The following is a 142,649-nucleotide window of genomic DNA, read 5'->3' as shown; positions in this document are numbered from 1 at the left end:
CACAAGCAGGATCAGATGGATGCTAGTTTTGTACAAAAACAAAGAGGAGACAAGTAGGATGAGAGAGTTCCTAGTTTGGCTTAGAAGCAGCCCAGACAAGGAGCCCAACATCAAAGGTCTACACGCAAACTCTTTGAGATTGAAGCAAAAGCATATGCTGCATTCGAACTGAAAAATGAAGAAGTGACACAACCATTGTGGCCTAAAGAAATACAAAAGATAGAGGAAGAGGAAGGATGAGCCACAACCACTTTGCTACAACCTATCAAAGGAAAAGAAAGATGCAAAATAGAAAAGAATAGTATTGCAAGGGCCACAATTCCAAAGGCTACTTCACAAAAGGACAACATTCCTCCATTTAGAAAGTATAGGTAAAAGATAAAGAGGACACAAGTCCAAAGGCTACTTTGAAAAAAAGACAACGTAAAGAGGAGGACAGAGAAAATATAGAGGAAGAAGAGTTAGTAGATCAAGAGGTTGAGGAAGATCAAGATGAGCTAATGTCAATAAAGAATCTCAATTTGCATCTCAATGAGACGATCATAGAAGATGATGTCGGATAATATTGGGACAAAAGCCCTATCTTCTGAATGCTCGAGATGTGGAGTCAGCATCTATTTTTACCAATAATAGGAACCTTGATATATCTTATGCGATGCAAATATTTAAGGCTTTGGTGGATGGCAAGAAGCCCGTAGTCTCTAATGTGGGCTTACATTCAATCATGTTCTATCCAAATATAGGTAGCCATGACAATGGAGCTATGTTTGAAGGACCTACCCATTTTGAGGAGACTTTCAGCAAATTCTTCATTCAAAGCCTTCGACAAATTCTGCATGAATAGGGTGAAGAAGCAAATTCTGAGAAATTTTTGAAAGAGGCAAAGAGAAATTTCTTGCTGCATTGTAAATTTGAGCCGATTGATGGTCAGCATTATGCATATACCTATAATGAACTTGCTAGACAAGCAAGGGACTCAAGAAGGCTCACTACAAAGCAAATGTCAAAGGTTCTTCCCTTCAATTTTTATATGGCTACAATATGCATTTTTAAGCATCCAACAAAATATTTTATTGAGTCTAAAAGATTGAATCATGATATTTTTGCAAAACGTAAGATAACCTCGTCGAAGATCTTCTTAGAAAAGGATATTCCACTAATATTATTGAAAGAAAGGCTTGCATGGCACACTTCCACTTGCAAGCTAATCTAACTATCAGCTATGAGAAAGAGGTGGAACATAAGAGGATTGGAGATGATGACATGGAAGATCTTGATGGCTCCCCATATAATGACAAAGGTGATGTAGACGATGACATGGATGATCTTCCTGGTTCACAAGATTACGCAAAGAAATCGTGAACACATATCCTGGTATGACCCTTTACTTTTCTTTTACTAGCATTACATTTAACTATAACCTATCAATCTCACAAGCTTTTGTATTTTTTAGAGACAGCAGAGGGGAAGGAAGAAGAAATGAGTTCACGTGGATTTGAAGTCAAGAAGGCCACAATATATCCTTGGTGATTGTTGGAAAAATTGAAAGTGAAATATTTATGACAATAAAAGGATCACCGAAAGACTTTCTTGATATAGAGAGTCAACTACTTCGCTTCTATGGGAACTCAGAGGATATGATGATGTTGCGGCTCATGCTTAAGAATTCTAAAGATTTATCCAAGCTACAAGAAATAGGAAGCAAGTTTGATATTCAGGTTGTGATTGGACAACGACCTCAATATCTATCATTTGGTCTAAAAGAGTTTCAAATCCTAAGATATCAAGGAAAAGAGGTTAATGATAAAGTTATAATGGCTGCCCTTAGGTTTGATACAAACTTTATCTTGGCTTAGTATTTATGTATTGATTAAATCTAATGAGCTAATGTCTGGTTATTTTCTTTATCTTGGCTTAGTATTTATATATTGATTAAATCTAATGAACTAATGTTTGGTTATTTTTTGATGTAGTATAATGATATCTTGGTTTCTTGTAAATTTTGTAAAGTGTGTATATATCATAGATTCCCTTCTTTCTACATGGCTCAACAATACTAAAAAGTCACTAGAAGATTTTTGCACTTGGCTGCAAACTCTCAACATAGGCAACATATGAGTTATCATTTTTCCATATAATGAGACGTAAGTGACACTGCAACCTCATATTTACTTTTGCGAGATATAAGATGAAGTCAAATAATAAAGATTCTTAATTGGTCATGTAGGAAACATTGGAGTTTGGTAGCTTTGGACCTACAAGCCAATAAATGCTATTTTGCTAGTTCAATGCCAAGATATCATGGCAATGTGTTAGCGTAAGTATATATCTTTCGTGGTACACTTACTCTTAATGCATTGTAACTTTCATGGTATGTATCTTTTGTGATGCACTTATTCATTCCCTTGTATATTATGATGGATAGGTCCACATCAAGGTTAATAAGTGCAATTGAACAAGTCACAAACTATGATGGTGACTTGCAAGAAGCAATGGACTTACAACAACGATGCGAGGTTGTAGAGCAAAATGATCCATACAGCTATGGGTGGAGAGTGTGCCACAACTACAAGTTGCTCCTCGATGAAATATTTGATGTGAAGGGCTCACAATCCTCAATGTCTACATATTCCAATGTAGAACTATATACATTTGTGGCTCATACTATTCGATTCATAATTACTCAATCTCCAATTAAAATAATTGAGACACCCTAGTCTACATCAAAGACTCTCGAGGAAGTAGAGACTCAATATACTCCCAATCCATCATAGCCTTTGAAAGAGTCTACTCCTAAGCATCAAAATTGACTCCAACCGCCACAAAAGTTGAGATTCACTGAGGAGTATAAACCCAAAGCATAAGAAGGGAGTCCACTCCCAGAAGTAGGGACTCAATCTACGGCCAAAGAATCATACCATTTTGGGGAGTCTATGCCCAAAGCATCCCAGCAAAGTCCTTGAGTGGAAGTAGAGACTCATTCTACACTGTGGGCATCACACCCTCCCGAGGAGTCTATGCCCAAGGAATCACCATCTACCCCACACTCAAAAGCAAAGATTCAATATATTCCCAGGGAATCACAACCTCCACTAGATTCTACACCTAAACCATTACAATGGAGTCCACACTTGGAAGTAGAAAAATTCTATGCATGAAGGAAGAGTCCATACATGCCTAAAGCATCAAAGCCTTGAGAGATAGAGTCTACTTCCAAAGCATCACAATGGAGTCCACAGGAAGCATCAAAATCCACTTCATTCTGAAGCTTTATGATGGGGTTTAGCATGTACATGAGTTATTTTTTGAAGTAGAAAAACTTTATTGGCAAGTGATGCATGTAAAAGTGCAAAGTCGCAAAACTTTGTATTTGTGATTTTGCTGCTCATAATGTTATTTTGGTTGATTGTATTAAATGTGAATACATAATGGGCATTCATCATGGATACATATTAAATGTGTGACTTGTTTTCCTTCTCTCACAATGTTATTTTGGTTGATTTTAGTAAATATGTGAATACATAAGGGGCATTCTCTCATGGATACATAAGGGACATTTATCATGGATACACTTGATGAGAATTTGCAACTCAAAATAATAAGATTACTCAAATCATAGTATAGGGTCAAAGTTTATAACATTATAGAGTCATAAGAGCCACACTACATGAGAATTTGCTACTAAAAAATAAATTGTATTAGAAATTCTAATATGATCTACTCAGCCCTACCAAGCTTGTTCTAGAGAATACAAAATAAGATTAACGACTATTATAGGCCACACAGGCCGAGATCACACTAGAAGATCTCATCATTAGTATCTCTTATCTTGTCAACAACCCAATCTTCCATGGACTCCACGTCCGTATCCTCAACATAATTACAATAAAGGAAGATATTCAAGCAGTCACAGATTGTTTCTTTATAATCTCTTTGGGAGGCCCTTATTGTTCTTTTAGCATCTACATCAAATCGACCATACCGAGTGCTTCGATAACATAGGTTGCTTAAGAAGTCCAAGAGATCTTGTCGTGCTTTTATAATACATTGTAAAAGTCTTTCGCTCTCTGCTATCTTCTGAGTTTCCTCCCTCTCTGTCCACCTCTGTGCATCGAATTCCTCTCTCTCCATCCATGTCAGTGGAGAGCCTTGTTGAATTCTTGTGTCTCTCCTTGCTCCTTGGTCAATAATCCATTCTTTGAGACTATTGATTCTAGACTCCATGTCTCCAACGATGCCAAGGACATCCATGGTGGGTGGGGAGATGATAATTTAAGAGTGATGAATGAAGAATGTGCATGTAGAAGGACTAGAATGGACGAAAGAAGGCAGTCTTATTATTCTTGTCTTCAATCACTTTATTTCATAGATTTAAACTAATGAAAATTCTATCATCTCATGTGTCTCTCACGTTTTTGGTCTTTCATCTTTTACTTCACTCAACAGACAACTCGCCTCTCAATTTATTAAATTGATTTTACTTTTGTTGAAGTCTAACTTATTATATACAATAAATATCTCATGATGAGAATCCAATAATTATATCATTCTTGTGTTCCATCACTTTATTTTATAGATTTCAATGTACTAAAAATCTATCATCTCACATGTCTCGCATTATGGTCTTGTATCTGCAAGTCTAACTAGCCTATAACGAAGGAGGATCCAGATGATCCAAAAACTACAGCAGATTGTACTCCCTCAAAGATGATTCTGGTTTGTAACACGTAATAAATTCTTTTTATATTGATGTCTATTGATACCAAAAATGACAAAATATGTACTATCTTTGGAGAGAGGGAAAGAGAGAGAGAAGAGAGAGAGAGAGAGAGAGAGAGAGAGAGAGAGAGAGAGAGAGAGGTCGTGAAAATTGAATATATATTTCAGAGAAATTGTACAACCTTGAGATTCCATAAAGAGAGTGCTCTACAATGGAGTTTGATATTAGAAATATCATTGTACAAAAGTTCTAAGGCTCTTTGTTGTTCTTGCTATTAATTATTGATGTCTTTCTCATGCCTTTCTTGAGTCAATTTGTTGCCCCAAACTAAGGTTCCTGAAAATAAACAATTTGTTAGGAACAAGAAACCAAATTTTATTTAACTTTAAGAACATAGTGGAAACATAGACCAGTTATAGATCGTGTAATATCTGGAATTATCAATTTTGACTGATTTCAATGATTTGGTTATAGATCTCTCTGCATTGAATTGTACTTTACCTCCTTCAAAGAACCTATTGACAAGAAGTGATCACAATTAAAATACAAATAAAAGTATATAAAATCCAACATAGTCAATCAAATTATTCTCCAAAGATTACCTTCTTGTTGTTGAGTATGAATGTAAATCCACCTGGCACACTTCCTTTTGTCTCTATGTCTATGTCGTGTCATAATTGTGAAAGTATACATCTCTATCTGAGTGATATAACACTCACCAAATTTCCATTCTCATTAACCATGATGTCAAGTGATTCATTGTCAGGACCAAATGAGTCCAGATCCTGATCTAAAGGAATAAGTTTATTTCTAAGATTTTGAATCAATCTACTTTGTAGCCTATGGTCTCTGTGGAAGCCAGGGGTTTGTCCAAAGGGAGACCATGAGTGGCACAGGATTGAATGCATTCATGACACATGCAAGCATTGCAGTTTAAAGCTGAAGAAGAAGACATTCAATGTCTATCCAAATGAAATGAGGGAAGACAACCATGTTGCTCTATGGAGGAGATTTGAAAATTTCAATGTTGAAGGATATGATAAAAAGAGATGGCCAAGGGAGCTTATAGGTCACATGGTTCAATCCATCCCAAAATATGTGCTTCATAATTTCACGGCCACCTGATAGGGGATAAGCAGTTCAGGACGTGCCTTGCCAATTTTCCCCGTGACACTATTGTATCCATCATAGATTTTACTGAAAATTATTCATTTCGAGAACAAGATGAGATACAAAGTGCTCACTGGTACAATAAGCAGATAACAATTCTTGTGCATATCATGTACACTCATTTGCTTGATTCTTCCATGTCTGATGCCAATCTCCTTGCTGACTCATAGGAGTCCAGGTCAGTGCAATGCATGTACCATTTCTACATTTCAGATGATAGGGAACATGACATCTTTTATGTAAATGTTGAGGACTACTTGTCCTTGTCTTCATCCTCTTCTTCTTTCTAGACTTGATGCTCTCGAGTCCTTCCATGATAGTAGACTTTGAAAATAAGATTGATTTTCTTGTATAGAGATATACTCAACCTCTAGATATCTTTCTTTACTCAAGTATAACCAAGTCAAGGTCTCTTTCTTATCTCTTTTTCTCTTGTCTACATACTTATTCTATTTCAAAAATTTCTCTTCTACTCTTATTTCACCTCCTTGAACATTTCTTACAAGTGTAACACCACTATACATCTCACTTAGGTTGCTTTGAGGTGATGCTATGTTTACCATTCTCAAGTGGAGGGTATGCTAATATGTTAGCTTGTTTGGTATTTTTCAAACCTAGAAAAGAACTGCGTTTGAGTTTTCTAAGAGAGAGGAGAGTGAGGTAGAACCATTCGAATGTGGCCATTTGAGTTTATAGTTGAATATGAGACAAACATCATTAGTATGGTGTGAGAATTGCTAGCATGAGGATGTCATGACCAATCAGCAGATGGAGGTCGGCACATTGAGCGAATATATTTTTGGAAGGCGGTTTCTTAGGTAGAATGATATGGTTGTAATAGGTGGAGAAGAGAACAAGAGAGCAGTGTGCTAAGTTCTCTTCCTCTAACCTGAGCTTGCTAGGATAGGGAGTGTTCACTGCAAGACGAGTCAGCTTGGTTGTAATCAAGTTGGTTTTATTCAATATGAGTGAATGTTGGACTCGGTGTTCTCCTGTCATCACACGATTCTCCTACAATAGCTAGCCCTAGACCTCCAAGTGTATATATGTTGGCATATGTTCTGCACCCAAGCACATCTACCTTAGGATTGCAAGAGAAAGCATCTTCACTGAGCATTGGCACTGGGTTGGGTTATCACCGAATACTTCCTGAGTTAGTTGGGTGAGGGAGCTAGAGTGTCAACACACCATTGATTGGTCTCGTGGGAATGATAACTTCATATCAGAAAGCTAAAAAGGATGTGCATCCTCCCGTAAAGTATGCATACCAACACTTATTTGATTAATTTTGGACTCATATGTCTACATTTGGACTAATCCTAAAACTCCTTCCCAAATGAAAAGTTTACTTTATGAAAGTGTTGTTCGAGAAACAAAAGTTTACTTTTTGGCACTGTCATTTCCACATAATAAATTTCAGAATATCTCTCTACAATGTTGCACTTAATAACAATTTAAATTAATAATTCAATAAAAAATAATAGTTTAATTACACTTAAATTAATAAAAGCAATTTATATGTATGCATGCATGCATGTATGTATGTATGTATGCATGCATGCATGCATGTATGGTTTTATGTATGTATGTATGCATGTATGCATGTATGTATGTATGTATGTATGGCCCATGCATGACATTAATCTACCATAAAAGTCCTCTAAAATCTTCAAGATATTAACAAACACCTTTTGAGAGTTCAAAAACTCTAAAATATGGTAGATATGGAGCCACACACAATGCTGCACATGCATGCATGGAACGTACATGTCCTTGGTTCATCGATGAAAGGCCATTTATACATATGGTGGGACCAATGCACTGCACTGTCCACATGGCATGGGCATGCCCGTAAGGCTTTTATATTTATATTTCTATAGTTAAGGTCAATGTATGAGATTAATTTACCATTTGAGTCTTCTAAAATCTCCAAGACTTAATAACGGTGCTAATAAACACCTTTTATTGTTTTGGAACTCTAAAATCGCAAAGCCTTAATAATGGTGTCAATAAACACCTTTCAAAGTTTCAAAAAGCAACATCGGTATAATCTCAAAGCACTTTATAAACACCTTGCAATAGCTAGAAAGGTTTTTAAAGATGCGTTTGCACTGAGTGAAGCACACATCTTCAAATGACGCACCTTGATGGAGGGCGAAAGAGAGGGAAAGAAGGAAAAGGGAAGGGGGAGAGACATGGAATGGAGAGGGAAAGAGAGGAAAGAAGAGGGGGAAGCATCGAGGAAGGAATGAAGGTGAGGGAAGAGTGAGGAAGGGAGAGGGAGAGAGGTGGGTGACGAGGAGGAGGGGAAGAGACTTAATTTTTTTTTATTTTTTGTTGTCGCCGCCGTAGCAACGTGATCTCTTAGGCAAGGGAGGGAGGAAGGAGAGGAGAAGGGAAGAGAGAGGGAGAGAAGGGAAGAGAAAGGAGAGGAAGAGGGAGAGGGGGATCGGAGCACAATGCAAGGGAGAGGGAGAGGGAGGAAGGGAGGCGACCATGATGGGGGCGAGAGTAGAAGGAAGGGTGAGAGTAGAAGGAAGAGGGAGAGAGGAAGGGAGAGAGAGAGAGGAAGGGAAGAGTAGAGGAGGGAGGAATAATTTTTTAAAAATAAATTTAATTAGATAAGAGGGGAGGTGGGTGACGAGGAGGAAGGGAAGACAATAAAAATTTTAAAAATAAAAAATAAAAATTTATTTTTTATTTTTATTGCCACCGCGCCTTGGCAGCGTGATCTCTTGGGCACACTATACACCTCTTGAATTTGAGGTCAAGAGGACACTTGAAAGGGCGGGGAAAAAAGGGAGCGAGAGAGGAGATGAGAAGGAGGAGAAAGAGAGAGAGAGAGAGAGAGAGAGAGAGAGAGAGAGAGAGAGGGAGGGAGAGATGGGGGGAGAAGACGGAGGGAGAGAAGGGAGGAGAAAGGAGAGGAAGAGGAGAGGGGGAGGGGAAGGGGAAGGGGAGCACAACATGAGGGAGAGGGAGAGGGGAAAGGGAGCGTAGCAATGCAAGGGAGAGGGAGAGGGAGAGGGAGAGGGAGAGAGGAAGGGAGGGGAACACAATGAGAGGGAGGGTGTGATTGAAAATGAGTTACAAGTAAATATACTTCCCACTCCTTCTCTCCCCCCCACCTCTCTCTCTCTCTCTCTCTCTCTCTCTCTCTCTCTCTCTCCCTACTTACATTTCGCTCTCTTCCCCCTCTCCCATTCTCTCTCTCTCTCTCTCTCTCTCTCTCTCTCTCTCTCTCTCTCTCTCTCTCTCTCTCTCTCTCTCTCTCTCTCTCTTCCCCCTCCCCCTTTCCCTTTTTTCCTTTCTCCCCTTTCCCCTCCCCCTTCCCCCCTTCCCCCTCCCCCTTCCCTCCCTTTTCCCTCCCCCTTCCCCCTTTCCCCCATTCCCCCCTGCCCCCATTCCCTTTCCCCTTCCCCCCTTCCTCCGTTCCCCCTTCCCCTCCTCCCATTCCCCCTTTCCTCCTCTCCCCCCCCAATCTTTCCCCTTCTAGTTTAACTAATATTTCAGACTTGAAATTTGATAAATTCACCCAAAAATTAACATAACTTCCTCGTATGAGACCCAAATTTAGCCCTCCAAGTACTCAAATTGATCAGCATAAGCCATATAGAGTCATCTATATGGTTAGAATTTTCAAATTCCAGCTTATAAAAAACGTGTATAAAGTATCGTGCTCGTCTAGTATGAGCACATTCGAATGACACACCTTGAATTCTCATACACTTGGTGAAAAACATTAGGGAAATTTGGAGCTCATTTTGGGGCCCTCTGGGGACTTTCCTAGAGAATATTCTCTCAAAAAAGAGGGGCATGGATAATTTTTTGCATATTAGCTCAAAACTTGTCAGACTTGGCATTTGTAGAACCTACTCTTTGAGGGCTTTCCAATGATATATACCATGATGGGGTTTGGACATGGGAATGGAAAGATATAGGGAAGATTCCTTTCTTTTAGGAATCTTCCTACATTACGTGAATATTCTCCTATAAGAAAGGAATCTTCGATGTATCTTTCCATTCGCATGTCCAAACCCCATCATGCTATATAACATTGGAAAGCCCTCAAAGAGTAGGTTCTAAAAATGCCAAAGTCCGAAAGTTTTAAGCTAAAATGTAAAAAATTATCCATGCCCCCCTTTTTTGAGAGAATATTCTCAAGGGAAGTCCTTAGAGGGCCCCAAATTGAGCTCCAAATTTCCCTAATGAGCGTTTGTGGCGAGTTTGACCATCCAAAGCATATACTATGGGCACGATAATTTACATGCACATCAACATAGGTTGGATTCATGTGTAAAGTATCATGTTCATCAAGTATGAGTGCATTCTTATGACACATCTCAGATAGTTTCTTTTGGCGGTTGTGCATATTACTTGGTGAAAAACGGGGTTTGTGGCAACATTGACCAAATCTTATCCGATGGGCATGATAATTTTTATATACATCAAAATATGTAGGATTGATGCCTACACACAGTATCATGTCCATCAGGTATGTGCGCACTCGAATGATACACCTCAAATCGTGTTTTTTGGTGGCAGTTGTGCATGACACCTAGTGAAAAATAGGGTTTGTAGCAAGTTTGACCATCTAAAGCATATCTGATGGGCACGATACTTGGCACAGGACTCAAAAAAGATGAAATTGACATGAATGCAAGGTATCATTCCCATCCGATATGTGCCCACTTGAATAACACACCTCAAATGCTATTTTTTGGTGGTTGTGCATAATACTTGATGAAAAACTAGGTTTGTGCTAGCTTTGACCATCCAAAGCATATTCGATGGGCATGGTACTTTGCACACACCTCAACATAGTTTGGATTGACGTGTGTGCATAGTATCATGCCTATCGGGTATGAGTGCATTTGAATACACACCTCAAATACTATTCTTTGGCAATTGTGCATAACACTTGATGAAAAATGGGGTTTGTGGTGCATTTGACCATCCAAAGCATATCCGCCGATGGACACAATATTTTTCATGCGCCTCTAATTAGATTATATTCATACATGTGTAAAGCATTGTGCCCATAAAGTATGAGAGCATTCGAATAATACACCTCAGATACTATTTTTTGGCAGTTGTGCATGACACGGTGAAAAACAGAGTTTGTGGCACGTTTGACCATCCAAAGCAAATCTGATGGGCACGATATTTTGAACGCGACTCAACATAGATTGTAATGATGTGTGTGCAAAGTATCATTCCCATCAGGTATTAGTGCATTCAAATGACACACCTCAGATACATTTTATGGCGGTTGTGGATAACACGGTGAAAAACAGGATTTCTGGTGACTTCGACCATCCAGACCATATCTGATGGGCATGATACTTTGCACACAGATAAAAAAAGATTGTATTGACACACTTGCAAAGTATCATACCCATCATGTGTATGCACGTTTGAATAACACATCCAGAGCGTGTTTTTGGGCGGTTGTGTATGACACTTAGTAAAAAATATGATTTGTGGCGAGTTTGACCATCCAAAGAATATCCAATGATGATACTTGGCACAAAACTCAACAAAGGTGAAATTGACACAATTTAAAATTATCGTGCCCATCTGGTATGTGCGTATTTAAATCACACACCTCAAATACTATTTTTTGGCGGTTGTGTATAATACTTGATGAAAAAGTGGGTTTGTGTCGACTTTGACTATCCAAAGCATATCCATGGACACAATACTTTGCACGCACTCAGCATAGGTTGTACTGACATGTGTGCAAAGTATCGTGCCCATCGGGTATGAGGGCATTTGAATAACACACCTCAAATACTATTCTTTGGCAATTGTGCATAACACTTCGTGAAAAATGGAGTTTGTGGCGCATTTTACGATCCAAAGCATATATGATGGACATGATATTTTTCATGCATCTCTAATTAGGTTATATTAACACATGTGCAAAGCATCATGCCCATTGGGTATGAGAGCATTCGAATAATACACCTCAAATATTATTTTTTGCCGCTTGTGCATAACACTTGGTGAAAAATGAAGTTTGTGACACGTTTGACCATCGAAAGTATATCCAACTGGAATGATAGTATGCACATGCCTCAAAATATATTATATTGATGTGTATGCAAAGTATAGCACCCATCGGATATGAGGGCATTCGAATGACACACCTCAAATACTATTTTTTCATTGTTGTGCATAGCGCTTGGTTAAAAAATGGGGTTTGTGGCAACTTTGACCCTCCAGAGCATATTTGATATGCACAATACTTTGCATACAAATCAACATAGGTTGTATTGATGCACTTGCAAAGTATCGTGCCCATCGAGTATGTGCGCATTTGAATCACACCTCAAAGCATGTGTTTTTTACGGTTGTGCATAACACTTGGTGAAAAATGAGGTTTGTGGCGAGTTTGACCATCTAAAGCATATTTGATGGGCACAATACGTTACACAATGCTCAACATCTATTAGATTTACTTGTATCAATAGTATCATACTAATTGGATATGTGCGTGTTTAAATAACACACCTCAAATACTATTTTTTGATGGTTGTGCATAATACTTGATGGAAAATGGGATTTGTGGTGACTTCGACTATCTAGAGCATATATGATAGGCATGATAATTTGCACACAACTCAAAATAGATTGTATTACAATAGGCATGATACTTAGCACACAACTCAAAATAGATTGTCTTGATGCACAAGAAGAGTATCTTACCCATTGGGTATGAAAGCATTTGAATAACGCACCTCAAATACTATTCTTTGGTAGTTGTGCATAACACTTGGTGAAAAACGGGGTTTGTGGTACATTTAAACATCCAATTCATATCCGATGGACAAGATATTTTGCACACACCTCAAATTAGGTTTTATTTATACTTGTTCAAAGCATCGTACCCTTTGGGTATGAGTGCATTCGAATAATGAACCTCAAGTACTCTTTCTTGGCGGTTGTGCATATAACACTTCATGAAAAAAGGTGTTTGTGGCGCATTTGACCATCCAAAGCATATTCGATGGACATGATATTTTGTGTTGGTAAGCTGAAAGGAAAGGAAAGAGTGGACACAAACTCAAAATACTTGCATTACTTGCTTGTAGAATGAAGAAGAGTGAGGTCCTTAAGTAGGCACCTCATACATGCTCACTGACATCACTGATGACTTCAGAGCTCCACAATCATCTCCTCAATCTGCTCCTAGATTCTCTCAATCATCCTATGTGGCTCTTCACCACCTAACTGTGCTTGTGGGCACCTAACTGTGCCTCTAGCACTCACACATAGAAACATAAGGTGTGCCTGAGGCATACACCTTGAGCTGAAAGGAAAGGAAAGAGTGGACACAAACTCAGAATACTTGCATTACTTGCTTGTAGAATGAAGAAGAGTGAGGTCCTTAAGTAGGCACCTCATACATGCTCACTGACATCACTGATGACTTCAGAGCTCCATAATCATCTCCTCAATCTGCTCCTAGATTCTCTCAATCATCCTATGTGGCTCTTCACCACCTAACTGTGCTTGTGGGCACCTAACTGTGCCTCTAGCACTCACACATAGAAACATAAGGTGTGCCTGAGGCATACACCTTGAGATATCCCAACAAACCCCCCCTCAAGGGAATGCCTCAGGCTACGTCAAGGATACATCTAGTCTCATAGTTTCTCATGCCATCTCATGGTGGTCAAGGATAAATCTATGGCTAGGTTCTCATGCTAGCAAGGGTTCCCTTGGGTGTAAGGTAAACAAAAGGGATACAAAAAGACCTTCCAATGGTTATCTCCCCTGCATGTACATGCACACAATGTCTGCAGGAGGTACCATGGAGCAAAACATACACATGGCCTACATCATAAGGTGACCAGAGGTGTTTACAAAACACACAAAAACACAATAGTTTATTTCATTCATTTTGGAGGACTATCCAGGCTGAGTATCTTGACATAAAAAGAGAGATCTGGAGCATACATAGAGATGATTTAAAATGCATAATCTTCATGGGATGCCTCATCTTGTGGAGGCAAAATATCCATGTCAAGGCAAGGTCTTACCACATGGGCAGTGTCTAGTGCCTTATAAGATGGTACTATGATAGAACAAGTGGATCTGGAAATCATATCCTTCAAGAGAACAATTATCTTGTCATCTCCATAGTTGTGTAGAGAAGCATATCTTAGGTATCTGACCTTCATCTTTTTCTTGTACTTGGAGTCAAATAAAAGTGCCATGAGAGGGTAGATCTCTGGCTTTGTAGTTGCTTCCTTTTTGGCAACCATTGTTTTGGCAATCTTCAACAAGGAAGTCAGGTTGACATTTTCATCCTTTGTAGCATAACAAGACATTGCTTTATGTTTTGGCTTTTCACATATTTTGCATAAGCAAGCCATGAGAGGGTCTAACCCAGGTATTGGGCAGTGTCTTCTCTCTTACAGGGCTTAGAATAACAACTGAAATGCTTCAAAATATAAGCATTTAATGTAGCAAAGTCTTGTGACCAAATTTCAAACAATGATGCTTCTTCTTACATGCTTCATAGAGGTGGCTAAAATGAATACTTTCCAATCAAAACCAGGTCTAGCAATTCAAAACAAAATTGAAGCCACACTTGTACTAAAGTTATTGAAAGTTTCAAAAAACTAGAAATGCTAGAGTAGCATTTTATGTAACATCATCTTCAAAAACTTGTCCAAAACTGTCAAAACCAAAAGGCTGAACTTGGAGGGCTTGTAGCTCACTCTTCAAAGCAAGGAAAAGAGGGCTTTCTGAAGCAAAAGAAAGCTCATATACCAGAGAGGGTCCAGCACAGAGGCTGGACGAAATGGTGCGCACTTTTGCCTGGGGGAGTTGCTACAGGCTGAACCTGAGTTTTGACGATTTCTCCCTCGTTACTGAACCAAATGAGCTGAAAAATGGCTCAAAATCTTCGTCTTGAGGTCGCCCATTTACTCCTAAGAGGGCTCAGGCAATGGCGGAGCAGGCAGGGAGTATTGAGCAATAGAAGAAATGGCGAAAAATGCGCTGTTTGGGGAATGGCAGCCACCACAGACGTTTTTTCTTCAATTGCTTGCAGGTAGAAGTTCGCCCAAACTAGAGGAGTTTCCAGCTCAGAGGGTTTGGGCAATGGTCGTTTGTAGGTGGAGAACCAAGCTCTCAAAGATTTTGGGAAGAAAGAGGAAAATGGAGAAGAAGAAGATGAAAAAGAAGATGATGATGTGGCAGAAATGGGCTCAAGGGGGATCAAAGGGCTCCGATACCATGTTGGTAAGCTGAAAGGAAAGGAAAGAGTGGACACAAACTCAGAATACTTGCATTACTTGCTTGTAGAATAAAGAAGAGTGAGGTCCTTAAGTAGGCACCTCATACATGCTCATTGACATCACTGATGACTTCAGAGCTCCACAATCATCTCCTCAATCTGCTCCTAGATTCTCTCAATCATCCTATGTGGCTCTTCACCACCTAACTGTGCTTGTGGGCACCTAACTGTGCCTCTAGCACTCACACATAGAAACATAAGGTGCGCCTGAGGCATACACCTTGAGATATCCCAACATTTTGCACATGACTCAACACAAGTTTTATTGACATGTGCACAAAGTATCGTGACTATTGGGTGTGAGCGCATTCGAATGACACACCTTAGATACTATTTTTTTACGGTTGTGCATAACACTTGGTGAAAAACGGGGTTTGTGATGATTTTGACCATCCAGAGTATATTTAATGGGCATGATACTTTGGAAACAGCTCAAAATAGGTTAGATTTATACATGTTCAAAGTATCATGCCCATCGGGTATGTGCATGTTTGAATGACACACCTCAAAGCATGTTTTTTTGTGATTGTGCATAACACTTGGTGAAAAATGGGGTTTGTGGCAAGTTTAACCATCCAAAGCATATCCGATGGGCAGGATACTTTGTACAAGCCTCAACATAGGTTGGATTGACATAATTGAAGATTATCATGCCCATCAGGTATGTGCGCATACGAATAACACACCTCAAATAATATTTTTTGATAGTTGTACATAACACTTGATGGAAAATGGGGTTTGTGGTGACTTTAACCATCCAAAGCATATACAATGAGTACGATAATTTGTACGTGCATTAACATAGGTTGGATTCACGTGTGTAGAGAGTATCATGCCCATCGATTATGTGCACGTTCGAATGACACACCTCAAATACTATTTTTTGATGGTTGTGCATAACACTTGGTGAAAAATGGGATTTGTGGGGACTTTGACCATCGAAAGCATATCCAATGCACATGATACTTTGCACGTGCTTTAACATAGATTTGATTGATGCATGTACAAAGGTCGTGCCCATCGGTGATGTGCACGGTCAAATAACACACCTCAAATACTTTTTTTTGCCTTAAGGTTTAGGATATAGGGTATAGGGTATAGGATTTAGGATTTAGGGTATATGTTTTAGGGTTTAAGTTATAGAAAATAGTGTTTATGGTATAGGAATTTGGGTTTAGGGTATAGGGATCAGGGTTTAGGATTTAGGGTACGGCGTAGCCATGCTACAAATATTCGCATGTGAATTTGGTTTAAGTATAATTAGACTTCATTCACAGGTTTTTAATAAGTTGGAATTCGAAAACTCTAACCCTATAGATGACTTTAGATGGCTTATGCCGATCAATTTCAGTACTTGGAGGACTAAATTTGGACCTCATACGATAAAGTTATGTTAATTTTTTGGCAAATTTATCAAATTTCAAGATTGAAAGATTAGCCACATTAGTTTGGAGAAGCTCCTAAATTCGTCTTTGGGAAAATATTTGCCCTTAAAAATTTATCTTGGGGATGGTAGGGAAGAATGGAAATTAATGGAATGGAGGAGAGGAAAGAGGGGGGGGGGGTAGGAAGGGGGGGGAAGGAAAGGGGGAGGGGGGGGGAGGAAAGGGGGGAGGGGAAAGGGGGGGAAGGGGAGGGGAAAAGGAGGGGGGAGGGGAGGGGGAAGGGGGGGGAGAGGGAGAGGGGAAAAGGGGGGAAGAGGGGAGCGGAAAGGGAGGGGAGAGGGGGTGAAGGGGAGAGGGCATGAGGGGTAATATGACTTGCAATTTAAGTAAATTAATTTATTATTTTCAATTACTTTAGTTAGAGTAACTATTTGGTTCTTTAGGGTGTTTCTTTCTAACATGTGTTGTAACCAACTTTTACTGAGATGGCCCATGGGAGTGGAATACCCCCCATGAATTGTTAACCTTATCTTTCTCAATTGCCTTATTCAGAGTTATATATCAATTTATTTGTACTCTCCCTAAAAGGCTTTTTAAAATTTTTCTAGTAAAATCTATTGCTTATAATTATTACAATTCACTCTTGAAAGTCATTACATCATTAAATTAGTTGTTCTTTACAAATGAACCTATTCATTTAAATTGTTCACAATAATATTTTTAATTCCCTTAGCCCTTATCCCAATTGGCTGACTTAATCTAAGCAATCATTGATCGTTTTCAATATATTATGCTTTTCTTTTATTTGACACTTATCATATTGATCCATTTTCTCTCTACACACTACTAGGTGGGGAGTAAGTTGCACACGGTGGGCTTATTCCCCACCATGTGGTCTTACCCCCTGGGTTGGGAATGGGCCACACACACATTTTTCTCAAAAACATTTTCACACGCACGCGCACATCTCCCTGACTCTAACCCCAAAACCACCACTTTCTTGTAAGTTGTATAGATTTTGAAAAACACCATAAAGGGAATCCATACACACACACACACACACACACTTGTTTTCTACACTCCTACACACAATTATGTACGCACACACACATACTCCAAACCCCCCCAAACACATACACATATTAATCCTTAATTTGTTACACACACACACACACACAAACAAATGTTTCTCAATAATTTTTGCTCACACATGCACATTGCACCCCCCATTTTTTCAAAATAACACCCGTTATATTTTATTTCTTAGCCTTGCTAATTTTATCAACTATATATTTTTCCTAGTATTATTTTCATTCAGGTCTTGCTTCATTTCATTTTTACTTTTTTTAAATTTAAATTAAAAAATCATCTTATCTACATTGTGCCATCCCCCCTTTTTTCTCTCTCTCACTTTTAACCCCGTCTATTTATTATCCTTGACTTATTGAATAATCAATTTAATTTAATTGTAATGGTAGTTACTATTCTCGCGTAAACTATCCCTCGCCAAAAAGCCAACCTATTCCCCTCAACCTAGTCCTTCTTACTTGGAATTATCAGCCCCCCTTTTAAGTAAATATTTAACCCCCCTTCTTAATTAACCCCCGTTAAAATTTTACCAAGAACTTACATAACACCCTGCCACCGCCCCACGTTCTCACCGTCATTTTCAACCTAACTGCCAACTCACTTTGTTCTTTGTATGGCCGGCCTTCTTCAGCTATAGTCTCCTCGCCTTTATAATCTCTCTCTCTCTCTCTCTCTTGATTCGTTCATTCACCTTCACTATGGTCTTACTCGTCTCGTCTGCTCTCTCTGCGCTCTTTGCCTCCCTTTCTTGATCTCGTGGCCTCCTTCACACCTCCCTCCGCATGGCCATCCTCTCGTCTATTGTTCTCTTACTCTACTTGTGAAGCTACCTTATAACTAGTCTCCTCTATTTGGCGATGACGGACTTACTTTCGCTAGCCTCCTCATGCTTTTCACTCAGCTCTTTATTTGTTGTTTGCTCATGGTGGCTCTTCTCAGGAGAGTGGTGCACAAATACCACTCTTACTCTTTTGGTATGCTCTTAGCTTGGCGGCGTAGCAAGCAACGTCCCTTCCGTTTAAAGCTAACTTCTCTGTGCTCTTTTTGGCAACCCTTTGATTGTCGTTGCGCCTTTCAACTGGGTGCAAGCAATCTTTCGCTTGTTGCTTCTTCCTTTGAGTTTTGTGTCCCCTTTAATTCTCCGTGGTTGCCAACCTCTTAGTCGTCGTTGCTTGCATAGTCTGTGCTTGCTGTCGCGATTCCCTCAGCACTTCCTGGCTACCACCCAAAAAGCATTCCCTGTCGTGGTTCTTGGTCGCCATACACAGGTTCTTGATTGTCCAGTTCTGGTACACTACTGGTTGCGCCTCACAGCTTCAAAGTACCTAGCCTCCTTAGCTCCCTTATTCTTCTATTGCCTGCCATTTTTCATTTCCTGTTGCTAGAAGATTGCCTGCATGCATTCATGTTTAGTAACTACACAAGTTAACCTTTTTATCTTGGTTCATTCCTCCTGGCCTAGGTTATGGCCAGACGCTGCTTTAGAACTTCTCCTAGGATGCCTTTGCTTTCATAAACTTTTACTATCTTGTGGAGCATTCACTGTTGCACGTTCCCTCTCACTTACACACACTAAGGATAATGTTTACATCGCTTGGATGCTTTTATACGTATACATATATATATATATATATATGTCCCTATGTTCTGTCCATTTTAACCTTTATTCAGTTGTCCTTATAATTTATGTTTGAACATTAATTACTACTTTTATAGTAAATTTTTTAGTTTCCTTGTTTTTTAATAATTGGTTTCTGTCAAAGTTATTAGGAGGCATGCCCTACACTCCTTCATGAAAAAGGGAAAGGGAAGGGGAACGAGCATTTCCCTCTCAAATTGGATCAATTTCCTATGCTTCAAGGCTCACACATATACTATAACTTAGATGGATCCCTATTTTGGACTTCATCTACAAGCCTCTACACTTACTATGCCTTTTCAACACTCGGTACCTATTTCCTAGCATGCACTATGTTCCAAATTACATCTTAATAGACCTGAGAAAAGTGTTGTGACTCATGATGGCACCCACACCTGCAAAAATAGTGATGCCAAAACAAAGCACCACACACTATGCTCATGGGTGCACAAATTTTCTTGCATGGCTAAACGTAACAAAGACCGCGCACACCCAACATGTAGCAATGGATAGACAAAGATGCTACAACCGCTAGGAAAACACAATCATGTGCACACGGTAAAAAGCCAAACTATGCATGGAGCATGGTGGAAGTGGCACAACCCCCCACCCCCCCTCCAGCCCCCTCACCCTGTTTAGGCATGCGGCTAATGGTTGACCATGAATTGATGTCTCATGCCTACATACACAAAAAAGACCCTAGCACACACATGAACAATAAACAACATCACAAATGTTCTCTATGCCTTGTTTTCCAAAGGTTTGTGGCTTTTCCTGAAAGTTGTATCTTGTTCGTTGCCATTATTTTCATCTTGTGAAATTAAATCACTATAACATTTTTGACCTTTTCCAAGATCTTGTGGCACTTTTTTAGAGACTTAACTGTAACAAGGGATATATTCTTTCTTTAGGAACTTGAATGTAACAGGGAAATATTGTTTCTCCGTACTATGAAAATAACCTTTTGCTACAAGTTTGTCATTGTATGTTTTAACAATGCACTTGGGATCACACTTCACTTTTTATACCAATTCGTTTGCTATACCTTGCTTGCTTGCTTGCTAGTAAATAATGTTTTGTTCGACAGACCTATTTTTTTCATCCATCGCCACTAGCCATTCTAGATTCTTCACGTCTACAAAGTATATTTGTCTCGTATCACGATTTTCATAAGAGCACAATAACTTCGACTTATTGCTCTCCTTTCTCTATACACGTTTTTGTCGACTGAAGCAAAACTCAAGCACGCCACCCCTTAGGTTCTATGCACGATCTTTGACTTGCTATACCGAGAACATCTTTCAGGTGATTTTGTAATTTCTTGTGAGGTTACATAATGGGATCAATCCATGGATTTATCCTCATCCCTAGAGATTGAGATGATGTGTTAACCCAAGAGGCACTGAGTAATTACCATCCCAAGTATAATGCGTACTAACTGAATTTACCCAATTCTCCTTAAGTTGCCAAATATCTATCTTTATCTCATCTAAAGTAGCATAACGATGTCAACGATCCCATTCACGAGAAAAAATTATCCTCCAATTTAGAGAGATTACCACTACCATCCATTTGAAATCCCAAAGCAAGATGTTGCTCAACAAGCTATTACATTTATTGCATAGCTTTGTTTCATGGTGTGTATTTATCTAAGCAAAAAGCTAACCCCTATATTTCCAAAATCATAGGGTCTAGAGACACTACATGGGCGCGATGACAAGCTACTACATCATGCAGGAATGCAAAGAGATGTCATAAGCTCAATTGAAGGATATGTAAATACACATTGGAAGAGAAAGGAAATCCTTGGCATATTACAACCATGCAACAAGGCATGATACACGGTGGAGCAATCCTGAGAGGATAATCCTTGTGCTATTGCATGGCTATGATCAAAACTCAACAATGAGGGAGAAACACAAGCAAACCTAATAAAGTTGCATCGTCTAGATGGCCCATGAAGTTTGTGGAGCCAACAAATCCGTCCCATCAAGCTCAAACAAACAACGGACCAAACTACAGAGTTCCCCAAGAGTAGGTCAGAATATCAAGAGATTACATAATCATGCGACACACAGCATTGCCATTGGCGAAATCCTTCATGCAATGTCTTCACGCTTGGCTAAATCCCATTTTCCCTTGGAAAACAAAACAGAAACCTTAACAAGCAATTTTACCAACTTAGTGCAATTAGTAACATATCCAAACATGCAGATGTAGCAATAAAGGATGGCAACTCTCTCTCTCTCTCTCTCTCTCTCTCTCTCTCTCTCTCTCTCTCTCTCTATGTATGTATGTATGGGCTGCCATTGCACCAATCAGAACAACAGTTGCAGTTGGCACAGGGCAGTGTGTGAACGACATGAATTCCATTTTGCTGAGTACAACTGGTGGTTATTCAGATCTCACCACCAAAACACTTTAGATAGTTCATGACCCTAATGATAAATGACTCTATCTTGCTTTTTATTCTGTTTTTCTATCAAATACTGTATTAACTAAATGAAGAAAATGCAAAACAAAATTATCACTCTCTTACAAGGACACTTCATATTTAACCTCCATTGTCAGCAGCTGCAATTATACAGGGACTACAACTGGCCATGAGCACATCTCAGGAACTGTCCTGTTGAATGTAACGAAACTGTTTGACACAACCGGGTTATTCGTATTCAAAATTTTGCTTAAAAGCACCAGATACGTACTAGAATCGCTTTATTCTTTGGGTGTGTAGAGCAATTGCCTTTTCTAGATGGCTAGAGGGGTGTCACCCTTGTGAGCAAATGCAAATCGTTGTCTGAAGAAAAAGCATAGCATGGGGGCAAGGAGGAACGCACAATGCAGACGAGAGAGAGAGAGAGAGAGAGAGAGAGAGAGAGAGAGAGAGATTGCAATGGTTGGAATCAAGCTTCTCTTCTATTACTTGGGGCAAAAATGCTAGTCAAATACAAATGGCTCATGCTGCACTCCACACACACGAGATTAACTCCTAGAACTCTCAAAACCTTTTATACATGACCTTCCTCTTGACATTTTCAGTGGGTACTATCAACCACATTCACAATGGTTTGCACCTCCTTAACAGCAGAATAGGTGCCATTACTTCATAGTTAAAAAACAGCTGCAAGGAATACAGATCATAAATTTACATACAAAATCATCTATGGATACATCAAAGAAGCCCATAGACATGAAAACATAGATTTTTATTACGGCCACTGCAAGAAATATTGTGTGATGGTCTACAAAGAATAATCAACTTTACTGCAACGACAAAATTTCAACCACTCACATAAAGTTGGCCACCAACTTCACTGACACATAGACACATTGAAGTGCTATACTTGAGGACTCCAGTAGAAGGATCTCCACTGTTTCACCAGAAACCCCCTGAGATTATATCTCAAGGTCATCCAAGGCAATGTCGTCCAGAACACTAAGCAATTTCAACTTCTGCAAGCAAGGTCAACAAGGACAAAGATCAAGAACAAGATGTGAAACAGCACATAGAATCTAGATGAGCAACAATTTATAACACATCAATTTAGGAGCACAATTAAGCAACGAAGACGACAGTCCAAATTTATCAGCAACATAAAATAATCAAACTGAACTTACCGTCAAAAACTCATGAGGATCATCAAGGCTGGTGCTGCCTAATACAACTTCTCTCCTCATCTGTCCGGTGAGTTTGTGCACAGCACGTAGCTGATCAAAGAACAAAACCTCATTATAGAAGCAGAAAAGCCATGAATCCTAAGAAACAACGCTGAGAAACGAAAAAATTATACTCTTACCTCAGAACGAGTCGCTCCTCCAACAACAAACACAAAAATGCGCCTGCCTGTTATCTTCGGATCACTGTGGGCATGTCTGAGGGCAGATTCCCTGCAGAAAGGCCAATCCATGAACATTACAAACCGCTACATTTGAGATAAAGATCCATCCTGTGCCAATCTGCCAAGATCCATCATTCACCTCTCTGCCGTCGCTTCCTGAAGCTAGTCCAATTTATTTACTCTTCTTTACGAAAATTAGATTTTGGGAAAACCTTCCAACTATAAAAGCCTCATGATTATGTTCTATCAAATTCCGGAATAGAGATGCTTGCTTTCCAAATAGAAGTGGAAAAGCTTATTTTTGACTTTATGGGTTCATAGCATCCAAGTCACGTATCCAAACCACGTTTGTCATGCCCCTTTGAGTGCTCTCCCTTTGATCTTCTTTTCGGGCATCTCACATCACTTATGAAAGAGGAGGAGGGAGACAAAGGAAAGGAGGAATCCAACAAAAAACTAGTATAAAAAAATAAGGAATACTTTCTAATGAACCTCTTCTTCTTCAACACTTAGTTAAAGAATTTTTTCTACTCAGCCGTTCTTTATTCTTGAGATCATAATGTTTTACGAGACTCTAATAAGATACTTAAAAGACACTGAGCATTCGTCTGTTCGACCAATCCTTGACTGCTTTCTCTTTGGCATAATTCCGTCTTCCCTTTGGCCTATTTTATTGGTTTCATTCCCAAAGGCAAATGATAGACACAGTGTATTGGGAGCAGTGATATGAAGATACAATGCATCATGTGAAACATCACAGAAATGCACATGACATCGTAAGTGATGTCATTGGTGTGATGTCAAAAGATAAGGCTTTGCCGATAGAAGCATGTACTTGGGTGGTTCTACATAACAAGAGTACATTTTTGAGGTGTGCAACCCATCTCGAGGGCTGGCGGCTACTGGTTGTTGGGGGCTGCTGGTTGCTAGCGGCAGCTCGGCTAGCTCGCTAGCTAAAGCTAAAGCTGTTGAAGGGCAGGCGACAGGAGCGACGGGGGGATGAGAGGGCTGAGCGACGATTGATGCGACGGGCTAAGGCGAAGAAGAATCAAGTATAGGAGCAGATTATCACCTAGGAATTAGAAAAATAGCACCTAGAGATGAAACTCTAGATAGCGATGGACAAGTCCACCCTTATGAATGTGAGGACAACTCCCAAAAGGAGCTAAGATTTACTTGGACGATGATCCCACAATCCTACAGCAGGAGCACCGAAGGGAGGGAATGGTACGCATGATGGCAGCCCAACAGGCAGGGAAATGGGCTGCATACAAAGATCGAAAGAGGGCGGATAGGGAAGAAAGGAAAGAGGGAGAAGTGGGCAGCACATGGCAGTGTCTGACTCATGAGTTAAGAGCACAAAATAGGTTGGAGATGGCAGTGTGGAATTGCAATGGCACTTTCTAGTCTGACCCAGGGGGTTTCTCAGAGACCTACACCGATAGAGACTTTATTTTCTACCCCAAGACGTATGAGAGTCAAGAAAGAAAGTCTATTAATGTCCACGAGAAACGAACAGGTCTATGTTGACAACAAAAGCCATCTAGTACATCTGTTTAGGGAGGGCACATGGCAGCTCCCAAGGAATCTCCAGTTATTTAGAGTTCCCACACAATAGTCTGAAAACATAATCAGCCCTACATCAGTTTAAGACTGAAAGTCTTTCGGTTTGGATTTAAAGTCTTTAATGATTGCTATGCCTTCACCATATACTGCCCATTTTCCATCCTTCCTAGCAGCCTTGACCTTGGCTAATTCCGTTTCCTGATTCTTCAATTGAGCTCATGTGAGCTCCTCACCTATCATATCTTGGTCCCTTTCAACTTGTAAGATTGTCGGAGAAGCTTGACACATAGATCTCGTGAGTTAAGTGTAATAATCGCATGACCTTTAGAGTGTAGGATACGGGTTGCTCTGGCTTCTTCATCATCAACATCCTCGTCCTTATCAACCGTCAACCGTCGAATCAACATTGGGCATGGCCACTTTAACATGTGCTAAAGTGTCACTAAAGGAGTCCTCTTTGTACCATTCTTCAGGGAGTCCCCCAATTCTGATCTTCAAAGCATTGTCACATTTAGCTGCATGTTCATTGATCTCTTCCTCAATATCTGCTTTATTTACCTTTGCATCAAACTCTACACTTACTTCTTTTCTAACAGTTTGTACTTCAGTTGAACTAAATCTTTAACCATAAAAACTCGCTGGGGGGGTAGGGAGGGAAGCCTTGCGAGACTTTACCACCTCATCAGTTACTGCTTACTTCCCGGTCCTTCAAGAACCTGAATTCTAGCCACTGCATCTGCTAATTGCATCTTTAGATCTCTTACCTCTTGCTGGAGAAAAAAAAACATGTTCATGGTGCCCAATGATCGGCTGGTTCAGACCTCCTCCTAGGTATGTGTGTGCATACAAAGAGTGTGCCGTGGCCGGGTAGCTTCCACTAGATGTTGAAAGTTGCATCTCCATCAATGCAAGCTACATTACTTAGTAGAACTGTCTAGTTTTGAACACAAGTAGCTGCTCCTTAGAATGCATTGTGAACAAATAGAGCCAAATGATGAACTCAACCATGCCAAATGGAGTTAGAAAACGGGCTTGGAGGTGACTGTTGATGAGAGAAATATCAATGTTGAGTACAACCAAAAATGGAACTCATATATCAATGTATGGGGGGACATACTATCGATGAAATAGATATCAATGTTGAGCACAACCAAAAAATAATTTGGAAAGAGAAACTTCTTGCGCCATGCTACCAGTGTTGCCTCAATTCAAAGCTTCAAGCAGCTCTGGCACGTTCCTAAAGCAATACGACTTTCGTAGCATCAAGCCTTTGGCACTCTGCATACGCCAGAGCCACCAAACAAAAACGGAAAGGATACATGAAATCGCGCTTCTTTAAACATAGCTAGGCCTCCTATTAGCGATGTCATCTCAAAAAGTGTGCACAGGTGCAAAAAGAACGGAGAGTGTATCCACGTCATCATGCTGAGACTATCAAGGGGCATAATCTCATGAGCAGTGAGACTCAACACACTGATAGCAAGAAACCATGATAGCGTGAAGCAGAAAAACATTGAAGACTGTCTCTATCCAAGCGAAGGTCTCTAGCACCAATAGCTTGAGTCTTCAGGAAGATGACAATAGAAATGGGCAAGTCTCCTCCTCCATGACGATGATAAAAATGTAGACCCGTGTCTCTAGAAATGACAAGGGATTGATGGAATACAAAAACATCTGTAGACTGTAGTTGAAATTGGAAGAGGAGAGTGTCAAAGGAGGTGAGTCTGTAGTGGAAGATAAAGGAAAGGAAATGGAGTTCCAAATCTAGGGCCTCAAGCCCCAAAAGGAGGTTAGGATGTTTGAGGTATAGGGAATTGGAGTAGTGAAGGCTGTAGTACCAAGAAATGAAGCAAATGTACTACCAATCAGTGATGAGCCCCCACCTAAAACCTCCCAGACTACAACCTATTAGTTAGTCTATTGGGTTAGAGCATCTTGTTGATGAGTCACTACTTAAGGATGGTCCAAAGTAGCCTATTAGTTAGCCTATCGGGTCATACCATCCTTTTGATGAATCAGTACTTTAGGATTAAGAATTTTGCCTGGATACAAGGTATATTACGAAAGAAGCAAAAAAGGCATGCAAAAGAATTCTAGTAGAGAAAAGCGAAAAGAAGCCATCGATCAATATGGTGAAGAACAAGAGAATGTAAAGGAGAGACATTTCAATATATGAAATCTCTCTCTCTCTCTCTCTCTCTTTCTCTCTCTCTCTCTCTCTCTCTCTCTCTCTCTCTCTCTCTCTCACATAGATTTTCTCAATTCAAGCAACAAGTTGTGTTTCACCTGAAGCTGTTTCTTGAAAATATATTGAAGTGTAAATAGCTCAAATATCTAGTCAAATATTTTTATAGGAAGAACATCAAGATCCTTAGATGTGATCTAAAAGTATTTCAATTATATCCACATCAAATTGTAACCAAAGAGAAGGAACTTAGTCATTTCAACAACACCAAGATGCATGCTAAACAAGAAAAAGATACTCAATGCTTAACATTGGGCAAAAGATTGTGAACGATTCATCCATCTTCTATAAATCTGCCTTATGTTGTCTAAGGTGCTGCTGCAAGTTTTCACAAGCCAAACTAGCTCCAAGACTTACCGACTTGAATGGAAGCTGTGCACGGACTTATCTCAAGCCAATCATGTGGTCACGATGACTTTCTCTCGACACAACTCTTTTGTTTTGGCTTGACGTTTGCTAGGTTGCTCCATTGGCGGACATGTGGCAGATGAATATTCAGCCATGAGGCTCCTTCTCTCAACTCAAAGGTTCTATTAAGCTAGTCAACGAGTTGACTATGTCACTCTCCTTTTCCCCCTTTCTTTTCCATTTAGTTTGTCCTCATCATGGATGCACTAAAACTTGCTCCATTGATCAAGATAGTTTCGGGAACCAACTTTCCAACTTGGCAGACTAAGATCAAGCTTCTTCTCATGCAAGAAGGAATTTGGAATGTAGCAAATGGCAAAGACAAGAAGCCAAAGTCAGACGCATGTCAATTGGATTAAGAGCACAATCAGAGTGAAGAAAGGATGCCCCCTCTCACCGACATTCTTCGGGCTCTACATTGATGAGATCACAACTACCTAGGAGGCGGGGGACCCGTGCTTGCTGGTCTGATGAAACAGATACTATTATACACAGATGACACTCCTCATTTCCTATGTAGCGAGAAGCCTACAAGACACCTAGAGGCCCTAGAGGTGTTTTGCAAAGAGAGAGATAGTCAACCTTTGGCAAGGCCAAGGTTATGATCTTTTTTTTTTTCAAGAAAAGTACTTCATTAAGTATGAATGAAAGCCACGAGAGAAAGCTCAAATGCGGGAGTACATCATGCAAGGATATGATCTTTTTTTTTTTCAAGAAAAGTACTTCATTGAGTATGAATGAAAGCCACGAGAGAAAGCTCAAATGCGGGAGTACATCATGCAATGCATGAGGAAAAACAGCTCAAAATGAGCTAATGGAGAACCAAGGCGGAGGCTGGAAATGCCATCTCAACCCTGAGGGAGATTCAAAGAAAAAAGGAGATCCTCTCTAAACTCTGAAAAAAGTACCTCTCCTGGCAGAAGTGGCTACTCTGGAGGATCCTTGCATGCTCGCCCAAATGGCCATCAAGGTGTGTACTCTGTCGGTCCAAATACTCGCCATAGCCTGGGAAGGGTGAACCTGGATACCCTCCATCGCCTCTGCACACCTGACTCTAGAAATATGCCAAGCTGCAATGCTAGCCAAAACCTCCCAAGATGTGTCTATTGAGGCATGAGCAGCTCTGAAAGGAGTGAAGGGAACATCCTAGAGGAAACAAGACTCCATTGAGTGTCACCGTACAATGAGAGCTGGATCTGGATCATGTACCTCGGAAAACACCTGAGGGCCAGTAAGAGATAACCAAGCCACTGAACCCCAGGTCATATAGAAAGATGCTATATGAAAGATGCTGAAAATCCTAGCAACACCTTTCCAGATCGTCCTCGCGTGCCTGCACTCCCAAAGGCAATGTTGTATTGACTCAACTACCATGTGACAACGAGGACAAGTAGGGTCAACCCTGAACCTGGATCTCCACAGGTTCACTGCAATCCCTCCATGAATAGAAAGCCAAAAGAAAAGAGTGATCTTTCTATTCCTGAGGGATTTTCAGAGCCTACGCTAAAGTTCTTCCGCACAACTGCGAAAATCTGAAAACTATCCCAATGTGGCACTCTGGAGGGCCTCCAACCTTTACTGCAGAGCTAAAACCTCCGAGCATTTCTAACTGTGTAGCGAAAGAAGGGGAAGCTCTTCTCTCGGTGCCCTTCATCAATCCATTCCCACTCCCCTGGGTCCCACTGCAAGAACCTAATAGGGGAGCCACCGTATAGCCAAAGTCTCCAAGACCCCAGCGCAAGGAGAATAGGATCAGGGTCAAGATACCACTATGAGTCCCTGCCCCACTCCATGAAATCTGCAATCCTGACAGGCTCAAATGCAACCTCCAAAAGAATATCATCAGAAGATCTGATAAGTATGCCTCCCGACTGAACATAAAAAACAAGGGTATCCTCATGTGCATCCTGTAGTGCAATAATATGTAACGGAATACCCGTCCCTGAAAACGCTCCCCACCAAGTGGACTCTGTAAGCAGCATGTCATCTGTGTCAATCCACTCTGGCGGAATGGCTGCCTGTATCTGTTGTATCCTAAGTGCACTCCCTCTGAGGTGGTCAACTGCTAAAAGTCTCTGATCCTCTAGAAGTCTTATACAGGCCTGCCAAGCGCCTACAGTAGAAGCAGGTCTCCTCTCCTATCTAGACCATTGCATATAATGTGACACTCCAAGTGGCTTGTCATGGTCATCCAAAATCGAGTCATTCCACATGACTGGCTGCCTTTGAATTTCTTCACGAGAGGTGGGTGGAGCTCTGCGAAGTGTGTTTTTGAAGCAGCCCCAAGCTTTCAGAATAGCAACCATGAGAGGAAAAGGGAGAGATTTGACATGGACTGAAGTAAAGATCCATCTGCTGCTGTCCAACCAATCTCCCCCATGAGAAGGGGTACAAGACTAAATGCTGCGTGATAAAAAAATCCTTCAGGGCTCCTATCCAGACATCAATCCACGTACTACAAACTTGCAAAGCAAGGCCATACATTGCAAGTTCGGGTCAATAATATTGAGACCTCCTTCTATGGGGAGAATGAGGGTCTCCCAAGCCACCCTAGCTACAACATATGAGGTGCCATCTAAACAGCTCCATAGGAAGTTCCTGATAGGTCTCATGAGCTGAGCGATACAACCTCTAGATCTCCACCAACATGAGCAAACAAACCAGGCAATGGCCAATAATACATGGTTCACAACCACAACTTTGGATGCAAGGTCAAGTCTGGCTGAACTCCAAAAGATGAGTTTCCTCTTGATACTCTATAACACAGGAGCGAACTACTGTGCCGGAGAGATGCCCAACCCAACCTGGCATCCCAGATACCTGACAGAGACTCCCCTCTAAATCCAAGTGAACCCTATGTCAATCCCCCAGACTGGAGTGTCCTCATCATTGATCCAAAAACCATTCGATTTGTTCCAATTAATGTGTGCACCTGCCACAATGCAAAACAAATTAAATGCCATCCTGAATGAATTCAGTGTCTGTGGAGTGGCATCCAAAAAAACAGCCGTATTATCTACCAACTCACTGTCTAAGAGCTCATCCTCCTGCCTTAGAGGAAGCCTGAGCCCTACAATCCCAACTTGAGCTCTAATGTAATAGCTCATAGCCTCAACCACAAAAAGAAATAAAAAGAGAGCTAGGGGGCATCCCTGATGCACTGATCTGGTAATCTCAAACCTATCCCCCCTGACTCCACCAATAAGAACCTGACTATGGACTGATCTGTAGAGGACTAACACCCCTCTGATCCATGCATCTAAGAAGCCAAAACGAGTAAGTATGCCCTCCAGAAATCCTCAGTCTACCCTATCATAAGCTTTCTCAAAGTCCAAGAGTAGAATGGCCAGCTTGTGGCCATTATGCATGGCCCAATCCGAAGTCTCCCAAAATGAGAAGATGTTATCAAAGATGCTCCTGCCATGCACGAAACCCGTCTGCATATCATGGATAAGATCTGGTAGAAAGGGCTGCAGACGAAAGCTGATAGCTTTAGCTAGGATTTTATACAAGGTACCCAGCAAGGTAATCAGTCTCCACTGAGACATTAAATTCCTGCAACCCCCTTTCGGAATCAAATGAATGAAGCCCTCCGTAAGTGAGTCTAGCATCTCACCCGAGTCCCATACACCCTGCAGGGCTGAGGTAATGCCATCCCCAATCTGATAATAAAAGATAAGGGGGTAAGTCCATCTGAACCAGGACACTTGCCCTTGTGAAGGGCAAAGAGAGCAGTCATAAACTCTACGTCGGTGAAGGATGCACCAAGTGAAACAGTCATATCCCATGTCACCAACCCAGGTAAATGTCGCCAAATAACCACTCTAGCATCATCTGTGGCTTAAGTGTCAAGGTCTATTGTAATAAGGGAGGCATAGAAATCGGTAGCAAGCTGCAAGACAGCATCTGGATGTGTCTGAAGAACTCCACCTGAGTCAACAAGCTGTGAAACGCTCTCCCTACTATGTCTGGAGCCAAGAATAGAGAAGAACTGCTTGTTGACCTTACCTCCCTTCTGAATCCAAAATGACTCTCTTGCATGAAAGGCATACTTTGCTCTCTGATCTAAGAGTCACTGCTGCTTAGCCCTTGCTGCAACAAGGCGCTCCTGAATCCAAGCATCTGTAGGCCTCTTCTGCTCCTCCCTCTGAAGGGCAGCCAACTGATGACGGATATCTATCTCACACCTAAGGATCTCACCCCTCCTAATAGGAGCAACTGAAAGATAAAAGTCACTAATATCAGAGAGGGCTGTGGCTAAGTCTGAAGGAGAAAACTACCTATCCTTCAAATGAGATACCCAGGTCCTCAACACTGTCTCTGTAAGGCCCTCCTCTGCATAAAAGGAATCTCGAATCCTAACACTGGCAGAGCGGCGCCTCACATGGGGATCTGAGACCATCAAAACCATTGGAAAATGATCCGAAGTGGACACCCTAGCTACAATGCAGCCATTACCACCTCTGTCAAGAGCCCAATCATTCACATAAAATCTATCAATCCGTGCCAAAAGAGAATGTGACTGAGTGTGAAAAGCATCATCATGCCAAGCATCCCTGCCACTGTACTGAAAAAGGAAGGCATCCCACGCTGCTCTCTCTAGGGAGTGAATGCCACCTTCCCTACCACCCCTTTTGTCTGAGGACATTTCAACCATGTTGAAATTGTCCCCCTATAATTGAAGCATCGGCAATATGTGACCAAGAGAGCAATTCCTCCCAAAAAGAACATGATCCCCTTTAGAATTGGGTGCATGAAGGTTTAAGAGACCAACCTTATGCCCACCAATCAAAAGTATAATCCACTGAGCTCTAGAAGGGACTATGATCCCATGTTTAATCACCAAGGGGACTATAGAAGAAGAAACAGAAATGCAAGTACCTCCCCTGGTGCCCAAGGCGGTTGACCAAAAAGTATGGCCTGAAAGAAGCTTACCCAACTTGGCACAATCCATGACATCCAATTTGTGTTCTTGCATCATCAGAATGTCCATGGGACCCCAGTAACACCTGGATGAAGTTGGTTACGAACCAGCTGCTTGCGGCGGCCGTGAGGTACACCCTCGAGGCCCTGAACGTTCCAACTGACAATCCTCATCTGCAAGAGGAGGAGGCTGGATGAAAGATCCTACCCGACCTAGTAGTGGAGAAAGCCCTCCCCCGCAAAAAGCTCCTCCTATCAAGAGAAGGAAAGTCAACTGGGAAAAGCACACCCACACCTGCTGAGGGGGAAACTCTGTCCACGGATGTCTAAAAGATGTGCTCCCCGAGCGTAGAGGGTACAAACTCCTCCTCTGCCTCAAACTCAGCCAAGTCTGCCAGAACTGAAAATAAATTCCTGCGAAGTACCTCTGGTGCAGGAATGCGAAGGAGCCTTGCGGAAGGAGGAGTGGAACCAGTAACCCCCTTACCTCTGTCAAGTGTAGACAGATGTGCAAGAGAAGAAGGGGGGTGCCGCTGCATGACCTCAGCATGAATCTACATGACGTCAGCCACGACTTTGGCATTGTTCTCAAGTAAGGCATGGGTCTCTGGAAAAAGGTTCTCCTTAGGTGAGCGCTCCTGTACATGAACAATGTTCTCCCTAGGTGAGCGCTCATGTACATGAACAATAATAGCCTAAAATGGGCAACCTTGCTCCATATTTGATCCAGAAAATCAGACATAACTTCATAAATTGCCTATTTTGATGTATGAAGCTTTACTGAATGGTGCAAAAACATGCTAATGTTCTAAATCATGCTATTTGATTTTATATGTAACATGAACCCATTTGGATTTGTCAACCAAAAGATATAGGTCGTCAAATTTTGACTGTTTTGGGTGGTTTCCCATCTTTTTGTCCGAAACCTAAATGAGCGCTAACATTTTCCTGCTTGATGCTGCCTCAGAAGATCTTAGCATAACAATTCACATCTTTCAATATATAGAGGTGCTGTTCCACCTGTATGAGGCTTGTGCACGTTAGTTTGAGCTTCATAGCATTTCTCTAACACGTTAGTTTGAACTTCACATAGCATTTCTCGAACTGCTTGAACCTGTTCCAGTTGTCTCAATTGATTTTGCAAAAAGCTTAGAGATACTGCTGTATGGACCTGAGCAGGCAAAATAAACTCAACCAGCATGCCTTGTAATCACACCAAGTGCAGTCTGCATTTAGTTTATCTAGCACAACCAGCTTGAGTTTAGGAATGATTCCAACACACACGAAGTTGCCAAAACATACCACTGATTTTTTTTCAAAAATCATATGACCTTAATCCAATGATAGAAACAGTATATGATGTATGGTACATAATGCAAACCATTTTTAGCAACCCTGAGCCTCATTCGCAATACACTCAACCAAAACACAGACTAATGAACTGTCTACCATCTCACATTACACAATACACAGACAAGATTTCGGAAAAAACACTCTACACTCCAGGCTGAAACCATACCTGAAATACATCATAAACCAGAAAAGTATATGCACGAGCTTAAAAGACTCAGATTACAGAAATCCCATATCATATGTTGTCAGAAGGAAACCATTGTAGCTACTTCAATATCCATAGGAAGAGCACATGGAGCAACTTGATGTAAATAGCATTGCATATGAAAATAGAATATTGAAAGGCCACAATTATCAAAAAAACACTCCTCCTTTTCTAGAGATGCGATGAAATGTAAACAGCAAATTGCTTACTGGCTCCCAAACAGGTGGAAACATATTAGACTAACGCTAGTCCCCAAGGGTTAGTCTCCTACTTTTCAAGCTTCATAAGAGCTATTCTATACCACGATTGAAGATGGACGTCAAGCATTGTGGTTGTACTGAATAAAATAAATCGGACTAAGAGCATACCCTGACTGTCCATCATCTGATGGCCGTGCCTTGGAGGCCCACGTTGAGTTAGGCCTTGAGGTTCTCATAGACTGTGCCGGCTTAGAATTTGTTGTTGACCGAACAGAACCACTGTCCCCAGACATAGACCGAAAGAAGTCTGCAGATGGCTCCTTCACATAAGGATACTCTTCCTTGGAAAGCTCACCCTTTGCTAAGTCCTCTATCACCTCCTGATGAGAGTCAATCTATAAGTTAGAATGAAAAATACCAACTCATCATCCTTCTTAGGCAGAGATAAGAAGCAGCTGTTACAAGTATAAAACAGACCTACCTCAATCGCAATAATTATGATCATACTCGATAAGACTACAGAAAATTAATTGAGAAGGCAATGGTGCCAAGTTCATTAATTGTTGCTGCACAGTTGTGCATAGGTGCACATTGACAGTGATGTGATGTCAATTATAAGTGAAGCCCCATAACATACCTGAATCACAGGATAAAAACGGGAGAGTTGCCATGTTTCTTCATCCTGGTTCTTCTCCTTTCTCACAGCCCGCTTGTTCTTTCATATCAACACTTAAATGTAAGTTTCCCTTATTTTCCACAATAAGAACTTAAACAGTTTATGATAGGACATAAGAGCTGAGCTCATACTTTTCGATTTCCAAATTTGAGCGAGAAACCTCCAGAATGCTTCTTGGACACAGCAACTCCCATATACTCCATGTTAACAACAGGATGCATGTCTTCCTCAGTTAATCTTGCTAGCTGCACATTGAACATGGACAGTCAATAGACCTTCCTTCTTACCAAGACACTGACCAATCTGCATACTTTTCATGGTTCCAGAGTGGTCTCAGACTATTACATTGAAGGACAAAATAATCGGTTCTCCATTGCATGACATCCTGAAATGAAGTTCGAACGATGCACAAATGCTGGATTCAAAAAACTACAACTTTTACTTATGGGAAAAACATACAAGAAGCTTGTGAGAACTGACTCTAGGACAAACTATTTACCATGTTCTCTTCAGTAATCCAATAGAATCCATGAAAGAGATTTTGCTCACATGTCAAACAAGTAGAAAGAGATTGCAGAGAGACAGGAAATTACCTGACAAAACTCAGCTAGCCAGAGCAACGGGCAAAGTTGGGGAACATTATAATGAAGGCCAAGATTGGGCCAAGTTAGTGAGGGTTAGGGCTAGTTTGGCTAGGGCATGTTTAGGCCTAGAGAAGGGAAAAAAGAAGATCTTGTGGAGGGGACCTTTATAAGTCCACCTACCCACCCTTTGTAGTGAATTTTGATGTGACATCTAATCCTATCGTACTGTCCTCCCTCCTACGTGCCTACACAGCCTTAGATGGAACGGCTCCCCCCCTCCCAATATAATTTGGATGCCTGGTCCCATGAGATGAGATCAACCGCATCATACGGTTGGATCTATTCCGCTCTATACGTCAAGGACTTGGGGGGAAACCAAGATTTTGCAATGGAGATCCAATTCTATCACAACCACTTCTTGCGAGTATCAGAAGATGGAGTGATTATCAGACCCCAGCACCTGGAGGATAGACGAGTCTCACATGCACTAAGGATTGCCAATGGACATATGCGGGTCTCATCCCATCAGGTGAGGATCGAGGCAAGAAGAGCCATAGGCATACTAGAGAGCAGCGGATCTGCAGGTTATGCACACTAGAGGAGGTGGGGACAAAGGATCATTTCCTATGCACTTGCCTTGTTTATTATGAGAACTGTGACTATACCATTGTCTTTTTCAGAAGGGGCACAGTTTTGGATCACTCTCTCAACGATCCATGCTCATAATAACCAGTTCTACATTGGTCTCTATCTGATTAAGATGCAGTGACACAGAGAGACGCTACTAAGATAGACCAGACAACAAGAGGTGACAGTGCCACAATAGAGAGAGAGAGAGAGAGAGATTAAGCACAGCAAAATGTCACAGATTTCTACGTATTTGAGTCAGCCCCAGGACACAGTGGAGTGGAGGAGGAGCTAGCTAAAATGAGAGCAGAGTGGATCAGTAGAAAGAGACGACGTGGAGCTGTGGAAAAAGACACAAAGACCATGCGCAGTGTAGACATTGACCAGAGCACGGATGATGGAGGTCCGCTGTATCTCAGCTTCACCTCAGAGGCAACCATCTGAATTGAGGTGTCGCCTTCATATGGGTTACCAGATACAGAGATCACGGTGACTACACCGCCCACAACAATGAGAGATGACTTAATAGAGAACACCTGGAAACCCGACTTCGTTTTCAACAGCACAAGTTTGTAACTTCAATTGAAAGTGGGCCCCTATTTGGGTATTGCCTATAAGCTCTTGTCTACTTTGTGATCATGTAGGAAGGAAAAGGCAATGTTACCTTAAAAACAAAAGAAAAAGTTTATGAGTTTATACAACATGAAGCTCGTGCTTTAGATAGTCTAACCTTCATCCACTGAAGTCTTTTTGCTGCATCGAGCTTCTCTGGATGAGAAGCCGCATAAATCATCAGCAAACGTAGTTTATTCTCCTTATTCATATCCTGCAAAAACCCTGTCATCATACATATGTTGTATGCACTACAAGAAGACGCTCATTCAAGCACTTGCAAATAAGTGTTATTGTTCATTGCACCTGCTTTGTAGTTAGTATATTAATGAGTTCTTTGCTGCTTGCATCACCAAACACCAAATCTTGTTCCAGGTTCCCAATGTCACTCAGCCCATATTCCTTTATTTTTTCATTCAACTTTGTTGCTATCTGCAAGCAAGGTTTAGATAAATTAGTGGATTTCAGACTGCAATAGCATGAGAACAGTATTTTTTTGCAATATATGCTCCAAAAACTTCAGCGAACGTTCTACCAAAGATCTATCCAAATGTCAAACATGTTTACTATTCAGCTTGTCACTATATAATTACCTAGCATATACTGTCATGGAAACTTGACTGTTCAATAAGTTTGCAAGGATGCCCAATCCCATACTAAAAAGAAAAAAAAAAGCTCCATGCCAATAGATTTAAAGTATCAACATAATTGCTTTTCATTTTGTTGCTGGTTTATCTTTGTTTCTATTGCTTTAATTTTGATTCCTATGATTGTGTTTGAAAGTTATCGAGTTTTCCTTGCTAACAAACAGGTCACTGTATCCATACCCAATCTTGCAAATTTACTTTTTTTTTTTAATGGACACACACACACACACACAGAAGAAGACCAAGAAGAAGAAAATGTTGATTAGCGTCTTCGGGGCCTCGCAGGCCTATGAGACAGGGACAATCAATAGAGTAACTCATACAAGGCACTATGGGCTGAAGCAAAGGGCTCGCTAAGACCCTTACTAAGTGCTAAGCTAAGCTAATAATCTCAAAAATCACAAAAAAGAAGCTCAAACATGCAAAGCTAGTGCTTCAAATACATATCCGGGGGCCAAGGTGGCTCTCCAATGAGATGCAAAGATGTCATGTATCTCTGTTTGTCAAGCCATCGCTCTCATGGTTGGTGTGGTCCCCGTGATCTTTGTATACGCTGGGTCACATCAAGAGTGACTCCTCGACTTTGGCAATCTCCTCTAAGTAGAGCAGTGATGGGTTGGACCTCTATCATGCATGCTCTACTCATCCTTTGTGTCACTGTCTCCCCTGCTCTTCCCAATGATTAATGCCGCCCTCATATCAACTATCTCCTCCCTTACCCCAATGTGTCCCCTAGTTGACTCGAAGACATAGAAGTCGGTGACACGGCGTTGTGCCCAATCTCTCTCTCTTGTGGTACTGTCGCCTCCTACTGTTTGATCTGCTACAGTAGGGTCTCTCTATGTCGCCGCATCTCCCTCAAAAAGAGCCCAACGCAAACATGGTTATAAAAGTGGATCGGCTGGGAGTGGCCCGAACCCATGCCCCACTTGGAAGAAACAGTGGTAGCCGGGGCAAGTATATAGAAAGTGCTCCTCTGTCTCCACCTCTGCCAATGTGCATAGTTTACATTCTGCTCTCTAGGTGTGCATGTGGTTCTCCCTGTGTCAATCCTTAGTTGATGGGATGAGACCCGCACCTATCGATGGCAAGCCTAAGTAAGTGTGAGACCCGTATGTCCTCCAAATACTGGGGCCTAGTAATCACTACATCTCTAATACCCTCAGGAAGTGATCGTAGCAGAACTACATCTTGGTGGGGAGCTCGTTGTTTCCCATGCCAAGTCTGTGATGTATAGAGCTAGAGTAGATCCACCCGTATGATATAGTTAATCTCATCTCACAGGATTTGGAGGGATGGCACATCCAAGCCGTATGGAAAGGGGGGAGGTGGTCCATATGAATACCTTTTCCATCAAACCATTTGGATATGTGTGCGTACCAAGCTGTGCTAACCCCACTCTCGGCTAGTTGTTTGGAATGAGAGAAAGAAAGAAAGAAAGAAAGAAAGAAAGATATATTAACGTCCGCGGGAGGCCTCGCGGGCCTATGGGACAAAAGTGCAGAAACAAAGTAAACTCATACAAGCCACTATGGGCTGGGTCGAAGGGCTCGATAAGGCCCTCGCTGAGTACTAGAAAACACATAAGCTGAAATACTAATGTAGTACATCATATCAAGTCAGGCCAAAGAAGCCAAATAGTGTGTAACATGAGTGAGGCATGTCAGGCGCTCAAGGCTAATGCTCCAAGAACATGATCTGGCTCCATGTATCCAGGCTCCGTGATAGCTCTCTGGTCTGACACAAAGAGCTCATGTATCTGCATCTGTCGAGCTGTCTGGCGCTGTGATGGGGGACGTGGTCTCCTCGATCTCTGGATCCGATGGGCTATGTCAAGTGTAATGCCATGTCTCTATCAGTCACCTCTGAGGAGAGCTGAGATAGGTCGAACCTCAATCGTGTGTGCTCTGGTCTCCTGTCGCATGTGAGATCCTCATGTCCCTCGGCCAGTAGTAGTGTCGTGTCGACTCCCTCTATTGATCCATCTCTCTCTCATGTCAGCTAGCTCCTCCTCTACTCCCGAGTGCCCTGGAGTTGACTCAAATGCATAGAAGTCGGTGACCTGCCTCTGCGCTCGATCCACCTCAGTGTCCTATGACGTGGTGGTCGCATCCTGCTGCTCTCTAATCCGTCACAGTATTGTCTCTCTATGTCTCTGCATCTCCATCAGGTAGAGCCCAATACAGACCTGATCCTGAAAGTGGATCAATCGTGAGTGGGCCAAACCCGTGCCCCTCCTAGAAAAGGCAATGGTAGCGCCCTCGGATCTCGTAGTAGGCGGGACACATACAAAGAAAGTGCTCCTCAGTCTCGACCAGACCCATCGTGCATAGCATACAAGTCCGCTGCTCTTTGGGTATGCATGCAGCTCTCCCTGCCTCAATCCTTAGCTGATGGGAGGAGACTCGCATCTGTCCAATGGCAATCCTCAGTGCATGTGAGACTCCTCTGTCCTCAAGATACTCGTGTCTGATGATGAGGCCATCCTCCGATACTCTCAAGAAATGGTCATAGTAGAGCTGGGTCTTGGTGGGGAACTCATGGTCCCCCCCCCCCCAAGTCCGAAGTGTGTGAAGTTGGAGGAGGTCTAACCGTATGATGCGGTTAATCTCATCTCACGGAATCAGCTCAGGGGGTGCATTCATGCTGTACTAAAAAGGAGGGAGCCTGTCCATCTGAATGTCATGACTGGCGAACCAAGCAAAGACGCGTGCATACCATGTTGTATCTAACCCACTCTCTGCCAGTCGGATAGAGGATTCCAATGCCAGTCTCGGTAGCCTCTCACGAGGTAGGTCCCAGACTCTATGGAGAAAGGTCACTGTCTGAAAGGTGGCATCAATCTGAAGAGGAGTCATAGCAAACTCTACATGTACTATCTGATGGGGGACTGAGGGCTTACTATGAATCATCATGGATCCCATGATTATCTGTAGCCACTCAAATCTCTTCCACTCTGCTGCTCAAATATCACACCCCCAAAACGGTGCTGCATACATAGCAGTTGGTCTCACTAGTGTGTCGAAAAGCCAGCACTTCGTCGGTGGGTCCTAGAAGTGCACCTGGAAACACTGTCACTCTAGCCGGACCAAAGCACCATATCCTCGTGTGAGGCGTGCTAGCTGCATGGATCATCGTGAAAACTGGCCCAGTGAAAACTGCACCCAAGTTTGTGTAGGACTGTACAATCTCTATTGGCTGACCTCGGTAAGTGAAGCTATGTCGATGGAGCACTCGGTATGAGGTATTGAAGATCATAACCTTGGTCTTCCCAAGGTTAACTTTCATATCTCTCTCTGTGCAAAACTCCTCGAGGGCCTCCAGATGTCTCTGTAATCCCTCTACTGAGGATGATAGGACTATGTCATCCACATATAGTAGTATCGGTACCAACAAATCAGCCAGTGGTGACCCCTCGCCTCCCAAGCGGTCTATGAAGAATGTGATCTCATCAATGCAGAGACCGAAGAGAGTCGATGAGAGGGAGCATCCCTGTTTCACCCCAATTGTGCTCTCCACCCAGCCAGATAGGCCTCCTGGGACACGAACACATCCCCTGACGGACTCATATAGGCTCATCACCCCCCGAATCAGAACCTCTGGGATCTGCATCTCCTGGAGTATCCTGCTCATGCGGGATCGTGGGACAGTATCGAAAGCCTTCCGAAAGTCTACAAAGCAGGCATAGACTTTCTGATGCCTCGATCTCGCCTCCTCAATGATAGCCCTCAGTGTGAAGATGTGGTCTAGGGTGGAATGCTATCTCCGAAATCCTTCCTGTCCTAGAGCACGCTGCCCATGTGCCTCTATGTGACTACTGATCTCTCTCTCTAGTACAGAGCCATAGATCTTGGCCAGAGTGTGGGCAATCATGAGAGTGCAGTAGTTCCCAGTGTCCATGGGGTCACCTGCCTTGTGTATTGGGACGATGGTGGTAGTGCTCCAATAGGGTGGAAAGCCGTAGCATATGGCGTGGTTGAACATCTGTGCTAGGATCGGGGCCAAAACCTCGTGCCCGTGTGCGAAATGCTCCGTCCGTAGCCCCTCATGATCCTGTGCTCTCCGATTATGTAGCCGACAGAGTGCCGCTTCTGTGCAATGAACAAGTGACAAGTGGCGGGTCTGGACATAGCGGACATATCTGGTGGTGCTTGCATCGGAACATCATAGAGAGAGCATGCGTATGTGTGCCAAACACCCAGGTCTGTGATGGGGATAGGCGGCTATCTCTTCGATAGGAGCCCCCATCCGATAGTAGGATCCCCTCCTGTGAACGAACTAATCACCTCATCCATCCTATGGGTGAGCAAAGCCCGCCGCTTGCGGTGTGTCAGCCGTCGTCAGATCCTCTGTGCCTCAAGTGGTGTCAAATGGCCAAGGGCTTGCTCACGTGTGAGGTGAGTTCTCATCTCTCTACACTCATCATCATACCAAGGGTTCCGAGGCATCTTTTCCCACCGAAACGCGCCCAGGCCGAGTCATAGGGAAAGATCTAATAGCTACGTCCGTGACCACTGTGGCAAGGGTGTCTGATGCATGGGTGAGGTCTACCTCATTTCCAAGTAGTAAACCTGGGAACTCTTGTGCCAAATGGCTCACGTAAACGGGGTCAAGGGTCCGGTCAAAGTGGACCCGTACACAAGTGGGAGGGGGGGGGGGAGGGCTCTCCATGTGACTGGCGTAGTGGTGGAGATACTGAAGGATAGGTATGAGTGGTCAGCACCTAGCCGGGGAGGAGGCACAACGAAGTCGTGTACCCGTGAGGTAAAGGATAGGGGACCGAGTAGGTAATCCACAATACTAGTACCTCCGCCATGCGAGAAACAAGTAAACCACCAGATAACGGCCATCTCTGTAGACCATTATATATGATTAGATCATGGATAGCCGCCAGGTCAAGTAGATGCCATCTGTATCCCGTCACATGTGGTGCATCCGCTGAGTGTCTCACTATCCCAAGCTCTGTAGTGTCTGGTTCTAGTACTATGAGAGAGTTTGATGTAAAGTCAAGTAGGCCCACTTGCCTGTCACCTGTGCATGCATTGAAGTCGCCAAGAAGGAGACTGTCTCCTAGTCAGGAGAACTCAATGAGATCATCATGTATCGTCTCATATGGGCTGTGTCCCTTCGTAGTGACTGTGTGTGCATAAGGTGATGTATCTGGGGAAAAGTAGCACACTGCCATGTAGATTGGTCAAGCATCAGGTATCTGGACACAGACCCACATATGTCATGCGTGTTCCTCTCTCCGAACCACTGAAATGAGGGGTCTCAAATGTGATATGAAGAGGATGGCCACTCCTCTGGAGCCACGCACTCCACTGTCTTCCCTCATTTCCTTCCAGTGGGCTGACTCCCATGTATACCCTGCCACAGTGGGCAGTCCTCTCTCTGGACTCTCATGCGTCTCGGCGTAAAAGATCATGTCTCTCATAGTGTATGTCTCCGAGAATCCTCCTGGGTCAGACCAGAGTGTGCCATTGCAGTTCCACACTGCCATCTTGAGTTCATTATGTGCATTCATCTCATTGGTCTGACACCGTCATAACTCCCCATCTTCCTTCTCTTCCCTGGCTGGTCTCTCGCAGATAATGACTTTACCATATATACAGCCCATTTTCCTGCCTCCCTTGCTGCCATTACCCGTACCATTCCCTCCCTTATGTGCTCCTGCTGTAGGAGGGTTAGATCATCATCCAAATATATCCCGGTCCCTTTCAATGCTGCTCTCATGCTCATAATGGTGGACCTATCCATGGCATTCCAGAATTTCAGTACTAAGAGTCTCATTGGTGTTTCAGCTTTACCTACTCTCCAGGCTGTCTCACATGTGAGATTAACCCCCATTTTAGTGAACAAAACTTGGGCGTCTGCCATTGGGATATCTCCCACCATCAAGCCCCTTACAAGCACATTCAAGACCTTGCTGGATCTCCTTTTCTCTTCCTCTAGAGCCTCAGAGATAAACTCCTTCTTGGGTGCAACTGATCTGTTTTTAACCACTGCTGTCCATTCAAGCATTTCTTCTTTCCCTTTATTGAGTTGTTGTGGGATCTCAGCATGTTTCCCAATCATCGTGGCCTGCATGGCCGCCATCTCTTTTTTGAGAGCTGCATTCTCTGTATAGAGTATTTCCATGGCTTTACAACTCCACTCTAAAGGCATTTGCATATCCTTCATTTACTATCATTCAACACCCAGAGAGAGACAGAGAGATGATATGATATGATTTAATAAAGTCCTCCTCATACCTCAAAGATATTTGGGATTAGAAGCGATAGAAGCGACTATCATAATGATAATGGCTCTTTAACACCTGACTACCGGTAAATTATATGTGGTTATTATGTGCTTCGCCAACCCATCGGCCATTCCATCACGACTCGATACTCCATTCCATCCTTTAACCTCCATCACGACTCGATACTCTACGTATGCACGCAATTATAACAAGAAGGCTCAAAACGGCCCATCCTTGGGCAACAGGATTAAATTTTTTATCTACAACAAGCAGTGAAAGAGCTACGATTGGAACTGGCAGAAGTAAAGGCTCGACTTCCATTCTAGAAGGGCCTAGTAAGCAGGCAGTAACTGATGAGGCTGTAAGATCTTGTAAGGATTCCCCCCCTACCCCGCAGCTAGTCTCTACAGTCAAAGATCTTGTTCACATTGAAGTACAAACTGCTAAGAAGGAAGTGATTGTGGAAGTGGGCAACAAAGCAAGTCTGATATTCAAGCAAAGATTACTGAACATGAAGCTAGATGTGACAATGTGCTAAAGATTAGAATAGGGGGACTCCCAAAAGATTGGTACAAAGAGGACACTTATAGTAAAATATTGACAAAGATCAAAGCAGGCTTGTCCAACATTGAATGGACGCATGATGATGAGAAGGATGATAATTCCTCCATGCTAGCTTCTATTATGCCCTATAAAGTTCATGCAATCCTTACACTGAAGTCAAAAGATATGTGAATCAAGTTTCTTCAACAATCTTACAAGCTTAAGGGTACCAAAGTATGGATAGCTGAGGAGCTTACACAAGCTCACCTCAAGAATAAGGCAGCTGAATTAGCTAAAGTCATGGCTGCCAAAAAAGATGGAAAATGGGCAGTTTACTGTGAAGGCGTAGCCCTAATCAAAGAGTTTAAATCCAAACCAAAAGACTCTCAGTCTTAAACTGATGTATGGCTAGATTACTCTTTTGGACTATTATGTAAGTACTCTAAATAAATTGGGGTTGCTTTTGGACTCCTTGAGAGCTGCCATGCGCACTGCCTAAAGCAGATGTACTAGAGGGTTTCTTGCTGTCCCATAGACCTCTATGATTGGTCTCTGACGATCACCACTTGCACATATATTTTGTATCTCCCCCCCTACCCCATTTTTGGTGCCCCCCCCTTCTTTTTTGTATCATCTGGAGGTTGACACATATTTTTTGTATCAAGGCTAGACACACCGTCCTTCATAACCTCTTTTTTGTAGAAACGGTTGGCTGACCCGTTTTGAGACTGCCACCGTTATGCTCATTGTATCAGTTATCTTTAGTCTCATAGACCTTCACGGTCTCCCGAAGACTTTAATAAACTTTCTTTCTCTCTCTCTCTCTCTCTCTCTCTCTCTCTCTCTCTCTCTCTCCCAAGACCCTCAGCCCCCCTCCCTCCCCCCCCTCCCTCCCCTCCTGCCCCCCTGCGCTCTTCTCGCTCTCTTTCGTGGGCAGTGTGACAGCCCACCAAGCTGCTGCTGCTCTCCCATACGTCGGCGGCGCCCTGGCTGCTGATCTCTGCGCGACCTAGGGGCTGCTGTGACCATCACTAGATACAACACTAGAAAGTCAGAAGGAGGACAAAGAAGGATTACCAACGCACTCAAAGGTCACCCAGGGCAGTAAAAAACATGTCACAGGTCTTGTAGGTCAGAAGAGGTGCCAAACACAATGCCCACACGAGGTTTCGTAGAAGACTTATGGGGCAAACAAGCTCTGGATAGTGCCATAGCAGCCCTCACGTCAACACGTACAGCTCACAAAGCAACAAACGATGTATTAGCATGCCTCAACAGAATATTCCTTGCACTAATTGTGAGGACCGATAGTTTGGAGGCCACAAATGCGGCTTTAATGGCTGAGAAGGCTCATGACAGACACTAAATGACTTCAAGAAACAAGGAGGAAAAATACACGAGGAATGGAGGAAAGAAAAGGCAAAGCGTGACAAATAGGAAAAAGAGAGAGCACGATGGGAAACCAAGAGAACCAGCCTCCCAAACAACGTACGTGCACTAGGGACTGAACTACAGCAAATAAGGAACATGCACGTGACCTCAGAAGGGGGCTGCAAAGCCATGGAGGAACTTCGAGCAGAAAATACAACTCTCAAGAGAGAGATGGCTGCAAATATGCTGAAATTACACAACAGCTCATTGAAAGGAAAAAAGAGATGCTTGAATGGACAGCAGTGGTTATAAAGGGAGCAGCATCAGCACGCACCCCATATGTGGGTGCGAGTTCAGCTACCAAATACACACCCGATATTAATTGCAGTGTGTTACTTTCCCCCAAACACATCATCTTATGCACGAGAAGCCACCACTGGTCCAGGGAACATGCCAACAGTAGGAAACACCAAGGGGAGGAGATATGTCGTGGAGAAAGCTTCGAAAATTACCTCAGCCAGCAAAGGGAGAGCTGCAAAAATCCACCATCTTCAGAAGAAGACTCCTCTGGTAGGGGAGAAGACCCAGAATACAGCAAGGAAGACTAGGCAAGCAAAGAGGCCACACATGCTCTACACACAGAGACATGGCAAAAAAGGCGTGGGATTTTAATACCCCTAGGGGCTCACTTTGGAACTCATGACCCTAATGCTTGAAACAATGACCCTTGTATATAGGACATCTAGTGGGTCAATTTTTAAAGCATGACCCCAGTGAACTAAACCAATGACCTTAGAGAATGGAACCACTCTAATAGTACTAGGAGTTACACTTGTTGCGTATGAAATCATAGGTATCCTTTGGACATTAACTAATGCTTCTAGCCTGGTACCCCTAGGCCAAATTCAGTAACAGTTAGTTTAATCACTTCACCATCACCATCACGTCCCCGTGACATGTGTTGAGTCAATAAGGTTCTCTACCTTGGATAGCCCTCTTAAAATGATGTATTGTTTTTATATTTATGAGTTTGGTTGCATGTCCCTAATTAGTCCCTAGAGCCATGAGGGGGATGCACTGTGGGAGCCATGTATTGGCTTTCATAGGTCTATTTATCAAGCCTTGTCGAAGATGGAGCAAGAGAAGATGCAAGAGAGCAGAGAGCAAAACATAGAGTGCAATAGATAAGATAACAAAACTACAAGTGTGGAGGTGGTTTTTACTAAGTGACAAAACCACACTAACCCACTAAACTTGGGTTAGGGGGGGAAACCTCTAGTAATCAATCACCAAAAGAAGATAAGTCCAGGGCCCTATGAAATGCCTCAAACTTCTCACGTGGAAATGCTTTGGTAAAGATGTCTGCAACATTGTCATGTGTTGACACATAGATCATACTGATCTCCCCTCAATGCAACTTCTCTCTAACATAATGATAATGAACCTCAATGTGCTTCGTGCGAGCATGAAACACAGGATTTTTTGCCACTGCTATAGCACTCTGACTATCAGTGAGAATTGGAGAAGGACCCTCCCATAAGAGATGAAGATCAGCAAACAAACGACACAACTATACACATTCAACTGTCGTTGTGAAAGCTGCCCTGTACTCAGCTTCACATGAGGAAGTAGCCACAATAAATTGTTTCTTGCTCAACCAAGAAATGCAAGCTTTGCCCAAAAGAAACAATTACCACTTGGGGTTGCATAGTGTCATAGTCTCCAGCCCAATCTAAGTCACTGTAAGCATGCATCTGCAAGTCACCCCCCTTGGGAAACATCAAGCCATAAGACTTTGTGCCTTGCAAGTAACGGAAGATGTGTTTTACAGCCTGCCAATGTGTTGTCTTTGGGCTATGCATATACCTGCTCGCCTGAGATACTGCATACTGAATATCGGGTCGTGTATTGCACAAATAAATGAGGCATCTAACACCCTAGCTGTAAACTGTGGCACCGACTAATTCACCTGCATCGTACATAGTAAGCTTCAGCCCTGGCTCCATGGGAGTGACTGTAGGCTTACAATCTTGCATGTTGAACCTATCCAAGAGTTTTTGCACATATTTGGATTGAGACATAACAATGCCACGCTTGCCTTGAACTGGATCCCCCAATAGAAATTTAAGATGCCCAAATCTGTCATGTCAAATTCAGCTTTCAATTCAGCCTTGAAATCTGCAATTATTTCCTCATTTGACCCTGTGAGCAGCACGTCATCTACATAAAGAATGATGACCAAAATATCCCCTCTTTCCTTCTTGATGTAGAGGGGCTGTCAGTGGGACTATTGTGTAGCTCCTTACGTGCCAAGAAGGCATCAATCTTGGCATACCATGCACGTGGGGCTTGTTTCAGCCCATATAAAGCTTTATTCAGCTTGCAGACTTGAAGTGCATTGCCCGAAAGTTCAAAACCAGGATGCATCCTTCACCATCCTTTTTAAAGGAAAATCGATGCATCTTACCGAGGATGCATCCTTCACAAGCATGAGGAGGAGGTGACTCCAAAGGAGGCAATGCATCAACCATAGCATGCTTTTGAAGTGTCATCAAGTTGCCATAGCTCATGTGCCAGTATGTGGCATGCCATAACTCCGCATTCTGCATGGCAGCAATGGGAGTGTTTAATGCAAGTGCAAGATCGGATCTTTTCTCATAAACATCAAGCTGAAAAAGACCCCAATTCAAAGTGCCAGACAACATCATTGTCTTTGTCTCGGACTGCACACTTAGCATCATCAAAGATGACCTGAAATCCTCCTCGATTGAGCAAGGATACTGAAAGTAAATTCTTCTTTATACCAGGCACATCAAGAACATCAAAATTTCTGAAATCTATGATATCCGTGGAGGTAAGTATAATATCACCCACTCCACACATTGAATAAGAAGAATTGTTTGCACATGTCACCTTCTTTCTAGCAAGTGGTGCATGCAGAGATGCAAAAAGACTCTTCCTTGAAGTGATGTGCTTGGATGCACCACTATCAAAATACCATGTGTTCAATGTCTCATTGACACAGAAAGTGCATGCATCCTTCGAAGGGTCATAGCTACAAGTCAGTAAAGCATAAGAGTCATCCTCAAGAGTGGCTGTAGTATCTAGACCAGCCACTTGAAAATCTGAAATGCAAGACCAAAAGGACATCTTGCATATACGATACAACCAGTACAAAACTTGTGTGCCATGCCTGTGCATTGCAATCAAAAGCATCTACTTGATTTGCTCCTTCATGTGCATTAGGGGTTGATGCATCTGAGACGCCATACCCGAGTGCACAACCAAAAGCCCCAAATTTTGGGGTGAAATTGAACTGAAATTGGGGCAAATCCACGAAAAGCCCCAAATTTTGCAAAATGCCCAATTCACTGAATGCACTCAAATCTGCTCAAAAATCTGCTTTGCCAAACAATGGCTCCCTGCAAAATGTACCTGTGCGCCAAGGAAATTCACAGTATGAAATGTATATTTACAAATACCACCTGCAAGTTGTACGGATAGCAACAGTACATAATGGTACTCTGTACGGTGCTGCACTGGTACGAAAATCTGTACAATGTATGGACTATTGGTGTTGCACGTGCGAGGTACGAAATCCCGTGCTGTGTATGGACTGCTGCACAGACAATGTACGGGACGACGTTGACAATACAGATGCACGACGTTGTACGACGTGTACGGACCTCGCTGGCGGTACGGATGGCACTGACAGTACCGACTGCTTTGCACGGCGTGTGCACATGCTGACAATACAAATGGCGCTGTACGGGGTGTACGCACGTTGACGGGAGACAACGTACAGCAAGCTAATGGGAGATTGTACGGACCAACTGCAAGCTGCAATGGTACGTGCAGGTCAGAATTCCGTACAGTCGTACGTACTGTATGGACAAGCATGTACAAGCTTGAGCTCTAGGGTGCATGAGCACGAATGAGCAGAAGATGGGTGCAAGAGCTTGTGCTCTGATACCAAATGTTGAAGATGGAGCAAGAGAGGATGCAAGAGAGGATGCAAGAGAGCAAAGAGCAAAACGTAGAGTGCAATAGATAAGATAACAAAACAACAAGTGTGGAGGTGGTTTTGTCTAAGTGACAAAACCACACTAACCCACTAACTGTGGTTAGGGGAAAAAACCTCTAGTGAGGGAAAAGTGCCCCTAATGCCAATTTATTCATTGCTCTTGCTATTTCATTTCCATTTCATTATGTCTCTCTTTAAGTATTATTCTCTCCCTCCCTAGCCTACCCTATCCCGCTTCCTCTCCACCATGCACCTCTCTCTCTCTCTCTCTCTCTCTCTCTCTCTCTCTCTCTCTCTCTCTCTCTCTCTCTAGCCCCTCCACTACTAGGCCCTCCGCTCAGCCTCTCCCGTTAACCCCTTCGCTCAGCCTCCCTCACCCACTCAACCTCTCCGCCTCCCTCAAAGTGATTATTCGAGAAAGAGCTGATAGAGGTGATAAGGAAGAAGGGGAGAAGGAAGAGGGAGAACTATGATGGTGTAAAAGCCAAGAGGAGAGTGCACAAAACAAGCTAAGTAAGGCTGTAATGGTACCCTTTGGTCTGACCCAGGTGGCTTCTCGGAGACATACACAGGTAGAGACATCATCTTCTACACTAAGACACATGAGAGCCCAGAGAGAGGGCTGCCCACAGTGACAAGGTACATTTGGGAGTCAGCTCATAGGAGAGAACTAAGGAGAGATAGTGGAGTATGAGGCTCTAGAGGTGTAGCTGTCCTTTTCAAAACGCACTTGAGACCACTCATATCTGTGGTACGAAGAGAGGAACATGCACGTCACATGTGGATACGAGTACAGCTACTAGATGCCCGAACGATCTTCATTGCAGTATGCTATTTCCCTCCAGACACGTCATCATATGCCCATGATGTCACTACAAAGGGACACAGTCCTTATGAGACGATACATGATGATATCATAGAGTTCTCCACACAGGGAGACACTCTCCTTCTAGGGGATTTCAATGCAAGGACGAGGGATAGGCAAGTAGGCTTACTTGACTTCACATATGAGAGAGACCCCCACATGATGCCACAGTGAGATGCAGGAGAGCTTAGGATTCGGAGACTTTCTACAGATACTTCACATGTGACAGCATACGGGCGACACCTGCTTGAGCTGGGAGCTGTCCACGACCTCATCATCTACAATGGCCTTCAGAGATGGCCATCCTCTGGGGGATTCACATGCTTCCCACATGGAGGCGGGACTAGCACAGTGGACTACCTACTAGGTCCATTGGCTTTTGTCTCACGGATACACGACCTCACTATACTCCCCCTCCCACTCGGAGCCGACCACTCATATCTGGCCTTCGGTGTTCTTGCTACTATGCTAGTCAAAGGGAGAGTTCCTACCGCAGCCCGTACACAGATCCACTTTGACCGTGCCCTTGATCCAGTGTATGTGTGTCAATTAGCCAGAGAGCTTCTGGCCCTATTAGAGAGTGATTTAGACCTCGCCCACGCTTCATCCACCCTTGTCACAGTGCTACAAGATGCTGCCACCATATCCTTTCCTACGACCCGATCTTCACAGGTACGAGATGGGAAGATGCGTCACAGCCCCTGGTTTGATGATGAGTGCAAAGAGATGCGAGCCCACCTCACATAGGAGCGAGCCTGGGGTCAGTTGACATCACATGAGGCAGACAGGATCTTTCAGCGGTTGACACGCCGCAAGAGACGAGCCTTCCTCACACACAGGATGGTTGAGATCATCAGATCATTTCGCGGGGAGACCCGACCACTGGATGAGGACTTCTTTCGGAGGGGAAGCCACCCATCCCCACCACTGATCCGAGAGTGTGGCACACTATGCATGTTCCCTATATGATGTCCCGAGGCAGACACCGCCACATATGTCCTCTATGCCCAGGCCCACTACATGTCATCTATTCACTACGCAGAATGTGCGGGCTGCACTTTCCCGGCTCCACAACTGGAAAGCACAGGATCACGAGGGCCTTCAGACAGAGAACTCCGCACATGGGCAGGAAGTTCTAGTACCGATTCTTGCACATAAGTTTAACCTTGCAGTTTGTCACGGCTTCCCACCAGCATGGAGCACCACCACTATCGTACCGATACACAAAGCAAGAGACCTCATGGACACCGGGAACTATCGCACCCTCATGATTGGCCATGCATTGGCCAAGGCCAAGATCTATGGATCGGTACTAGAGAGGGAGATCAGCAATCATACACAGGCACGAGGGTAGCGAGCATTAGGGCAAGCAGGATTCAAGAGGCGGCACTCTACTCTAGACCACATTTTCACTCTGAGGGCTGTCATTGAGGAGGCGAGGTTCAAACATCAAAAAGTCTACACATCTGGGGTGTGATGAGCCTATAAGAGTCAGTCAAAGGTAGGGTCCATGCTCCTAGCGGTCTATCGGATTGGGTCGAGAGCACCATTGGGGTGAAGCAGGGCTGCCCTCTCTCACCAACTCTCTTTGGACTCTACATCGATGAGATCACATCTTTCATAGATCGCCTAGGGGGCGGGGTTCAGGGCTGTAGAGAGACTTTGAGGCATTAGAGGTTTTGCAGAGAGAGAGACTTGAAGGTCAACCTTGGGAAAACTAAGGTTATGATCTTCAACACCTCACGAGCAATGATTCATTGACTTAGTTTCACCTATCGTGGCAAGCCAGTGGAGATAGTGCAGTCGTACACATATTTGGGAGCAGTTTTCACAGGACGCATCTTCACAATGACCCATACAACACAAACACGGATCACACGAGGGCGTAGTGCTTTGGCTAGACTAGAGGTGCTTCCAAGCGCACTTCCAGGATCCACCGACGAAGGGCTAGCTTTCTGACACACTGCTGTGACCAACTGCCATGTATGCAGCACCGTTCTAGGAATGACATCTTCCGAGAAGAGACTAGAGGGGCTTCAAGTGACTATAGGTGACGATGGAATCATGAATGATCCGATGTAAGCACATAGTACAGGCAAAGTTCGCCATGACACCTCTCCAGGTTAATGCCATCTTTCAGACAGTGACTTTCATCCGCGGAGTTTGGGACTTACCCCACTGAAGACTTCCAAGGTTGTCCCTAGAGTCATCTAGACGACCAGCAGAGAGCGAGGCAAACACATGGTATGCACGCATGTCCACTTGTTTGTCAGGCACGGTATCCAAATGGACACGCTTTTCCCCTTTCACTACAGCATGGATGTGCCTCCTGAATCGATCCCACGAGATGAGAAACCGTATCATACGAGTAGACCTCCTCCAACTTCATACATCCCGGACTTGAGAGGAGGACCAGGAGCTCCCCACCAAGACCTAGTTTTATCGCAACCACTTCCAGAGAGTATTAGAGGAGGGTTTCAACATCAGACCCCAGTATCTCAAGGACAGAGGATTCTCCCATGCACTAAGGATTGTCATTGGTCAAATGTGGGCTTCCTCCCATCAGCTGAGTATCGAGGTCGAGGCAGGGAGAGCAGCAGGCATACCTAGAGAGCAGCGGGTCTGCACACTATGTAGGCTGGAGACAATTGAGACAGAGAAGCATTTTCTTCGTGTTTGCCCAGCCTACTACGAGATCCAAGGGCGCTACCATTGTCTCTATCGAGAGGGGAGTGGCTTCGGTCCTTTGTCAAGACTGATCCATTTCCATGACCAGGTCTGTATCGGGCTTTATTTGATGGAGATGCATCGGTGCAGGGAGACACTTTTGCAACAGATCAGAGAGCAGTAGGGAATGGCAAGACCACCACAAGATATAGAGAATGACCGAGCACAGCGACGCTCACAGACTTCTATACATTTGAGTCAGCCCCAGGACACAGTGGAGTGGAGGAGGAGGAGCTAGTCGACATGAGAACACTCTCGATGAGCAACTGGCATAGTACCATCGAGAAAGGCGCGACAAAGAGTCCCCAGAGTACACTCTATTGAGGTCCGACCTATCACAGATTTCCTCAAGGGGGATCGAGAGAGACGAGGGGTCACTCTAGACATAGCTCAGAGAGTCCAGAGAGCGAGGAGACCACGTCCCTCACGACAGCGCGAGATAGCTCGACAGACACAGATACAAGACATCTTCGCAGCCCACCAGAGAGCCATCATTGTACCAGGCTTCGGTTTATGATTCTGTTCTAAGTCCCAGTGCCAAGACTGACTTGTTTTTCAGTTTGTTCCTGATACTAGATAGATTAATCTGGCCCACTATGAAGTTGCAGTTGACTATTTCTATTCATGATTATGACTTTGTTAGCATAGATTAGTACTCAGCAAGGGTCCTAGCACACCCTTTGTGTCAACCCAGTGAGGCTTATATGAGTTCGCTTTTCTGTGTACTTTGTCCCATAGGCCCGTAAGGCCGCCCGTGGACGTTAATATTTATTTCTTTCTTTTTCTCTCTCTCCCTCTCTCTCCCCCTCTCTCTCTCTCCCGCTAGCCCGCAATGTCGCCTAGCTCCTGCAATAGGTCTCACAACAGCAAGGGGGTTGTTGTCCAACCCAACCTCAAGTTGAGCTAGGCCCGTGGCTCAGTCTAGGGTGTTAGCTTCAATAAAGGGGTCTCGGATTGCACAGGTCTTTCCCAGCATGGAGTTCCCGAAGACGAAGCTCTTTCCGTTTGACTATAGCTAACAAGAAGCCATCCTACGCCGCCATGGCATCGACACCTTCTCCTTATGCCTTGACTTTTCACAGATTTCAAAACAAGCTTGATCCACATGAGCGGATCTACTTCCTACAACAAGAACTCAAAGATGCAAAGCTCCGGATTGCTTACCGGGAGAAGACAATTTCAGAAATGAAGAATGAAGGCAGATAGGAGGTAATCCAAGAAGTCCTAGAGCAATGCAATACTGCAACTCCTATACCACAGCTTGTAGCCAAGGTCCAAGAAATGGTCACCACTCAGCTCAAATCCATGGGACACGAATTACAGCAATACATAACAAGATCGACAAATGTGATGTTTATACCGAGGTAAGAGAGTAGCAAGCCATAGCAAGTAACAATAAGATCTTATGTATTGGGGGATTGCAAGATAGTTGCCTTAGCTATTTTGAAATGGAAGAGGAAGAGGAATGTATTGATGAGGAAAAGATTATCCAACTCAAGAAGGCAGTGCTAAAAATCGGTTGGGATGAAAATGACATAAGCCTCATCACTCGAAAGGGAAACCAAGCACAAATTTATTTCAAACAAAGGACTCTAAGATCCAAGATCATTAGACAAACCAACAAGCTCAAGGGTACTAGGATTTGGATATCTGAAGAGCTCACTCGGACCCAACTCAAACAAAGGGCAAATGAACTTATCAAAGTGAAAGAAGCAAGGAAAGAAGGTAATTGGGCAGTTTATCGACACGGGCAAGCACTCATTAGAGATTTCAAACCTAAACCCAATGACTCTCAGTCTTAAACTGATGCTATTCAGACCACCTTTGATATAGTACTTGAATATAGTTATGCTATAATAATTTGGGGCTGAGCTGCTATACTCCCCCATAGACTCTCAGTCTCTAACTGATGGTGGTGATTTTGGTGTGCATTTTGTCCCATCGACCCGTGAGGTCTCCTGTGGACATTAATCTCTCTCTCTCTCTCTCTCTCTCTCTCTCTCTCTCTCTCTCGCAGCTTTACAAGCAGGAAATTAACCCAATGACACGTATGAAATGCAAAAAAGGGGAGATATCTCAATGTTTAAAAGGAATTTAATAAGAGCGAGCTCACATGATCTAGAGGTAGAGAACAGCAGATGGGCACGCCCAGGATCCAAACAAAGGCAAGGATAAGCAAAATCTGTCCTACAAGGGAGGTACTAGATGAGCAACACATGCTCTTGAAATGCCAAGAATATGCACGCATCAGAGAAAAGTATAACGACAACAGGGGCAACTTGAAACATATACTGGAACAGGCAGCCCACAAGCTTAGAAGCTACCTTAAAGAATTCTTGGAGCACTGGAGTAAAGTCCTCGTGCTAGTACACAAACTAGCTCAGTGAATACTCAGGGCACAGCTTTGTAGAAAATGAGAGATGCTAATATGTACAAGTCACACCGTGGTTCACAAGATTAGGAGGAGAACATTGACGATGATGAGGCTCAAGTAGGGCAGTGTATGTTGAGGAACAGGAAAACCTTGAGCAAAAAAAGAACACATATAGCGACATACTAATGACCCAAAGGGCTTGGAAGAAACAAGAATTATGTTAGTCAAGCAATAAAAAGGAAGAGCCTAGACGCATTCCAACATTGACTCCTACAAGATAACCCCCCTTCAGATTGCATATTCTACATTTTCATGTGTCTTATATGACCTATGCATATAATCAAGCATGAAAATTGGCAAACCCCTGTCCCACAGAAAGTTATCTTTCTTCTACCACCTCGTCAGAGTCAGGGGGACGGCGTCACCAAACAGATGTATCTGAGATAGCCAGCAAGGGAGAGTGATCACCTTATCAATCAAGCATACCTCATCTAGTAATAGGCAGAATAAACTCACAACCGAATGGGAATACCCATTACCTTGCATAGGGGCCAGAAAGATAGTAACATAACTCACACATGCTTACTCCTATATCCACTTCATAGGAGCAAGCAGCCTATACTGTCTTTGTAGTCTAACTCTGAGAAGGGTCAGCCAACACCAGGAGTTGAAACATTTAGTCACATATGAATCTACCCATCCATTGTTAGACTAACAGGATGCATACGGCCAGCCTCCATGACAATAACAGTGTACCCAAAGAAAAAGCATATTATCAACACAGTATCGCCCGCAAGAAGAGCACTAAGCAGGTACTTCCAATGGTCTATTTACAAAACTAGAGATGATCCAGTGAAGTTGCTTCTAATCTATGCCATGCACTATCAATGGAATGAATCAGAAGCACTGACTGTCTGAGCAGGCAACAGAACAAGACTTACATCAATATGCAGACTCAGCTTGTCGATTTGATCACGATACTGAGGTAGTGCCTGTACCATCTTCTGCATGTCACGTGTTGATAATTCCTGCCCATCCCTTCATGGGGAGAGCAATATAAGGTGAGAGAACTCATTTGAAAATTAAGACGTAAAAGAAAGAATCCACTCAGCATTCTAGCTTCATTTTCTTTTAAAATAGCCTGAGGAAATTATCTTGGCAAACTTAGATAAATCCAACACTCCAGTTGAAAATCGCCACATCAATTTTTTGCCAAAAAAATATTTTTAAAAAACCGCCACATCAATGTCTACAATTTCCAAAGGCTTTTAAAAACAAAGCACATGAAAAATGTCCAAACCAGGACAGCAGCTCAAAATAATACTTTTGCCTTTTCATTAAAAAATGAAGACACATATCCCTTCCACCTCAAAAAAATCTGTTGAAATCTTTTTTTTAAAGGCAGGAATAATCTGTATATAAGACATCACATTTGGCATCCAACTTATCCACGGTCCAATAAAACCAGATAGAAATTTGTAGTGTTTGACTATACGGAACCAGCTTACAAGGCTGTCCATACAAAGCTGTCCATCTCTTCCAAGATCATGGTTTCAAAAATCACATTGCACAAACAGCTTCTTTTTCATGTTCCACTATCAATACTTTGGAGCAAAAACCAACTTCTTTCCCACGTATCATTGCCTGCTTCCAGTTATCCGGCTCTCAGCCCCCCAACAAAGAAGAGGAAAAACCCCACCATTGCATGGGCCTTTCTAGTAAAACAAAACTTTATCCTTGTACAACAAAGGTACCTACAAGGTGTACCTGTCCACCTTTATCCCCTTGAAGACCTGTCACACGGACATGATTTCTATGTGCAAATAAACCCATGGATACTAAAACCCCTAGGATTTGATGTTAGAAGTGGGTCCAATCCCTAGGTGCACCCACAAGGCCCAAATGCTAGGTCAAAGGCAATAAATTAAGGGGTCTAAATGTTTGACCCAAGGGAAGGCATAAGTCTGTCATTGGTGAGGGGGTTAGAGGCTTCAATGAGCCACGTGGCAGTCCCTTGTGTGCATGTGATTGCAAGTGTTCACCTTCTCTCTCTAGACTTGGACTTTGGAGACTGTTACGTGATCATACAGAATCCTTCTTCTCCCCCGTGAGCACCTTCACGCAACTCGAGGCTATACGGAAACTCCATCACCCATTAATTTGCCATGTGATTGGTTGGCAAACAGGCCGAGGTGCAGTTATTGCTGTATGGATAGTACGGACAGTCCTTCGCGCATTTCGAGGCATAACTACTGCTGTGTGGTTGTTTTCACACAGCCCAAGGTTGAAACTTGATTTGCTGATCGTACTGACTAATTGCACGCATCTCGAGGCATTTGATTGAACGTGCAATTTTTGTTGCGCGCACCCCGAGGCAATTTCCTGATCGTACGGATCTCTCCCTTGCCCGTGATCCTCCTGCTCTCTCCTCAATCCAGCATTCTTCTCTCTCCTGGCTGCCCATTTCTCTTGCTGCCTCTTGCTTTGTGGATCTGCTGCTTTCTGGAGGTGTTCTAACTCGGACGAGAGCACCTGGGAGCTGGTTGTTGGAGAGAACCCTTCATGGGGACCCTTCCCTTGATTAAAACATGTGAGTTGATGACACATGTATTGGAAGTATTGGTCAGCTTTGTTAGCAACTATGGATTGGCAGTAAGGAGGTGCACGTGACTATTTGGCTAGCCAGTGCACGAGAAAACACGCTACATGAGGCGTGAAGGCGGTTTCATCAAGGCCGTGACTGGGTGCTTCTACAAAAAGACAGCTTTCTCTTTGTCCATCGGCTCGATGAGAGTTGTCTAATTGCATGCACAAGAGCAGCTGCTCTAGGTAGTCATCTTTAGTATCCATAGGGCTTTTAGCACAAGCTTTGCTACCAGCAACAAACCCGGTAGGGGTGAGCTGATGTTTAGTGTTAGGTCGTGTCTGTCAGGTTGCTTATAGTTCTTTTCTTCAAAGCTTGTCCCTTCTGATCTATATATAAGTCGTTTTTTGGGTTCCACAAACTCTGAATTTCTTGGGCGTGATCTTCTACAACTCTGTGAACATTTTCAGCTAGCAAACACCTATTATATCATGCAATTTTTGGGGTTACATTAACTGTTACAAATCGACCAACAGAGGGTATGAACAGCGGAAGACAGATAGAATAGCCCAAGAGCTCACACTGTGTGTGTGTGGGAGTGGAATCACAAACTTCTTAACTTAATGTGCATCACATAGATGTGCAGACTCATCAATAGAAAATGAACCAGCGAAATATAGAAACCACCAAAATACTATATTTCCGTCCAAAGCTATGGACACAATACAAAAGAGATAGATCCAGAGTCCCACCAATGGTGTGGTCCTCTGATCTTACCACAATGTACTTCTACTATCTGCCGGATATGTCTAGACTCAAGCCCGCATGCTCCACCTCAAGCGTCTGTAGACTCTGTCCTGAATGATCCTCTCCACCTTACTGCCTGTGTATCAGCCTAGGTGGGCAGCACCTTGAGCTAGGTCTGCAGCTCCTCAGCCTGTCTTTGTCCTCCTGGTTATAGGCCCAGAGATTGCTGATGTGCTGCTCCAAACTGCTCCTCAGTAGCTGCTCCAGAGAATGGTGAATGAGGGCCTGGAGGCCCTCCTTTTATAGGCCCTCAAGGGGCTGCAAAAACTGACCAGTCAGGCTGCCTGACCTGGTCTGCTATAAATGCCCCTTTGGGGCTCTCTTTTCCAGGGCCTTTGGCCCACACTTCAAGACAGGGGCACAGCCCCTATGCAGGGCGACTTGTGCCCTGCCTCCCCATGGCCCTGTGGGGCTATAAAACCAGGGCATATGCCCTCTAAACCTTGAGGGGTCCAAGCCCCATAGTCTAGCCATGTTCCAAGCCTGGTAGGCTGGCTGTGACAAGCCCTTCCAGCCTCCAAACACTTGAATCCTGGTTGTTGGCTGCCCTCGCCATGCTGCGCCATGTACAGTGCTTGCTGCAGGTTGTCTTCCTGCCCACAAGGTCCGCCACTTGGCTCGCCTTTCTCCTGGGATACCCCGCCATTACTGCGCTATCTTCTTGCCCTGTTCCAAGCCTGATGCAGTCCATGTGCCTGCCATCATACCTGTCCATTGCAAGGCGCCTTTGATCTCTCTGACTCCTGCCCCCATGGCAGCCATCTTGCTTCCCATCTGGCAATCCATCAGATCCTAGGTCCACCTCACCCATGCTCTCCTCATATGGGGGCTTACAGATGGGGAGGTGACCTTTCCAACACCCCCTCTCACCGACACATCTCAGCCCAATGCCAACACGTCAATGACTGGAACATTTCGATGTCAATCTTTTCGTGGCTTTTCATCCAGTGGCTCCTGCTCCACTAGGTTTGGTTCCGCTTTTGCACACCATCCTGATACACAGGACCATCTCTGGTAGCACCTCCTAGTACCACCACCATCAGTCATGTTCCCGCCTTCGAACTCGAGCAATCCCAACGCCACGATCCTCCAGTTGTCTCCCTCATAATGAGTGAACAACCTAGAATCTTCCAGGCACCATGCTCTGAGGGTCTACTTCAACCCGTCCTTCCTTTGGCAAGGTCCGCACCAAATGAATATCTCCAAATAACCTAGACCACGAACTCCCACTGAGCTCCCAAGTAGGTACTCTTCTGGCTTCAGTAGACCTTGTCCATCACCTTTCAGCAATCTGTGTCCGAGATTTTAAGAAGCACCCACACTTCCCCTTGTGCCTTCGAAGAGGGCCAATTCCTTCCAATCTCACATTACCTGAGACAGTTGAAGAGCAAATCCTCTCCACAGCATGCTATAAAGACTCAAATCAAGTACAAACCAAATCGTTGTACTACCTGTGTGCTTGCTCTGAAAGCAAACCATGCACCTCATCAAGGCACATATCAATACCCTGTGTAATCCTGTATTGTCCCCTTCTAAAGTACAGCAACCATCTGAACATGAAGCCCTAGGGCACACCATGGAATCCACCCTCGTGTCAGTATCAACAGCCATGCATTTGGAAGATACCAAGCACTCCATGCTGCCCTTCACCTTCACAAAGGTTCTTGACTCCTCGTCGACCCACATCTCAATGTTAGACATCATCACTGTGGTTTCTAGGTCTGCATATCTGACCTCAATAACACACAGAGATGTCATCAAGAATAGTTCTTCAATTACCACATTAGCTTTGGCTTTTGTGTTGCCCTCTGAATCTGAGTCGGACTCCCTCTTGTTTTTTTGATCCGCCTTCTTCTTTCTACAATCCTTCGCAAAATGGCCAGACGTGTCACAATAGAAGCACTTCTTCTTCTACTTTCTCTTGGAAGTATCCTCGTCATTAGAGTCACCCTTCTTAGACTTGCCACTGTTAGGCTTGCCCTTCCCTTTGCCAGCTCCTCAAAAGTCAGAGGTTTGGTCCTCTGTGCTGCTGTCATAGTCGTTACGAAGCTTTTGAAACTCCGAGGTAGCCTCCTCTCAATACTATCAAGGCCAAGTGGCATGAGTCCACCTTCTGACCAACCGATGCTAGTTGATCCCTCAACACCTCGACCTGCGTCAAGTGGTCATGTACCGAATCTTCCTCATCCATATCAAGGTTGTAGAGCTAATGCTGAAGAAGCAAGATCCGAGATGTGTTATCTGTCTCGTAGAGATCCTTCAGAATGGTCCATGCCTCTACTGACGTGTCAACCATGTGGATGTGAGAAAGCACTGGTCCTCTGATCTTACCACAAGGTACTTCTACTATCTGCCAAATATCTCTAGACTCGAGCCCATGTGCTCCACCTCGAGCATCTGTAGATTTTTTGTCCTAAATGATCCTCTCCACCTTACTGCCTGTGTATCAGCCTAGGTGGGCAGCACCTTGAGCTAGGTCTGCAGCTTCCTCAGCTTATCTTTGTCCTCCTGGTTGTAGGCCCCGAGATTGCTGATGTGCTGCTCCAAACTGCTCCTCAGTGGCTGCTGCAGAGAATGGTGAATGAGGGCCTGAATGCCCTCCTTTTATAGGCCCATGTCCCTCCCCCGTGCCCCCCGACACCCCATGCACCTATACCGTCTCGAACCTGCTCGCGCCCCCGACGCCCCGCACACCCCCCGTCGTGCCCTCGACGACGCACCCACACCGTCCCGTCCCTCGTCGCACCTTCAAAGCACAGCTTTACTTGTTATCGATGTCACAACACCATAAGATATTTATAATAGCAAATCTTATTGACCTTGGATGGTGGTGCAACGTGTGGCACCCCAATGTTTGAGTCACAGGTATCTAGATGCTCCATGAATTTTTCTTTCCAAAACTGGCATTATACAAATTCCCCATATGGGGTCATGAAAGAATTCCCATCATAATTTATAAAGTATTCTCATCATAATTTATGGGGTCAATTAGTCAATACACCAAATATAAAGACTATGATCATCATAATATACGGTTATGTCCCTATGTGGAAGCCATAGTTGCCTTTTCTAAAATGCCTCTTTTTACTAAGGTATTTGTTGCCTTACCTCCCCATATAGCCAAGGCAAAAAAGACTTGTCAGATTCATTTACATTTCTTATCACACACATAGATTCACAAAAAACAACATGATGGGATTAATTCCATAGCCCAAGCGTTCCATAGCCACGGGCACAGCCCCTATGCAGGCCGACTTGTGCCCTGCCTCCCCACAGCCCTGTGGGGCTATAAAACCAGGGCATATGCCCTCTACACCTTGAGGGATCCGGCCCTCCATAGTCTAGCCATGTTCCAGGCCTGGTAGGCTGGCTGTGACCAGCCCTACCAGCCTCCAAACAGTTGACTCTGGTTGCTGGCTGCCCTCTCCATGCTGTGCCATGTACAGTGCTTGCTGCAGGTCATCTTCCTGCCCACAAGCTCCACCACCTAGCTTGCCTTCTCTCCTAGAATACCCCGCCATTACTGCGCTATCTTTTTGCCATGTTCCACACACACACACACAAGGCCTGATGCAGTCGATGTGCCTACCCTCATACCTATCCATTGCAAGCCGCCTTTGATCTCTCAGACTCCTGCCCCCATGGCAGCCATATTGCTTCCCATGTGACCATCCATCAGATCCTAGGTCCGCCTCCCCCATGCTCTCCTCATATGGGGGCTTACAGATGGGGAAATGACCTTTCCACAGCAGTTGTCTTTTCAGATCTCAGGAAGCATAAGTTGCTAATCAATGCCAAGAAGAGTGAGTTCTTCATGCACGAGATCCAATTTCTGGGACACATAGTATCCAAAGGTGGAGTCAGGATGGACTCTGCCAAAGTTGAAGCCATTAGCAATTAGCCATCATTGAAGAATATCAATGAAGTACGTAGCTTTCTGGGTTTGTGCTCGTACTACAGACGGTTCATCCGCTATTTTGCAAAGATAGCATCTGCTCTACAGAAGAAAGGAGTGCCTTTCACGTGGGGTATCAAAGAAATTGCAGACTTTGAAGAGCTTAAGGAAAAGCTATGCTCCGATCTTGTCATTATCTTGCCAGATCTACGCAAGCCCATTGACTGCAATTGAATATGCTAAGTACTCGAATCAAGATGTGCTCATATTGCAAGTAGATATCACTAAGGCATTTGACACTGTTCAATGGGATTTTATCTCTCAAACCATGACAAAGTTGGGCTTTGGTCCCAAGATAGCAAATGCAATTTATTGGCTTTATTCTGGCTCTACCTCTCAATGCATTCTTGGGAGTCATCTATCTCGGTCATGGACATTGGGTAGATCAGTCAGACAGGGCTGCCCCCTTAGTGCTCTCTTCTATGGTATTGTGACCCATCCCCTCTTGATGTATCTTGATCATCTTACAAACACAGGACAGATGACTGGTCTTAAAATCCCTGGGGCTGCATCTTTTTGGGCACACGCATATGCTGATGATTCCTTCTTTATGCCACAGAACTCTCCCCGGGAAGTCCGCATGCTTATGACCACATTATCATTGTATGGATTAGCAGCGGGATTGCATGTCAACTTTGACAAATCCAAATTGCTTCCCCTGAAACAATGTAACTGGCATTCTATTCTCTGGCCAGGTCAGGTAGTGCATTCTAAAGATGTAGTTAGGCATTTGGGATATCCTATAGGATGGCATATCACCAGAAAGCAGCAGCTAAAATGGATCTTCCAAAGACTTCAACATAAATTGGAATATTGGAAAATTTCTACTTGGCCACTTCATGTCAGGCTCAGAATAGTACAGTCTATTGTAATGTCTTATGTTCAGTTCTTTCTCCCTTTGCTACATTGGTCCTCTAGGGATATTTCAGCCTTTATGTCTCAAGCTATGGAGCTGTTATGGAGGACAAAAACTGCTGTGAAAGCATTGAGACTGCTGAAGATGGAAATGGTGTGCTCTCCTAGGATGCATGGAGGTCTTAATGTTCTCAATATCAGATATCATGTACTTGCAAGGAAGGCGACTATGCTCCACACTTTTTTCCATCAACAACAGCCATGGACTTGTATGATAGCATCCATGTGTGTCAACATGAGGACATCTACTTATGGCCATTGGACTACTGATCATTGGGAGGTTGTCATTGGGAGATTTGTAGGGAAGATTCCTGGCTGCCCTTTCTCTACTGCTCTGATACTGGACTGGAAACAAGTACTTTCTAAGGTCAAATGGGCTCCTGATAATCGCTCAGGGACAAACTCGATGAGGAAAGAAAGTATTCATTGGAGTGCCATCTTTGACATTCCACTTGCTTTACAGGAACCTGTTCGGGCATATAATCTCATGAAATTGGGAATCAGATACATCAATGATGTGGTAGATGATCAGGGCTATGTCTTATCTTTTCCTCAAGCCACTGCCTCTTATGCATTGGGAATGCATCATAGGTTGATATGGAAGAAAATTGCTGATCTCTTGCATCCTTTTCTACCTATTCCTCCTGTGGCTGACACAGACAGGCTTATGGATTGGCAATTGCACCCCTCTGCTACATGCTCTCATCCTATTCCTTTGCCTGTTTTGACCTCCATTAAAGCCTACAAGTTTCTTCAGCCTGCCCCATGGATTCATCAATATGCTAATACTCTGTGGCATATCAGGCAGCCCCTTTCATGGTGGCGGAAGAATCTCCGAATATTATGGAGGTGTAAAATGCCTTTAAAACAAAGACTTTTTCTTTGGAGATGCATGACCGGCACATTGTCAGTGGGAATCACACTTGCCAAACGCCACATTGCACCATCCACATGCTTACGGTGTCAGGCTCCATCAGAGACTGTCCCTCATTTGCTTTGGCACTGCCCGTCTTCTCGGAACCTCCTTGGGAAAATTTCAGATCATCTTCGCCTCCGTTTTCCGAGTCACAGATTTGGGAAACTTTTTTGGTTATTTGGCAGATTTAGGAGGACTTTATCTCAATACTCACTATTTCTCTCATGGGTGAGATATTGGGCTCTTTGGAAAATCTGGAATGAGCATAATTTGGCATACTTGGGCCGCCAGATTCACAAGTCATATGAATCTTTCAGAGCCTCATTGCGGCAATCTTTATATGATGCCTGCCATGAGGGTGATATACATGCTTCTTGCATAGAGCTTTTCTTTTTATGCTTCTGATCTTTGGGATACTCTCCATTTTGGAGACTTCCCATTTTGTAAAGCTATGAGAATATAAATACAATGCACTGGATTTTACCCAAAAAAAAAGTGTGTAGGATGATGACACCTGGACCACCTCCAAATCAGAACTGGAATCGCAATGCTCTAGTCATTTCCAGCATCTCTTTTCTCCTCAGCCTAATTATTCGATGCAAGTGAATGCAGCTAGATCTCAATTTCTTATGCATGTTCAGTCTATATTGTCTCGGGAACATGCTCATGCATTGGAGCAGCCATTTATGCTTAAGGAACTAGATGATGATTTGAATCATTTACGTAAAGGCAGCTCTCCTGGTTGGGATGGATTGACTGTTGAATTCTTCCATGCATTTTGGGTGATCTCAAGCACACTCTTCTTCTTATGATCAATCATGCTTGGGCAGAATAATCTCTTCCCCCTTCTTGGAAACATGGGCTTGTCAAATTGATCCCCAAAAAAAGATTGTGTGAGACAATGGCTGATTGGCGGCCCATATCTCTTATGCCAGTCATCCACAAACTCATTGCCAAGATGATTGTCCTTAGGGTTCGATTTATCTTGCACGCCGCACTTCATCCCAGGCAGTATGGGTTTGTTCCCAGAAGACAGATTACTGACAATATATCCAATGTTTTGCTTGCAATTGAGTATGCCAAATATTCTAAACAAGATGTTCTCATTCTGCAAGTGGACATTGCGAAAGCATTTGATACTGTCCATTGGGATTTTATTTCTCAGACAATACATAAATTGGGATTTGGCCCTCGGCTCATTCATGTTATTTACTAGTTGTATTCTCATGCCACTGCACAGTGTCTGCTTGGTAGTGGGTTGTCAAGGACATGGACTATGACCCGTTCAGTGAGACAGGGATGCCCTCTTAGCTCCCTACTGTATGCCATTGCTACTCATCCGTTATTGTTGCATATGGACCATCTTGCAAATACAGGACAGCTTCATGGCTTGCAAATTCCAGGGGCACAGCCGTTTCTTGCACATGCATATGCTGATGATTCATATTTCATGCCCACGAATTCTCAAAGTGACCTCTGTCATTTGATGCATACTTTGAATGATTTTGGCATAGCTGCTGGACTGCATATCATTTTTCAGAAATCGAATCTTCTAGCATTGAAAGAAGCTGATTGGCATGCACTTCTCTGGTCAGGCCACATTCTTTCTTCCCAGACCATTGTGAGGCATTTAGAGTATCCCATTGGCTGGAATATAACCCCTCAACAACAACCCCTCAACAACAGCTTAAATGGGTGCTTCAAAAGATTAACAAGAAGCTGGAATACTGGCACTTGTCAACTTGGCCTCTACATGTTCGACTTCGGATAGTCCAGTCTATCATTATGGCATATGTGCAATTTTACTTGCCTCTTCTTCACTGGTCTTTTAAGCATTTGGCTTCCTATATGTCCCAGGCTATGGAGATATTTTGGATAAGCAAATCTCACAAAAAGGCTTTGCGACTACTTCCCATGCAGTCTGTTTGTTCTCCCAAGACTCATGGCGGACTGAATATTCTCAATCTTCAGTTTCATATGTTGGCAAGAAAGAGCACTATGATTGCTGATTTCTTTCAGCAAAAACAGCCATGGGCTATTATGCTAGCAGTTATGTGTGGAAACATGAAGTCCCATGCATATGGGCATTGGATTACAAATCACTGGGAAGCAGTCATGACCACATTTCAGGGGAAAATTCCTCGCAGTCCTATTTCTACTGCTTTTAATCATGACTGGAAGAGAATTCTCTCTTATGCTAAATGGTCAGGTGCTTGATCATGGTAACTCTCTTCGTTTGGAAAGCATCCATTGGTGCAAGGTGTTTGAATCGCCTCTTGCTTTACAGGCACCAATTAAAGCATATAATCTTATGAAATTGGGCATAAGATTTGTCGGAGATGTGGTGGATCAACATGATTATGTGCTCTCATTTCCACAAGCTTGCAGGACATTCCCCTTGGGTCTGCATCATAGGCCCATTTGGAGAATACTTACAACTATGTCGCAGCCATTTGTTCCTGTTCCTCCGTTGTTTGTTCAGGACATATTACTGGACTGGAATCAGATTTCCTTGTCTCCTGCTACCTGTTCACTTTCAATGCATAATTTGACATCTTCGATGGTCTACAGATTTCTTCTTCCATCGCCATGGATTGATAAGCATGCCAACACTCTTTGGAATTTGGATAGGCCTTTATCTTGGTGGCAATCAAAACTCAGGAAAATTTGGAAAGCTAAATTGCCATTGAAACAGAGGCTTTTCTTTTGGAGATGTATAGTGGGAGCTTTTTCCATTGGGGTGAAATTGGAAGCACACCATATTGCTTTCTCTTCCACCGCCATGGATTAACAAGCGTGCCAACACTCTTTGGAATTTGGATAGGCCTTTATCCTCAAGAAAATTTGGAAAGCCAAATTGCCATTGAAATAGAGGCTTTTCTTTTGGAGATGTATAGTGGGAGCTTTTTCCATTGGGGTGAAATTGGAAGCACACCATATTGCTTTCTCTTCCTACCCCCGTTGCTCTCATCGCCATGAGACAGTTCCCCATTTGTTATGGTCTTGCCCGCACTCTCGAATCTTAATCACTCATGTCTCTCATTTGCTACGGCTCCGGTTTTCCTCTATCCGATTCGGGAAACTCTTCTGGATGTTTGGATGCTTCTCACCTCAGATGTCTCCATTCCTCCTTTTCTTTCACTGAGCTCGCTTTTGGGTACTATGGACTATTTGGACACAAAGATTGCATTTTAGGATGGGACAACAATCCTAAGGCATATGCTTTCTTCAGAATGTCCCTCAAGCAATCTTTATATGATAGTTATGCTGCGAGGGACTTGGATGCTACTAGCCTTGAAGTGTTTTCTCACTATTTTTGAGTTCTTTCATTAGGCTCTCCTTTGGAGTCTAATGTCATGTACATTGATTTCATGTTAATTTTATAGTTACTGGTTTCACCAAAAAAAAAAGTGTGTGTGATGCTTCTGAACTTTGGGATACTCTCCATTTTGGAGACCTCCCATCATGTAAATTTATGATCATATAAATATATGCACTGGATATTACCCCAAAAAAAAAAAAAGTGTGTGTGTGTGTGTGTGTGTGTGTGTGTGACACAGAAATATAAGATTTCACTTTTTTTTTTTTTAAAGTATAGAGCGGGGCAACAGTGCAAAGGGGGTCATGGTGAAGAGGGCTCACAATTAGCACCAAAAAATGTGCTTTGGATGCCTCTCATCTCAGATGTCTCCATTCCTCCTCTTCTTTCACTGGACTCGCTTTTGGGTACTATGGACCATTTGGACTCAGAGACTGCATTCCACGATGGGTCAACAGTTTCCTCAAGCATATATTTTCTTCAGAATGTCCCTCAAGCAATCCTTATATGACAGTTTTGCTGCAAGGGACTTGGATGCTACTAGCCTTGAAGTGTTCTCTATCTGTTTTTGAGTTTTTCCATTGGGCTCTAGTTTGGAGTCTCATGTCAGTGTGTGGGAGACATCCCATCTTGTAAATTTATGAGAATATAGATACACTGGATTTTACCAAAAAGTGTGTGTTTCACCCCCCCCAAAAAAAGTGTGCTTGTGTGTGTGTGTGTGTTCTATAGTACGTGGGAGAATTGAAGGTAAAGGAAAAGGAAGAAACAAAAGTGCACCAGCACCCCCACCCTGCACTCATCTCCTCTGCCTTGCTTTACCTGCTCAAAGTCCGTGCGTACGCAAGGACTTCACAATGGGGGCGTGTTGATCTCGCGACCCCACCTTCCAAAGAGCACTCCTCTAAGGAATTCTTTGCTTCTGCTTACTTTCATTTAGTTTTGCTCTAATTCAATAACATTGATAAGCTAATACAGTTCATCTTCTTCTATTCGCGCATGCTTAAAATCAATCCTTTCAGTGGTAGCCATAAAAGAGATTTAGTGGTTTGTATGCATTGATGAAAGAACTTGCTTGGAAGTTGTTGACTTTGTTTCTTTATCATCCCATGATAGTTTCTCCTCCTACTAATTCCTGAAACCTGTCAAGAAAACTCTTCATGAAATACACCTTTTTTTCCTGTGGCGTAGTCTATAAAGGTGACAAGTATTTCATGACAGTATTTTGATGCCTATGCTAAGTACAAATATCTATCATATAGCTTGCCATTACACTATGCACCAACTCTAAAGGCAGCAATCTAGCTTGTGTGACCTCATTGTTGGACATGATTCATGATGTTGCATGCCATATAAGCATTCATCCAAGCAAGTCCCATTTTTCCCTCTATGGGAGTGCATTGATCATGTTCTATGTTCCCAGCAGTTGCATGGCATGAAAGTGAGGATTGGGGTCGTTGTGTGCCGTCATGCATGCATTTTTCTTTTTGGGTAAAAGTTTCAAGTCTGCCATAAGCAGTATTTTCTTTCATTCAGTAAGCTAATGCTTACATACAGAAACCTGAAGCAGTATCAAGAAGGAGAAAAAGTAAATGCTGAGTGCCAAAGAACTGGGATCATACTTTGAACCAAGTCGTATCTGAGCAGCCTTGTTCTTTTCCCTCAAAGTATTCATTTTCTGATCCAATTGTATATTGACCTGCACACCCAAATTTCAGTTTTATGTATTCTCACGGACTATCTAGAAGAAGTAAGCAATGTGAATTGCAATCTGAAGCCTCATCTCACATCAGCGATGTGAAGATGCCTTAATTCCACCCATATTGGATCATGCTCTTCAAGAAGAACTTCCTTTCGTTCTGGCCTGCCAGTATTTGTTGTTATCTGTGGTAAAAGAAACGAACGCGGTGTTACAACCCTGATGTGCAAACAGTAACACTTAGCTTTGTACCATAAACTTCGACCTTCTTGAGAAATATAAATTGAGCAGGAATTAAACCATTTGAATTTATGATAAACTTGCAGAAACTCTTCCTTAGAGAGGCAAGTTTGTATACCTCATACACATACTTGTTGCCTTCCATATTTAGCAGGTCGTGGCACATGGCATCATAAGTCCACTCATGTATCACAGGTGCAATCTTCACAATTAGTCAAACCTCAAACTTCAGTCTACAACATGGCATCTCTCCCTTCCAGTGGTAGAGATTTTGATTGATACCTAAGCTATGTTAAAGGCTAGTCGTGCTTAATAGAAGTTCTCTCTTTGGGGACGGGCAGGGGATATATCTTGTCATTTATGTATGTATTTATTCACACACACACACACTCAACACTTTTTTTCCTGTGAAATCCATGTAATTCTATATTACAAGAGGCTGTCCCCAAATGGAGACCAGCAAATACAAGATCATAAAACTAAAGCGCACACACACAAGGTTAGCACTTATGACATCTACCTAGAAGTAAAGAAAATTATCACACCTACCCCAAATGGAAATAGATTTGAATATTTAACACATTCATAATTATTTGTTACAAACAGACATTCCCTTTTAGTGTTTCGATCAGTTAAAACATTCAATTATGAGCACACCTTCAACATTCAGAAGGTACACCACGCACCGGGTCAATAGACCGATCAACAATCACAAGCTCGCATGTTTCATCCTTTGGAAAGTTGGACAAAGTGTTTTTGTATCTTTGAAGCCGATCCCAAAAACTTGCTGCCAGCTTGGTTGGCACTATATCCCGAGCAGTTGTTGCAGTGGCTGCATCTGCAGCTGCTGACCTGGCTGCCCGATATCTGACAACTGGAAACTCCTATATGCAATTGCAATAAATGTATTTCATCGATAATCAGAAACACATGGCTTCTAGAATCATAGGCAATCTAAGTTATTGAAACCGATAATGAAAATGGAAATCAAACCAAACCTCAAATTCCTCACAGAAGCAAACACTCCAACTAAGTTTCAGATATGAAGCTTCAACCTCATTGAGGTAGTACTAAAGATATGAAAAAACAACTCAGAATCAATTTTACAGGACCAACCATGCTAACCTAGAATCAGATTACTCACAAAACAAATTTTTGAAAAAAACAAAGATGACAAGTTTGTTCATGAACTCAAGAACTCATTCAACAGTGAAGATTCACTCCTTAGGCATATGAAGAAGCATTAGCTATGAGCTCTACCAAAATTTTGAACGAAGTATCAAGTGTGGAGGAAATAAAGCCAGCAGCAAGGCCCAACTCTGCATCACAACCAATCAAACGGAGACTACATGCAAAACAATATCTAGAGAATTTAAAAGACCAAATTTAAATTGCTCAACTCATTCCAAGGAGAACCAAAGACATGACGGCGAGTGTCTGTTGCCACCACAAGCATGGCCACAAGTAGAGGAATTGTCCTCTCTTGCATCCACCAAGATAGCATGAGTTGCAACTATGGCATCACGTTAGTTACAAAGGTCCCTTACATGTCAAGGGTACCTACCTTGCACAAAACCTATTACATGTAGATACATAGGTCACCCAAGTCAGGTGCAAGCTAGCTAGGATTACAATCCTCGTACATCAAAAGTAGCAAGTGCTTCCTAAGAATATGCATGCTCACTCAAAAATAATTACCCGAGTCCTACTCTATCGTTGATGGCATGGATGGAGGTATGATTGAATCCACTTGACTCTGATATTGAGAGCCTTGCTGCCAACTGGCTGTCTGCTGCTGCTCAACAAGACTTAGCCTCTATGTAGAGGCAACAACCAAACTAACAATGGATAGCTGATTGTCACGACTGCCAGGTTGGAGCTGCAGGCTACGAATGCTAGGTAGGTGGAGTACCATCACTCTCCATATGTCAGATGATTCCATCTTCAATACACGATGATGTGACAATTCTTACAGGTCGTCAGACCATAATTAATCAGGAGGGACTTGGTCTAGTGTTTGACGGGCGAGATAGGCTAGATGCATTTAGATCCTTGGGAGATTTTGAAGATGACTACTTCCTTCTAAGTAAGGCATTTCATGCAAAGGAGCCCAGTCTCATGTTGTGGCAGCCTGAGAGGAGGTTTGGTCTCACAAATACAGCCCCTCTATGATGATTGGAAATTGGACGATAGTTTGATGTGAAAGTTCAATTTTGGATTTTGAAATTCTAGATGTCAATTATCAGTTAGAATTTAGAGCTTGGGACTTAAGGTGTAATATTATGCACATATATGTTTCATGTTCTAGCATCTATGTTGACTTTCATAACTTCGTTGTCCATGAGTATAACATTTAAGTTTCAGCTTTTGTAACAATGTGTTACAGCCAAGACCCAAATGCTGCCTACAGTCCAGCTTCTATAGATTGCTTGTACTATTAATATCTACACACTAGCAGCCTACATGTTTTTTAACAAAAATAAACTTCACTGTTCATGGGTATAACTTTTAAGTTTCAACTTTAGTAAGTAGCCCATACAGCCTAGGCCCAAACGCTGTCAGAGATGGAAGTGCTTGCTGTAGCACCTAGGAAAAGAAACGAACTCTCTCTGAAACACATTCAATAGTACTCTGATAAATGAATTCCCAATCTATAGCATGAAGAAGACAGAAACAGCAAATAGAGACAAGTGTGTACCTCCGCAGATGTGAGCAAAACGGGCCCAAGAGAGAGAATAAAATATCCAACAGATGCTGGGAACAACTGGCAGATCTGGCCGCTAGTTAGGGCTCCTCCATGCCTCCAACCATGGCTTCAGTTGGAGGCCCAGACAATGGGCATTATTTATCATCTAATATAATTTTAGGGAGGGAAATTTAAAGCAATGGCACGAACCTAATGTACATTAATTTTTTCTTGTATGCCACTAGTACCATTACTCCTCTTATACAAAACCTTCCATACAAAACTGCAACCATGCCTAAGAGGAAACTTCATCTTCTCCAAGTTGCTTCTAGAAGCTGGCTCTCATAGTCCCCAAATACACCTGGTAGATACCCGACTAAGAGTTAACATGTTAGTTAGACAACAAAATGATCTAGTGTCTAGCTCACATCCACCATAAGACCCCAAGTGCTGAACATCTAGGGTCATCCTGCCAAAGAGGACAGCAAGCAGGAAGCCATTGGTTTCTCATACAACCACGACACACCCCAAGTGTGTGTCATGGTCATGTCTAACTTCATGAGCTACCACTACGGAGTCCAGCACCACACTGATTGCTAGCCAGAAAATGAGGTTCAAGCCACTTATACAGCCTCAGCACCTATGGGTATATTTAGCAAGGTTAGTAAGTCACCCTAGACATCCTCATAGACACCAGGTACATGATTCCTCATAGACACAGGTACATGATTCCATAGTCTCCAGGGATATTCACCTTGGTTGATACCTATTATGCCTAAGTAAATAGGCTAGGTTAGCTACAAGCTACCTAGGTTAACTTGAGACATATCAAGCGCTATAATTTGCTGAATTATCTACTGCATCAGTTGATTCTGCGGCATCATGTTGTAGACGACTAGATTCCGAAGGTTCCATAGATCCAAAATAAATAAATAGCACATTACTATGGCATTCCTATTTATTCTCATCAACCCCAAAAGCCCAAAAAAGAAAAAAGAGAGGCATGTTCCAAGAGTTTGCATTTTCTTAGGGAAGTTTGAACTTCTTGCAACAAAAATAACGAATGCTTTGAAATGTCTGTCTCTTTTTTATCGTCGTAATAGTCAACTGCGGTACAGCAATGTTAAATAAAGAATTCACAATCTTTGTTCATTATAGATGAATATAGCATCACATGGCAAAACAAAGACAGAGATTTCTTTGGCTAGGGTACAAAAAAGCAGACCTATTCATGCATCCATTCAAGGATAGCATCGAATCATATAAAATCCATTGCACTTGTCAATATAACAAATATGTCAGATGCTTTGACACAATCTCATTACAAGTATATGGCTGCAGCTATCCGGTCCAAGGCAAAAGAAAAGCATATATCTAATTTTCACATGTTCCTGGAATCATCTACAGAGATAACTCTAAAGACAGGTATCATTTCAGTTCCAGAATTTGGGATCAACCTTTCGAACCTTCCCAACCTTCTGTAGCTGCATCTAATAGGCTAAGAGCCAAAAGAGGATATGAATAAAACATTTCTGGAGATGGTATCTCTTAACAAACCTTAAGTGATGCAAAGACAGTGGCAAGCCGAGAAGCGATCGTATCAAGACAAGCCTCATAGTCTCGGCTCCCCTCGCTATGCTCTCCAAACAGTTGCTCCAAAGCTCTCCCATTATCCGTTGAGAATGCCTGCATTTAGCAACAATATTATAGAGAATATGATCAAGACCTCTAGTGATTGAAGCAAGTAATCAGCTCCACTTACAGGTAGGATAGCAGAACCCCATTTCTTACATATTAGAATACAGCAAATATTACAATTTGAAATAGAGATTACAAAAAGACCAGAAAAAGCAGAAAGACCCCAGGTTTAGAAACAATGGGAGACAATGCCCAAAAGATAGTTGTGAGAAGACAGAAATAAAATATCAACATCTGCAATACTCAGACCCACATCTAGATGTAAGCCAGAGTCCATTGGGTACCACATGGGGGAGTGGGTGGTGTTAGAGAAGAGAGAGAGAGAGAGAGAGAGAGAGAGAGAAAGAAAGAAAGAAAGAAAGGCATATTAAGTCCACAAGAGGCCTCGTGGGCCTATCGGACAGAGTACAGACTACACCAAAGGGAACCTCATACAAGCCATAAAGGGCGCACTAAGGCCCTTGCTGAGTACTATGCTGAAATAAAGAGCTAAAAAGCTCAAGCAAAATCAAATACAAAACATGTCATATCATATCATATCATATCATGTGCTATCTGAAGTAGGATGAGAGCTAGAACTGGAACTCAGAATCCCAAACCCAGCTCTGTGATGACTCGTCTATGAGAAGCAAAAATGTCTCAGATCCAGTGTCACCAAAAAACGCGTTTCGGGGCACCGAAACGCGAAGAAACGTTTCTAGACGAAACGTTTCTTAGAAACGCCCGAAACGCGCAGTTAGGGCGAAACGTCTGCCTGTCCAAAAATCCGCCGCGACGGGTTTCTTTCTGATTTTGGCCGCCGTTTTCGTTTTTTCGCTCCTCCCGCGCCGCTCCATTGCTTGCCTTGCTCCAGCCTCCTAGTGCCTACCATCTACTCTACCCTCTACTCCACCTTCTGCTCTCCTCTACTCTCTACTCTCTACTCTACCCTCGGGCCTCTACTCTACTCTACTCTACTCTACCCTCTACCCTAGTCTCTACGGTCTACCCTCTACTTTCCTCTACGGTCTACCCTCTACTCTACTCTTTTCTACTCTACTCTACTCTACTCTACTCTACTCTACCCTCTACTCTACTCTACTCTACCCTCTACTCTCCTCTAGCCTCTACTCTCTACTCTACCCTCTACTCTAGAGTCTACAAGGACTCCTGCCTACAAGAAGTTTTATCATGCACTTGTAGCTGCTGGTAGAGCAAGAGCATCATCCCTTACACCTGCTAGTTCTGAGACTCTCCGAACCACACATTTGAAGAAGCAAGTGGGATTAATCAAGAAAGACATGGAGGGACTCAAGGAAGCTTGGAGTCGGTATAGATGCACCATAGTCTCCGATGGATGGAGTGACACGAAGAGGAGACACATGATTAATATCTTGGTCACTAGTTGTGTGGGAAGCATATTCTTGAGGGTGGTTGATGCCTCACATGCCGGCCTTCACATCACCGGAGGGTGGATATGGGGTCATATTGAGGCAGCCATCAAGGAGGTTGGTGAGGACAATGTGGTGCAAGTCATCACCGATAATGACTCCAACTGCAAGAGAATGGGAAGTCTTCTTGAGGAGAAGTATCCCAAGATAGTATGGACACCTTGTGCCTCACACTCTCTTGATTTGATGATGGAGGATATTGGAAAGCTGCCTTGGGTGTCTAGTGTGGTTGAAAAAGCAATGCAGCTAGTGACTTATATCACTCGTAAGCCACATGCACCGGCCCTATTCAGAAGGGAGTGTAAGTGGGAGCTATTGAGACCCTCAAAGACACGCTTTGACTTATATCACTCGTAAGCCACATGCACTGGCCCTATTCAGAAGGGAGTGTAAGTGGGAGCTATTGAGACCCTCAAAGACACGCTTTGGCTACATCTTCCTGGTTCTTAGCAGGTATGATTCATGAATCATGATTCAATTTTCATCATTCAAAGATCAATTCCTCAAATTATTCATTGTTTAAATTTGTTTAAACTTTATCATTTGTAGGCTGGTTAAGACCAAAGAGAGCCTTCGTCGCATGATGACCAGTTCAGATTGGCTGGATTGAAGTGACTCGAGATTGCCTGCTGGACAAAATGTCGAGGGGATTGGCTTTGAAAATCAGTTTTGGCAGGAAGCCCTTTGCATTCAGATGTCCATAGAGCCCTTGTACTTCGTGCTTCGACTCTTTGACCATGAGGGTTGTACTATGGGCTTGCTATACGAGTTCATGCTGAAGCTTCGAAAAGCAACGGAGGATTGTCCTATTGAGATCCTCAACCAGAGCAGGTACATATAAGTTGAAACTTGTAAGTTCAATACTCAATTCTCCTAGCTCTAGAGTCTAGCCTCTAACTTGATTCCTTTTGGTAAATTTTCAGAAAGGATGACATATTAGGAATTTGGAGGAAGAGATGGGATTGGTTTCATAGGCCAATCCACACTGTTGCACATATGCTCCATCCCTTGTGGAAGGAGCCTACTAAATGGAATGATCGGGTGCTTGTGAACGGATGGACCCAATACTTGGAGAAAGTATGCGACTCATCGGTCCAGAATAGGTGAGGTAGCATGGCGTACAAGTTTGCAGCCTGCTCACTACTAACTTCTAAGTGCTTTCAACTTTGTATTATCATTTAGGATTTATCTAATTATTTATATTGTCTTCTTCGGTATTGCAAATTGCAATAGCATTGAAGAGGACATAGTGGAGTTCCACAATGACATGGGTCATTTCTACTGTGCAATTGCCAAGGAAAGAGACAACAGGCTGTTGGCTCTTACTTGGTGGGAGAAATTTGGAATTTTGAATCCCTCATTGCAGAACTTACCTCTCCGCATCCTTTCGCAAGATTGCACATCAGGTCCAACTGAGAGGATATGGAGCATATGTACAGACATACACACCAGGAAGAGAAACAAGTTCGTTCTAACTTCTTATAGTTCTTATTTATAGGCTATATAGTATAGCCTCAAGCTTGTAACATTTTGAAAAACAATTCTTAAGTCGTGAGAATTGACTTCTTTATGCTTTGTAAACTATGTCAGGTTGAGCGTAGAGCAGCTCAATAGGTTGGTATATGTCAATGCCAACCTACGTCTACTTGAGAAGTACAGGTCTGCAGATGGTACCGGTAGCATCGAGTGGAAGCTCAAGCAAGTCAATCCTGACAAGATCAAGCTAGAACATGTCGACATGTCCATCATCCAGCACAGTCGAGAGAATGACGATGCTTACGAGTCCCTACGACAAGATATGCTTCGATTCCGACGTCAGACACGTTCGATGGCTCAAGCTCGTGCACCACGAGTACGTGCTGCTACTGTTGCAGAGGATACAAGGACATCCCAGATTCATCGTTATCAACGTCGAGCACGAGCCTCACGCGGGGGATCACAGGTATCTGTTCTTGCATCGTCATCCCGAGGACGTCCAGGCAGAGATGAGCCAGAGGAGGAGGCAGCATTGGTAGACAGTGCGGACTCAGAGGACTCAGATCAGTTGCCAGCCCCTACTTGGTTCGAGGGTGGCACTTCCTCTTCCTCCACAGAGGATGTAGATCCATCTACTGATTCTAGTGCTGATGATGACAGTGATGAGGCAGCAGATCTTAGAGAGGGCAGCGGTCCCTAGCTCTAGAGAGTCGAGACTAGACTCTAGAGTGTACTGTGTACACTGCAGTTGTTAGCAGCTACCTTGCAAGCGACGGGCTTTGATTATGTATACAGTTTACACCATACAGTTACCAGTATATCATTATGGCATGTTACATGTATGATGTAAACAGTAAATTGTAATACATAATACAGTTTGTTATATTTTGAATCTTGAATCTTGAATCTTGAAATTTGATTCTGAAATTTGAATTATAAAGTTAAAAGTTTATTGTTTGAACTATGGGCCATGGCATATGCTAGCAACCATATGCACTTGCATTAGTTTAGTAATTTGTAAACTGGAAGATCTGTGTCTTTGTAAACCTCAATCTATAGGCTGCGTGACGCATCTTTTTACTCTTTCAACTGTGTAATATGTGTGTGCATTGTGTGCACAATATGAATATCTGAGAGCTCTTTTGAGAGAGAGTCTGAGAGCTCTTTTGAGAGAGAGAGAGAGAATCTGAGGATTTTTAAAAAAATATTTTTGAAGTATATTATATATATAACTTCTATAAAATAAGTATTTTTAGGCGTTTCTAGACGAAACGCCTGTAAAAATCTACAAACGTTTCTTGTGACACTGCTCAAATCTGCGTCTGCCTGGCTGTCGAGAGAGAGAGAGAGATGCATTACCCAATTCAGAAGGCCCCTAGGGCCTAAGACAAAGTACAATCACAGAGTAACTCATGTGGGCTGAAGCAGAGGGCTCGCTATAAACTAAGCTCAAAGCTCAAAACTCAATACTAGTACTCAATCGCATATATATATATATATATATATATATATAGAGAGAGAGAGAGAGAGAGATTTCATATTCTTACTTGAGAATCAATCGTTAGATACTCCAGATTCATCTGCATCAATTTACTGGAATTAATCAGCCTCCAAAAGTAAAATGCTATTCTAGAAAACAATAACAAAAATCCCCTGGCTCCTGCAACAAAAGGTCTAGCAATGGACAATCTGTAAACTTTCCATAAGAAGATTGAACCTCTCTAAGAGCAGCAATCCGAGAAAGAAGAACTGTGTCGCTTTTGATGCTTTGTACTATGTCTTTCGATACCGATGAGCTGAAGAACACATATGCCCTGTAGCAAAAAAGGCATCATGGAATTGATCCATCTCTACCTTTACTAGGGAAAACAGGGGCAGAATCTTCTGAAAATATCCAATTTCACAGTGCCTATGTGCAAGACTTCACATGTGCATAAAATCTCATTATTGGCCCCTCTTGAACTTCATTTTGTACAATGGGTTCCTCACAACTACAAAGACAGATGATGCGCTTACATTTTGTACAGCGGAACCTTCCCGGACATGTCCATCTTAAACTTCTGCACACTGCAGCACACAACAAGGAGTAAGCATAGCATGTTGAAGAAAAAGACTAAAGCAACAATTTCAATAATATGCAAAGTACAAATGCTGTACGGACACCTAAATCAAGCTCTTCATTGTATGGAAATATTTCATATAGGAGAACTGGAGGATTTAGAAAAACCATGTTTGCAATGTTGGATCCATAAAATTCAAGGGATTCAGACTTTGCTTTGCAAAAGACGAAGGCAACTTTCAAAAAAAGTGCTTACATGTCCAACAAAAAAAATCTTATTAATGACGGAGGCCCTGTGCATACAAGTAACGGACTCCTTCCAATGAGGAGGAAGACTTGTATACAACCTTCCATAACTGAAAGAAAGAGGGTAACCAAATAAGACATGATTAGGTTGCGGATCCCCCCCCCCCCCCCTCTTTTACGGAGAGTGTTTTCTTTCTTCAGAGGTCTCCTGCTTGCTATTTGAAGATAAGCCCTATAATTAGGTTGCGGAACCCCCCCAGCCCACCCCTTTTACAGAGAGTGTTTTCTCTCTTCAGAGGCATCCTGCTTGCTATTTGAGGATGCCCTGTGCATACAAGTAACCGAACTGCTTCCAATGATGAGGAAGACTTGCATACATCCTTCCACAACTGAAAGAAAGAGGGTAACCAAAGCAGACATAGTTAGGTTGTGGAGCCCCCCAACCCCTTTTACAAAGAGAGTGTTTTCTTTCTTCAGAGGCATCCTGCTTGCTATTTAAGGATAAGCCCGAGCAGCCTTACATGAAACATATCTTGCTACTTGGCATCCATGATAATGATCCTATGCTGCTACATAAGCACATGATGCCTAAGGTTGCCTGCCCAAGGACCGAACTTCTGTTGGCGTCAATGCCCTATGTCCACGCAGGCTGCATTGACAGCATTGACAACAATGACATGGCAGCCTGCTTGGTTGCTATGGCTAGTCTGACACACACGCTCCTCACCAACCTCCATGCAATAACCTCAACAATATGCCCCAAATCCAATCCATATACCTAGTTGAAACCAGGAACATGCCCAACTCATCCTCTAAAAACAAAAAAGATAGTACACTTTCAACATGATGACAATCACCCACAAGGTTAAAACCCATGAACATAGCAATGACTAGCAACTATGGCATCCCCACAATACGAAAGTCATTGAGGAGGCGAGATCTAGATCCCAGAAATTCTAATCTTGCTTCATAGACTTTCCGAAGGCTTTTGACATAGTCCCATGAGCCCACCTGATCCGGAGACTTTCGAGAGCCATTATCTGGGGTGTGATGAGTCTATGAGTCACTTAGAGGGAGGGTACGGCCCCTAGAGGTCTATCAGATTGGATTGAGAGCACGATCGGAGTCAAGTAAGGATACCCCATGTCTCTCACAATCTTTGGGCTCAACATTGATGAGAACTTGATCATACAGATCCTACTATATCCAGATGACAAGAGGTGCTTTGCAGGGAGAGAGACTTGACGGTCAACGTGGGCAAGACCAAGGTTATGAGGACACAATGGGATGGAGGAGGAGCTAGCTGACATGCAGGCGGTATGGATTGTTGAGAGAGGATTGCAGAGGCTACCCGTGACATGGAGAGCGACCAAAGCACACTTGATTGAGGTCCGACCTATCACAGCTTTCCTCTGAGGAGACCGCCCGAGACGAGGGGTCACTCTGAACATAGCTCAACGAGTTCAGAGATCAAGGAAACCACACCCTCCCCTGCCACCACAGCGTGAGACGACGAGACGGACATAGATCTGAGACATCTTCGCTGCTCATAGACGAGCTACCACACTGCTGGGTTTCGAATTCTGAGATCCTATCCCAATTCTAGCTCTCTTCCTAGTTCAGATAACACATGATATGATGTGACATGATATGATATGATACGACATGTTTTGTATTTGATTTTGCTTGAGCTATTGAGCTCTTTCTTTCAGCATAGTACTCAGCAAGGGCCTTAGCGCGCCGTATGAGTTTTTTTCCCATTTTGGTGTTTTGCACACTTTGTCCTATAGGCCCGCAAGGCCTTTCGGGGACCTCTCTCTCTCTCTCTCTCTCTCTCTCATTCATTTTCATGTATGCCCCTCCTTGCCCGCACTGCATCCCCCTCCTGCCCTGCCTACCTCCCGTTTACTCCTCTGCCTCCCCCTCGTTTGCTCCTCCGCCTCCCACCGTCGGCTCCTCCACCTCCCCCTGTCTGCTCCTCCGCCTCCTTCTCCGCTCCCCTCCCTCCTCTATGCAGCACCTGCACAGCTCCCTCTCTGCCCATGCAGCGCCTCCCTGCGCGCCTATATCCTCCCTCCACGCGCACATCTTCTCCCAGTGCCCTCCTCATCTCCCTCCTCAGATGACAGCCTTCCTTCCCACAATGGGGGCTCTATCATGCCCCCTTGCTAAGACCTGCAAAAAAAACACAGGAAAAAGCTACAGGACAACAGCAGTCAGCTTTCGAAATGGGAAAAGGGGAGAAAGACAAAGACAAAATCGAGAAAGAAAACAAGAACCAGCAAGCACAATTAAAGCTCGAGAATGTGAAAAAACGCTTCAGCCAAAGTGGACAGTAGATAGCAAAGCAACTCACAAAACAGGATCTACCTCAGGCTTCAGCTTCAGCTTCAGCCATGCCTTCATCTCTAGTCACATCCACTCCGACTACTTCTTCATCTACAGACATACCCCTAACAGGAGGTTCGACATTGACTTCCTCCTCTTCTCCCGTGACAGAGGGGTTGACAAAAATCTCCTCCCTCTCTCCTTCTCCCGCTACAGTTACAATCTCCCCATCCGCTTCATTACCTATGTCATGCACATCAGAGGTGTCATAAAATGTCCCACACTACTCCTCGACTCTCCCTCTCAACCAGCCATCTCTCCCACACCCACCTGGTATCACCCCACCCATGCCCAAACATCCCCTTATCTCATACAAGTAGCCCAATCACAGACCACCTTTTTGCCACACTCTCCTAGCTTTGTACAACCCTTTCAATTTCCGCTTGGGCGAGGACTAGCTGACCCATCACCAGATGCGTGGGAGTCTTTGCTCATGGAGGTACACAGCATTCGTGTATGCAAGATGGAGTTGACTCGCTTCGCAGAAGAGCAAGCCCGCTTCACCCAGGAGCAGGCCCGACTCATTCAGGAGCAAGTTGGCCTCATCCAAGGGCTCAAACAGGACATCTTGCAGCTTCGACAGGAGGTAGCAGCCATCCATGTAGTCCCACGGAGTACCCCAGTGGTCGAGGCACAGATTGCGAGCATGCAATCTGTAATCGAGGAGACACCAGATGGGTGGACGTGGCCAAACGAGAACCTGCAAAGGCAACCGTTTCAGCCACTCTCATGGAGCAGCAGCAGAGAGCCAGTAAGGCTCTCAACATCAGAGTTTGTGGTATTCCATGCACCAAGGCTATACCGATGAGCGATGCGACTGCATTTGTGGCCACTACTCTTGGGGTAGCTAAGCATAGGATTGAGAGGGCATGGCGGGTGGGGAGAGATCCCAAGTGAGAGCAACCCCTTATCATACGATTCTATGATACGCAGGCACGACTCTCCGCTCTACAACGTAGATCAAACTCACGGGACCAGCCATCGATATCCATGGATGAGGATCTCACCCCCGTGCCAATTGAGGAGAAGCGCACTCTGATGCAACAGCGGGATTAGGCCCGCCAAGATGGGAAGTGGACAGTAGTTCGAGATGGACGACTTCGTACAGGCCCTCATCGGGCACCTGCCCCTCCTCCCACATAGGGAGGGGGGGTCTATGAGATTCAGCATACCGAGACCTTGTCTTGTACCATTTTGGAACTGTAATAGAACCTTATGGTCAGAGGGAACTTCTCGAAATCCTATATAGGTCGTGACATAGTCTTTTGTACAGAGACACATCAGAGTCCAAAGTGCCTACTACCAATAGTCAGTGGGTTGGGAGTCTGCCTACAGAGATGAGACTAGGGACATAGGGAGAGTATGAGAATCGACAAGAGTAGCAGTTCTTTACAGGTCCACTTTTCTAGGGACCATCTCAGTAGAGCAAAGAGTACACACTCCAGATTTATTTGGATCCGGATTGGATCCGGATCCGACACACAGATAACCGGGATTTATTCGTTGCAGTACGCTATTTCCCTCTCGAGACCTCACACTTTGCTCGAGATGTCCGAGAGGAGACAAAGACATCGTCGTATGAAATTCTACCAGGACATTGTCGACTTCTTGAGCCATGGGGAAGTCCTCCTTATTGGGGACTTCAACGCGAGGACAAGGGCTCGTCAGGTACCACTTCTCGACTTCAGAGACGATTCCATTTTACTGCCAAGCATTGATCTTGAGGATGCATGTATGATGCAAGTTTCAGCTCATAGACGAGGTCTGGTCACATCTTACGGGCAGACCCTATAGGATCTAGGCAAGATGCATGATCTTATCATTTATAATGGTCTTGATAGATGGCCCTCCTCATGTGATTTTACCTGCTTCCCACATGGAGGGGGCTCTAGCATTGTTGATTACATCATGGGATCCCCTGCCTTCACCTCTCGTATCACTGGTTTCAATATTGCACCCTATCTCCCTGGGGCTGATCACACATACCTCTTTTTTAGTATCTCTACACCCCATCTCACGATACCTCCCACACCACGGATTACTCACACCACTTATCATGACATACATTTTGACCGCAGCCTCTCGCCTATATATTCAGCTTGCCTTTACATACTTCTCGCATATATTGATTTTATACCCTTACTAGAGGACCGTGCTCCTCTGAAAACCTGCTCACTATCAAGGCTTCCCTTCACGCTTTCCCTCACACTACTCGCTCCACCCATCCACCACCACCTCGGACCGTCCCTTGTAATAGCTAGTACGATGATGAGTGCAAGGCTCAACGTAGATTTGAAACCAAAAATCACCTCCCGAGAGAACTAGAGATGCTACGTGAGTATCGTTGATTGGTACGTAGGAAGAAGCTAGATTTCGTCTGTCAAAACAAGGAAGAACTACTGAATATTTTGTTTAGTAACAACTCTAAGGACTTTTGGCGGAGATTTCTAGAGGGGCAGTCCCCTTCACCACTCACTAACACTCAAGTCTGGCATAATTATGCACGCACACTTTATGATATCCCAAATCAGCCAGCTCTTGATCTCTCACACATACCCCACCCCACATCCTGCACACTCTTCACTAGGGGGGTGTGAAGGATGCAGTGATGAAACTTCATAATGGCCAAGCGAAAGATCACGAGGGCCTATGCACTAAATGGGATTAATCTCCTAGCCCCGATCTTAGCAAATCTCTTTAATGAAGCTGTTTGTTTTGGGTTTTGACTCACCTAGATTGTCAACACTATCTCACCCATCCACAAGGCAAGGGATCCTATGAGCCCGAAGAAATGTAGGACCATTATGATCGCACATGTCATGTCCAAGATTTATGCATTAGTGCTTGATTCTAAGGTCATACGATTCACAGAGTGCCGGGGACTTAGAGCGGCCGGATAGAGGCCGGATTTCGACGCGATCATGGGACCATGGACCACATTCTCACACTCCGGTCTATCATCGAGGAGGCGAGGGCATGAAAGTAGAGGGTATATTGTTGCTTTGTGGATTTCCACAAAGCCTTTGATACGATTTCGAGAGCCCGACACCTACAGGATTTGAGATATGACCAGGAGATCATTTGGGCTGTCATAGCACTTTACAAGAGAGTCTCAAGCAGAGTCTGAGCAAGGTCGGGGTGGACAGAGGAGATCATGACCACTATTGGGGTCAAACAAGGGTGTCCTTTATCACCTACCTTGTTTACGAGAGAGTCTCAGGCAGAGTTCGGGTAAGGTTGGGGTGGACAAAGGAGATCATGACCACTATTGGGATCAAACAAGGGTGTCCTTTATCACCTACCTTGTTTGCCCTCTACATTGACGAGCTTGAGACAGTTATGCAGACACTGAGGGGGATGGGTTCTCTCTAGTTGGCATGCTAATCCGGATATTGCTATATGCAGATGACGTTGCACTTCTGTCTTCATACACAGAGGGCCTCCAGAGACACCTTAATGCAATACAGTCCTTTTGTGAGTCCCATGATTTGAAGGTCAACCTTGGTAAAACCAAGGTCATGATTTTCAATACATCTCGAGCCGTTATGCACCGGGAGCAGTTCACGTTTGACAGGTCGCCTGTTGAGATCGTTTCGTCATACACATGCAGGCCCGCCTAGGCAGGGGATACGCTTCATTGGCCAGATTAGAGAGGCAATGCTTTCACTCACACTTTCAAGATCCATGGACCAAGGGATTGCTGTTTGACTCCTTGGTCCGTCCAGTAGGGATGCACGCAGCCTTGTTGGGGACCGGATCTGTCAGATATAGAGTGGGTTCGTGTGGAGCGACTACAAGTTCTCATGCTAACACGAATGATCTGCAATAAGCCATCCGTCCCTCACCAAATTATTCAGGCTGAGTTTGGGTCATCCCCACTACAGCTAGATGTAGTATTTCAAGTTATCGCCTACCTATACCGGGTCAAGGGGTACGAGGATTGCACTTCTGGGTGTAGCAAATTACCATGGCTAGCATTATCCTCTTCTATGGCACTATCAGCATCAGGTGACCACAGATGCTGGTATGCACACACAGAGAGATGGTTTGAGCAATTGGGGCTCCACATGGACAGACTCCCTCCCTTCCAGTACAACATGGACGCGTCATTCTCTCCTCTCTTGTCACACGAGGTCAACCAAATCATCCGCGATGATCTTTTACAGCTACACACATTCCAACCTGGTTGGGACCGAGCAAGCTTCCAGTGAAGCTCAGCTTCTATAGGAATCAATTTACATATCACAAAGAAGGGTTTCATTGACCCACCAGAATACAAGCAGATCCACTTATCCCACTCACTGAGGATCTCTATTGGGCAGTTTCACATAGACTGCGTATTGAGAGTGGCAGGTAAAGGGTCTACCCCGAGAGAGGTGCATATGCACATTATATGACACACAGGGTGTCAAGTCAGAGGAGCATTTCATTTTCACGTGCCCAGTCTACTATGAGATCCGAGGACGCTTCTACTACCTCTTCAGAGACAATTCCGGGATGTTGTCTCAGTTTCTCTCCCATCCAGACCAGAGATGCCTGGCGGCTTTCATCCACGAGGCAGTCAGGCACCACAAGCATCTACTTCAATCTGGGAGACAGGAGTAGACCTCCTCCTTGGTACATCCTTCTCAGAGCTCGATCACGAAGTTCTTCCAGCCAAAGCATGTGGACCCCCATACTACGAGGCCCCGACATGATAGAGATCCAGAGCCAGCAACACGACAGCTCAGATTACACTTGGGATATCCCCTCTCTATTCAGAGTATTCAGAGTCGGAGCTCGATCGACAGGGGTCACTGTAGCCCTTGCTAGGCGCAGAGCTATGACCAAGATATGACACAAGACCACGCCCATGAGCAGCTGGCAGCACTCTATCGCCGACTTCATGCTTTCGTTGTCTCATCCACCTTGATGAATTGATGAGGAGGAGGAGGAGGAGGACACCGGTGTGTAGTCGATCACTCTAACATGACTATGTAGTACTTAGCACTAGCTTTTTGCATTCTGCATTGGTGTGGATGCTCGTTTAGTAGCTCCACCCTCACAGTTTGCTTGTATCAGAATTCTCACAGTTTCATAGACTCAGCAAACTTTAATAAACTTTCTTTACCACTCACCACACCGCCCGCCTACATTACCTATCACGACATACACTTTGACCACAATCTCTCACCCATATACTCTGTACGACTCTACACTCTACTTATCTATATTGACCACATATCCCTCCTAGAGAATCGAGCCGCGTTGATTAGCCGGTCACCACACAAAGCTGCCCTTCATGCCTTTAAGCACAGCACACGTTCTAACTATCCACTGTCGTTAGGGTCTGTAAGATGCAATAGGTGGTATCACAACGAGTGTAAGACTCTTCACCAACAACTCCGATTCGAATCCCAACATGGCCTATCAAGTGAATCAGACACGCTACGCAAGTACCTTCATCTAGTTTGCCAAAAGAAACGAAAATTTGTTCGCCAAAACGAGGATGAATTACTAAATATTCTTTTCAATAATAATTCCAAAGACTTTTGGCAACAGTTTCTTGAACGGCGGTCCCCCTCACTACTCACAAGCACTCAAGTTTGGCACAACTACGCCGGTACACTTTATGACCAACCAGCCCACACCTGTGTTGGAAAGGTCACCTTCCCATTTGTAAGCCCCCAAATGAGGAGAGCATGGGGGAGGTAGACCAAGGCATGATTAGGTTGCTACATGGGCAGCACAAAGAAAACCTTGTGTAGGAAAGATGGTGGGGGAATATTGCCCTCTGCTATCTGGATGAGTGACCCGTCGTGCCCTCCTAGCAGCTATCCGACGTCTAACGGGCGCCACTGTGATCTATCATGGGCTTTCTTGCCTACACCGCCTAGTCCGTCATTGTGTGGATCTTGTATTGTATTGTATTGTATTGTATTGTATTGTATTGTATTGGATCAGACTACGTCTCCACATGTGGATGATGACACCAGGATGGATGTGTGTATGATTATGGTGGACATGTACGATGATACCACTGACCATGTCTACACAGTTTTCTAGCATGGGTTAAGGATGCTCGCTTAGTAGCTCCACCCTTTTGTTCATTGTATCGGGGTTTTCTTCAATCTCATAGACCCATCAGTCTTTAGCAGACTTTAATAAAATCTCTCCCCCTCTCTCTCACTCCCCAGATGTTTGGCATACATATGCATGCGTTCTCTATGACATCCCGAGGTAGGCACCACTTGATATGTCTTCTACTCTCAACACACCCACTTCTCAAAATGTACAGGCTGCACTCCATCGGCTCCATAACCCGAGAGCACAAGATCATGAGGGACTACGAACTGAGCACTTTGCACATGGGCAAGAGGTCTTGGCTTTGGTTCTAGCACAGATGTTCAACCATGCTGTATGCCACGGCTTCCCACCTGCTTGGAGCACTAGCACCATTCTACCGATACACAAAGCAAGGGACCCCATGGGCATTGAGAACTACCTCACTCTTATGATTGACCACACTTTGGCGATTTATAAGTCGATACTAGAGAGGGAGATTAGCAACCACACACAGGCTCACGAGAAGCGCACGCCCAGGGACAGGCAAGATTTCGGAGACAGCACTCCACCCTAGACCATATCTTCACCATGAGAGCTATTGTTGAGGAGGCGAGGTCAAGATGCCAGAAAGTCTACACTTAATGTGTAGACTTTCGGAAGGCCTTCGACAATGTCCCACGATCCCGCTTGATCAGGAGGTTACATGAGATGAGAATTCCATAGATTATAATTTGGGGGGTGATGATGAGCCTATGCAAGTCCGTTAGAGGAAGAGTTCATGCCCCAGGAGAACTATTCGATTGGGTGGAGAGCACGATCAACGTGAAGCAACGGTGCTCCCTTTCATCGACTCTCTTCACGCTCTAGATTGATGAGATCACATCCTTTATAGACCGCCTCGGAGGCTAGGGATCACTACTGACCCAAAAATACAGATACTACTATATGCAGATGAGATAGTCTCATATGCAAAGGGATTGCAAAAACATCTAAAGGCCTTGACAGTTCAGCTTGGGATGACCAAGGTTATGATCTTCAACACCTCATGTGCAGTGCTTCATTGAATAGTTTCACTTGCCGAGGTGAGCCAGTGGAGATAGTGCAGTCCTACACATACTTGGGGATTGTCTTTGTAGGGCAAGTTTTCACGATGACCCAAGCAACCACGACGCAACTCACACGAGGGCAAGGTGCCTTGGCCGACTAGAGAGGCAATGCTTTCAGGCGCACTTTCAGGGTTCACCAATGAAGGGTTGGCTTTTCAACACCCTCGTGAGGCTGACTGCCATGTATTTAGCACCTTTTTGGGGGAGTGATTATTTGGAGTAAGCCCTAAGTCCCTTGTCAAATAGTACAAGCAAAGTTCATCATGACACCTCTCCAGGTTGATGTCATTTTTCAGCCAGTGGCATGCCTTACCCTACTAGAGATTACCGAGGCTGCACTAGAGTCATCCATATGACTAGCACAGAGGGGGGTTGATACAGTATGGTATGCACACATATCCACATGACTTGCCAGCCACGGTATTCGAATAGACCGGCTTCCCCCCTTTAGTACAGCATGGATGCACCACCCGAGTCGATCCCGCAAGATGAGATTAACCGTATCATGCGGTTAGATCTCCTCCAGCTCCATACATCTCAGACTTTCTTTTTTTCGCCTTGGGGGGGGGGAGAACCAAGAGTTCCCCACCAAGATCCAATTCTATCACGATCACTTCTTAAGAGTATCGTAGGATTGATGCATCATCAGACCCCATTATCTCAATCTCACATGCATTGAGGATTACTATTGGACAGATGCGAGTCTCGTCCCATCAGCTCAAGAATAAGGTAGGGAAGGCTTTAGGTATACCCAGAGAGCAGCGGATATCTAGGTTATGCAAATTGGGAGAGATCGAGACAAAGGAGTATTTTCTATGTGTCTGCCTAACCTACTATGAGATCCAGGGACGGTACCAAAGCCTCTTTCAAGAGGTGCATGGCTTTAGTCCACTCTCACGATTGATCTACTTCCATGACCAAGTCTGCATTGTGTTCTATCTAATTGAGATGCGACACCTCAGAGAGACACTACTATGACAAATCAGAGAGCGGGAAGAGATGACCACGCCACAGGGTATTGAGACAAGCCGAGCAGAGCCACAAATTTTTAAGCATTCAAGTCACATTATAGGGTGAAGGAGGAGGAGCTAGCTGATATGAGGGAAATATGCATCAACAAAGAGAGCCGACACAACGGTGCCAAGCAAGGGATGCAAAGACCACACACGACACAGAGAGTGACTAGAGCACACACTGTTACGAGAATTGGAATTATCCCATTAATTTAATCCTTCAGTATTTAATTTAGTGAGATCCAGCATTTTTATCGATGCATGTGTGCTCCTACATGATTGGATATACGGCTGCGGTTGCATGAGTGTGTAGCATTGTGTGCACCACTTACGCAATGACGGTATGTGTAGCATGTGTGCACCATCCATACGATTTTATTCATGAGTAGCATCAGGTGCACCATGAGATGGTATGTGTCGCATGTGTGCACCATTCATCTGTGATTTATTGATTTTGCGTTGCTATAATACTAAAAGGTTGATTGATTGTGGTGATTAATTCCAAGGTTATCTTATGCTTGAAATACTTCATTACTGCTGATCGTGTGAATTCAAGGGAAGAGTAATTGATCAGGCAATGGCATCTGGCAAGCATGATTCGCCATATTTTGAGCGCATAGGTGCAACTCTAGTGATGCGGGGATGAATAAGGATTATGCCTAATTTTTTATATTATAAAAGCTTATGTACATATTTGAATTTTGAAATATTAGTGGCTTGGCGAAGTGTATAAACTAAAGTTAGAAAAAGCTTTATTTTTAGAAAAAGTCACCTATTCTAGAAGGTAGATGGGCTTTTTGTAAAAGGGTGCATGGAGAAAACCAGAGGTGCTTTGTATGATTTTTGCTTAGAAGCTTTTTGGAAAATATACATAAATACATAGGAGGTGGAAGGAGAGCATCACTCCTATGGGGAGAAATTGTACCCAGTACGCTTGTTCTGTCTCATTCAAACAAGAGAGATGTTACGAGAATTGAAATTATTCCATTAATTTAATCCTTAAGTATTTAGTTTAGTGAGATTTAGTATTTTTGTCGCGCAACTAATGCATGTGTGCTCGCTGTTCCGTAGTGATGCATGTGTGCTCCTACATGGTTGGATATACGGCTGCGGTTGTATGAGTGTGTAGCATTGTGTGCACCACTTACGCAATGATGGTATGTGTAGCATGTGTGCACCATCCGTACCATTTTATTCATGTGTAGCATCACGTGCACCATGAGATGGTATGTGTTGCATGTGTGCACCATTCATCTGTGATTTATAGATTTCGCGTTACTATAATACTAAAAGATTGATTGATTGTGGTGATTAATTCCAAGATTATCTTATGCTTGAAATATTTCATTACTATTGATTGTGTGAATCCAGGGGAAGAGTAATTGATTGGGCGATGGCATCTAGCAAGCATGATTCGCCATATTTTGGGCGCGTAGGCGCAACTCCAGTGATGCGGGGATGAATAAGGCTTACGCCTAATTTTTTATATTACAAAAGCTTATGTACATATTTGAATTTTGGAATATTAGTGACTTGGCGAAGTGTATAAACTAAAGTTAGAAAAAGCTTTATTTTTAGAAAAAGCCAGCTATTCTAGAAGGTGAATGGGCTTTTTGTAAAAGGGTGCATAGAGGAAAGCACAGACGCCTTTGTATGATTTTTGCTTGGAAGCTTTTTGGAAAATATACACAAATACATAGGAGGTGGAAGGAGAGCACCACTCCTATGGGAGGAGATTGTACCCAGCACGCTTGTTCTATCTCTTCCGTTTGTGAGTTTTGAGAGTTTGTGCGTATTTTCGAAGAGTGTTGCTGTGTTTTTCAAGGATTTGCAGATTCCACGAGCGTTTTCCGTCGCAGTGGTATCAGAGCCAAGTTTCGTCGTCCATAGCACAGGAAGCACACGCACCCCGCATCCTCGAACAAGAAACCGTAGCACGCATCAAATTGCGGACACCGCGTACAAGAGCGCAGCGAAGTTCAAAGCAATGAAAGCAAACAGCGAAGAACGGCTCTCGGGCAAGAAAACGTGCGACGAAAAAAAAAATATCGCAGCAAAAGAAACCGATTGTTTGTAGACAGGTCGAAGCTTATAAACGCATACCCGCACCTTAGCTCCTCCAAGCATGTGACAAAGGCAGCGACCAAGGCATAGTCCTTGGCATACCTGGCACTGAAGGGACCATTGGCTGCGTGCAAGGAAGCCTTGGGAGATTGCTCTTAAAACTTCCCGGAAGATCCCCCATCCCGATAATGTTCTAGCTCAAGTCTTAACAATTGGTGGCTTTCCACTAGGTCAAGTCACTTTGTTGCTCTATTCTTTGAAGTTCCTAGTCATAAAGATATCCTTCAAGGCAAAAGTGCAAACAAGGGAGCAACCCAACGGCTTTTGGAAGAGGAGAATCTCAAAAGCAAGTGTTCACAAGAGCAAGAGGCAATCTACAAGTGCTATCAGACACGAGCTTTGCTTTGTACCTTGCAACGTGGATTCACTTATTGGAATCGTGTAAGTTCGAGAGCCCACAGAGATACTATTCGACAAATAGCCGCTTTCAAAGCTTGGAAACTAAATTGAGATAAGTCTTGTGTTTGTGTGTATTTCCTTTCATAGCGATTTCTTCTTTGCACCGTGCACATACTTAACTATGTCTGGAAGGCGTATTCCATCAGAGATAGGTTATCCTGAAGATCTACATCATGATGAGGATGTGGAAAACGATCACCATCGGTCAAGAAGAAGTTCAACACTGATGACACTTACTGAGGAAGAATGGCGAGAATGCTATCAACATGAGAAGCAACAACGTCAAGAAATTGAAGATGCTCTACGCCAAGTAACGAAAACTTGAAAGCCACCTATATCGATTGCGGACGAGGCACCTATGCATGCATCAGATTCCCTAGATGCATGGAAACATCATGCACGGGACCTTGAGTAGAAACTTGAGTACATGTGCAACATGTGCGACACGCATAAAGCCAACGAAGAACGCATAAATCGAGTGTTAAAAGATATGACTGAAGTCACAAAGAAGCGTATGAAGGACAGAGATGATGAAAAAATTGAAAGTAGCAAATCATCAAACACTAGTGATAGTGAGCGTGGAAGAAGCAAGACGAGACATCAAAGGAAGAAGAAGCGACATTTGAAGACTTCACTACGACGACATCATGACACTACTCCTTCACATGAGTCCAGCGATGAAGACAACGTGGGAAAGGCCATCTTAAAAGCACTCAAGCTTCGTGATAAGAAGAAGTCTGGTAAGATTAATCGCAAAACTTTTTCTTTTCCAAAATATGATGGTAAAAGAGATGAACAAGCTTTACTTGCATGGATTAGTTCTTTCAATCAATACTTTTTGGGAGAATGATACGAAGAGATCGAGAAGGTAAAACTTGCAGCAAGTCACATGACAAGCAGTGCACAATTATGGTGGAGTGTGGTTGGATAATGAGAGTGTGGACGCCTACACCGAGAAATATCTTTCCTCTCTACTTCAATTGCAAACGAGAAAGTGTCCCAAAAGGAGCAATGTCGTACCTTTGTTAAGGGGTTACGCCCTACTATTCGTGCTGATATACGTATGCTTCGACCATCTACAGCTTTTGATGCTATGGATTTGGCATTAGAGTCACAAAGAAAGCAGGGAAGAAGCTTTGCTACTCGCACCCCTCGAGCAAAGAAGCATACTTCATACTTCAAGCAGAAGGATGTAAGTGGTAAAGTTGGTAGATATGATGGTAAGTCTAATTGGAAACCTGCTAAGACACGTATTAAATGAAGAACCAAAGAACTTGTCACATGTTACGAATGCAAAGAGAAGGGGCACTACTCTTATGAATGTCCAAAGAATCCGCTTGCTACACACAAGACAGGTACCCAAGCAAAGAATGCTACCAACAACAACGGAGGCAATGGAGGGGGAACCAATGGACGTACCAACAATAATAGTCAGCGCAACAACTCCGCACGGATCAACTACATTGATGATGGATCTCATGATAAATCTTTCAAGCAAGAGGACGAGGATGAGGACAACGACACTGAAGATGCCGACTACACCCCTTCAGGTAAGTGTTATTCAGGTAAAAGTGCATCTTATTTTCGTACTTCTTTGTTACATATAATTGCACTATTACACGAAAAAGAACATAGTGTCTTATTTGATGATGGAAGCACCCATGATTTCATTTCGCAACGTTTAGTTGAAAAGTTAGGGCTTGCAACGATCAAAACAAAATATAAAGTGAAATCAGCTTTTCAAGGATCGAATTATAATTGTTTGCAAATGGCTAAGGATCTTGAGGTGACTTTAGGGCCATTAGTTGAGAGCCATGATTTCTTAGTCGCTACTTTGCGTGAGCACGATCTCATTCTAGGGATGCCTTGGCACGTCGATCATAATGCCAAACCTCATTATCTTGAACGCACCATTACTGTGACTCAAGGCACGGAGACTATGACTCTAGAATGCGACAAGAATCTTCCCTCTTGGCCTATATTGTCACATACCCAAGCTAAAAGAGCTTTGCGCAAACGTGAGAAGACATATCTGATTATGGTCAATCAGATTGAGGCTAGTCCTGAGACTAAGAAAAGTAAGCAAGAGCCCTTGGATCCTTTTCTGGCTACCTATGATGACTGCTTTATGGAAGACTTACCCCCTGGCCTACCTCAATCTAGACCTGAGGATCACAAGATTCACCTTATTCCAAGTAGTGCACCACCGTGTAAATCACCATATCGACACGATCCTATTAAGCAGCAAGAGATTCAATCCCAAATAGAAGATCTTTTGGCTAGAGGCCTAATTCGACCTAGTAGCTCACCATTTGGGACACCCGTTCTCCTTGTCAAGAAGAAAAATGGAACTTTTCGAATGTGCATCGATTATCATGCCTTGTATAAAATCACAGTGAAAAATCGATACCCCATTCCGAGAGTTGATGATCTACTCGACAAGTTGAAAGGATCCACAATCGTTAGCAAGATCGATCTTAAGTTAGGATATCATCAAGTGAGAGTCATCGAGCCCAATATTTTCAAGACTGCTTTTAGAACCCAAACTGGTCACTATGAATTTCTTGTTATGCCTTTTGGATTGACGAATGCACCTGCCACATTTAGTCAGATGATGAATCGTATCTTCCTACCCTATCAAGACTTTGTGGTAGTTTTCTTTGATGATATCATGATTTATAGCAAGAGTCGAAAGGAACATGAGAAACACTTGGATCTTGTTTTCTCTCTCTTACGTGAGAACCAACTGTATGCCAATCCGGAGAAAAGTTCTTTTTTCTAGCCTGAAATTGAATATCTTGGACACATTGTTTCAACTAAAGGCATTCGAGTAGATCCCAAGAAGATAGACATGATAGTAAACTGGCCACAGCCTAAAGATATCCATGAGTTATGATCTTTTCTAGGTCTGTGTAGTTTCTATCACAGATTTGTTAGAAATTTTGCACACAAGACACATCCATTGACCGAACTACTGCGTAAGACTCGTGCAGACTTTACGAGACCATTCTTTGTCATGGTTACTGATGCTAGTGGACAAGGTTTTGGGGCTGTGCTCATGCAAGATAACCATCCAATTGCATTCAAGTTGCGTAAATTAAAACCAAAAGAGCTAAACTATTCCATGTATGATAAAGAATTAGCCGTTGTGGTGCACTATTCCATGTATGATAAAGAATTAGCCGCTGTGATGCATGCCCTTAAACTGTGGAAACACTATCTTATGGGTTCCAAGTTACTCATTAAGACTGATTACCAGAGTCTTAGACATCTCCTTACTCAGCCGGTGATCTCGGATCGGCACATTAAATGGATTGCCTTTATTGACAACTTTAAACCGATGATCCAATATCAACCAGGCAAAGACAATGTAGTTGCCGATGCACTGCGCCGTCGACCTAGCATAAATAATATCTCAGTCATCGTGGGAGACCCTTTCGAGCCTATGAAGGCGGACTATTCTACTGATCGAGACTTTTCAAAAATTTGGCATAAGATTAAGCAAGTTAATAGCACCCCTATGGCCTCATATTCCATTCATAATGATTGTCTATTCTACGAAAAGTGCTTGTGTGTCACTGCACCATTTCGACGCTTGGTACTAGAAGAGCTACATCAGCCACCCTACATGGGACATAGAGGCGTTGCTGCTACGTATTAGACTGTAATTCAAGATTTTTTCTGGCCTAAGCTTAAAGTCGATGTTGCAACTTTTGTTGCATAATGTCTTATTTGTCAAAAAGTCAAGAGCTACAAGGGCAAATATCAAGGTTTACTTATATCTTTACCAATTCTTGATGGCCCATGGGAGCAGATTTCTATGGACTTTATTACTAAATTTCCTACAACTAGCTCAGGTTTTGATATGATTTGGACTATCATTGATAGATTTAGCAAGCAGGCTTACTTTATTCCTTGTAAGAAGACCTTGACCGCAATTTAGGCTGCTCATTTGTTCATCAAGGACATCTTTATACACCATGGCCTTCCAAAAGTGTAGTAACTTATGGACTGCACTCTTTGACAATCTTGGTACGAAGTTAGATTTTTCCATTGCTTTTCATCCCGAGTCTAATAGCCAAACTGAGGTCACACAAAATACTATTTGTGACATGTTACGTGCTTACGTGTCTAGTTAGCCAAGCAACTGGGACAAATTTATACACATATTACAATTTGCCTACAACAACACTACGCACTCTGCTACAGGCAAATCTCCATTCCAAATTGTCTATGGAAAGACCATTCCTACTCCATTGACCCGCCTTAAGCACTAAGTAGAGGCTGCTGATCAATTTACTGAAGATTTCTCTAGCATTTTGGCTACTGTCATAAAAAATAAAGAGCATGCTCAAGCTGTGTATACTGCACGTGCAAACAAGGGTAGAAAAAAAGTTGTATTTGCTGAAGGTGACCTAGTTACGTTACGTATTGAGAAGCGCAGACTTTAGAGTATTGAGACACAACCTGTAGTTAAGTTTGCCCCTAAATCATACGGTCCCTTTAAAGTTTTACAGCGCATTAATGACAATGCCTATCAGCTCGAATTACCACCCGATTGAAAAATTCATAATTCTTTTCATGTGCACCTCCTGAAACCTTTCCATGGAGACCCACCAGTTCGACCTATTTTAGACGATGCGCCATTGCTTTAAGGAGATACCCAGCTTTTAGAGCCAGACTAGATCATTGATCAACAAATCACTCAAACGAGACGTGAAAACTCGTATCCTATTTATCTTCTAACATTTAAGAACCACCCCGTTGAGGATGCTAACTGGATGCCCGAGTGATATTTTCGCCAATACCCTGACTTATTGACTACTTTTTTGTCACGCAATTGAGGACAATTGCGATTTCAAGCAAGAGGGATGTTACGAGAATTGAAATTATCCCATTAATTTAATCCTTCAGTATTTAGTTTAGTGAGATCCAGTATTTCTCTCTCTCTCTCTCTCTCTCTCTCTCTCTCTCTCTCTCTAAATCAGGCACATAGCAATGGCACTAAATCAGACTTTGATGCATGGTTTCCCAACAGAATGGCAAGAGAATTGGATCAAACCAATCTACAAAGGGGGTGACCGCAATCAATTAACAAATTACAAAACAATTATGGTATGTTCCACTCTAGCCAAACTATATAGCACAATAGTAGAGGCAAAATTGAGTGCTTGGGCAGAGAATGAAAATAAAAGAGCAATGGGACAAGCTGGTTTCAGACCAAAACACTGTACAGTGGATCACCTAGTCACTCTTCCAGTTTTGATGGAGGAAAGCCGCCTCAAGGGGAAGCCACTCTTCTGTTGTTTCATCGACTTTAAGAAGGCATTTGATACAGTGCCTAGGGATGTGCTATGGGAGAGAATGGAATGCATAGGGGTGCCCGAGGAAATAAGGTTTGCTGTCTTTAGACTTTATGAGAAAGTAAAATGTCAACTAAAATGTAAGGATGGGATGTCACAAGAGTTCTATAGTAATATGGGGGTAAAACAAGGATGTCCGCTCTCACCCACTTTGTTCGGCCTATGCATTGATAGACTTGAGGAGTTGGTGAATGAAGAAGCATGTAAAGATGAGTTATACAGCCCTCATCTAGCAGGTCTCGTGATTTGGTTGCTTCTTTACGCAGATGATGTGGTTGTTTTCACTGATAGTGAAAGTAAGATGCAAAAAATGATGGATATCTTCAGCATATTTTGTGCAGAGAGTGGGATGGCTATTAATGTCAACAAAACTAAACTCATGATAGTCAAGACTATACAGCCAAGAAGCCCCCTCCAAATCTTATATAAAGGACAACCCATTGAGACAGTGCACTCATTCAAATACTTGGGTATTGAAATCCCCGCCAATAATAGATGGAACAGCTCTGTGCAACGGAGACTTGATGCAGGATGGGCAAAATACTTCCAATTTGAAAATGAGTGCAACAATAGCAATACGAGAAGGTGGCAAGTACAAAATATGATCTTTGGGGCATATGTGATACAGACAGTACTCTACGGAGTAGAGGTATGGGGTGGGAGTATATCTCCATCAACGTGGAATGAGATAGAGAAAATGCAAAAGTCTTTCATTAGGAGGCACCTGGGCATCAAGGCTACTACACCATACTCTTTGTTACTCCTAGAGACAGGATGTATACCCATAGAGCTACATGCTCTGAAGAGAGTACTCACATACATCACAAAGGTCAAGTGCATGGATAATGAAAGGCTACCAAAGAGAGCATGGAATGAAAGTCAGAAGCTTCAAAAGACAAACAAGGGCAAGATTTTGACATCCGGATGGGCACAGGACCTAAAAAAATGGTTCAAGAAGTGGGAAGTAGAAGAGTATTTAAACTACTCTTCAGAGGAGATTGATGAAGAGGCTTTTCATTATGACCTGCTGAATGCACTACACAGGAAATGGCAAACAGCAGAAAACAAAGATAAATTTGAGTACTATCGCACATATATCAACCCCGAATATTGGTCAATTTATACAGGAAGGGAGACAACAACGCAGAAGTACATATGTACACCTATAGCAGTGCATAAACGGAGGGCTTTAGCCTCACTTCGCACCCGATCACACCAGCTGCAAATAGAAACAGGGGGATGGAAAAAGATGCCAAGGGAGAGTAGAATATGCCAACTATGTGATCAAGGTATGGTTGAAACAGAAGAACACATGGTAATGATATGCCCTCACTATGCACACATTAGGGAAGAGTTCAATCACCTCCTTGAGGGACATAACAAACTGGCTGATTTGCTGCATAAAGGGTCACCTTCAGCTTTAGGAACATTTGTGTATAAGCTCTTCAAGCATAGGAATCCACCTGAATCCTAGAAGGTGGTTTCTCTTTCCACCCTCCCATCTTCGGGAGGAGCTTTCATGTACTTGTGATATTGTATTGCCCAGGTCCCATAGGCCGGTTTTGGTCTTCAGAGGACGATAATATATTCTTCTTCTTCTTCTTCTTCTTCTCTCTCTCTCTCTCTTAAAAAACCATTTCATTAGGAAGAATGTACATTCATAGCTGTCCCAAAGTGGGACATCTATTACTGAAGACTATAAACACTGATAGAAACCTTCTAACTAGGCCAGACGAAGGTCTCCAAGAAAATGTGCATCTTGAAGAGACTTCATCAATGACAAACAATCTCTCCAGCAACGACGAACAAACACGCACATTTTTTTGTAAAAGCAATGTGTGTGTGTGACAGTGGTTTCACCAAAAAAAAAGGTTTGGGGGGGGGGGGGGGGGCTGCTGGACTTCACATTAATTTTCAGAAATCCCGTCTGTTGCCATTGCACTCTAAGAATTGGCAAAGAATGCTCTAGCCGGGAAAAATTGTTCCACCAACTCACTTGATTTGTCATCTTGGATATCCTCTGGGTTGGAGCATTACTCACCGTCAACAGATTGATTGGGTTCTTGCTAAATTGAAGAAAATTTTGGAATATTGGAACTTGGCTACTTGGCCCTTGCATGTCCGTCTCCGCATTGTTCAGTCTATCTTGGTGGCCTATATTCAGTTTTATTTGCCATTGATATTTTTCACTATGGGGGATCTGTCTTCCTTCATGTCCACCATTATGGAAATTTTTTGGCGATCGAAGCAAGGTCAAAACAGGGTCAAAGCATGGCAGGAAAAGCTTGCGGTAGATTATGCTCACCCAAATTGCATGGAGGGATGAATATTCTTAATATTCATGTGCACATTTTAGCTTACAAAGGCAAAATGATGCTTCAGTTTCTTCAAGATGATCAGCCTTGGGCTGCTATGATGCGCTCTTTACTTGTTCACATCACCACTCTTGCTTTTGGTTTTTGGCAACCCACGCAATGGGATTTTCTTTTGGGCTGCATTGAAGGCAAAATCAAGGTTGCCCTATGGTTTCTCAGATGTTTCTAGATTGGAAGCATATTCTTTCACACTTGGAATGGAATGGAAGAGACTTTTTACAGGGTAACTCTTTGTGAGCTGAGAGCATCCATTGGTCACGGGTTTTTTCTCCTCCCTTGGCCTTGCAAGAGGCTCGGCGCTCTTATTTTCTTAATACAAAAGGGATTTCAAATATGGCTGACGTTATTAAGAAAGACAGCACTCGTTTATCCTTCCCTTTGGCTGCTGCAAAATATGGTTGGGCATGCACTATCCGGTATGGCAAGTTATTACTCGAATGCTTCAGCCAGTACGTCCTTTAGAACTTCAAGACACACTTCAGGATTGGACTCTTCTTCCTTTTTACTCGTCCATCCGTCCTTGAAGCTGTCTCATATAACAATCTCTTCTTTATATAAAGTTCTGCTATCACCTGCTGGGCGTCGGACAGGGCCAATCAGATTTGGGCTTTACACCATCCAATCAAATGGTGGACAAAGAGATTAAAACAGATTTGGCACTCCAAGGTTCAATTACACCAATAGGTCTTTCTATGGCGTGTTTTGGATGGGGTTGTTCCATCTCGACAGCTTTTATCTTGCAGACGTACTGCTCCAGCTATCTGTCATCGGTGTTGAGCTCCAAGAGAATCAATATCTCACATCTTTTGGCATTGTCCTGAGACATAGAGTTTCTTGGGCATCCTCCAAGACAGATTGAGAATGCGATATTCTCACGCTTCTTTTGGCAAGCTTTTCTTGTTGTTTGGGATCTATCCTAGATGGCCGGCTTTTGAGTTGTTATTTACCTGGGTACGCTATTGGGCACTCTGGACTCTCTGGAAAGCTAGAAACCACAGAGTCTTTGGTGATCCAGTTTCTTCTACTTTTGTTTTCTTCCGTCATTCTTTGCAGCAATCGCTCTTTGATTGTTTGAAAACACACTGCATAGATTAGGATGTATATTTGTCCTACATGGACATTTTCGCTTAATGTAATATTGCGGCTTGCCAGTTTTTTCTGGATAGCTATCATGTAATATAAAGCATTCAAAGTTTTCACTTTTTTTTCAAAAAATGTGTGTGTGTGTGTGTGTGTGTGTGTGTTACTCGCAACCTACTGAATGGGACTTTCTTTTGGGTCGTATTGAAGTCAAGGTCAAAGGTTGCCATCTTGTTTCTCGAATGTTTTTGGATTATTGGAAGCATATTTGGCTTGGCATGGCCGTGAATCGTAGCAGGGTAATTCTTTGAGAGCTGAGAGAATCCATTGGTCATGGGTTTTTTCCCCACCGTTGGCTTTGCAGGAGCCCCAACACTCATATTTCCTTAATTCGAAAGGGATCTCTTCTGTGGCTCAAGTCATTCACGATGATGGCTTCTCCTTTGCTTCTCTTTGGCTGCTGGAAAGTATGGTTTAAGGATGCATTATCATCCTGTATGGCAGGCTATTACTCGTATGCGTCTACCTTTTCAGCAAGTACCTCCTCTGGAGCTTCAGGACAGACTTCAGCATTGGACTCTTCTTTCATCACACTCATCCATTCGTCCTTTAAAGCTGTCCCAAATTACAGCGTCCTCTTTATATAAAGTTAAAGATTGAGTCAGATTTGGCATTCCAAGGTTGTTAGAAATGTCACTCCCCACCCGTGAGCCCCCGATTGGAGGGGACAAGGGGGCAGGAGACTGTAGGGGAAAGGGGCTGAGGTTACCTAGCTGCATGGAGGACTGTGCCAGCATGAAGATTGTGCCAGCATTGTACGGGGGCACATGGAGTAGTACCAGGACAAGCCAGCAGCAGCAAAAGGCCCACAAAGGGGGCCTATTTATAGGCCATACCAGCCAGGTCTGGTCGGCCCAGATTCAGCCCCAAAAGGGGCCTTGACCAGGTCGGTTCAGTCGGCTGCAGCAGACTGGCATCAGTTTCAGGGCCCCAGGCCCTCCTATAGAAGGGGCTCCATTCCTCCCTCATTCTCCATCACCAGCACTAACCTGCCTTGCACCGGGCAAGCACACAGGTAGAGGAGAATACTTAGTTCTTGCTGACAGCTTCCTTGCTGTCCTTTGTGCTCATCCTTGAGCTTTTGTCTGCCCACTTTTGTGGAGGAATATAACTGAGTTTTTGTCCTATCTCTCTCTTCGTCTCTTTGAGTGTTGTATGAGCTAGGTCGGGAGTGTGAGGTGTGAGTGATTCTATCCTCTATTTCCAACATGGTATCACAGCAAGGTTTACAGCTCTAAAACGGAGTACCTCAGCAAGTACGCGACTCCAATCGACACTCAGGTTTGCTGCACGGTCAAGTTCTCTAGTGCAAATTCAGTTTTCAGTTTGTTGTTCATTATTACAGCAAGGATGGAGGACAAGGATGCTACTGTTGCCTCTTCAGCCCCTTCTCTTCCTTCCTCCTCCTCCAGATTTCTCTCATTCACCATCCCAAACTTCGGGGAGTCAGGGAAGCTAAGGGAAGCTAGACGGGTCGAACTACCCGATCTGGAAGGTGAAAATCCGGAGCCATTTAGAAGCTCGGAAGTTGTGGAAGTTGACAATGGGGGTCAAGGCAAAGCCGGAAGATATGCTGGACAGCAAGGGGAAGATTCTCATTCCAGTGGATGGAGAGGAGCTTGAGAATTGGGAAGACAGAGATGCCCACTCCCTAGCATTAATCATCGGAACCACGACAGACTCTCTTCTTCTGCATATCCAGATGACCGAGACGTCTGTAGAGGAGTGGGCTATTCTGAAGGATCAATGAAACATTTCGAAACATGTTGCAAGTTTCGAAACGTTTCGTTACCAATGAAAAGTGTCACGTTTCATTGTGACTATGCATCCTCGGTCTTGCTGTTGTTCTTGGAGTCTTTGAACTTACCCTTGCCGGGCTTGTCCCTTGCCAGGAGAGCCTTCTCGTACAATTGAGTAAATAGCTTTTCTCGAGCCTCTTCCTGCAATAGTAAAGGCCCAAGCTCCTCGAAGGTGAGAGGCTTGGTCCTCTGTCCTGCAGTGACCGTAGTCACGAAACTCTTAAAATTGCAAGGTAGCTTGTGTATTAGTCAGCAATGCTAGATGACTTGAGTCTACCTTCTGACCAACTGCCACGAGCTGGTCCCTTACCACCCTGACTTTTGTCAGATGGTTATGCACATTGTCCGCCTCATTCATGTCCAGATTGTACAGTTGATGTTGAAGAAGCAGAATGCGAGATGTGTTGTCTGTTTCATACAACCAATGAAACGTGGAGTACCTTTACTTGTACTAACCTAAATCAAAGCTATTAATATTTCAGTAAACTTTAGTTAAAAGTTTGAAATTTAAACTTTGTAATCTAGACTCTAGTCTCTATATTACTAATTTTGAAAGTTCAAAGCTCACACTCTAATTTTAAAGACTAGCTAGTAACAACTTACAGGTTAGAGTACTTCCAAAATCATTGGGCATTATAGGCATTGTATGAAGGCAATTTGTGATTTTCTAGCTTAGTTTGCATAGTTTCAGCATACTATTTGTATGCAGGGCATAAAATTTGCATTTTTTAAGACCCCAATATACAAACTGAATTTTTGAAACGCCCCCTGTTTTTTTGAAACGTTTCACATTTCTTTGAACTACGTGAGGATGTGAAGAAAAAGAGGTAGATGAAGTGCTTCTACTATGAGAAGCTTGGTCATTCTCCTAAAGTGCCACAAGGAGGCGGATCTTAAGGAAAAGGAGTCCAAGTCCAAGGAGGAGCCAAAGACCGAAACGGCAAACATCACAACCAGCGCTCTCTTCATCATCACTGAGTACTGCTCCGCTTATGCAATTAGTGAAGGAGAGAAAGGTTGATATGTGGACAGTGGAGCTTCAAAGCACATGTCCAATAAGGAGGAGTGGTTCAAAACCATGGAAGGTACACAACCCGATTCCAAGGTCACTGTGGGGGATAACTGGTCATGCCCTGTGAAAGACTTCTTATGGAGGAGTTCTAGATGATTGACTTAGGCATACTTAACTACTTTCTTGGGATTGAGGTGAAGCATGGAAAGATCTCTATCTTTATTTCTTAGGAGAAATATTGCAGGGAACTGCTCAAACGTTTTCAGATGGAAAATTGCAAAGCAGGAGTGACTCCCATGGAAACTGGTCTGAAGCTGAGTGTGCGTGATCCATCTCAACCGGTTGATTCATCTCTGTATCGATGCTTGGTGGGAGTTTGCTTTACCTGCAGTACATCAACTCTATGACTTCCTCGTCGATGAGTTCTCGAACAAAGTGGTAGTGGACCTCAATGTGCTTCGTCTGTGTGTGAAACACCAGGTTGTTGGCGATCACTATGCAACTTTGGTTGTCGCACATGACCACCGTCGCATCTTCTTGGGCCACATTCATGTCCTCCAAGATCCACTTGAGCCACGATGCTTCGCATGCCGCTGTACAAGCAGCCCTATACTCCATCTCTGTAGATGAAAGGAGACAGTAGGTTGTTTCTTACTCAGCCATGGCACACCTCCTGATGAGAGTAAGAAACAATATCCAGAAGTCGATCTCCATGTAACAATATCACCTGCCCAATCACTATCGCAGAAACCTCCCAACTCAATGCCTCTCGTATAAGTGATGCCATACGTGCAGGTACCCTTCAAGTACCTTAGCACCCTCATACCTGCGTTCCAATAGGCCTTCTTGGGTGTGGTGGAGAACTGACAAAGCAATCCAACGACCAACGACAGCATCTCAGATGTCTTCACGAAGGCGCTTCCTAGGGAGTAGATGGAGCACCTCATTCGACGCATGGGGATTGGCCCACACTTGTGTCATTGAGAGGGGGTGTTAGAAATGTCACTGCCCCACCTGTGAACCCCCGATTGGAGGGGACAAGGGGGCAGGAGACTGTAGGGGAAAGGGGCTGAGGTTACCTAGCTGCATGGAGCACTACGCCAGCAAGAAGATTGCGCCAACATTGTACGGGTGCACATGGAGCAGTACCAGGACAAGCCAGCAGCAGCAAAAGGCCCACAAAGGAGGCCTATTTATAGGCCAGACCAGCCAGGTCTGGTCGGCCCAGATTCAGCCCCAAAAGGGGCCTTGACCAGGTCAGTTCAGTCGGCTGCAGCAGACTGGCCTGGTCGGTCAGTTTCAGGGCCCCAGGCCCTCCTATAGAAGGGGCTTCATTCCCCCCTCATTCTCCATCACCAGCACTGACCTGCCTTGCACCGGGCAAGCACACAGGTAGAGGAGAATACTTAGTTCTTGCTGACAGCTTCCTTGCTGTCCTTTGTGCTCATCCTTGAGCTTTTGTCTGCCCACTTTTGTGGAGGAATATAACTGAGTTTTTGTCCTATCTCTCTCTCCGTCTCTTTGAGTGTTGTATGAGCTAGATCGGGAGTGTGAGGTGTGAGTGATTCTATCATCTATTTCCAACAAGTCCCTCTTCTACAAGTATTTTGATGGCGCATTCTGTTGGGGGTTCTCCCATTTGGACAGCTTCTAGCACGCCAACGACGACGCATTGCTCCATCTATTGTCATCGTTGTTTGGCTTTGAGTGAGTCTATCTCATATTTTTTGGCACTACCCCAACACCATTGACTTCTTGGGCCTCCTTCGCCAACAGTTTACCCTCGCCGACCAGAGTTTGAGTTGTTCTTTTCCTGGATTCGCTACTGGGCACTCTATATTGGAAAGGTCACCTCCCCATCTGTAAGCCCCCATATGAGGAGAGCATGGGGGAGGTGGAACTAGGGCAAGAGCAGCCACATGGGCATCTATTTGGATGCCATCTAGGCAGCATGCCCAGAGGAAAGAACATGGAGAGGGGGCTGACACATGGGCAGTACCCCACAGAAAAAGAGAGACGGGGGCTGCCACATGGACAGCAGCATGGCTGTCATGTGGGCAGCACATCTAGAGAAGTACTTGGAGCCACTTGGGAGTATGGATCAGCACTATGGATAAGGCAACTGGAAGAAGCAGATCCAGGAGCAGATCAGTGGCTGTTTGGAGCTCCAGACAGAGGCAAGAAAGTGGCGCAGCAGTTGGACAGGTATCTAGGCAGGTCTATGGCCTGCAAAAGGGCCTGTTGATGGCGAACTGCTGCAGCAAAGGGCAGCCTGGCAGCAGCCCAAAAAGGCCTGGCAAGGGCCCTTATAAAGGGCTGGTTGGACCAGACAACCTGGTCGGCCAGCAAGCAAACTGGTCAGCTAATCTGGTTAGCCATGATGATGCTGGCTGGTTGGTTTTTATAGCAGGCCTTTGGGCCTATAAAAGGAAGGGCTCTAGGCCCTCGCAAATCATCTTTTGCAGCAGCACTTGAGGGAGTAGGAAGGAGCAGCAGAGCAGCACCAATTGCCCCTATGACCAGAAGGTGAACTGGGCTGAGGAGCTGCAGACTTAGCTCACAGAGGGCTGCCTACCTAGGCTGTACACAGGCAGTAAGGTGGAGAGGATCATTCAGGACAGAAAGTCTACAGACGCTCGAGGTGGAGCACGCAGGCTCGAGTCTAGAGATATCCGGCAAATAGTAGAAGTACCTTGTGGTAAGATCAAAGGACCACACCATTGGTGGGACTCTGGATCTATCTCTTTTGTATTGTGTCCATAGCTTTGGACGGAAATATATTTTCTATATCTGGCTAGTTCGTTGTCTATTGATGAGTCTACACATCTATGTGATGCACATTAAGTTAGTAAGTTCGTGATTCCACTCCCACAATTTCCTTGTTTCTTTGCTTTTACTCACTATTAATAATTTTGTCCAAAGTCATTTACAAACTTATATATACCTTTGTAAGACTAGAATAAGTCCAATCATACAAATTTAGATTTTTTGTTGTTCTAAAGATCAAAAATCTACAAAGAATATAAAAGAGAAAATGAAAGAGAAGAAAAAAGAGGTAAACAAAAACTTTTATGAAAAACAAAAGGAAGACATACTTAGCAAGCAAAGCAACACTTATGTCATCGTCAGTGCCCAAGCATAAGCAGCTATACTGGGTTTCTAAACTCCCTTCTTTATTAAAGAAGTAAAATTCGTAAGATTAGTCATATTCTAATCGTATGAAGGGGTGTGTGTGAGTGCATAAACGTATGTATGTACACACTGTTTTGTGAGGTGAAACCATTGTATTTACATTAAGAAAATATTTTTAGTGTATGTATGTACACACACACACATGCTTTATATTTTGATGGAGCTGTGCCAAATTGGGAAGCTGAAAAGTACATCAAGAGAAAATCTCACTATAGGACAAGTATACATCAGAGTCTATGTAATGAGTTTGCAGACAATCAAAGAGAGATTGCTGCAAGGAGCAACGAAAGAAAAGAAAAATAAAAAATGTAGGATCACCAAAGACTTTGTAGTTTCTATCTTTCCAAAGAGTCCAGAGTGTTTTAGAAATGGACCAACAGAGGGTACACACAGCGGAAGACCGATAGAATAGCCCGGGAGCTCACACAGTGTAAATTTTAAAAATAAAAATAGAAGCTAGAAAACGTGGCTTATGTTCTCATCACTACAAAGCATAAGCTGCCATCTAGGTTTCTGAAGATTTTGGAATGGCTTGGGTAAACGCAGTGCTTACTAAGCTTTGAAATCCAACCAAATGACAAAATTTGATAGCAAAAAGAAAGAAAGAAACAGAAAACACACACACACACATAGAGGTTTTGTGTCGTAAAGAGAGATGTGAGATGGCGCGCACGTGCACGTGGTTCAAACATTAACACATAATTTATAGAATGCAAAGATCCCTTACTCATGATGAGAAATAATATTAATGCATGAGTTTTCTGCAAAGCATTACCTTTCTCGTTTAGGCTGGATGAAATACACAGCTTCTAGTGCTGGTAATGGTTGTCTGCGTTTATTTAGGTCCTCTACCACTGCAATCAAAATAAAAGAAACAATTAAAAGACCACAGATGTAATGCAGGCCGATTATCTTTTGTACTATATCGTAGCTAATCTATAATAACTTTGGGAGTGGTATATGCACTTCCAAGAGAGTCTCAGTCTATAACAGATGTTCGGTGTTTATCGTTTTTGTGTGTGCTTTATCTAATAGGCCATGAGACCTCTGCAAACATTAATACTTCCAAGAGACTCTCAGACTTCAGTCTATAACTGATGTTTGGTGTTTATCGTTTTTGTGTGTGCTTTATCTCATAGGCCCGTGAGGCTTGCTGCAGACGTTAATCTCTCTCTCTCTCTCTCTCTCTCTCTCTCTCTCTCTCTCTCTCTATTTTTATACATGGTGGCAATCTTATAGCTCAAGTCTCCTCAACTCATCTCTTCACTTATAGTCTAAAACCACCTCAGGGTACTTTCACGCCTGCTCGCTGCTCCTCCCCCGCCTCTGCTCGCTGCTCCTCCCCTGCTTCTGCCCACTCTGCCCCGCCCCGCCCCGCCTGCTGGCTCTGCCTTTGTACGCTGCTGCCCGCCCCGCCTGCTGCTGCTGCTGCCCGCCTGCTCCTGCCCGCCTAGCTCCCCCCAGCCTCCTCCTCTAGCCGGCTGCTCTGCCCGTGCAGCGCCACCCTCCCGCTTGGCCTCTCCCGCCTACCCTCGCCACTCCCAACCTCCTCTGCCTACCCTCAGCTAGCCTCGCCACCACCCCTCAGCCCCCGCCCCGCCCCCCCCCCCGCCCTATCCTATCCTATCCTATCACCACTCCTTCCTCCTCCATTCCCCTCCACATTCACCCATTCTCCTCCGCCCTGACCTACAACCCCGCTTTCTGCCCCCTCCATTGAGCTCTCCCGCTCCCCACCTTTTGTCAGCCCCCTGGGGGTACCTCCTGTCATGTGTGTGTGTGTGTGTGGGGGGGGGGGGGGGGGGGGGGGGGGGCTCATCCCGCTCCCACTCCTACACTAAGACCCGCACCGAACACGGGTCAGTCAAACGAAATGGGGAAAGGTGGCAAAGATACGGATAAAACCGCCAAGAAAGATGACAACAAAGCCAAAAAAAAAAACATATGAAACTCGAGGATGTGAACACACGCTACAACCGCAGTGGACTTAGAGTTGAAAGCAAAGCAAAGGCGGGGTCCACCTCTGCCTCAACTTCAGTCTCAGCTTCAGCTTCAGTTTCAGCTTCAGTCTCAGCTTTGGTCTCAGCTACATCCTCATCCTCAGCTTCAGCACCAGCCTCAACGTCAGCTCCAATTCCAGTTTCAGCTCCACTTCCGTCCATAGCCTCTACAGTTACAGCTACTGGCTCTGATATACCCCTACCCATGACATCGATTGTTCCACCCTCCCCTAAGATAGAGGGGTTGTCACTGACACCATCTCTTCCATCTCTCCCTTCTTCTCCTGCTATAGTTCTCTCTCCGATTATGACACCTACTTGGGAGGGGTCATACACTATTCCGCACTACTCGACCTTTTTCTCCCCTCTGCCTCTTAGTCAGCCCACGTTACCACACCCTGCCGGGATCGCCTCCTCCAGGCCACTATCACTCCATACCGCACCCATCTCACCCAGTCATCACCCAACCTCCAGTCTCATACTTACACTTTCATGCCACAGTCCTTTCAATTTCCGCTAGAGCATGGACGAGCTCACCCATGAGAGGCTTGGGAGAACTTGCTGATGGAGATTCATAGCATCTGAGAGCGCGAGAGGGAGCTGTCACGCTTCGCACAGAAGCAGGCGCGTCTCATACAGGAGCAGTCTCAGGTTATCCGAGACCAGACTGATCTTATTCAAGGGCTCAGACAGGAGATCTCGCAGCTCCGACAGGTGGTCACTGCTACACGTACAGTCCCAGGGAGCACCCCAGTTGTGGAGGCATAGATTGCGAGCATGCAATCTGCCATCAAGGAGATGTCCAAATGGGTCGACGTAGCCAAACGAGAACCTGCAAGGGTAACCGTTTCGGCTACCCTCCTGCAACAGCAGCAGAGAACCAGCAAGGCTCTCAACATCAGAGTACGTGGGATCCCACGCACTGAGGCTATACCAATGGCAGATGCAACGGCCTTCGTGGCCACTACTCTAGGGGCGACTGAGCACAGGATTGAGAGAGCATGGTTGGTTGGGAGGGACCCCAACCGAGAGCAGCCCCTTATCATACGGTTCCATGATGCCCATGCACGACTTTCGGCTTTACGTCGTAGGTCAGCCTTATGAGAAGAGGCGCTTTCTGTTGCATCAGCGGGATCAGGCCCGCAAGGAGGGGAAGTGGACAGTAGTACGAGATGGACGACTCCTTCCAGGCCCCCGTCGGGCACCCACCTCTCCTCCCGCATAGGGAGGCGGGGTCTATGAGACTCACTCATCCGCGACCCTATCCTCCACCATCTGGAACTATAATAGTACCTTATGGTCAGAACCAAGGAACTTCTCGGAATCCTATACAGGTCACGACATAGTCTTTTATATAGAGACACATCAGAGTCCAGAGCGCCCACTACGAATAGTCAACGGGTATACATGGGAGTTTGCCTACAAAGATGAGACGAGGGATACAGAAGGGGTTCGAGGGTCAGGAGGAGTCGCAGTCCTTTACAAATCCACACTTTTGGGAGCCATCTCAATGGAGCAGAGAGATACATATTCCAGGTTTCTCTCGATCTGGATTCAGCACATGGACAGCCGTAATCTATTTATTGCAGTTTGCTACTTCTCCCCCGAGACCTCCCGCTTTGCCAGAGATTTTCGAGGGGAGGATGAGACATCACCGTTTGCTGCTCTTTATCAGTCCATCGTTGATTTCTCTAGCCGCGGAGAAGTCCTCCTAGTTGGGGACTTCAACGCGAGGACAGGCACTCGTAAGGCACCACTCCTGAACTTCAGGGATGATTCCACTCTACTGCCAGACATTGACCTTGAGGAGGCAGGTATGCTATGAGTTTCAGCTGACAAATGAGAACCGTTCACATCTTATGGGCAAGCCCTATTAGACCTCAGCATCTCATTATTTATAATGGTCTTAACACATGGCCCGCATCAGGTGGCTTCACGTGCTTTCCACATGGGGGAGGCTTCAGTGTTGTGGACTACATCATGGGATCCCTTGCCATCATGGAATCCCCTGCCTTCACATCTCTCCCTTTAGGGGCTGATCATACCTATCTTTTCTTTAGCATTTCTACCCCCCGCCGCACAGCACGTTCTATCCCATTGAGTTCTTACTCCACCTACCATGATATACGCTTTGATCGCGATCACTCAACTACTTACTCTGGCCGTCTGACTTTATACCCCTATTAGAGAATCGTGCTGTCCTAGTCACCCGCTCACTACACGAAGCTGCTCTTCACCCCTTCCCCCACACCACCCACTCCACCTGCCCACCACCACCTGGGACCATAACCTGTAATAGTTGATACGATGATGAGTGTAAGGCTTTACACCATCAGCTTAGATTCAAAACCAAAAACAATCTTCCGAGCAAACCAGAGACACTACGCGAGTACCGTCGACTGGTACTCGACTGGTACGCACGAAGAAACTTGACTTTGTGTGCCGAAACGACGAGGAGCTACTGAACATTCTGTTCAGTAACAACTCTACGGACTTTTGGCGGAGATTTCTAGAGGGACGGTCCCCCTCACCACTCACTGACACTCAGGTGTGGTTTGATTATGCACGCCCACTCTATGATATCCCAAATCAGCCAATCCCTAACCTATCACATATGTCACGCCCCACATCCTGCACCCTCTTCACTAGGGGGGGGGTAAAGGATGCCATGATGAAACTTCATAATGGCCAAGCGAAGGATCATAAGGGACTATGCACTCAGTTCATTGCATATGAGATTAACCTCCTAGCCCCGATCTTAGCAAAGCTATTTAATGAAACTTTTTGCTTGGGGTTTCCACGCACCTAGACCATTAACACTATCTCATCCATTCACAAGGCAGGGGATCCCATGAGCCCGGAGAACTACAAGACCATTATGATTGGACATGTCATGTCCAAGATTTATGCATCAATACTCGATTCTGAGTTCAGCAGATTTGTGGAGTGTCGAGGACTTAGAGTGACAGGACAAGCCCGTTTCAGGCGTGATCATGGAACCATGGACCACATTCTCGCGCTCAGATGTATCATTGAGGAGGCGAGGGCACGGAAGCAGAGGGTTTACTGTTGCTTTGTGGATTTTCGCAAGGCATTTGACACAGTTCCGAGAGCCCGTCTCATACGACGCCTATAGGATTTAGGTTGCGACCAGGAGATCATTTGGGCTGTCATAGCACTTTATGAGCAAGCTTCAAGCAAAGTCCGAACAGGATCTGGATGGACAGACGAGATCATGAGCACTATCAGGGTCAAACAAGGGTGTCCATTATCAACTACCTTGTTTGGCCTCTACATTGACGAGCTCGAGACAGTGATGCAGACACGGGGGGGTAGGTTGCTCTCTCGCGGACACACTGATCCAGATATTGCTTTACGCAGATGGCGTGGCTCTCTTGTCTTCCTCAGCAAAGGGGCTCCAGAGACACCTTGATGCACTACAGTCCTTTTGTGAGTGTCATGATTTGAAGGTCAACTTCGGTAAAACCAAGGTTATGATCTTCAATACATCTCGAGCCGTCATGCACCAGGAGCAGTTCGCATTTGATGAGTCCCCTGTCGAGGTAGTTTCATCATACACTTATCTTAGGGTCGCCTTTTCCGGACCCATCTTCACTATGAGACCCACGATGCATGCACGCCTGAGCAGAGGATATGCTTCATTAGCTGAACTAGAGAGGCAATGATTCCGCTCTCACTTTCAGGATCCACGAACCAAAGGGTTGCTTTTTGACTCCTTGGTCCGCCCAGCAAGGATGTTTAGCAGTCCATGCTAGGGGCCAAACTTGTCGAATACAGAGTGGGTCAGGGTGGAGCGGCTACAGGTTCTCATGTCATCACAGATGATCCGTGGTAAGCCATCAGTTCCTCACCAGATTATTCGGGCAAAGTTTGGGTCATCCCCATTACAGGTAGATGTTGCATTTCAGGTCATCACGTATCTGTACCGAGTCAAGGAGTATGGGGATTACACCTTTGGACGTAGCAAGATACCATGGCTAGCACTGTCCTCTTCTATGGCACTTGCAGCAGGGGGAGACCAGAGGTGCTAGTATGCACGCATGACCGACATGGGTCACAGTGGCCCTGGTTAGACGCAGAGTTAAGACCAAGAGACATACCAGGACTGCACCCTTGAGGGGCAGACAGCGCTCTATTGCTGACCTCATGCCTCCACTGCCTCATCCATCCTGATGTCCTGCTGCTGCAAATATGTTGTACTATGTTGTACTTAGGACTTAGTAATGCCATTTCGCATTTTTTGCATTCTGCATTGGTGTGGATGCTCGTTTAGTACCACAGCTCATTGTATCAAGTTTTTTCACAGTCTCATAGACCATCAGTCTTCCGAAGACTTTAATAAACTCTCTCTCTCTCTCTCTCTCTCTCTCTCTCTCTCTCTCTCTCTCTATATATATATATATATGTATGTATGTATGTATGTATGTATGTATGTATGTATGTATGTGTACACACACACACATACATACATACATACATACATACATATAGATGTATGTATGTATGTATGTACATACATACATATATATGTATGTATGTATATATGTACACACACACACACATATATATATATAAATATAATGTATGTATGTATGTATGTACATCACATACATACATACATACGTACGTACATACATACATACATACATACATACATACATACATACATACATACATACATACACATATATATATATATATATATATAACATACATACATACATACATACATACATATATATATATATATATATATATATAACATACATACATACATACATACATACATACACACACACACACACACATATATATATGTATATGTGTATATATATATATGTGTGTATGTATGTATGTATGTATGTATGTATGTGTATGGTGTGTGTGTATGGTGTGTGTGTGTGTGTGGTCCGCCTGCTGTTCAGCCTCGCCAGGATCCCGTACAGGCTCGCGACTTGTCCGTACAACTGTACGGACGCCGTACGTCCACCGTACAGCCGTATGAACAGCCCGTCTCCTCCCTGCGCAGCCCCGAGCGTCTCCGTTCCTCTTTCCATCGTCATTTCCGTATCTATTCTGAATCCCCTTTCGTATGTCCGTACCCCCCAGTCCCTTTCCGTACAGCCTAGCATCCCCGCCCACTTTTCCTTTTTCGTACAGCTTCTGCACGCCCTAACAGCATCCCCGTACGGTTCAGCCTTTCCTGTACAGCTTCTTCCGTATACCCGTACGATCCGTACAGCCCGTACAGTCTGTACTCTTGCCATGTACTTTGTCCGTACTCTCTGCCTGTACAAACCCTGCGATACAGCTCTGCTTTTCTCTGCAATTTCATCAATCCTGCCCTGCTCACCTCCATGGAGGACCAGCTTAAAAGTTACTCCCGCAAGGACTCGACCCGGGACTCCAAAAGACAGCAAGTTGATTTCTCTACTGCAGCCTCTGTAGATGCTCACTATGTCTTCGACATGCTCAAAGATGAATTTCATCACAGCCGGAAGGAGTGGGCCAAACCTCCCCCGGCCCTCAAATATAAGCTGAAGCTTCCCTCATTAGTCGCTCCTCTTCGAAAGTTCTCTCAGCAAGCAGTTATCATTTTCTTCCCAGGGAAGTTACCTTTAGCAAATGATGTGGCTCAGTGGGTTCAGGCTTTGTTGGGAGGTTGCTTTGTTGAAGGAGTATACTTTGCTTCTCGAGGTTTTTATGAAGTGCACTTCTTGAATGCCTCATATCGTCAGCAGATATTGGAGATGTCACCACTATTCTATGGCAGACAAATGGTGCATGTCATGCCATGGTCGCCAAATAAGGATTATCACAGTCTCATTCGACATCACTTCCCTGTATGGGTTGAGGTAGTGGATTTTCCGGATTATATCAGAGCTGAGTTACCAAGTCTGGCAGCTACTTTGGGGCAAGTTGTATGCCCACCCCGTCCTTCGGGTAATCGAAATCGGTTTTGTGTTCTTTGGGATACAGATCACCCAACCCCTCCTTCCATTGCGGTAGAAGTGAAGGATGTTCCCCTGGTGAAAAATATTTTGGCTTGAAATGGGGAGTATTTGCAGGTGCTTGTTTCACATGTCATAAGTTTGGCCACCTAGTCCTGCAGTCCTGCATCAGCTCCCACCTACAGCCATTGCTCCAGAAAATACTTCCCCCCCAACTTATGGCCCGGGGCCTAAGGCTATGCCTACCAAGCCGGGTGATGTGGCATCTAAATCTGTCCCTCCCAAAGAAAATGTGGTTCAAGTTTCAGCCAAGCAAAAGGATTAGGGAAAGGGCAAATTTTCAGAATCTCATACCTCTCCCCAGGGTGCCTGGCAGCAACCCAAAAAGGTATTTGCGCTCAAGCCACGACCATTACAATCTTGCCATTGGGATGCCTCAACTTCCACCCCTGGTCAGACCTCTACCCCTACTGATAGCTTCGCTTCTCAACTGTGGGTCGATGTGCTAAAGAGGGGCATCCCTGTATGTGACAATGATGAGGATTATAGAGCCAATGATCCAGGAGGCCAGGTGGACGTTGATGTCATGGCTGAGGCCTGACAGCTTATACCTTTACTATGCTTTTTGGTTTGACTCTACATATCTTCTATGTCTACTTCAATTACTTGCATTACATACAATGTTCAAGGTCTTTGCAATGTCAATAAGTGGAGACTTTTCTGACACTATGTACATAGAATGCATCCCGATGTAATCTCTTTACAGGAACACAACCAACACTTCTTGGCTGGCCAGCAAGGCCACTATGCTGGTTATGACATCTTTTATGCTGGTACAATGCACTTTTCGGGGGTAATAGGTCTACATGTTGGTGAAACATGATATGCAGCCCACGGTTGCTTACAATGACCCCCAGGGTCGATGGATGGTGATCAAATGCACCTGTCATGCTGATCTCTATAAAATAGCATCTATTTATGCCTCTCAAACTTCTGCGACAAGAGCTCGAATGTGGACCTCCCTCAAACAATATCCATGGCTGTCCAATGCCTTTTTGTGTGGAGACTTTAATAACTCGCCTGCCATTCAAGACAATACCACTCATCATTCTCATATGATCCCCACTGAGCTTCGACATTGGGAAGATATGCTTTCTTTTTTGCATGCAGAAGATTTATGGCTCTCAACAAGGGATAGAGATATGGGTTATACATACTATCACAATGCCTTTACTCATTACTGGGCTCGACTTGACAGATGGTATTTGTTGCATGCTCAGCAGTATGCTAGTTTTACATGTGCAACATGGGTTGATCATTCCCTCTTGCTATCTGATCACTTCACAGTATGCTTGACATTATCTATAGCACGTTTGACAGATGATATGCCTTTTTTTGGTCGTCGCCTACTCCATGTTAATAGTGCTTATCTGCTTCATCAACAATTTCAGAACATGGTGAGAGTGGCTGTCCACCCCCTCCTCTCACATGCTCAGGAGGACATGGATTTTGCTTGGATCAGTCTTGCTCATCGCTTGCAGGCTGTTATTCAAGATTATGGACAGAGTTACATAGGAAACCTCAGGTTCAAGCTGAAATGGGCTCAATCTCACAAGCAACAAATGGATGTAATCAGCTCTTATAGGCAGCTCACCTCCTCTGAACAAGATTCTTGTGCTTATGCGGTTCATATCATCCATCAAAATGATCTTCGCAAATTAAAGAAATGGCAAATACGAGCTCGCATGAAACCCCTTTTGGATAAGGGCTGCTCCTCCAAAGCCTTTTTTAAAAGCCTACATGCGGACAGGCGAAAGGAGGATTTGCAGGATCAGGAAAGATGATGGCACCTGGACTACCTCCAAATCAAAATTGGAGTCGCAATGTTCTAGTCATTTCCAGCATCTCTTTTCTCCTCAGCTTGATCATTCGATGCAAGCAAATGCAGCCAGGTCTCAATTTCTTACGCATGTTCAGCCCATATTGTCTCGGGAACAGGCTCATGCATTGGAGCAGCCCTTTATGCTTAATGAACTGGATGATGCTTTGAGTCATTTACGTAAAGGCAGCTCTCCTGGTTGGGATGGATTGACTGTTGAATTTTTCCGTGCATTTTGGGGTGATCTCAAGAACTCTTCTTCTTATGATCAATCATGCTTGGGCAGAACAATCTCTTCCTCCTTCTTGGAAACATGGCCTTGTCAAATTGATCCCCAAAAAAAGGTTGTGCGAGACAATGGCTGATTGGCGGCCCATATCTCTTATGCCAGTCATTTACAAACTCATTGCCAAAATGATTGTCCTCAGGGTTCGATTCATTTTGCATGCAGGACTTCATCCCAGGCAGTATGGGTTTGTTCCCAGAAGGCAGATTACTGACAATATCTCCAATGCTTTGCTTGCAATTGAGTATGCCAAATATTCCAAACAAGATGTTCTCATTCTGCAAGTAGACATTGCGAAAGCATTTGATACAGTCCATGGGGATTTTATCTCTCAGACTATGCATAATTTGGGATTTGGCCCTCGGCTGGTCCATATTATTTACTGGCTCTATTCTCATGCCACTGCGCAGTGTTTGCTTGGTGGTGGGTTGTCAAGAACCTGGACTATGACCCGCTTAGTGAGACAGGGTTGCCCTCTTAGTTCGCTACTATATGCCATTGCTACCCATCCATTATTGTTGCATATGGACCATCTTGCAGATACAGGGCAGCTTCATGGCTTGCAAATTCCAGGGGCACAGTCATTTCTTGCACATGCATATGCTGATGATTCATATTTCATGCCCAGGAATTCTCAAAGTGACCTCTCTCATTTGATGCATACTCTGAATGATTTTGGCATAGCTGCTGGACTGCATATCAACTTTCAGAAATCAAATCTTCTAGCATTGAAAGAAGCTGATTGGCATGCACTTCTCTGGCCAGGCCACATTATTTCTTCCCATACTATTGTGAGGCATTTAGGGTATCCCATTGGCTGGAATATTACCCCGCAACAACAGCTCAAATGGGTGCTTCAAAAGATCAACAAGAAGCTGGAATACTAGCATTTGTCCACTTGGCCTCTACATGTTCGACTTCGGATAGTACAGTCCATCATTATGGCATATGTGCAATTTTATTTGCCTCTTCTTCCCTGGTCTTTTAAGCATTTGGCTTCCTATATGTCCCAAGCTATGGAGATATTTTGGAAAAGCAAATCTCACAAAAAGGCTTTGCGACTACTTCCCATGCAGTCTGTTTGTTCACTAAGACTCATGGGGGGCTGAATATTCTCAATCTTCAGTTTCATATGTTGGCAAGAAAGAGCACTATGATTGCTGATTTTTTTCAGCAAAAACAGCCATGGGCTATTATGTTAGCAGCTATGTGTGGAAACATGACGTCCCATGCATATGGGCATTGGATTACAGATCACTCGGAAGCGGTCATGACCACATTTCAGGGGAAAATTCATGGTTATCCTCTTTCTACTGCTTTTATTCATGATTGGAAGAGAATTCTCTCTTATGCTAAATGGACAGGTGCTTCTTCTCATCATGGTAATTCTTTTCGCTTGGAAAGCATCCATTGGAGCAAGGTGTTTGAATCGCCTCTTGCTTTACAGGCACCTATTAAAGCGTATAATCTTATGAAATTGGGCATAAGATTTGTTGGAGATGTTGTGGATCAACGAGGTTATATGCTTTCATTCCCACAAGCTTGCAGGACATTCCCCTTGGGTCTGCATCATAGGTCCATTTGGAGAATACTTACATATGTTGCAGCCATTTGTTCCTGTTCCTCCACTGTTTGTACAGAAAAGATTACTGGACTGGAATCTGACTTCCTCATCTCCTGCTATCTGTTCGCTTTCAATGCACAATCTGACCTCCTCGATCGTCTACAGATTTCTTCTTCCACCGCCATGGATTAATAAGCGTGCCAACACTCTTTGGAATTTGGATAGGCCTTTATCCTCAAGAAAATTTGGAAAGCCAAATTGCCATTGAAACAAAGGCTTTTCTTTTGGAGATGTATAGTGGGAGCTTTTACCATTGGGGTGAAATTGGCAGCACGTCACATTGCTTCCCCTTCCTGCCCCCATTGCTCTCATCACCGTGAGATAGTTCCCCATCTATTATGGTCTTGCCCGCATTCTCGGATATTGATCACTCATGTCTCTCATTTGCTGCGGCTTCGGTTTCCCTCCATCAGACTCGAGAAACTCTTCTAGATGTTTGGATGCTTCTCATCTCAGATGTCTCCATTCCTCCTTTTCTTTCACTGGACTCGTTTTTGGGTACTATGGACCATTTGGACACAGAGATTGCATTCTAGGATGGGACAACAGTTTCCTCAGGCATATGCTTTCTTTAGAATGTCCCTCAACCAATCTTTATATGATAGTTATGCTGTGAGGGACTTGGATGCTACTAGCCTTGAAGTGTTTTCTGACTGTTTTTGAGTTCTTCCATTAGGCTCTCTTTTGGAGTCTAATGTCATATACCTAGATGAATCCAGGAACATTCCCAAACTCATCCTCTAAAAACACAACATAGTGCAATTTCAATCTCATGATAGTCACTCACAAGGTTGAAAACCACAAACTCCATCATGCATAGCAGGGACAAGCTACTATGACATCCCCACTGACATCATCAGCGCCCAACAGTGGGTGTAGACCATAGTATAAAATAATGCTCTCACACATACAAATCCACACACCCACACATACTTGAGCATCCATTTATACAAAGTCTTCGTACTGAGTTTCTGTCGACACTCCGGAGGTGAAGGGCAGACTCAGCCATGATGAAGGCTAGCACTAAAGGAGAAGGCTAATCAAAAGGTAGTCCAAAATCTCTTCATTCAAGCTACAACTGCTTGTGAAGTCTAAACATTTTCATTTTAGTCTCTCCCCAATGAGCATCTAAATCTAAATCTAGCTGATAGGGCAACGCACCATTTAAGATAGAAAAAATTATCACAATACCAGCAGGCCGCAACTTGGACGAAACTTCACAAGGTGAAATTTGCATGTCCGCTAAAATGGCAGAAGCATATACCTAGATGAATCCAGGAATATTCCCAAACTCATCCTCTAAAAACACAACATAGTGCAGTTTCAATCTCATGATAGTCACTCACAAGGTCATGTACATTGATCTCATGTTAATAATATAGTTACTGGTTTCACCAAAAAAAAAAAAGTCATGTACATTGATCTCAATTTTGTTGATCAATGCAAGACATATCTTTTAGAGACTGATGAGGACACTAGACGTAGTATTTGGAGTTGTCCCTGCTGTGCAAGCTGTCATGGCATTTTCAAGCGCTTGTTTCCCCCAAATATCCTCTACACATGCTCATGTAGGCATTGTGCAAAATCCCTATTTTGTCCCTGTTTGTTGCCGAAGTGCAAAAGACCAGAAATGAAGGGATTCCTCACATCTTTACTGCCTCGGATGAGCTTCAAGCATGCTAGTAACTCTTCCCTTGTCCTTCTTTGTCTTTTCAATATTGCATTTGCTGTTGGGGTCACTTCTTATGCACCTTCTTGATCTGAAATTGTCGTTTGTCACGAGGGTGTGAGTTTGAACTTGTGTGGGACAGGACCCTATAAAACTAAGGAGCAAGGCCACGGGGTGTGGATGTGCAAGTTTCCCCCCTAGGGAATTGTGCCTTGGGGGTAAATGAAAGGTTTAGGCCCAAGAGAGGTCAAAGAACCTTAGAATTCAAAGTCGTTCATTGGTTAGGTCTTTAAAAATGTCCCACTAGAGGGGACAAGGGAAAAATGAAAAGGGGGTGTGTCACATGGCATTTCCACATGCCTTGGATCATTTTGGCAAGGTTGCCCTTGGAACCTCCCAGGAAGGATCACGTGGAGGGAAGGCGCCGTCAAGATTTCACATAGCGTCACGAAGTGGAAAGCAAGCTGTACGGATTGCACGGAATCCTTGACTGGAGCATGATTATCATTTTGGAACTATACCGATAGAGCCATACGGCTATGTACGAAATAGTCGTGCAGTTGTACGGAACAGCCGTATGACATACGGGTCACATACGGACTGCCTTGGGCTGCTGCAAAGGTCACGTACGGATGCGGAAAGGATGAGCAAGGTCTTGGTACAGACTGTTCATTGACTAAGTACAGCCATGGTATGGGCTGCTTACAGAGTATGTACGGCTATTGACCAGATTGCGTTCAAGCTGAGTCTGGTTTGACGTATGGATGGAGCAAGGGCTTCATATTCACGTCGATTGATCACAAGGAGGGGCTCACGTGGAAGTGCCGATGGGCTTTGTCTTTTTGTTCGTTGCATGACCCTTTTTCCAAGTGAGTTTCCGACGGCAGCTTTGGAGAGCTGTGTGGTCAAGTGTGACCACTAGGAACAGCTTCGGGCTGTGTGTAACTCTTGAACGCCTTTGAATTGTTGTTGAGGCAGCATGGGAAAGGATGGGAAGCTTGGACAGCTTAACAGAGGTCAAGTGCATTGAATTGGATGTCTTCTTCCATGATGGTGCAGAGCAGAGGATTGTAAAGGCTATGTTTTGGGCTGGCAGGCCTTTGGGGTTGTGAATTACCCATGGGACAAGTGGTTTCAGCTTGTGTGTAATTTACAATTGAGTTGCTCGTTTTGACTTAATTAAAGAGGTGAATGGCTAAGAGGGCTATCAAGGCAGCTAAGGGGGATTTTGTGACCAAGTATTGGTTGCTAGGAACAGTCCTAAGCTGAGTGCGATTGTCTTGGAACTGAAACGGATGCCTATTTGCCGTATTTGGTTGGAGCCATTCTCAGCAAAGAACACGCATTGCTTATGGATGCCTAACGGGCTATGTAATGCCTTTCATGCCAGAGGGATGGTACTTGTATGACTGTCTTATTGTTGGTTGTGTTGAGAAGCCAGTTCTCTTATGGGAATCAAGTTGATATCTCAGGATGTATGCTGTCAATAAGGTGAGAGACTATTGGTCATGGCAGTTCTGGACAATGGAGAAAGCTCTTGTATGCTTTCCTTTTCTGCTTTGAGAAGATAGATGGCTAGCACTGTGACAGCTATGGGAAACTGTGGCAAAGTGTGGTTACTAGTGACAATTCCGGTCTGTGTGCAAGCTTTCTGGATTAGGGATGGAGTCCTACTGCCAGGAGTGGTGAGAGCAATGAACAGTAAAGGCTATGCAGGGTATGTGGATGCCAATGGGATGTGGAATGCCTCAGATGCAAGAAAGAATGTATCCTTTATGTAGCCTGGAATGCTAGGCCTCTCACTTAATTAAAGAAATACCAAAAGGAGCGCCAAGATTTGGGGCCAATCTGTGTCTTTGTCTTGGTGCAGGGGCACTCTAGCTCCCAATCTGCTCGCTATGGTATTGCTGAATTGTTAATGTAACAATGTTGGCTGGTTACTTGTTAGTTTTAATTTATTGAAGGCCGGTATCATGGTTCCATTGCCTATATATCACCAACTTCCTCAAGGGGGAGAGTTCGTGGCTGCTTTGGTAAGGAGACATCACCATCTTCTTTAAGAAGGTGAGCCTATGGTTGTCTCTAATGCAAGAAGAGCTCGTTGTAATTGAATTGCAATCTTCAAAGAGCATTGGGCTGAGCAGCATCCACGATGACTGGAACTAGAGCATCAAAAATTTGGACATTTTGATTTGTACATGTCATCCTTGCACAAGGGTCACCCTGACATTTTCTGTATCATTCCAATTTTATGAGATGTATCTGAAGAGGTAAAAGGCCCTTTTGCACAGCAAGAAATTAAAAAATTACATTCGTTTAACCCAAGTTTGGTATATTCAACAGAAGGTCTTTTCATGGAACTAGAAACAAAGATAAAGCCAACGAAGTGCTTTGGCTCAAGGCTCATTTTCTGCAAAACTTATGCAACTGCTTGTAAATTATACAACCCAAAACATGGCCAAACTGAATTGAGCATGCATTTCTACTAGCTGGCATTATGTCACGAGTGTTACTTAGCCAAGCAAAGCTAACATAGAACAGCTCGCCATGAATATGAATACTTTTCAGTATCACACCAAACACATTCGAAAAAAAAAATTTGCTTACATGAGATGCCTTCATCTGTTATATCTGCCATCTTGCAGGAATAAGACATCACCTTCACAGTCACCTCGTCCATGATAAGAACCTGCACACAATGGAGATGTAAAAAAGGCTTTTCCTGAACCTAAGACATTTCAGCTTATCACTACAATGCTCTAAGCATTTTTGAGAGGCCTATTTGTCTGGTTACATTAAACTCTGGACAATCTGTTAACATCAGCATCCAAGTGTATCCAACTAACTTTGTTTCTTCCTCTCTTATGTATTTTCTCTTATTTGAGGCAATCATCAATTGTACCATTGGGACATCCTCTGCAATTGATCCCATTCAGCCTTGTCATTAAACTGCTTGATTTCAGGGTCAAGTTCAGGCATAGTATACTACCTAGCCTTCAAATTGATTTCAGTACACAAGTAGTTGTCGACATAAGCAACTGCAACAGAAGGATGAATTAACAGAAGGATGAATTAAGTGGCTTGCTCACCCCATTTGAAACTCCAAAGAATCTCGTGATAGTATTTTGTTGTGAAATAAAAAGAAGAGGTCATCGTCTCTAGACTCTCTTCCAAATTGTAACGACGGAGGAGCCCAGGATTAAACTAGGACTTGAGCACAGCTTGAGCTTGGTTAGTCTTATTCTTGAGGTCGTTGATGAGGATTAAATCATCTGCGTAAAAAAATAATCATCTTGCACTTTGCATATGATGAATCAGAGTGTGCCGAGGTTTCGATTGATGAGACAAAGGGCTCTCTACATCTTTGCAATCGCTATGAAACAAGCATCTGGTCCGGATCCCGTGCCATCTAGAATCCACCTGAGCCATACTACTTCAGATGTCACAATGCAAGTAGCTCGATACTCTATCTCTGTCAAAAATATTGCAAGTTGCTCCTTCCAAAACCATGAGTCGACGACCAAGCAACGATGGGTTGTTTCTTTCTGAGCCAAGAGAGAGCCCCAGCTCCTAGCACGAAGCAATATCCAAACGTGGATCACCATGTGTCCACATCTCGCCGAACCTAAATCACAATACCCATGGAAGTCAATTCCATTCCGGTAGGTGACTCCATATCCCGTGATACCCTTCGAGTACCAAAGCACACGAAGGCATGCATGCCTTCAGGTGTGTCTCCCTTGGTGCAGATGCAAATCGACAAAGCAGCGCTATTGAAGAGGCAATGTCACGCTGCCAGGTGTTTGCCAGGTACAGTAGACCTGACTAACTGTCAATAACAGGTCGAGCCTACTGGCTGAGTAACATCTCCCATGCTCAAAGTCACCCCGATTTCCATTGAGTAACTGCCACATTGCAATCCTCCATTCGGAATCTCTTCAGTATCTCCAGAAAGTATTTCTCCTAAGGCAGAACATCATGTTCTGCTCGTCAATTTCAATGCCGAGAAAATAGTGAAGCAAACCAAGGTCAGTCATGCCGAACCCCGTCACCAACCGTATCTTCACCTCTTCGACTTTCCCTAAGTGATCCCCCATTACGATCACATTACCAACGTACAAATTGACTATCAATTCCATGTTCCCCTCTAAATGGAGACAAAGGTTCGCATCTGATGCACACCAGTCAGGCCAATTCTTCCAAATCAATCATTGATCAGCTAGTACAGCCTGTTGCAGCCCATACAATGCCTTCTGAAGTTTTTATATACCTTTGTAAATATCCAATCGTACAAATTCAAGTTTTTGTTGTTCTAATGACTTCCGAAGTTTGCACACTTTCACCCTAGATCCGGAATCTAGGTAGCTGCTCCACGTAGACCTCCTCCTTGGGATCCCCATTCAGAAACAGTGCCTCTAACTCCATCTGGAAGATATAATGAAGAGAGAGAGAGAGAGAGAGAGAGAGAGAGAGAGAGAGAGAGAGAGAGGGAAGAAGATGAATAGGATGATGGTGATGATTGCAATCATCTATAGCAGCTTGGGCTCTTCCTATTCCAGTGCTAGCAGGTGCAGTTGAAATTTAGCACCAGATGGGCAGCAGGATGCCTAAAGCAAATCACAATAGATGAAGGAGCAACTATAAGCTCTAGGCAAGCACGGGCTGTTGGGCAAAAGCAAAGGTAGCTGGCTGGTTTTGCAAGAAGTAGCCTCAATCCCAACACAAAGCTTGCGAGAACAAACAAGGAAGCAAGTAGTTATCCATTTGTAAGCAACTAGAGGAGGAGAAATAGATAAACCCAAATTTATGTGCTTTTAAAGTGTTTTGCCCCATGGCCCCTCTACCTCAGGCCTGGAACATCCACATTAGCCTAGGTTTACTAGGGCCATAGCTCAATCTGGACTCAGACTTTACCCAAAATAAAACTTGCAGTTGGAACTTGATGTGTACTATCGTGGTCAGGCTAGAAATGAATACACTCACAGACTGTTAACTCCGTATATTAGGTCCAACTATTAGGTTTCTGAGCCAAGAGAGAGCCCCAGCTCCTACCACGAAGCAATATCTAAACGTGGACCACCATGTGTCCACATCTTGCCGAACCTAAATCACAATACCCGTGGAAGTCAATTTCATTCCAGTAGATGACTCCATATCCCATGATACCCTTCGAGTACCGAAGCACACGAAGGCATGCATGCCTTCAGGTGTGTCTCCCTTGGTGCAGATGCAAATCAACAAAGCAACGCTATTGAGGAGGCAATGTCACGCTGCCGGGTGTTTGCCAGGCACACAAGACTCCTGACTAGCTGTCAATAACAGGTCGAGCCTACTGGCTGAGTAACATCTCCCATGCTCAAAGTCACCCCGATTTCCATTGAGTAACTGCCACATTGCAATCCTCCATTCGGAATCTCTTCAGTATCTCCAGAAAGTTTTTCTCCTAAGGCAGAACATCATGTTCTGCTCGTCAATTTCAATGCCGAGAAAATAGTGAAGCAAACCAAGGTCAGTCATGCCGAACCCCGTCACCAACCATATCTTTACCTCTTCGACTTTCTCTTCATTACGATCACATTACCAACGTACAAATTGACTATCAATTCCATGTTCCCCTCTAAATGGAGACAAAGGTTCGCATCTGATGCACACCAATCAGGCCAATTCTTCCAAATTAATCATTGATCAGCTAGTATGGCTTGTTTCAGCCCATACAATGCCTTCCAAAGTTTTTATATACCTTTGTAAATATCCAATCGTACAAATTCAAGTTTTTGTTGTTCTAATGCCTTCCGAAGTTTGCACACTTTGTCACCCTAGATCCGGAACCTAGATAGCTGCTCCACGTAGACCTCCTCCTTGGGATCCCCATTCAGAAACGGTGCCTCTAACTCCATCTGGAAAATAGAATGACTCTCTCTCTCTCTCTCTCTCTCTCTCTCTCTCTCTCTCAGATGAATAGGATGATTAGGATGATGGTGATCATTGGGTGCCAAAAGTACAGTAGAAGGCTGCAATTCGAATTGCAATCATCTATGGCAGCTTGGGCTCTTCCTATTCATCAAGTGCTAGCAGGTGCAGTTGGAATTTAGCACCAGATGGGCAGCAGGATGCCTAAAGCAAATCACAATAGATGGAGGAGCAACTATAAGCTCTAGGCAAGCACGGGCTGTTGGGCAAAAGTGAAGGTAGCTGGCTGGTTTTGCAACAAGCAGCCTCAATCCCAACACAAAGCTTGCGAGAACGAACAAGGAAGCAAGTAGTCATCGATTTGTAAGCAACTAGAGGAAAAGAAATAGATACCAACCCAAATTTATGTGCTTTTAAAGTGTTTTGCCCCATGGCCCCTCTACCTCACGCCTGGAACATCCACATTAGCCTAGGCTTACTAGGGCCATAGCTCAATCTGGACTCAGAATTTACCCAAAATAAAACTTGCAGTTGAAACTTGATGTGTACTATTGAATATGCATGTGAGTGGTCAGGCTACACTCACAGACTGTTAATTCCATATATTACGTCCCACTCTTAGGTTTAGCTTAAGTAATCTTGTTGTATCCTCGTAGAAACCTTGCATTATCGCCTAGTTCTTCAAGGCTCGCCTCCAAGGCCCAGCCTAAAGCACGAGGAACTGTGTAAAGTAAAAAAATACATAGTGCGATGGACTCGGACAACCTTATGGATCGTGTCATGGAGTCTACCCCATGCACTAGTTTCCAACATCTTGTCACTCAAATGTAGCTAGCTATACACTGCCAAGATAAACCAGAAGGCCCCATGAGTTTGTCAAGATGGCAAGACAGCCTTTCATGTCGTGATCTTAACGTACTATCCAAATGTGTGCGTACAGGCAACTGTGGTCCAGATGTTTGCATCAATCTGGGTCAGTAAAATTTCTAAACTTGGACAAAAAATAAATTAACATACAGCTTATCCTACTAATAACAGGATAGGGGGTCCATATGCATTAGAACTTTGCCTTTTGAAGACAAATTAAAGGTTCTCGGGGCCCACTCATCCCCATGCAGAATGTCTCAACTTACAATGCTAGTGACACTCATTCAAGGTCCCTCAAAATGGATCAATCAAGAAGTACCTTCCCTTTCTCCACTCTTTCAGACAATATCATATCAATAAGTTTTTATAAACGGTTTCCTTTACCGGCATGTTTTATCTGTCCTAAAAGGACTCCAAAACTCGCTGACTCTTGCTCCACTGGTGTACTTAGACTCAGATTCAAAATGTAAAAGGATGCAGGAAAATCCATCCAGAAACGTCTTGGATGTCTTGAATTAGAAGGTGTGTTATCCATTCACTGCCCTACGTTGCCAACAGCTTTCAATGGCACGTCTGATATGTCCAAGATTACAACATTGCAAGACCACACCTCTACGCATGTAGATGTTAAAAATATAGAGGTCTTTTCATCTCTCAAATGGTCGACGATTCCATGTGGTCCAAAAAGTTGTCCCCTTTCTTACAACCAGCCATATCCGAAAATTTAAATGTGGTGGCATCTTCTGGACTCCATTCACTATGTTTGAGGGAAACGTGAAAGGAGATACAGGACTCCAACCTTTAGACTGATGTTCAACGTTTTCCACCGAGAAATTTTGCATTTTTTGAAAATGAATGTGTTGAATCTCATCATCCAACTCACTAGAGTCCAGTCCAAGTGTAATCGTTAGGGAAAGAAGAACTTTTGATACGTAAATTGTAGAATATTACGAATCTAACTCGAGCACGGGGATCCAACCTTCCAATCGGACGTACCGCCTCCTCTCGCTGACCGCAGCATTTCCTGAAGAAGACCTGCAATCCGCCAGCACGGAAGTCTAAAATGACTTTGCCAACGGGTCAAATACAAAACGAGCACCTTTCCCGCAATCACGAAGAACAAAGCAAAAAACTCCCAGCGCAAATTCAAGCCCGTTCAACTGTAGAAGGGGTTGGAGATACTGACTATTGACAGATTTGAAAACTACAAACAGTGAGAGGGATCCTTGAATTTCTTGTGCGCTTACGTTCTCGGGTACACTGGCGGAAGGAACGATAGGCAGAGGAGTGCGAGGAAGAGTCGGAGTCCGCCATCGATCAAAGTAATCAACGTAAAGTCGACAAGATCAATGAGAAATGTGCGCGATCGTGATGAATAAATCGCAGCTAGCTGCAATGCTCGTGCATGTTCCTTCCCTGTGCACCTATACAGTGACACTTCTGCGGCTCCCTCTTGGAGGCGATGAAGAAGATGCGATCGCTCCCAAAACAACAAGGGTATGGTGATCTTTCACAAATCGCTGGCTTAAACGAGTGTCGACGAAAGGCCCCCGCGTTTCAAGCTACGTCCAATGAGGGAGCAATGTCTTGCTTCTTCGAGAGGAGCTTCTGGTCTTCTGCAGGCGATTAGAGAGGCACGAGAGACCTGGGAGGGTGGGAAGGTCGATAAGGAGGGGGGGAAGAGGAGAAGGAAGAAGGGAGGGACGGCGATTGATGGAGCGAAAGGGGGAAAATGTTTGAAGAGCAAGAGCAGGGACAAAGAAGAAGAAGAAGAAGAAGAAGAAGAAGTTGCAGAGTTTGACCCTGCGTCCCAGGAAAAACACCGCCCTTCCTCTCCTCTCCTTTCCCACAGGATCAATCAAGAACTTCATTAGCCACCTTACTTAAGAGTTTTACCACCCTAGTTAACTACTATTGTCGAAAACTCCGCCCCCCAACATTGCTACAATATGTACCACATTCCTTACCCATAAGAATTTGCCGTCAATGTTTTCATATTGGCGACTCTCACACGCGAGATCTAAAGCTCCATTGAACTAGTTTACCACTATTCGAGTTTAACAATATGCAAATTCCACTTGTCTTTATCGATAGTGCCTTTAAGTAAAGCACCCCGCACAATAAATGGGTGACCATAATCATAAAGGTGATGCACATAAACATTCATGCTCTCTTGTTAAAACAACCGAACAATTCCAAAATCCCTACCCAAAGGGTGATACAATCTTGGTATGGCGCTTTCAGCAAAACTCCAAGCAATTGGTGCATCCATGGACAATTAGAACAATGAAACTAACCTAAACTTAACTTAGCCAACCATGCTTTGAAGTTGACTCTTGCATGGACAAACAACATAAGAGTGTGACTTGGCCAGCTTATCATTGTGCATGCATCAACCTCATACATGGTACAACATCTTCATGTCCATTGGAGTGGGTAGTGGCAATAAGAGTGCGATCCCTCACCCTATGCAACTTACCCCATTTCACACTAACAGGATGGTTCTCCCAATGTCAATATCAGAGGCATCCCCACTTATCAAGTAATGGACAACTATTATCATCACCTATTATCTATCTTAAGCTTGGATTGTTTAAACTTATGGCACTACCTATAGTGATTGTCCACTCATTCAAAATGCATTCCTTTATGCTCATAAAGTCTCCTAGTTCTCTCTCAATAGGACAAGGAACAAAATGTATGAATTGAACTCCAAGGTATATAGATTCTCAAAAGGACCAAAATCTAAAGCACCATTTAAGCATATATTTTGAGGTCACTGACCTTGATTTTGATTATATGCGAATGTCTACTATTCTCACAAAAGGCATTAGTGGTACACACACTTCTCCTATTCCCAAAAGTCATATTAGCATTTTTGGTCTGCCCTCAGGGTAGCCTTAGCAACCATGAGATTTTGGCAAAGCAGAAATTAGGCATTTCTTGAATCTCTAGAAGTGCATTTTTCCTATTGGCTCTTCTTCATTGGACTTGAATGCAGACTTTAAAGTGGTTGACTTTCTCTCTCTCTCACCTCTCTCTCTCTCTTTCTTCCCTTCTTTATCTCCTCAAGTCTTCTTACACACGATCTCCACCTTTCTTCTCTCTCTCTCTCTCCCTCCCCTTTATATCCTCTTCCTTCACACAATTTTCACTAGATTACTTTTTTTATCTTGGGCAGGCCTTATGAATGATTGATTATCATTCACCTTGTTTGAACATAGTGACATCAAAATTTACTTGCTTCCTATAAAAATAGGCCCTCCACTTCAAAAACAACTAGGTGTATTATAAATGTTATATGTTGAATAAGAACTAGGGAATTGAATGAACAAATCATTAGTGTATGTATTCTAGCAATTTCACATGGAAAAGTGATTATTGTACTCTCTCTCTTGAAATACAATTTAGTGGTAGAGCATAACTTGCAATTTGCACACCCTCCTCATTGTGTATATGTTAGATATCAATGCTCCACTCTCGTGTAACTATGCGGGAACGAGCTAACTCTACTTGTAAGCCCCCATATGAGGAGAAGGCATTTGAGTAGCTGGGTTATCCGGTAGATCCTGGTTTGGACACCAGATGGGGGCCATGTGTGGCCTGATGGCTTGACGACTTCAGATAGAGTTGGCACACCGCTAACTAGGCTACATGCAAGTGCGGGAAGGCATCCCTTGACTGACTGCACTGAGGGTAGACGAAGCATTTCCCAGGGCAGCCCACTCTCGGATTGAGGGGCCCGTTTGGAGCCTCAAATGATCCCGGATGGCTCTGGGCCGAACGGAGACTGTAGGTTAGTTGCTCTGTTTTGTGCACCAGTTCTATCGTATGGTCAGTGGCCTATTTTGGGACCGACCCCTAGTCAATCATTTTGGGTGGACTTGGCCGGTCACCCAATTGAACCTAAGCGACTACGACTGGTGGCTATGTAAGAGCAAGCCCGTGAAGCCCATTTCATCACTGGCTACAGCAACCCTTATTCCTTAGCATCCAGCCTCCGTCTTCTACTATTTCCAACACGCCATTGAAGCTTCTTTCACAGCAGCGCACGGTTGGGAGGCAGCGCCATCTATTGTATCAGTTCTACACTAATCAAATTTTTGATTCTCCATACTATCTTGTTTTCTCTCTTGCGTACGAGATCCTGTTATCTGTTGAGCACAGATGTTGTATTATTTTCTTATAGTATTCTCATCCACTCTTCCATATATATATATATATATATATATATATATATATATATATATATATATATATATATATATAAACATTAAAAAAATAGATATATATATGTGTGTGTGTGTGTGTGTGTGTGTGTATGTATGTATCCATTCAATGATTGATGTCATTCATGATGATGGTACTCCCATGGTGGAGGGGTGGCACATGGAGGAGCCATGCCACCTTAACATTTTATAATATTACTACCATGGATTATGTTCAACACACCTTATAGGTCCTCTTACATGGAAGGGTGGCACATGGTCATGCCATGCCACCTCAACCCTGGGCCCTATGCACTCCATATTTTATTATACTATTGCCACACATACAAGCGCACACTCATATTTATGCCTTTTTACTTTGGTCAAATTTATCCATAACAGTTCCCCCCCAAGCAGGGAATGCACAGCATTTCCATGCCTGGGACCTCACGCACAAAGAAGGGCTTGAGATAATGCTTGTTGATCACCTTCTTGCCATATGGCTCATGCAGCTCCTAAACTTGTACAGACCCATTGCTATGTTCCTTGATGACTTTGTATGGACCGGTCCACAGTGGCGGAAACTTCTTATCCATTTGGTGGTCGAATCTATTATCAAAGCATAGCACAACATCCCCCTCAGCAAAGTGTCTTTCCCATCCCTTGCGAATCTTAGCATCTAAGCGGGCCTTTTGTCGATTCTTTTGGATCTCTATTTGGTGTAGTGCAAGGCATCGGGTTTCATCTAACTTCTCAAGTTGCACCAATCGGGCCTCTACATGTTCATCTTCTGTCATCCTCTGTACTTGTGCCAATCTCAAAGCCACAATCTCTATCTCTAGTGGTAAAACGGCCTCAGTACCGTACACCAACTCAAAAGGAGATTGACTTGTAGACGTTTTATGAGTGATGTTGTACGGCTTCTGTGACCTTCTGATCCCACTGGCTCCTGTTCCCTATAGCCATTTTTCCCATGGTTTTACAAAGGAGGCCATTGGTCCACTCCGTTTGTCCCATGGATGCTGGATGATAGATGCTAGAAGTGTGGTGATCAATACCCATGCGATCCATGAGCAATTCCACTGCTTCATTTAAGAATGGACTCCCATGGTCATATACTATTTCCATGGGTGTCCCAAACCTTGAGCAAATACGTTCAAATATGAAATTTGAAACTGCCTTACCACAGGGAGGGCGATAGCTTCAACCCACTTAGTGACATATTGAGTGGTTACCAAAAGATACTTCTTTTTGCAGGCAGTCATGGGCAAGGGCCGAACAAAATCTATTCCCCACTTCTAAAATGGATGGATGGACATCACTGGGTGATGTTGCCTAGGACGCAAATCCTTCCTACCAAAGAATTGGCATGGTTCACAAGTTTTGCAATGCATAGTGACATCCTTGAACAAGGTCGGCCAATAGTACCCAGCATGTAAAATCTTCTTAGCTGTATAGTCATTGGCATAGTGGCCTCCACAAAATCCATCATGATAATGCTTCAATACCTTAGGTTCTTCATCTACATCAATGGCCCGTCTTAGTCCCCCATCCATGCCTTGATGGTACAACACCCCATCAAAGAGGGTGTAGCGCCTACTATCTCCGCGGATCTTCTTTCTCTCATAGCTAGTACTTTCTGGAGGAAAGAAGAAAGTAGTCAAAGACCTATAGATTCCACCATACCATGGATCCCCAACTTCTATGGCCGCTACAAGGGTTACATCGAGGCACTCCTCTAAATCAATCAAAGCATTCTTCAAGTTGGAACAACCCCCTTTTACAATTTTGAAAGAAAAATCATATTCTTGTAAAACGGCCAACCATTTGGCCAACCGACCCATGGGATTTGGTGATTGAAGAACCTGCTTTGCAAGACCAGTGCTAGTGAGTATAATGAAGGACTTTCCAGCCACATAATGCTTAAATTTCTCAATGCAGAACACCAAAGACAAGGCATGCTTGTCAGCCTTTGAGTAGCGTCGTTCGGTGTCGAGCAATTGTCGAGAAGCAAATTGAACGGGATACATGAACCGATCCTCCCCTTGCTGAAGAAGAATACCTGCCAGAGTGTGCTCACCAAACCCAGGATTGATATAGAAAGTCTTTGACCAATCAGGATTGCGTAGAATGGGTTCAGAAGCCAGAGCATTCTTGATTTGTGCAAACCCATGATCACAATCCTCATTCCAAGAGAAATCAACCCCATCTTTCAATAGCATAGTCATGGGTCATGTCAAAGCAGCATATTGATCAATGAAGCGGCGATAGTATCTTGCTAGATTGACAAATGAGCATACCTAACGTTTGGTTGTTGGTGGGGAGAGCTTGAGGATAGCTTCTACCTTCTCAGGGTCAGGCTTGATGCCCTCAGATGAGACAATATGTCCCAGTAACCTCCCTTGAGTGGCTCCAATGGTGCATTTATCAAGGTTGAGGTTGCCATTCGCATCATTGACCCTTTGGAAGGCCAACCTAACCTTCATGACGTGCTCCTTACGTGACGAGAATATACAGAAATCATCTAAAAACACCTCCAAGAAATCCCCCAAATAAGGAGCAAACACCATCTGCATAAATCTTTGAAAGATAGCAGGAGCATTGGTGAGGCCAAATGGCATTACTTTGAATGCAAATGTCCCCCAAGGTGTGGCAAATGTGGTTTTAAGCACATCTTCTTCGGCAATTCTGATTTGATAAAACCCGGAGTAACCATCACAGAAAGTATACATCTCATGACCACTTACGTTCTCAAGAATGAGGTCTTGAAAGGGAAGAGGATGATGGTCCCTCTTGGTGGCTACATTGAGTTTTTTATAGTCGATGCAGACCCAGCACTTGTTGTTTTTCTTTAGGGTGACTACCACTGGTGAAACCCATTCAATATTGTGAACCGGAACAATAAACCCAGCTTCTACAAGTTTCTGCAACTCTGAGCGCAAAGCATCGGTCTGTAGGGGCCCTAATCTCCGATACTTTTGAGCCACAGGCTTCGCATCAGGCTTCAACTCTACCTTGTGCTCTATGGCAGTCACATGGCGAAGGTGGCGGTAGCTAATTGCGAAAAGGTCAGGGAAATCTTTGAACATTTCTAGGAATTCATCTTTATCACTTGGAGTGAGGTCTGGGGAAAGCATAGATTCAAGCTGTTGAGGACTAGCTGTTACCTTTTCTGTAGGTGGCGGTGTTGGAGACACCCCCATCATGTGAACTTCCTCCTCTGAGAACTCCTCCCCCCTATCTGATCCTTCCATTGATTCAAACACCAAGGATAAGAGAGTATCACTGTCTTGTTCCTCTTCTTCTTTTGGTTCCGTGGCACCTGGTTGCACCAGGATCTTCTCTTAGAAGCACCAAAAGACATGTGTCCTGTCTTCCAATAGCTAACTACATCACTCTTTCTCAACCATGGTCTCCCGAGTATGGCTGGGTAACTCCTGCCTGTATCTTCGATGTCCACTACATAGAAATTGACGGTGGTGGTCAACCCATTGACAGTGATGGGAAAATCCTCAATGACTCCCAAGGTGGCGAGTCGTCGACCATCTGCTACCTTGATTCGAGTGGCAGAACGCCTTGTGCATTTCAAATTCAATTTCTTCATGATTTGGGGCACCATAATATTACATGCAGCTCCCCCATCAACACACACACTTTTGACACGACAATTATCTATGATGATATCTACTGTATGTGGGTGCTAATCAATTTCTTCAGAGATAGAAGAGACCTCTCGTACCTTTCCCTTTTTCTTGCTCCTCCTTGTTGAGAGCCCTTGCTATAGCTCATGTCTCACCTTAGGGCTTAATGCTATTAGTTGAGGGAGCGTGATGCTCAAAGACCAATGAGCAAGGTCCTGAACGACCGAATAGTCCTCTTGCCCTGAGCCGATGGGAAAATCTGAGGGCGACCACTTACTCCTGCGGGATCTTTTAGTCTTCTCTGTTGGTGGGTCTGCCATCTCAGCATCTGTGGGCTCTGAGAAGGACACCTTCTTCCTGGGGCGGCCCGGTCCATGGTTTAAAGAGGGGTTCGAGGTGGTACGACTTCTTTTCCCCAGGTCAAGGATCTCTATGTCAGAATCCTCAGTGCCTGATTCACTTAGAAGATTCACCCTTGGAATATTGGGGCATTCCGTGCGATAATGACCCTTCTGGTGGCACTCGTAGCACACAACATTGGCACGTTCTCTTGGAGGGCGATTGGCTTGATTTCTGATGCCCACCATCTCAAGCTGAAGATCATTCAGGGCCTTGGCTAGGTCATTGACTCCGAGTTCTTTAGCAGGAGGGGCCTCTTTAGCTGGAGGGGCCAAGGGAGTAGAAAGGAGGGGGGCTCATGGGCGAGGCTGGGGAAATCTTCCAGGTGGAGGGTGAGGATATACACCTTGTTGAGAATAAGCATCTAAGGGAGGACCATACATTTGAGGTGGAGGCGGTGTATACATCCCTGATGGGGGGTGGGAGTATGCCCCTGGGGTGGACTCCCCAGGTTGTTGTTGCCAAAGCGGAGGGGGTTGCGGAGGGACAATCATCTTCTTTGAAGCAGGGTCCAGACTGAACTTTATCAAACTTTTGAGCAATCTCATGTGCTAGCACCATAGTTTATGGATTCTCCCATTTAAGCTTGAGGCAGAATTCATCACTTGCTCCTGCTACAAGGTAGCCCAACACATGCTGAGTCATTCCAGCTTGAAATCCGGCATTGTCCTCCTACGTGGCAATTAAACGGTCTAGGAGCACGGCCACTCGATCCACATATCAATGCGCCGTCTCACCTTCTGACTGCTTCAAGTTTGCCACCTGCAAGTACACATTCTCCGGCTCCTCTTCTTTGCTGAAATACTCAATCATCGCTACTATCAACCTTGGCCAGCTTTGGCAAATGTCTTCGGCCTGCTTCTCATACCACACTTGAGCCAAACCCTCTAGAAATGTGGAAAGAATCAACAACCATCTATCTTCAGTAAGAAAGTTGAGAGAAACACAATGGTGCTTGAAGGCCACAAGATAGTCATTTGGATTTTCTTCAACTCGTCCACAGAACACGGGAATGTCAGCCATGCTTGAAAAATGGAAAAGAGAGAGTCGAAATGAGGCTTATCTATTAGCAAACAATGGAAAGAGGTAGCTTGAATTGAAAATCAGGTGAAGATACATCCACAAAGCATACATAGGTAGGGTAGGGTGTGACTGGTGTATTGTGAAATACTGTACAGGAAGAATCTTCAGCATAGAATAGCTCATAAACAATCTTGAAAGGACCAATCCTCATGATATTGCATCCATATTTACAAGCGAGGGTTAGAGACGCGGCGCTGCATGAGGTTGTGCATCAAGGCAAACAAGAATGCCATGACAAATGTCATTTGTTGGAGAGCTTGCACATCACCTTCAACTTCTTCCAGTTCTTGTAATCGCCATGCTATTTCTTCAAGGGGTCTGCGCTCTGGCATCCTTCTTTTGAGCAATGTCCTTGAGGACCTTTCTGATGATCTTCCGAAGTTGGTAAACTCGTTTCAAATATGCCCAACACTTAGTTTCATGATGACCACAACCTTTGCATTCCTTACAAATGATCACCCTCCTTCATGGCTTGTGGCTTTGTTGGGGTGGTGCTTCTACTTGCGTCATGCGTGATTGAAGTACAAGCTTCACGTGCCAAGAAATCAGCAACTATATTTTGAGCTCGAGGGATATGCTGAATTTTTACCTCTTCAAATTGTTGGCACAGTTCCAATGCTTGTTCATGTCGTGGAACCAAGGCTTCGCTCCGCACCTTCCACCTTCCACTAACTTGTTCACACACGAGTTCAGAATCTCCCTGCACCTCAAGTTGCTTGATGCGATGCTTTTGTGCCTTTTGCAGCCCAAAAATGAGTGCCAAGTACTTAGCTTGGTTGCAAGTACTTGATGGTGCAGACTTGTTATAACAATACACCTCACCCCCTAGTGAAGTGAGCTTCACACCCACACCAGTAGCCTTGGTTAAAGGTTTATATGCTCTGTCAAATTGAAGTATCCAAGATGTCATCACACCAAGACCAAAATCCGAACATCCCAAGTTTCTCGGTAGTCCAAGATTGGTAGAAGGAGAGGGTGGGGAGAATTCAATACTTGAGCCAAATGTTCAGCACTAAATAAACTTGCAATCCTTTGTTGATAGTTTATCTTTAGACCAAAGAGAATTACAACTTGAAGCTCAAAATGAAGCACAAAGGGTTGATTAGGTACAAAGGGATTCCTTGGTCGAAACATTACCAACCATAGCCGAGCCCTAGAAACCTTTGTAGTGAGATTGAGAATAAACCATTCAAGACGAGCTTATCCACATGAATTAATAAGCAGATGCGCCAAATCTCCCCCCAAGCTTAGAGAGCATCCCACCCTTTGAAGAAGGACACTCTTTTAATTACCTCCGAAGTAGCAAGTAGCTCGATCACCGCACAATGAGTAGAATTGAAATCAAAGTCCTCCCAGCGTATCACTAGTTCTTCACCTTGAATCATCCACGGTGTATCATCCCACCTATCGTCTCCTTGAGAAATGCACTGTACAATCAGTTGTTGCAGATTAACATGAAGATCAAGAAAGAGATCTCGCCCATTGGTAGCCGTAAGGCGCGGAGGACCAGGCACCAAATCCTTAAACTCGTCGAGAAGTGACATAAATATCCACCCTCCTTGCGTGGTGTGCATCCGTGAAGTGAACTTGAAAAAGTTTCGAATTGGCGATCTAGTAGGAGATGTGAATAGAGCACATGAAATGAAATACTTTTGCTTTTTATAGCAAGAGGAAACTCCCCACGATTAGAGAGTTACAGTTCCCGAGATTTCAATATATAAGCAAAAATCATTACATTTTCATCACTTCTTATCTATTGGCCCAATGATAAGTCTCCCTTTTGTGAAGGGGGAGGTCTTGGGTTCAAATCCCACTCTCTAATAAAAAGAGAGGAGAAGGATAAGAGAAAGAGAAGGAGAAGAAGAAGAGAAGAGAAGAGAGGGGGGGGGCAACCCGAAGACTCGGGAGCCTAGAAACTGTCGCGATGTGTTTGCAATGCATGCAGGTGTACATAGTAGACATGCGACTGCATGCACAGGAACTCAAAGGAAGCATGGATGTTACAGTTCTGCAGATGCGACCAGTACGAGTAGAAGATTCGCTAGCCGGAATACACGTAAGAATCGTGAGTACAAAGCAAGCAGACTGGAAGCGTGGAAGTAGGGAGGTTTTGCAGCCGTAGAGACAGGGGAGGCACACAAGTTTGGAGGTGCAAAAGTAGAGAACTGTGCATGAAAGAGGCCGCAAAGCCGCACCCAGTCATAGGAGTAACACATTTAACACCACTAGCCGTGGAGATTTCGATCTCGACAGCCACACCAGTTCTGTTAGCTAGAAAAGAAATCAGGACAAGAGGCTAGACACTAAGCATGGCGATGCTCAAGGGCCATAGAGGAAAGGAGAATGTGAGGGCGAAACGTTATCATGGGTGGGGAAAAGGGATTAGAAGGGGAGGGAATGCAGAGGGAGACTATGGCACAAGGGGAAAGGGAGAGGGAGAAGAGAAGCATGTACATGATGGGAGGAGGAATGTAAAGATGGAGACATCAAGGGAAGAGGGCCATGCTTTATTTAAAAGGAAGGGAAGGGGGAAATCAAAGTACTAGCTCGGTGGCTTTACAAAGAATGAGTGTGTCTCATCAAGGAATAGCCCCCTCCTTTTATAGCCAAGAGAGAGGGTCTCTCCCAATAAATGCATCCTCCCACATGCATGGTGTGTGTGGAAGAGTCTCCCATGTGGGCTAAGCGGTTATGCACTCTTAATTGTGTGCGACAATGCTTGGCCACATTTTTCCACATATATCAACTCCCATATCCCAAGTCTATGATACTCCCTTGGTCTCTTCCCAATTTTATAATACATTCAAACATCTAGGAGGACAAGTGGAGGGTTGGCACAAGGAATCTTGCCACCTCATCCTACTTTCCCATTATTTAACTTGCACTCTTGGACCTTCTATACCTCCCCCACATGGGCCTATCCTATATGGGGGGAATAACCCAATATAATATCCATCTCCACCTATTTTATATTACTTCTCCCATGGACTTTGGGCCATATCTCACTAAATGTAGGCATGGGACTGCCTAGGTGGAGGGGTGGCACATGGAGGAGCCATGCCACCTTAACATTTTATCATATTACTACCATGGATTATGTACAACACACCTTATGGGTCCTCTTACATGGAAGGGTGGCACATGGTCATGCCCTGCCACCTCAACCCTGGGCCCTATGCACTCCATATTTTATTATACTATTGCCACACATACAAGCACACACTCATATTTATGCCTTTTTACTTTGGTCAAATTTATCCATAACACCACACAAACATAAGTTTGACTTGTTTTTCATTTGGGTTCGTTATTAGTGTGCGCTTTGGACTCTATAGAAATATAGGAATATAGCTTTGGTGATCCTACTTTTTCCACTTTCCTTTTTTTCAGACACTCTCTGCAGCAATCTTTCTTTGATTGTCTCTAAACTCGTTACATAGACTACAATGTATGCTTGTCATATAGTGAGATCTTTTGCTGATGTACTCTTGAGCTCCCCATTCAAGGAAAGCTACTTTTTAATATAAATCATCAAAATTTTCACCCAAAAAAAAGTATCTATATGTGTATATGTGTAGAGAGAGAGAGAGAGAGAGTATATTAGCATCCAAGAAAGGCCAAATATGGTCTATGTTACAACATTAGCAAAGCAAAGTATAGATCCCCTAAAGGGGCCAATAGCTGAAACCCTTGATAGTGTCAGCAAGGCATGCATGGTAGGGAAGATGAACTATGGGTCTAAGCTAGAGGATGCCCAAAGATGGTGGATCCAATTAAGCAAGCAAGGTATGTAGATGATCAATAACCCTAGCAAAGAAGATACCCAAGAGCTATTAAGTGCTACTATACATCTAGAAACATAGATGTACCTTAAGAAGCTATGAGAACAATTATAGGATGTGCAAGTAGATCAAAGAATATAGCATCATATTTTCCTCCTCTCAACTAAAAGGGATGCATAGTGAGTGCAGATCCTAGCCTAAAGGACATTGTCCCACAAGGTTAAGTCCTGGCAGGTGCATATCATAGCCTTAAGGACGTGGTCCAATAGGCTCAAGTCTCCACACAAAGGCCATATGATTTGGTGTGAACCAACATAATTGCTCTAGTAGTTCTCAATGGGGATTGGTGTTTGAAGATGGGGTCTACATTTGACAACCATCCTATTTTTTGATACATGGATGAATTCGGGTGACATAGTGTTCAAAATGAATGTGCCTATATGCCTTCTTCTAGCCCTATTGTAGGGCATCTAGGAATATTTTTGGATGCTTCCTCTCCTCATTTGGATTGGTGAAAGAGATTCAAGAAAAAAAGTATGTGTTCAAGGGGTCCATCTTCTCGAGCTGGAAGTGACATTTTAGCAGTAGTGTTCATTATTCAGGAGGGCTTGTGGCAAAATTCTCATGTCGAGCTAGTTAACGGCAAAGACAAGCACAAGTATGCCGCTTGTTGCGAGCTGATGTGCTGCATATTCAAAATTGCATTGCCGATCTTACGGATCTGCTCATTTGTTGGATTGCCATGTCGCAAACAGTGAGACAATGCTTTGTTCATTGCATTTATGGTGGCATGATCGACCTTGGTCATGTAGGAAGTGTAGTTGACGCTCTGCCGTGTGGGTTCATCACGAATTGGATGTCGGTGTTGGCCTTCCATAGTCTAGAGATGGTGATGTTGAAATTGTTAGTGTAAATGTCTTTGGGGTGCCTTCATAAGAATGTTGCTGGCTGTGCGATACTTGTATGCAGGGCGAGGATGTAATCTTCTTCTGATAATGTCAGTACTTGTAGGAAACTGTCAAAGTCAAGTTCTTGGATTGTTCCTTCATTGAGTAGCTTGTTGATTGCTTTGCAGTTCGTCCAAGGTGTGCAACACCCTTCTTGATCACATTGGAGGCCTCGGGAAATTAAAATGACAAGTCCATCCTCTTTTCTAGCAATCTTTTCTATGCTTGTGCCTTTGAATGTCTTTGTTCTCGAGTGCGAGCAATGAGATATCAGCGCATATGTACTTGTCCAATGAAAGCCTCAATGTCAGAGTCGATGGTGGCCCCAAAAATAGGTGCATCCTTGATCCATAGAAGGCCGTGATCATGCTGGCTCCCTCTGTTTTGGAACTTGGTAACAAAGAAAAAGTCAAGCACTTTGCCCAGAATTGCTGCATCCTGTTTAAGCAAGCGCTTCATTGCTTAGAACCTATGGACATAGTACCTTGCAGTTGTCATAGGGTCATCACATATTAGGTACGCAAATTGACAGTGGGGGTGTTTGTGTTCTTATTGGCAAGAGTTCGTCTAACATTGTCCAAGCATGAGACCAAAGGCTTCCAGTTCCTATCTGTGGCCGAGAAAGTCAAGAAGAATGTTGGGGAACCTAGTTGCCTAACCATGGCAAAGAGGTTCTTCTTCAACTTGTGCTTGTAGTCAGAGGAAGTGCGTAGGCATGCGAAGTCATGGAAACCAATGTGCGAGCGCAAGAGCTGTTCGATGTTCGTGTCCTACGTTGAATCCTTTGCTTGTATTCTTTGCCCTTGCAATTGGCCTTTTCGCATCCGAACCCAAGATGAGGATAGCACTTGGGCAACGAGAACTTTCATTGTCTTAAAGAACAGGTTTGCTATGGATGATGCAAATAGTCTGTCCTTGTTTGTCAACTTGCAGCGAGCAATGTCTTGGTAAGACATTCTTTCTGGTAGCTTGTACTGTTGTGGTTGTCCGTAGAAAATTGTGGGTAAGGCGAGCTTTTTGTAATCCTTGTCTTTGAAAATGCTTAGTGGA

General features: G+C 43.9%; 1 protein-coding gene, 1 long non-coding RNA gene and 1 other non-coding gene across 3 annotated transcripts; 1 reads left to right on the top strand and 2 right to left on the bottom strand.

Annotated features, from left to right (window-relative positions):
• Positions 1 to 22,281: 22,281 nt before the first annotated feature.
• Positions 22,282 to 129,372, bottom strand: LOC147902266 (SNARE-interacting protein KEULE-like). The gene is made up of 21 exons (XM_087374837.1): positions 128,787 to 129,372; positions 128,519 to 128,574; positions 123,370 to 123,451; positions 108,108 to 108,186; positions 79,088 to 79,138; positions 78,789 to 78,885; positions 78,619 to 78,651; positions 74,025 to 74,153; positions 70,468 to 70,665; positions 69,900 to 69,983; positions 69,631 to 69,726; positions 69,465 to 69,541; positions 56,288 to 56,384; positions 36,861 to 36,986; positions 36,673 to 36,768; positions 34,863 to 34,976; positions 34,693 to 34,770; positions 34,224 to 34,435; positions 23,114 to 23,204; positions 22,935 to 23,024; positions 22,282 to 22,769 (listed from the first exon to the last, which is right to left on the bottom strand). Exons 1-21 carry the CDS (start codon positions 128,851 to 128,853, stop codon positions 22,713 to 22,715), a joined length of 2,010 nt encoding a protein of 669 aa, XP_087230963.1. The 5' UTR covers positions 128,854 to 129,372; the 3' UTR covers positions 22,282 to 22,712.
• On the top strand, positions 75,937 to 76,717 carry LOC147902268 (uncharacterized). Its single transcript, XR_015541010.1, has 3 exons — positions 75,937 to 76,048; positions 76,145 to 76,426; positions 76,519 to 76,717. It is a non-coding gene; the product is annotated as an uncharacterized LOC147902268 (long non-coding RNA).
• LOC147902267 (U6 spliceosomal RNA) lies at positions 122,935 to 123,036 on the bottom strand. Its single transcript, XR_015541104.1, has one exon. It is a non-coding gene; the product is annotated as a U6 spliceosomal RNA (small nuclear RNA).
• Positions 129,373 to 142,649: the final 13,277 nt, after the last annotated feature.

This window comes from Dipteris shenzhenensis, chromosome 5, assembly GCF_047967505.1.
Source record: "Dipteris shenzhenensis isolate YYH24624 ecotype China chromosome 5, Dip_SZ_1.0, whole genome shotgun sequence".
In the NCBI taxonomy this organism is placed as follows: Eukaryota; Viridiplantae; Streptophyta; class Polypodiopsida; order Gleicheniales; family Dipteridaceae; genus Dipteris; species Dipteris shenzhenensis.
This window is presented reverse-complemented; position numbering and strand designations above follow the sequence as displayed.

Coding starts and splice junctions, on each gene's coding strand:
- LOC147902266 (XM_087374837.1), bottom strand. CDS start 128,853: ATGGCGGACTCCGACTCTTCCTCGCACTCCTCTGCCTATCGTTCCTTC. Junction 69,542..69,630: donor GGCATCTTCACATCGCTGAT/GTGAGATGAGGC, acceptor TTGGGTGTGCAG/GTCAATATACAATTGGATCA. Junction 36,987..56,287: donor AGCTGAGTCTGCATATTGAT/GTAAGTCTTGTT, acceptor CCTTGCTTGCAG/ATAGCAACAAAGTTGAATGA.